Raw genomic sequence first — 144,179 nt, forward strand, 5'->3', positions numbered from 1 at the left:
AAGTCTAGTCAATTACATACTTACAACTAGTGTTTGTAAAGTCAGCCCAGTAGTTTCTACCCGGCTGAGGTACTCCGGCTTGGGCCCTTTCCGAGGCCAAGTTGTCCCAAGTTAGAGGTCAACTCAGGGATCTTAAACTTAAAAAATATATATAATTTTTAAAAAAAAAAATGAAAATATATTTGTAACATGTTTATTTATGTTTTCAATCATGTTGGCAAAGATTGGAAATTATTTTGGTCATAAATATTTGTTTTTACATTTGCCCTTCTATTTTAGGAAATTTTGAAAATATCCATGGTCACAAATTCATTTTTAAAATCTATTGTTTTACTACTTTTTTAACCACAATTAGTTGTGTTTTGTCAAATTTTAATTTGAATACATCTTCTCTATTCTTTTGGAAATTTTTTTTTTTAAGAATTTTTTGGGTGCTATAGTACTTGAGCCGAGTTACTTGAACTCAGGCGAGTACTTGTGGCTGCGGCATGGGACGTATAGTCGGCTTGAGTCGACTTTTCCAACACTTCTTACAACCAATCGATTTAAAATCTAACAAATGAAAGTGTTTATTACATGTTTGTACTAAAAGTAAATAATTGTTTCCCTTCGCCACAAGAACACTATCACCCTAGCGATTAGATGTGAAATCTAGTGGGTAAGAGTATGAAAGAAAGTTCAAATTATTTTTTACGCCTTTGTGGCATAACGCTAACCCTCTATTTTCATATATCTAATGCTAAGAGTGATTTTGACTTTATTGTATCAATTATATAATATGTTTTTGAGAAAAAATAACATGGTGTTGTTTTTCCCACCTATTCATAAAGGGTTTTGTTACGCTACACCACTTGTGGTGTATACCCGTAAAGTCCTCAACATTTAATACAAAAATTTGGATTGTTCATTAGAGTGAAAAGAATATATATTTTAAATTTTGGATCAAATAAATAGCTCTAACATGGATTTTGAATATTATTGCATCATATATATATATATATATATATATATATATATATATATATATATGGATGGAAGCATTTACGCAATACTTACGAGCGAAATGCTACAGTAATTTCGCTCATAGGCCCATCGCCATCCGAAAAAATCGGATGACGTACGTTTTTCGACCACGCCTAGGTCTGTCGCAATACTCACACAAATCATGTTTGGAGGACCCAAAAAACTGACCCTAAGATTTCACTTGCTTTGAGATTCGACTAAACGGTAGAAGGGCCAACTGACGTTAGTTTCTCTTTTCTTTGTACTGTTTCTCTGTACTGTCTCCTCTTCTTTCTCTGTCTCTACTGCTTCCGTATACACCTCTAACTTCTCTCTCTCATTGAGCGAGTTATAATGATACCGGGCATAATGGGACCCTCTCACCATGTTAGGCATGTGGAACCCCATTAACTGTTATTCATCCAGGTTGCGGTTTTGGAAGACACAGAGAAGGGGTATCTTGTCTGGCGGTAAAGCATGGATTAACCTCCTCTCCTCTATGCCACTTTCCATGGTTCTGTCTTTTTAAATGTTGGAAAAACTCGACGATCTAATCGTTAACTGCCTAATTCGATCGTGGTTGATTTCGATTTTAGGCAGTTTTGATGATTGACCTGTATTTTTTTTTTTTTTTTTTTTAAATATATATAAATTTTTAAAACTAAAGAATTTGGCTTGTAAAGTATTTTTTAATATTTTTTACATTAGGGTAAAAATTAAAATTTATTTTGGTCATTAATAATCACTTTTGTACTTTCCCATTATTTTAAGAAAATTTTAAAAATATCCCTAGACACAAATCAATTTTTTAAAATCTATTTTTTTTCATTAATTTTCAACTTCGTTTGAATGTTTTTTGTTTTAATCATTCATTATATACTTTTCATATTTTAATTTTTTTGTATCTTTATTATTTTTTTCAATACTTTTTTTTACTATCTGGGACTTGCCTAGTTAGAACGGTTGAATCGGCCAGTGATTATATTGGATGAATTGTATACCTTTATTATATTAGATAATCTTTATATCAAGAAGTACCTCTATATACAGAGGACAATCACACAATTAGAAGAGATAATTATGGTATGATCGCTTGATGACGACTTACTTAGTCTCTATCTTCTAGATACCTAACATTATCAAGAGATATATACATATACATCCGTAGTAATGTATATCAATGCATCCTTTCTATCTTTATCAATACATCAGGGAGAGAGAAAATATCTTTATCAATACATCAAAGAGAGAGAATATTTACGTGGTTCAGACTGAACCTTACGTCCACGGATCCAAAGCCCCAATCGGCTATATCGTCATTATATTAGATGAATCTTTACATCAAGAAGTACATATATCTTCATTATATTAGATGAATCTTTACATCAAGAAGTACATCGTTTTGGTCTCTCTCAAAGTTCTGCTGTGCTACATCATGTGAAACGTTCTATGTAAATATGGTTTTATGATGAGGGCTGGAATGGTGGTGCTCATAAGTATTTATGCTCTTGTTCTATTATTCATGTTCGTGCCAGTGTTATGTTACTGATGTTATGAGATATAAAATCGAAGGCTCCTAATAGGCACTTTGCTTCCCGGTGAATGCAGACCTACTTAGGAGGATGCTCGTGATGTGAAAATTATGTGGGGTTTTCGTCATAAATGAAATGAAAACGTACTGTGGTGCTTGATGAGAACTACAAGGGTGAATGATGGAAAGACCACATTGCCTCCTTATCCTGTAGAAATCAGGTGCACCTATAAAATTTAGTTAGAATTTGATATATTATATCATTTGCACATTCAACTTCTTGGAGGAAGGCAGATCAGAAGATGAACTGGCCTCTAGGTTAGTATGTGATTTTTTAGTGTTGTTTTGTTTTTATAATGCATATACTTATGACATTAAAGTTCTCTGATACATGCTTACGAGAGAAACTAGCAATTCAAACTCATACATACGGTATATGCATATTTGTATGCGATGTATGTATCAATGTACGTGTACATGCATTGATTTGATATGCCAGTAACGTAATAAGCTTGGAAAACCATGAAAATTGTCAAGTACTAAATTTGCACAATATTAGTTCAAATATTTGGTTGTCTAGAAACATTCAAATTAAACTGGGTATTTGTAGGTCTAAATTATTGAAATTTTATAAAATCATCAAATCCATGGCTCTCAAACCATTGGAATTTTCAAATGAAATCAAACTGATACAAGCATGGAAATTAATATTAGTTTATTAACACATAAATTAGTTTCATTTAATGGATGGACATCTAATTAAAAAGTCAAAGTAATACACTGATTGAGGAGAGAGAGAGAGGAGGATTACATAGTGCAATTGAAGAGAGAAAGAAAGTTTGTTGGAGAGAGAGAGAGGATTCCATATAATAGAATATAATATTTATCTATTTTAAAACCTGAAACATTTTAAAATCTCATTTCTCTTTTGGATGATTGTAAGTTTGATTTATTGCTATTTTTTATTAACTTGAACATCATATATTGATTTTCATACTATCCATCCATGCATGCTATAATTTCATGATTGCATTATTTAATTGCAACCTACAAACAACTAAATTTTCACAATTTTAATTTAATATTTTAAAATGTCAAACTAAACTATGTTTTCTTAACTATTAAAAGACTTCATGTTGTTTTCCATATAAAATTTCAAAGTTTGTAAGTAATTAATGATGAATTTCTTATTTCTCTCAAAATAAATTTTTAAAAGATCCTTAGAAACTATGTATGTATTTCCATCACAGACAATGACAACAATGCCGTCGTTTTATTACAGTGGTGTTATATATTTCATTGCTTTTCTATCACATAGTTATGAGATTATTTTTGTGATTACTTATTTCATTCTTTTGTGCAACACACATAATTCAATTATTATATATCATATATTTGTTTTTATTTTCTTTAAAAAAAAATTGAGCTATACTTAGGTGAGTCAACTCGCCAAGCCGGGGTCGATTTTCAAAACACTGTTATATTCACTTTTATAAGGCGTTGTCTATGTAGTGTGTCTATGTAGTTTCCCTATAGTATAGGTATTACGTAACTTTAAAAAAAAAAAAAATCACTACTGAAGTAGTATGTCTATCGCGTGGAGTTCATCTCTTACATGACTTGCGCCACATATGCATTTTGCATGACATAAACATTAACTAAAGGGAAAATTCTAGATGTTACCCCATCACATATAATAATAGAGTGCATTTAGATAGGAGTAGATGGTTGAGATGGTTGGCTCTCAAGCGTCAAATCTTGATCTAATGGTCTAGAGTATTTTATTTTTAATTTTTAATCTATAAATTATTTTTAAAAAATAAGTTTAAAATAATCATGGGGTTAGAAGATATAGTTTGATATCTTGAGTTTATCTAGACATTTATCAAAAGTAAATGATCTCTTTATATACTTTCCCATATCATAATATGCCTTGAATCATTCTATTTTCGATGTTCCTCTCTTTATCTCATCCTCGCCTCTTTATATCTTAAATATTAAAACTCTCTCTAAAGCCTACTTATAAACCGCGCCTAAGCCTCTTTCAAGAATTGCCCATCTCTTTTTTCTGACTACTAAGAATTACCTACCTCTCAAGAAGATTTTTTTTTTAAAAAAAAAACAGATCATGGGGGAGATCACCTGCACACTAGACAACTCCAATCTAATGCTCCTCGCGGAGTGCGCCTGCGATGCTTCAAAAGATGGAGGATATTTCAACACTCTGAAGAGATTGGGGGCTCGAAAGATGAGTCATGTTTGCGAGAAAACCCTAACAAACACTGACAGAGACAGGCATCAAAACAAGCTCTCTCTCCCCAAAGACTTCATGGAAAAGCATGTCATCCCCTTCCTTACTGACGATGAGCGGAAAAGAATTACAGAGAAGGGAAAAGGTGGGGGGTTGCCGGTGGTTGCCTATGACGAAGCAGGGAGGACTTGGGATCTAGTCTTCAAGTTCTGGGATAGTTCCGAGAACTACGTATTGATCAAGGAGTGGAAGAATATTATGGAAGCAAACAATTGGAAACACAATTTGTCCCTATGCACCTTTAGATTTGGCTGGAATGGCGAGCTCTGCTTTGCCTTTCGCAGTGAATGAAAAGGCCAGGGGTTTTGATCATAATTCGGATTCTCTCTTATTCTATTCCATGTTTATCTTTTTTTTTCATATTTTTTACATGAAGACCATTTTCGAGGATGCATTGAACAATTATTTATTTTATTTTTTCATGATAAAGATTAAGATTATCTTTGCATAAAGACCATTTTTGAGGATGTATTGAACAATTATTTATGCAAACTGTGAGAAATACAACATAAAATTCTAGGGCTTTTTTATGTTGCCCTGAATAATAAAATTTCTTCTTCTTTTTTTTAGTTTTTTCTGCAATATAAAATTCGGGGGTTTTTCTATGTGGCCCTGAATCCAGAATAACATGTAATTTCTTGAGTTTGTTCTGTTTTGTCTTCAATATTTTGTGTTTTCTTGAAATGATGTCTACTTTTTTGTTCATGGATATCATTATCTCAATCACAATTTAAATTGGAGAAATATCCTTATACCCCCCATTTTTTGTTTTCATATATCAATAGACCCAAAGATTCAAAATATATCTCTTAACCCCATGGCTAACTTTATCTACTTTTAACTATTTTTTTTTAGCCCTGACAAATATAAAAAAAACATGCTCATTATAAACATTTCCTCTCTTTACCTGATAAATTTCTCCAAATTTCTCTCTCTAAGGCCTTGAAAACTCATTTTCAGAAATAAAAATATTTGTGAAGAAAATAAATATTTTGTCTTTTCTTGAAATGATGTCTACTTTTTTGTTCATGGATATCATTATCTCAATTACAATTTAAATTGGGGAAAATTTTTTGTTTTCATATATCAATAGACTCAAAGATTCAAAATATATCTCTTAACCCCATGCCTAACTTTATCTACTTTTAACTATTTTTTTTTAGCCCTGACAAATATAAAAAAACATTCTCATTATAAACCTTTCCTCTCTTTACCTGATAAATTCCTCCAAATTTCTCTCTCTAAGGCCTTAAAAACTCATTTTCAAAAATAAAAATATTTGTGAGGAAAATAAATATTTTGTCTTTTCTTGAAATGTTGTCTACTTTTTTGTTCATGGATATCATTATCTCAATCACAATTTAAATTGGGGAAATATCTTTATACCCCCATTTTTTGTTTTCATATATCAATAGATCCAAATATTCAAAATATATCTCTTAACCCCATGGCTAACTTTATCTACTTTTAACTTTTTTTTTTTAGCCCTGACAAATATAAAAAAACATGCTCATTATAAACCTTTCCTCTTTTTACTTGATAAATTCCTCCAAATTTCTCTCTCTAAGGCCGTGAAAACTCATTTTCGGAAATAAAAATATTTGTGAAGAAAATAAATATTTTGTCTTTTCTTGAAGTGATGTATACTTTTTTGTTCATGGATATCATTATTTCAATCACAATTTAAATTGAGAAAATATCCTTGTACCCCTCATTTTTTGTTTTCATATATTAATAGATTCAAATATTCAAAATATATCTCTTAACTCTATGGCTAACTTTATCTACTTTTAACTATTATTTTTTTAGCCCTGACAAATATAAAAAAACATGCTCATTATAAACCTTTCCTCTCTTTACTTGACAAATTCCTCCAAATTTCTCTCTCTAAGGCCTTGAATACTCATTTTTAGAAATAAAAATATTTGTGAAGAAATTAAATATTTTGTCTTTTCTTGAAATGATGTCTACTTTTTTGTTCATGGATATCATTATCTCAATCACAATTTGTTCATGGATGTCATTATCTCAATCACAATTTAAATTGGGGAAATATCCTTATACCCCCCATTTTTTGTTTTTATATATCAATAGACCCAAAGATTCAAAATATATCTCTTACCCCATGGCTAACTTTATCTACTTTTTACTATTTTTTTTTAGCCCTGACAAATATAAAAAAACATGCTCATTATAAACCTTTCCTCTCTTTACCTGATAAACTCCTCCAAACTTCTCTCTCTAATGTCTTGAAAACTCATTTTCAGAATAAAAATATTTGTGAAGAAAATAAAAATATCTGTGAAGCCTGATGGAGAGGAAGGTTAAAAAAGTTAGAATATTTGCACTATATATATAAGGAAAGATTATTGGAGGAGTACTTAACAAAACAACATAATATCATAGGGGATATCATTTAAAGTTAAAATTAATTTAACACTCTAAATCATAGGGGATATCATTTAAAGTTAAAATTAATTTAATACTCTAAATCCTTAACTCTCTTCCAATTTTTTAATTATAGAGGAAAAATATTACAATATCCTTAACTCTCTTCTAAATTTTTAATTTTAAAGGGAAAATATTACAATTAAGTCTTATCCAAGTTCAAATGGATCTTGATCTATCGTTTGTTTGTTTTTTGTTAGGATGATATTGAACTCTAAAATTTGAAAATTGAAATCGAAATGGCATTTGAAATAAAACAGTTATATAGAGTGGTCTATTCACATTCAAAGCATGCGTCCTAATCACGCATAAATAAAGTATATAATAAAAGGGCAACTTCTACAAAATAAAATGCCAAAATAAACTATATAATAAAAAAGGCATCTTCTACCACCTAAAATGCCAAATGTATGCTATTATTTAAAACTTATTTCAAAATATACGAACTTTATGTACATACTTCTAAAAACTCAAATTCTTTAAAACTATAGGTGATATTAAATATAATTATATATTAGAATTTACAATTAAAAATAAAAAAGAACTAATAAACCAATTTAACTGAAGGATGTTTTTAGTAGCTATAACATGTTAATAAAACAATAACAAAGTAATTATGATTTTTTTCATGAATATCATAATTATATGTTTCTAATTATAAATATTCTAATATATATTTATTTATTTTACAATTCTATTAATATTAATATTGTAATTCATGTATTACCATGACATGAATTTTCATATTATCAAAACTAATTTTCACCAAGTGGTGAAGTGAATATATTTGTGAAGGCCGAAGGACAGGAAAGTTAAAAGGTCAACCGTTGGAAAAAGGATGATTTAACGAGGGGAAACAATATTACAGGGAATATTGGTTTTTTTACTAGAACTAAGTATTACAAAGTAAATTCAAATATACTTACCATTAGTATCCTCCAACTCTCTTCTATATAGGGAATATTTACTCTCTTCCATATAGGAATATTGGTTTTAGGGAATATTTACTCTCTTCCATATAGGAATATTGGTTTTTTTTTAACTGGTGAACTTTAAAGATAATTTGAGATTATCTCCTGAACAGATACCTCTGTTGAGCACAGAACTCTGATGCACTATACATTTGCCTTTGATCCAGTGATGCAAAACCAAAGAATGGGACATTTAAAATAGGGTGTGGTTTTTGTAAGGTTGCAACTTTAAACAATCCAATTAAAGCGCACCTCCAAATTTTATTATAACATGTAATTTTAGTGTAAAATATTCTTAGAATTATTTGAAAATCTATTTTTATATCTAATTATAAAATTTTAAAATATAAAAATGGTTAAAATCAAGAAAATCTATAAACATATGAAAATCTTGAAAATGGACGGTCTAGATAATGTGTTGCAAGATGCACTATTTCTAAGACTCATAATATTTTTTTAATTCATATTCATACATCATGATATTGAGATGATCAATTAGAGGGTGTTTCAACATTGAAACAACATTGTTGGATGCATTTTTAAGATGCATATATAATTCTACATTTTAAGGTTGTAACCTTATATAAACTTTTCCCTTTAAAATATGAATAGAAGACAACAGTAGATAACAAAAGAGTAAGAGATGCGAAAAAATTTATGCATATCAATCAAATAGCCGATGACAATGGAGATAACCACAATAATATAATAGATATTTCAAGATGAGTGGCTAAATTGTGTTCAAGTACGATCTGAGAGGAAATATAAATTGCAAGTGAGGGAAGTATTACTAGTAGATGGCCATGAAGGGTCCCGCTATTGAACCCAAATGAATGCTTAAGCTTGGGACCCAAGTCCACACCCTTAGTGTCCCTCACATAAATAATCTCAAGGGGTGAGAGGACCCAAGTAAGAAACTCTTTTGTACAAACACAAAATCTTTCCCCTGTTCTTATTCGAGGTTTAGGATCAACAAGCGCCCAATTCAATTGGAAATGTCTGCATCATCCCAATTCAGAATTCATACCCAATAACCGGCAATAGAAAATCACATAATTAGAACAATCACACAATTAGAAGAGAATCACACAATTAGAAGAGATAATTACAGTGTGATAACTTGATGAAGACCAAATAACTTGGTCTCTATCTTCTAGATACCTAACCTTATCAAGAGATATATACATACACATTCATAGTGATATATATCAATACATCCTTTCTATCTTTATCAATAGATCATGGAGAGAGAATTTTTATCAATACATCATGGAGAGAGAATATTTACGTGGTTCAAACCGAACTCTTACGTCCACGGATCCCAAGCCCCGACCGGCTATATCTTTATTATATTAGATGAATCTTTACATCAAGAAGTACCTCTATATATATAGAAGACAATCACACAATAGAAGACAATCATATATCATTACATCCTTTCTATCTTTATCAATACATCATGGAGAGAGAATATTTACGTGGTTCAAACAGAACCCTTACGTCTACGGATCTAAAGCCCCAACCGGCTATATCTTCATTATATTAGATGAATCTTTACATCAAGAAGTACCTATATATAGAAGACAATCACATAATTAGAACAATCACACAATTAGACAACAATCACACAATTAGAAGAGATAATTATACTATGATAACTTGATGACGACCAAATAACTTGGTCTCTATCTTCTAGATACCTAACCTTATCAAGAGATATATACATATACATCCATAGTGATGTATATCAATATGAACTCAAGATATCTATATCCCAACAAACCGTTTCGATTAAATTTTGCAAACATTAGTCTTCCCATTCCCAATTTTTCTCTCCAACCACCTTTCGTCCCAGTTCCCATTGGTCTTCCCATTCCCACTTCTTCTCTCCAAAGGCCTTTGGTCCCGGTTCCCCTCTCTCTCTCTCTCTCTTTTTCTCTATCCCTTCTCTGTCTCTCTCCCCCCTGTTCACTTGTGATCCTATCTCTCGTTTTCACGTCTCACTTTTATCTCTCTTGTCACCCATCGTGTACATCTTCGCCGTACTTGTATCTTGTGAGGGAGATTTCACTTGTGATCCTATCTCTTGTTTTCACCTCTCACTTTATCTCTCTTTTGTCACCCATCATGCACATCTTCTCCCTACTTGTATCTTGTGAGGGACATGGTATAAGCCTCCATAGATGGGCTGCAATGAAGGCATTACTGTTAGTTTTAATAATAAATAAATAATAAAATCGATAAATAACTTATTCGGATTTGTCCTTAATCATATGAGGGACCTAAAGCTTCATATCAAATCCTATAGACCAAGCCATCTGGTGACAGGCAACCTCGAGAGTCATCTTTGATGAATCTCATTTATCTCTTTTTTATTCTTCTCTATTCATTTTACTTGAGGGGTTAACATTTTTTTTTATAGAGAACCAAATTTTATAACTCTCATATTCATAGTCTATAGGAGTTGAGATCCAAGTATAACTCATGTCTTAATTATCTTAAGTGTAACCAATTGGGATTAACAAGTTGTCACCAAACTATTAATCCTATGCAATGAGCTAAATTTGTCATTAGTGCACTAATGACTCACATAATATGGTGTCATCCAAGCATTCTTACAATTTGATAAAAGATATTTAGAAATTAAATAATTTTGTACATCTATAATAAAAATAATAATTTTTACAAAGAATCCCAACATATCACTGGGTTTCCCTCCAGTGCAACATCCTATAAAAGCTCCAAAATGGATCATAGTATTTGGCATTGCCTCATGTCAACCACATGGGATTTCATATATACTAAGTAAAATAGCTTTTGTACCATTATTGAAAAAATAAATTCCCGAGATAAAAGAGCCTCATAGGCCACATTTCCAACAGTTACATGGTATAGACCAACAAAAAAAACTGGAGAATGAAGATCCCTCAATCTTCAGCCCAAATCTCTCTCGCTGTCCACCAATGGTAGGATTAGGGGAACGAGAGCCCCTCAACTTGTTGAATCAATCTCAGCCTCTCGCTCTTCACATCAACGAAAGGATTAAGGGATTCGAAACACCTCATTCGTTAGCCCATTGAATCAATTGCTCTCTCTCTCTACATGAACCTGTGGATTAGGGTGCTGGAAACCCTTAATCAGCAAACCTCCCATGTAAATCCTTTACACCCTATCATCTTCTCAAAGCCTCTTCTTAAAATTTGAACGGATGCAGGCGTTTTGCTTCATTTTAGAAGGCATGAGAGCTAAAGAAACCCTAGGTAACTCCATTTGTCAACTATGAAACCATGCGATTTCCTTAGATTAATTACCAATCTAGACGCATGTTTTGGGTTCTTTATCTTCATGACATGAGAAGGTTTCCTAGCTTATTCATGCTAGAAAACTTTAAAAATGACGAAAGAACTATAGATAAAGATGAGAAAATTGATCTTTGGTTGTTGCAAAGAGAGAAGTTATAGACCTGATCGAGAGAGAAACCGCGTCTTTCATAAAACAAATACGCCCTAAAAAATTAGAATTTACACAATCAGCATCACAAGTGCTTTTATCATATTTTTATTGGGATATTGTCATTTTACCCATTTTAAGCTAATTTCTTATCACAAGAATTTTACACTTTACGTGATCTATTTGCCTAGTTAATGATTGCCTTTTTATTTTTATTGGATTAAAAGGTCTCGAGCTGTGAGCCAACGTTCAAAAAACGTCCGTATCGGGTGAATTTAGAATTTTGGATTTACTGACTAACATTATAAGCTGATGAGTGCCTTGGTGAGTCAGATCTAAAGATAAAAAATCTAATGTGTAAAAGAATTAAAATCCAGGTTTAACGAATTTCATCTGGTAAAACTGGTCAAAACAATTTTAGCTAAACTTTGGTTGTTGCAAAGTGAGAAGTTGTAGACATGATCGAGAGAAAAACCGGGTCTTTCATAAAACAAACAGGCCCTAAATAGTTAGAATCTACACAATCAGCATCACAAACGTCCGTATCGTATTTTTAGTAGGATAGTGTCATTCTGCCCATTTTAAGCTAATTTCTTATTTCAAGAATTTTACACTTCACGTGATCTATTTGCATAGTTAATGGTTGCCTTTTTATTTTTATTAGATTAAAAGGTCTCGAGCTGTGAGCCAACGTTCAAGAAATGTCCGTATGGGGTGAATTCAAAATTTTGGATTTATTGAAATATGACTAGTTTTATAAGCTGATTAATGCCTTGGTGAGTCAGATCTAAAGATAAAAAATCTAATATGTAAAAGAGTTAAAATCCATTTTTAACCAATTTTCTCTGGTTAAACTAGTCAAAACAATTTTAGCTAATCTTTTTTCGTAATATGGATATTTTATATTGTTCAACAGTTATTAACTCTTTCTTTTTTTATATATATTTTTAAATTCCAGTTCATTTTGTTTGGCTAGCTGTTCAACCAGTTATGAGTGCATGATACCCATCACAATTTCTGTAGTTGAGATTTTATACTATGAGATCATTTATCTTTGTTGCAAGGAGGTGATAATTGTTCCCAACCGTTGGATGTCAAATTGGATGGTTTTGGTGTGTCACAAAGTTCGTAAAATTCTTTTTGAATATTAAATCTAGTAAATGACACTCATACAACTATCCGATTTGAAATCTGACGGACAATAGTAATTGTAGCCTCCTTGTACCATAAGTAACTGGTCTCTTTGTATACTTTCCTATCCTAATAACACTCCTAAGACAATGTACATATATCGTTGTTTTTTTTTTTTTGTGTAAATCTCAAATGGATTCAGGAGACATTTTGCAGCCATATTCCAATTTTCAACGAGAAGTGCTAAGAAATGGAGGTCGAAAACCATGTTGTTCAATAGTTAACGCACTAGTCTGTCTTTAAACTAGGATAAAACGCGTTATGGTCAAATGAAATAACGCCTAAGAGAACAGAACGTGATTGGTCCGTTTGTGTTTTACAATTCTAATATCTTTTACGAAAGGAAAACCGAAGTATCTAAAAGAAAAGGGAAAATTATGTACATATCTATTTTACTTTATGTTGTTACGAAACTACCTAATACTTTATATTATTATATACATATCCGTTTTTTTTTACCATCATAACATTTTTTTTAAAAAAAATCTAAGTTACTCATTTTCAATTTTTGAAAAACCGAATATTGTTTTTAAATTTCAGTTTTTAAAAAACTGAATTTATATTTCTTTTAGTTTTTGAAACACCTCACTCTCTCCCATTTACCCCAAGTTTTACTTTTTATCTCATTTTCTTCTTCTTGTCGAGCCCAATTTGTTTTCTGAGCGACACAAGAAATTTTTTTTTACCAAATTTCGTACTTTTTATTAATAGACTAAAATGAAATGACATTATCAAAAATAGTAAAAGATGACAAGGACGACTTGTCTTTTGCTAGAGCATCAGCTACACCATTAACTTCACGATAGATATAAGAAAAAATAATAATTAACAGCACAATCGTATCCATTATTTCTAACCATAAAGATTGGAGTTCCCACGACACCTTTTTGCTCCTTCTTACACCATCTAATCACATTAAACTTTAGTGAGTGAGCAAGGGTTGGGTTTATGAATGTACCGAGAGAAAGTTCAGTTTTGATGAATGGAGTTTTCTTGGAGAGGTTTGATGGTTTTTGAAACTCTCTCTACCTTTCACCCCACGCTTTATCCTGCGCATGATTTTCTCTCGCAAACCCCATAACATATAAATTCGGTTTTCGTTTAATTTAAAAAAAAATCAGCATAAGGCAGTTGTTCTCCACTGTAGAGGAACTTGAAACTCAGATAGATGTCAAATATAAGATAGCGGTTCTCGGCAAAAAAAAAAAGAAAAAAAAAAAAAAAAGGAAAAATTTTGCAAGCAAAGTTTTTGCCGCAGACAGATGAACAAAAAAAAAACTGGATTTCTGGGGTTGTTATCTATACAGAGCTTCTTCTGAAACTTGAGCATCAATGGAAATTCCCTATTCCATTTCACCAAAATGAAAAAGGACGAACAAACAAAAATCTTACTTCGATTTCATCCGAACTGGAACAACAACCTCTAGAGAGGGAGAGAGAGAGAGTTTTAAAAACCAAAAAAATATAAATTTGGTTTTTCAAGAACCGAAATTTAAAAGAATTTCGGCTTTTGAAAAACCGAAAATTAAAAAAAAAAATTGGTTTTTCATAAACCGAAAATGGGCAATTTCATCTTCTTCTTTTTTTTAAAAAAAAGTGTTTTGAAGTTGAAAAAAACGGATATATGTAATAACAGGAAGTTTCAGGTATTTTCATAATAACGTGAAATATAACATATATTTACGTAATTTTCCGAAAAAAAAATAAGGGGAGAACTACCGGAAATACACGGAAAATAATGGAAAACCCAATAATAATTTAAAGATATTTTTCAAATATATTATATATTAATTTTATTTCTATAAAAATGATATCTTTAAAATTATAATCACAATCGTCATAGCTATTTAAGAAATGGCTCCCCCCCCGCCAATTATTTTATTTGACAAATGTTATGGTCTTTATTGAAAGTAGATCTTAAAAACTAATCAAGCTAAAGACATAACCCTGAGAAATAGGCAACTCTCACAAGTATCCAAACATTCAGCCATAGGGATCTAATCCTCCAAGGTATCCTCTATTCCTTTCTACAACACCAAATGATATTGAGAGTGTCCCCATCAATTAAAAGATGACCTTCTATTTGCCCTCCTTGAAAAATCTTTAAACCTTGTAGGACATAATTTAGTTCAAGATGATTTGCAGTGATGCACCCACAAAGTCCAGAATATCGTCCAGAATAGCAAAAAAAACCATACCATTCTAATATCACAGTACTCCAATTCCAAATCGTCCTAAGTCTCGTAACGAACTACCATCAAAATTTAATTTGTAGCAACACACAGTAGGAGGAGTCCAACTACTTTTAGATCTAGCATTCGTATGGCCCTGATTCATGAGATTCTCCAAATTCAAAGCAATATCAACTTTAGGAACACCTCATCCTTCATTCGATGTTGAAAACCAACTCCAAATGTACGTTAGATTTTAATAGTGACTGTTTACTGAGGGGGTTGTGCAGCCTCTGATTCGAAGTTTTCAAATTTGTGCCCTCTAATATCGTGGTGACTTAAACCTCCATGTTCTAAAGATAAATAATTATTAGGAAAACTGTTTGATAGTGTTGCACCACTATCAAAGTAAGTAAAGCCTCACGTCATAACTCATTGAAAATTGCAATCTTTCAAAATCGCAATTCAAGCATTGGAAAACGTTTACATCGATCATCTTGGCTTGAACATTATGGTTGTGAAAAGAAAAAAGGATTTCAAGGTCTAAAAAGAGTTTATATTGTAAAAAATGATCTAGATCGTTCATTTCACCTTCAAAAAAGTTGTCCATAGATCTACAAGATATGTCAGTGTTGAAAGTGCTTTCCGGACGAAGATTTGAGGTGAAGCTTTATTTTGTTTTCATAAAGCCTAGGCCTTACAGAAACTTCATCCTTGTTATTATTGCGTATTATCGTTATGATCAGTAGAAGGTTTCGAACAAGTGAAAAATATGTCATGTCATTGCAGAGTAAAGTTCGCATTTTGCCTTAAAGGAATTTCACATGTTTGGGAGGTAATTTTCCCTTCACACAGCACAATGGATGCAAGCCCAAATCCTGTTAAAAGTAAAAGATATCACACTGAAAATACAAACGGTATGGTCTTTGTAGGGTCATAGTTGTAGGATACCAGGTAAGCCGGACCACAAAATCACGCAAACATGGTCCGACTTAGGAACCCTTATGGTGGCTTGTGAATCTATTTTATTGCTTGACCATAAACTTTGATGCTCCAAAAAATAGTGCAGATCTGATGATTTTATGGATGCTTAAAGTGGGGGGTCCAAAAAAAATACCACAAGTCACATGTTTACGGCCCGAAATCTTTCATTTTCCAAGGATATCTGAGCTGCATCAGGGTCCTAAAAAGTATTTTCCCATACATAAAATATCTATGTTTTCTGAATTTAATGGTACAATGTTACCACTATGACTCTGTTTGTTAAGGTTTACAAGAGAGAAGGGCAATAATACTAATGCCAAGCAGGCCCATAAAAGATATCATTTGTAGAACGGTAGAACACATCTGGACCACCATTTTTTCCTACGGATGGTCATGTTCAACCATGGGTTGGTGGGGCTTGCAATCAAGCATTGGGGTAGGTAGTTGTTGAAAGCATCTATTGGAATGGATAAACATGCCTAAAACACAAAAATATTGTCAAATTCTTTGAATTTCCCAAAATTATTGGGAAATTTAGAGAAATCACCATAAGATATGAACAATTTAACATTGGGATCGTATACAAAGAGATCATTTACTTTTTATACAAGGTGGTCACAACTGTGTACAACCATCCGATGTGAAATTTATAGATTTGGTGTGTCATAAAGTTAGGGAAAATTTCTTTTGAAGTTTGAGTTTGGTCAATGGAGTAAATGCAACCATCTAATTTTTCATTCATTGGTCAAGATTAATTATGACCACCTTGTACTAAAGATAAACGGTCTCATCGTATACTTTTTCTTTAACATTTTATTCATATGTTTTATTTAATTTTGAAATACTTATCAAAAGACAACATCATGGAGTAGTTGCAAAAAGATAAAATGTTAAATAATTTATCCCCTATAGATATTCTCAAAATTTTCTCAAAATTATTTACCCCCTAAAAGTTACCATTTTAACCTTGATACCACATTTGTTGGTTCGAATAAAATGTATGCATAAAGATAAGGGCAATGAATAAAATGTATGTATAAAGATAAGGGCAATGAATGAGGTAAAATGGTAACTTTTTTAGGGTAACCTAAACATAAAGTCACTATTTTACCCGTGATAGCACATGTCCTATTTTGAAGCCAGAATCTCTAATTCAAGCATTTGGGGACGGACCTTAACTCCCTATAGACTATGATATTTCATATCATCATCATCATAATCCAAGTCATATCCTAACTATTTGGTGTCCGTAGCATGAATCCTATTTCACCATGCTATTCTATCACGGACTCACCCTCAATCAAATGGCATTATAATGAACGGTCTACGGCTGTTCAATGGGTAATAATCAGCGTTTCAAGATCGGAATCATGCTCTATCTCAATGATATGATTATAGGCCTGCTTGTTTTGAATCAAGCAAATCAACGTCGAACAGGACTATATTTAACAAAAAAAAAAAAAAATACTAGGACACGGGGAGATTCAAGTGATTCTGGGTTTTGACCGGAAAATCGGTAATAACGTGGTAAAAACAAGATTTTTTTTTTTAAGAGGGTGGTAAAAACCAGTTGTTGGGCCATATTGCAAAAGCACTAGTATTATGGGGGCTATTTTATTGGATTTCTCACTACCCTAGTGCTTGGCATCATTTCTTCGTCATTTTTGAGAAATACACAAAGTTAGATGCCACAGGTTGGAGTTTACCTAAATAAAATACATCTCTAAATGCAAACCAATTGCACTGCACATGCCAATGCCAGTCTCCAAAGGAAATGACCAATCCTACGCTAATCAATGGAAACACTCTTTACATACCAAGAGCCATGATTTTGTTTGCACCCGCATTAAATACTTGTGGGGCATGTTGTTTTTTCCACAAGTTTTAAATAGTAGAGTGGGTCATGAGGTTTCCTTTCTCTAATTTGATGTTTTGCCCTCAATCAAGGGCACTACTCTTGGACCCCTGTACCTCACCGCATTTCACGCCAGGATTAATATTGAAGGACGAGAAAACACAGCCTTTGAGACCCTGCTAAAGTCTAAGCCATGCCTTTTCTTTTCTTTTCTTTTTTTTCCTTGACAAAGCGAAGGCATACTTTTTCTAAACCTTCCTCAACCAATTTGTCATATCATGGACTCACTTTTCTTTGTTTGGCCACTAAATTGGTTTTATTCGTAACAAAAAAAAGGGTGCAGTTTGCTTACGGATGCATTCGTAGGTTTAAAAGTAAGGTGTACTTTCAAATTTTATCATGGTATATAATTTTGATGTAAAATGTCTTTAGGATTATCTAAAATCTATTTTTATATTTAATTATAAAATTTTAAATTTCAAAAATGGTTAAAATCAAGTAGATCTATAAACATATACAAATCTTAAAAATGGACGGTGTAGATAATATGTTGTAAAATGCATTATTTATGAGACTTAAAATCTTTTTATTTTTCATAGTCATACATCTCGATGTTCAGATGATCATTCAAAGGGTTTTTCAACAATATATAAACTTTCCCCAAAGGATGTGAGAGAGAGAGTGATAGTATCCAGAATCCGAAGTCCATGAGTATTGCAAAGCGTCACTCAAGGCAGTTGGAATGCACAAAAGGCTCAGTGATAATCTTTTTGACCTTCAAGTGGGGTTAGGTTTGCAGCATACCCACTATAACTCATCATGTCAATAAACCACCATCATCTATCCCCTCTCATACTGTCCCCCACACCTCTCTATATAAGGCCCCCCCCCCCTCCCTCCCTCTCTCCCCACCTTACTCATGGCTTCCCTTGCAAAACTCCCATACCTCCTATCTCTCCTCTTCCTCTCTTCATCTCTCCTGGTCCATGCTAGGGACAGCCAGTTCTTCAGCAAAACCACCCGAAATCAAGAGTATCCCGTCGCAGAATCCGTCGAACCTCCCGTGACCCAGTCTCCGAATGGCCATGGCCTTTATGGCCGTGGCATTCCTGGCTCCGATGACCCATACTACAACTTCGAAAGGCCTAACTCTCAGGACTTCAAGGTCGACCACTCCGAAAAGAGGCCTGCCAAGACCACCAATTCTGGCACTACCTTCCCGAGCTCCGACGAAACCAAAGAAGTAAACAAAGATCGAGTGACCAAAGACCCTTACTACTACTATGATCAAGCCGCCTCTCAAATCTCGGACCTCGAGCCCTCCCGAACCCAGCAAACCGATCTCACGAAGACTGGCGATAGCTACAGACTCGCCGGGAAGCAACCGGCAGAGTACAAGTACCCTAAAAGTAGCTTCCCAAGCTTAGAGGACAAGGATCCATTAGAGGATGAGGAATACACAAAGTATGAGAGCAAGGATCAATCTGGAGATATTTTCAAGGAGTGGACTGGTATGAGTGACACTAGGCACCAACAGCATGGGCGATATCACTTTGATATCCATGGGAAGAATGAGCATTACTACAAGCCTGAGCCCCAACGGGTGAGGGAAAGTAGATATGGGTCTGGCTATGGTGCTAAAGGAGAATATGCTGAAGGAGACTTTGGTGAAGAGGATTTTGAGGAAGAGAGATTTGACTCTACTCAAAAGAACCAAGAGTATGTGCCATGAGTGAGCTTGGAGATGGGCCTTTAGGGTTGAAGGAGGGTTTTCTTTTTTTTGGGTTTAAACATTGGTCTTCTTCTATAAATTATAAGTTGGTTTTATAATGTTGGGATATAATATTTTTTTCTTTTTTTCTGTTTTACTTCTCTTTTGAGGCGATGAGGTAACAATAAACCTTGCTCTAGCTCTTAGTACAATGGATGTCTATTTATTGTACTCAATGGATTTCTATTTAATGTACTCAATATTGGTGCATAAACATCTCTCACTCTCCATGCTTATGTGATTACTGCACACAAGTGTTTTGTGTACACGATTGGGAGCAAATATTGAAATTCATCTTTCTCCTATCTAAGCTGGATGCCATTACCTCTCTAAGAAAATGTCATTTCAACGATTTGGCGTGTACAGGTATTTGGAGATTTTTCATTAAGAAAATTACTTTTTCGGAGATTTTGCCAGGGCTCCCACTTGATGGTCTTGAAGGACCACCTTGTTCTCTAGCCCCAAAAACACTAAATAATTTTTTATTATTCACCTGGGAACAACTTATATGCAAACAAAAATGTGAATGGAAACGTGGATCGTCCATCAAATGGATGTTCTAGAGTCAATCTTGGAGGTTATGGCTTTAAAGCGTTTTTCTAGCTTTTATGTTTATAATCAATTTGCAATGATGCTAAACATGAATAAATATTGATTTGAGGGTTTTTTTGTCAAACTAATGGCTCTAGTATAATATGTTTCCCACCCAACAAGTGTACATGGTGGTCTCATCGGACCACAAATTCTTTTCCCCCTCAAGGAGAAAGTTCATTCTCTAAGATGGACATTGTTCCCTTGAATTTGTTTTAAATGGTTAATTGGGGTTAGAACTTTCATCCATATGCCGACGTATTTGTCTATCAACCCGGCAATCTTGGTTTTCCCCAATGTTTTAAAAGCTGATCGGTGCGGCTAATGGTCTTGGGTCGACGATTCCAATCGATCCAAAAAAAATAAAAATAAAAATAAAAAATAGAGGTGTGTGAGGTGGGGATCTGGAGGAGACAACAAAAACAATAAATAAGCGTAAAGAAAAAAAAAAAAAAAAAGTGAAAAGGGATGTTTTCATATAAAATCAGACCAGTACTCGTATAATTCGTCCCTGCTGAATCCGCATTCGCATTGACGACCCGGATCGGAAATCGCTGGTTTTTAAAATTTCCATTATTACGTCTACACCTACATGGCAGAGGTTGCTCTTTTCTTGGAATTTTTTTTTTCTCCTTTTTTTATGGCCCACCATCATGGCACCAACTACGCAACTGTTTGAACAATTAATCAAACTAATTTCCCAAAGCAGAGCTGTTAATCAAATCCTAAACAGCGGTCAGAGGGTACAAAAGTATTTCCAGCAAGAGGTAAAACTCATGTAAATGAAAATTTTGGCTAATGAAAAAATAGGGAAAAAACAATCACAGGGCCCGTGATCAATAAGAACGGATAAGTGAAAAAAAAAAAAAAGCACCATGAAACTAAAATAAAATAAATATATAAATAAATGGAGAAGGTATGGGCGTCCTTTCAAAACTGAATAGAAGTTTTCGAGAGAAGTGGGGAGATGAGGAGAGGATGAAAAAGTGTATAGGGGGAACTGACTTGCAGGGTATAAGATCAAGACCATGAGTATTTTGATAATTTTTGTGAAAATAAGAAAGGAAGAGAATGGAGAGAGAATAACAAAAGCGGGGGAAAAGTTTACATGAGGTTGCAACCCTTAAACTAAGGTACAATTCAATAAATCATCGGAAAAGGTTTTTTTTGATGTTGGAAAATTTTTGCATCCAAAAAATTCTTTTATGTAGTTAGATGTGAGAATATTTTCGTACCAAATAGTTTTAATGTCTCTTTTCATACCAATTGTCAACTAATTGATGTACAAATATTCTCACACTTAACCACATAGATAATTTTTTCATGTGGAAATGTTTTCCGAAAAATATGTTAACGCGAAACAAACGTGCCACAATTGATCTTCTCCACATTACAATGTATGAATATGAGAACAAAAAAAAAGGATTTTGAGTCCCAAAAAAAATGTATCTTGCAACATATTATCTAGGCCGTCTATTTTCAAGATTATCACATGTTTATAGACCTACTTGATTTGAATTATTTTTGGATTTTAAAATTTATAATTAGAGATAAAAATGGTTGTTCAAACGTCCTTAAGAATTTTTTACAGCAAAATTACACCTTATGTTAAATTTTGGAGGTCCTCCTTGATTGCTTAAAGTGTTGAGGACTGATGTCTTGCATTCTAAGGAAATAGATCTGTCAAGGTAGAATTAAAGAGACGACTCCGGAGGGCCGAGATTTCATTTGTATCTTCTGTACATGGGGTATTTCGATAATTTGTACCATCTGCTTGGGACTCTATATATTATTGCGAAGAGGTATGAGGAAGAGAGTTATTATAACCCTATTTTTTATTGCTAGTAAAGAAGCTCTCATCTCCCTATGGCCGAACCATATATATCTTTATATTGCGGTTGGTTGTCTATTTCTTCTGGTATATGTTTCTTCTTTTTTGTTTCGTGGATTGTTATTTCCTTTCTATCTAAAGTTGCGGACATATACAAACCACATCTTTCACATAAACTATGCTCCCTTGGGAGGATATTTCCTTTGTAACCCCTCGATCAAAAAGACAGGTGGGAGGAGTTCTTCATTATGAAACTTGGATAATGGAAATGTAGACAGGTGGAAGGGTGCACGAACACCCTTCAGCGGTTGAGACTACTTACTTTTGATATAAGATGGTCATAATTAATTTTTTACCATTGAATGTGAAATTGAGTGGCTGCATTTATTCTATTGACCAAGATCAAACTTCAAAAGAGAAAAAAAGCTAGGTTTGATGTAAAATCGATCAAAATCAATACTTGTTTTTTATAGTTTAAAATAAGTTTTAATACTCATAAATAAATAAATAAATAAATAATATAGAATGAAACTATTTATTTTTTGTACAAGGTGGTACTATTAATCTTGTTGGGTTGCAATTATTCCATCGATCAAACTCAAATTTTAAAAGAAATTTTTTCAAACTTACGTCCCAATTATCAAATTTTACATTGAAGTTTGTAATCATATTGTATCAAAAGTAAATAGTCTCGATATAAGCGATCCCAAAAAAAATAAATTTGATCAAACAACGAACGAAAAAAAGGCGCGGGCTCCATGGCCACACTTTCCTTCTCAGACCTCAACATCTTTCAGGGCAAATGTTGAAGAAATATGGAGATCTGGTCACCTGGATCGGGCATTGGAAGAGCTTGGATCGCCCATGGTTTACTCACTGTGGCCGCTATTGCAGCGGCCGCCTATGCTTTTCGAAGGAATTCATCCCGTTATCGAAACAGAGCAGTTGGAATCATACCTGCTCGATATAAGTCCTCTAGATTTGACGGAAAACCCTTGGTCCAAATCCTTGGAAAGCCTATGATCCAGGTTTCCCTCTATTTCTCATTGTCTTCTGCCCTTGATTTGTATTACCTTAATTTCCATACGGATAGTTGAGCTCTGTAAGTTCTTTGATCCTCGTTTTGTATATTTTCTATTTATTGTTGCATTTTTAAATAAATTATAATATTTTTCAGTTTTTGAGTTGGGTTTATTGTCTTAATCATTTTGAAATTTGATGATATGGTTCCCCTGCTACTTTGCTACTTTTTCTGCAGTTTTTGATGTTTAATTGCTCTGATATTCCATTTCATACTGATGGGAAATTCAATGTTCTTAAATTTGGTTTATTTATTTTATCTTTCTTCTTATTTATCTATAGCTGAGTTTCAGTTTTTGTTAATTTTTTGTTTTGAGATAATTGATTGAGATCAGTTCTGCTGTTCAGCTGTGATATGCATCTGTATTATATAGTCTGATGCTTTGGTTAATTGTTTGGGATTTTGAGAAAATAAGGTAAAACCAGTTACTGCTATTTCATTGGGATTAGTTTTCTTCATAGTAGTTTTTTTTTTTTTTTCCCCTTTAATTGCCATAAATTCTATCAACTCAATAAATCATTTTCAAAATTAGAAAAGCTCCAAACTGATTTCCAGAATTGATACATTTCTTTGGAGATAATCTTATGTGCATTGGATTATCTTTTATATAATCTCAAATCTAAGGAGGAAAGAGAATCTGAATTTGAAAAATATATTGTGATATCAATTTCAAAGTGTTTCTTGGAGCCATCTCTGGAGGAAAAAGGCACTGAATGAATTGATAATTGAAATTAAGTCATTTGGGGTGGCTGGTAAATAGTGGACCCAATCTCAGTGTAGGATCAGTTAGTGACCTATAAGATCATTGGGATAAATTAAAAAATATGTTGAAGAAACAAAAAGGGGGACAAAAATAAAGCATAAGAAATTACTTAGAGAAATTTACAAATAAATCCTATTCCATTTTGAAATTTAAAACTAGTGTGCTATATTTTATGTTATACACTCCCTTCCCACTTTTTGAGAACATTACTGTATTTTAGTTTTAGTTTTTTATCTGTATATTGGATGAAGCTGATATTTTGGGCATTCATACTTATCCACCATCATGCACCTGTAAAAACATAAAACATGTGAGTCAATAATAAATATGACTATACCCATACGAGATTCATGGCTATATTGGTAATTGTATTTATTTCAACTTATTTTTTATTTTTTTACAGGTGCATGATGGTAAGAAGTATGCACACACCAAGTTAGAGCTTAATTCATGCATAAGAAAAAAAAAAAAAAAAGGAAAGAAAGAAAGAAAGAAAAGAAAAAAAAAGAAAGAAACATTATAATCTCTCAAAGAATGGGATTTGAAAGTAAATACAAAATATATAGGACTACTTTTAAATTTCGAAAATAAAATAGGATATTCTGTAAATTCCCAATTACTTATAAGTGAGAGATAAAAGTTGTAATTGATCAGGTAAATTCCTTGGATAATTCAATTAATGAATTATTTCAATGAATGGAGGAATATTTTCTAGAAGTGGAATAAAACTAAACTAAGAGTTAATAAATTTCATGAAAAAGCAAGATCAGTAAATTCTTGTGAAAACTGGAAATTATTTAGTACTGGTTCTGATATGCTAATGATTATTAAAAATAATTTTCCAAGGTGTAGTAGCCCTTATTCATGCTTTGGAATTTAATAAGTTAAATTACTAGATTCAGATCCAATCTTTATTGTTTACTTCTTCGTTTTTTAATTCATCAATTCTGATCATTACTCACATATGAATTTAGATTCATTAATTTGTGATCCCGCTGGTGTTTTGTGCAATAAATGTCTCTTCAGCTTAAAGATATAGCAGATTAACATTGTTTGCAAATATATGTTCAAATCCTTGGTTTCTTTTCAATGCTTGAATGTATATTTACTTGGTTTCTGAAACATTTTTGTATTAGGGGGCTCTCATTATTTTTTTTGTATTAACCTCAGATCCAATCTTTATAGTTTTGCTTCTTCTTTTTTTTAATTCATCAATTCTGATCGTTACTCACATATGAATTTAAATTTATTATTTGTGATCCTGCTGATGTTTTGTGCAATAAATGTCTCTTCAGCTTAAAGATATAGCAACTTAATATTGTTTGCAAATATATGCCCAAATCCTTGTCTTCTTTTCAATGCTTGAATGTATATTTACTCGGTTTCTGATACATTTTTGTATTAAGGGGCTCTTATTGATTTTTTTTGTATTAATCTGCAAGTATATTTGTTCAGAGAACTTGGGAGCAAGCTAAGTTGGCTGTCACATTGGATCATGTTGGTAAGTATGCATAAATTAGCTTATGGCATTTTTAGTTTATTAATTTCTGCATCTTACTCTTTGTGGTCATGCTATGATATGCAGACACTTTGTTATTTTCAAGATTTTAGCAGGTCTGTTTCGTGATTTATTTAAAAGAAAAAAAGAAGAAAACCATTTAAGTGCTTCCCTGCCCCGCCCTCCAGTTGTATTTATCCCACTGCTCACATAACCATTTCCCATTGAATGTATCATGATCCGTGCAGAAAACATGAAAAATATTTTGTTCACGTGTTACAATCATCGTATATTTAACGTCAAATTATTCGAGTTTTGGCTGTAGTAGTTTTATCTCTTTGAAGTTTTACCTTCAACAGAGAAACAATGGAAGAGACCCTGCTTTCGATTGTTTGCTGTTGTTTCTTTTATTGTGCCAATATTGATCACTCTCATGCAGAATTTAGTGCATATGTGGCTTGGTTGTGGTTGAAGCTAAATAGGGTTGAGATGGTGACACAGTAAAACATGGAGGAGGAATGAAATAGTATGTGGATGAGAAAGGAATGTTTGTGAAGAGATGTTTCGATTTATACCTGGTAGTTGGAGGGAGAAGAAGACTTTGGGCGAGCTGGGGAGAGGAATTGGAAGATTAGGTGCTAAAGACTGGATCTAATTAAGAGGAAATGAGGGACTCTGATGGAAAAGTTTCTGGTTCAGCATATTGGATGATGAGAAGGATGATAGCTCTGGCATAACAATGACAAGTTTTGATAGTTTTGTACTTTCATGTGGTAGGAGATGTTGGTGATTATGGAGAATGGAATTTACAGGTAGCCTCTGGGGACAAGATGGTGTTTCGACCCAACTAGTCCTAAAATAATGGCACGTGGAATATGCAGAACCTTAACACTGGTGCGTTAACCTTCACATCATTTGGGACAGCACTATGCTAGGTGAGGCAGGTAGCCTCTTTAGTTTGTTGGAGCCTTTGGATAGTAGGTTGACATCTATTGTTCTCTCAAGAAGGCCCTTTTCTAGTTATAGATAAGGGGTCATATAGTGAGTGGTCTCATTTCAAGTTCTAACAGGCTAGGTATGAGTTTGTTGGTGAAGTCGTTCGATAGAGTACTTGTCGATCTAAGTTCTTATAGAATTTGTGATGGACATTGTGTGTTTACGGTCTATATGTGCCTATAATCTCTTCATAAATCAACCTTTAGTGGTTAATATTGTCGAAATTTTGTAGCTTTTGGAGGTATTCCTATGAACATTAATACATGAGATTTTCCCTTCTTTTAAGACAAATGTAACTTTCTGTTGATACAGTTGTTTCTTCTCATGTTTTTCACCTTGACACCTTGTGTTAAAGATTCTTGTTTATAAGTGTACAATATTTTGAATTCATGTTTCATTCCATGTGGATTACTAACCAAGTTTGTTTCTACCTCAGTTGTGGCTACCGATGATGAAAAGATTGCAGAATGCTGTCAAGGATTTGGAGCAGATGTGATTATGACATCCGAATCATGCCAAAACGGTTGGCAATCTTGTTTTGCTTAGTTAGGATTCTGGCGGAGTATTCCTTCGCATTTGTTGTAATGGGCTGCTCAAATCTGCAGGCACTGAGCGTTGCAATGAAGCTTTCCAGAAGCTCAAGAAAAAATATGATATTGCCCGAGATAATAGATGGGGTTATTAAAGCTTTACAGGTGTGTCCTTTGCTTTCCTGCTGTGTAGCTCTCTGTTATTATAAATTTTTTCACTCTTGTTCTTCGAGAAAAATGTAAAAAATATCAAGTGCTTTGGGTGAGGATGTCATGAAGAGTCCATTGCATTAATTTGAGGTGTGGTTGACTTGACGTTTTTCATCCTTGCTAATATATAGCATCATGAGACCATTTTATGTTTGGTGATTGAGACAACTAATGGGCTTAATCCATTTCATTTTTCGAACCGTCTTTGGAAGGTTTATTATTTGGCTGCGATTCTGGAACTGCTAAAATTTTGTGTTCGTAAGTGCATCCTACTGTACAATGGTTTGTTTCGATTCAGTAGTTATTTTTTGAATTTTTAGGTTAAATATGTCTTTCTTATATTTACTGTATGTAATCTTGAAAATCCTGTTATATATTATTGAGTTTTAATTTTGGCCACCTCATAGAGAGTCAGGATGGAAAATGGGTGGCAAGATGCTGTAACATAAGCATATTTAACTGGATCTTCCATCTAAGGTGGTGCTTTGGCTCCCACAACCTGATTCCATGGTTCAGCAGTGGGAACACGATCCTGTTTCTTGGGAACCTGATCCCCATCTTTTAGGAACTCTTTTTCACTACATGTTATTAAGGAAGAGCCGTCTCTCCCCTTTGTCAGGCTTCATTTTGGGACCTACAAAATGCTTAATTTTTGGTTTCAAAGAAGGGGGACATTTTCCTTCCATACCAAATTTGAAAGGGATTCGAGCTACCAAATTTGAAAGGGATATCAGAATCTTTCAATTATCTTTATATGTTTATCTTGTTTTAAATATTAATGAGCAAGCTATCAGCCATTGAGGAGAGGCTTGGCATTCTATTTAAACCTTGAATGCCCCAAAAGTTATTTGGTTGTGCAACCCTACTACCATGTCAGCCACAGTGCCAGCTCTTTGGACTGCCGTTGGATCATTTTCAGGAAAATGTCTATGAGAAGCTTCTGAATGGTTAAAATAGTGATGGAAACAGAACAAGGGATCAGTCTGGTCCAAATGATTCAATCAGTTGGACCAAAGAGACTTTTTTAAGTGTTGGAAAATGAAACGTCTTTAGGAGATACAGTTGTGGTTTGGAAATTAAAGAAAAGTTTGTGTGCCCATAAGAAAAAGTTATTTGATCACAATTTCCCAAAAATTTGTCTGCTCATAAGAAAAGTTATTTAATTACATCATTAGCCCAATTGGGTATTGTTCTTTAGCCAATGGCATGAGAAGAAATTCGAACCTGACTCAGCTCAATGCAAATTATCTTGTCTCAGTAAAGAAACAGGGTAGTTTCTGTTCCTGTGGTGATGTTTGGGCCCAGGATGGCAAGATCCAAGCCACTTGTAAGAGAAAATGGGAAAAACAAGCTTCGCAAACAGACGACACCATTTCAAGTTAGAGGCCTGTGCTCACTGCGAGATGCAAGTTAGAAGAAGTGACTTTTAGTTTGCCTTTTCTTCTAATGCTTTGTGTCCATAAGTATTTAACCTGCTCCTATTATAAACGGTTTGATGCTTTCATTTAAATGACATTATTTAGTGGTCTTAATCTTATCGTTAAGCACTCAAAAGACTATATTGTATACCAAAATCAAACTGAAGAACCAGACATTCCAGCACGTTTTCTCTGATTACACTAGTAAAATGACAAGTTTGCAGGAATGGTTTGTGCATGAGAAGTTGATGTACCAATTTTAACGTGAGAGAAAATAAGCCAAATTTCCATATGTATACCTCATGGATATTTATCATCCTTCTAGCCCTCTGTGGGAATTAAAGACTTCATTGTCATGTACCTGTCACGGTTGAAGAGTGGAAGATAAGCCATTAGTGAGAATGCTACAGAGAATGATTCTTGTGTTGTTCAATGGTTATTTTGCATGCTCTCTTGTGTTTCTCTCCATTGGGTTCTCTTTTTACCTGAAGTAGGGGAAGCAGGTTTGTCACTTTTGAGTCTCTCTTCCTTTGCAATCCTGTCCACTGTAGCTTGGCTCAGATACCAAGCTGTTGTAAATTGCCTACCCCAGTTGCATGGATATCTTATGGGTTCTTAGGAAACAAAATACGAATGCTTGGCCTTGATAGGGACCCACTTATGTATCTTACTGCTTGCTACAGAGAGCTCCTGATGCTGTGTTTAGCACTGCTGTTACATCCTTAAAACCTGAAGATGCATTTGATCCAAACTGGGTCAAATGTGTAGTGGACAAGCATGGCTATGCAATCTACTTTTCGAGGAGTCTGCTCCCTTGTAACAAGTAAGTTGCATCATAAATGTTGCTTTGACATCGGTTTTACATGGCATGCATCCCGAGCAGTTCTCAATTGATTTATGCATGACTTAGTCATTTTACAGGTCTGGAGAAGTTAATCCAAAGTTTCCTTACCTACTTCATCTTGGTATCCAGGTAGCTTACCTCCATCATAAAAACCTCTGCAATAATCTGAATAATGCTTTGTTTATCATTTATATGCTGCATGAATTAGCTATATTTGTCACTTGCTAATGCTGCTACTCTTTTTCCCAAACAGAGCTACGATTCAAATTTTCTAAAGATTTACCCACAACTTCTGCCTACTCCCCTGCAGCTTGAAGAAGACCTGGAGCAGCTAAAAGTTCTTGAGAATGGTTACAAGATGAAGGTACATGGCACTCTCTGAACCAGATTATTTCACCTTTGACTTCTCAATCCTGTTAAATTATGAACTCATAATACGTTCTAGGATGGATGGGTATGTTAAAATGGCAGTGTATCCATCTTTGCTGTCTTGAAAACATTTCTAGGACTTGAAAATGTGTGATGTTACACTTGATATAATGGATTATATGGCAACTATTTACCAGGAATTTCCTCTGTTCTATTTGTAGAGACTGTCACATCATTTGTTTTTCATTTCAATGAATATTATTTGTATAAGTGCTCATAATGTTTTAAGAAAAGCTTTTTTCATTTTTTATCAACTCACAGAAAACCATGCTCTCTCTCTCTCTCTCTCTCTCTCGTTTTGCTTCCATGACTTAGTATTATTGTGATTGTATTCATGGCATGATATAGTATGCAGTAAAGCAATTTATGGTCACTATTGAATTCTGATCAATTATCAAGGATGCTGAGCATGACCAACTGTGCTGCAGGTGATAAAGGTTGACCATGATGCTCATTGTGTAGACACGCCAGCAGATGTGGAAAAGATAGGAGCTCTGATGTGGGAAAGAAACATATCGTGTAGACACGCCAGCAGATGTGGAAAAGACGGAAGCTCTGATGTGGGAAAGAAAATATCCTAGACACTTCAAGAAGCCACAAAAGAAACTGTTATCTCATACGGGGATCGTTCCCTTTCTTTCGCATATAAAACACCCCCAGCAACACGGAAACAACTTCCAAAAAGTTGAAATTTTTTAGCTCATTTGGGTCAAAAGTACCCCCCGTTAGTCACATGAGGCATTACATTAGAAGTCGGTCCGACGAATGGAAACCGGCTTCTGGTTTGTAATTGAAAACCAGAAGCCGGTCGATTCGACTTGAGTTTTGCATAAGAAGCTAGTCTAGCACTCCAATTGCTGTACCATTTTTGTGGGACATGGAATACCTGACCAAAGCTTTCTAAAACACACTTTCTTTTAAAAAACACTCAGAATGAAGACCCATCCATACTTCAAGTGTCGGATCAGCCTCACCTTCTAACTACATGTTTTTCTTGACCACAAGAGAATTTTCATCTTAAACCATCCCCTTGGGGGTGTAGCTGAGAAAAAAACAATAAATGGGTTACTTGCATGGTTAAGAAAGTATTGGGGTATGCCTTTTGGGGTGTTTATTTTACTGTAATTTTGCCAACGAAGGGAGGTCGTTGCATTCATTTGTAGTTTAATTTGGACTCTTGTCCTTAGTTTCAGTGTTTATTTTCTTGTCTAATTTTGGATGGGAAGAGAGGCTTCTTACTGTGTGCTTTGTATCGTCTTGTTAATTATTGTGATATCTATTACAAAATGGCATTGGGATATACTCATTTTTTGTTTACGCAGATGTTAATCTATTCTTCTATGATTTTTGGATATTTCAGGTTGACTTTTTTATTTATTTCTTTTTTATGTTGAATGTTGACAAAAGGTGGTTTTTTGTAGCCCTGAGAGTCATTTTGATGGGATACCTCCTCAATTATTTTGAATAAAAATGGTTTGACCATATCGTTTATGGTTCATATCGGAGTTTTTAAAAGCTGATGATGATTGGGGTTTTTAAAACGTTGGGGATCCAAATTGGGGACGGTTGATCCAGGTCTCATTCGGTTGATGGTCGACCCAGTCCCCTCTGAAATAGTCCAATACAGGGTTTTACACCAATGGTTCATACAATAGCAGTATATGAACCCATTTCTCATTCAAATCAATACCATTAACAAAATCAGCCAGCCTGGATTCAATGATGATAACCCACTAAGTTGAACATTTAAACAAAATGAAGAGAAAATAAAGAAGAGAACGTAGGTCTCTAATTTTGAAATTCGATCCAAGATTTTGCGTTGTGGTTTTCTTGCCACATAAAACTACTACAAAAAATTAAAGAGTTTTGACCAGAACTTTTGACACATGTTAGAATAAGTTATTTTTATCATTGGTACAAAGATATCACAATTACGGGTAGTCACAAGATGTAAAATTGGATTCTCGATGATATGCCATTGACCAAGCTTAGCTAAAAATAAAATTTCTTGATCTTTACAACATTGTAAATGTTTGTAGCAGAGGAAAATGATCTTATATCATAAAAGCAATCGATTTGTGGAATTAACACAACAACAAATATATCATTTTCCATGGCTTATGTTTACGTACGCCCACAGATCCATCGAGACTGACTAGTGAGACGTAAGTTGTGGAGAAAGTGGCACCCTCTGATTATTGATGATGAAATGGATAAGAATGTCCGTCCTCTCCTTCCATCTGCTTGTGCCTCAGCAGAAGGTTATGCCCCAGTGTTTTTTTTACTTTTTTTTCTAAATTCCTTTTTCACAAAAAAACAAACATTAGAGAAAGAGGGAGACAAGCCCAATGGAGGCCTACCTTTTGAAGAGGAAATCCAACAACAATTGGTGCTAAAGACAACTCAGTGAAGCTCAGTTTGATGGCTGATAACCTATCCTTTATGGGAATCGACATAAGAAAGGGAAAATAAAATTAAACCCCTCTACTCCCCAATTTGTGGCCCGCATGGATCCTCAGTCCCTAGTTCCGTCTCGAATTTCACAAAAAGATTTTCTCCAAGTCTTGGATCGTCCTTCCATAGCCAAGATTATTTTTCAATTTCCCAATCCGAGAAAAGCCTTGGGCTAACATCAGGCAGGGCTTGAGTTGGGCCAGTCCTGGCCTGAGGCCCAGCCAACCTGGGGCCCTATAGTGGAGACCTGAGACCGACCCAGGCTGAAGGGGCCCCAGCTCGACTAGGCCAGGCTTTATGGACAAAGGTAAAAGAAATAAAAATGAAAACATGTGAGTGGGACAGGCCACTCCGTCGTAGCCCTTGGCCAGACCCAGCCAGGCCCAACCCTCACGCCACAAAATGTGGCCCAGGCCTTAATTTTTACAGCCGGTTGACCAAGCCAATCACAGCCAATTGGGAGAGCCCGCAAAAACATTAACTCCCCCCCCACCCCCGGAGACTCACTTTTTTCTTTGGAGATAGTAATTTTGTTCCCTTGAATCGTAAGAGTAAGGAGAGAATCTAAAACCCCCGTTTCATAAATAAAGCATGAATCATCAAAGTATAAGAACATGTATTTATGAGATACTATTTGAGAGATAGATAAAAGGAGAGGTAGAGAGAGACTAAATAATACATTTGTGTACCATTGCCATCTAAAAAGGCACTCCAACTCCCACCCATGATCAACAAAATCCCACTAGTCACCAAACAGAGTGGAGAGGAGTAGGTCTTGTACGAACCCTGCCTGTCTCGTCTTCTGCTCTCTTTCTTCAGAACTCAACGACGAGCACAAACTGCAAAAGAAATTCAAAAACTGTATGACTTTACATTGTATCAATGACGAAGGTATCTTTATCCTTGGGCAAGCAAAGAGTCTAGTCTACAAAGCCTCACCGGTGCAATCACAAGGAAATTGAATCCAAACAAGAAGGAAAGTTGAAACAAGAGCGAGAAGATCAGGAAGTACTTATTGCTTGGGCAGGAAACCTCTATGAAAACTTAGTGTAGCCTAAATTGTATCCAAAAGCTAATGAAATGATCCTCCTGACAAATATCTATATTGAACCCTTGTCAAACCATAACTCTCACTAAATCCCAAAACCATAATTCTTGACTGAATCGCAATTGCCCACCAGAACTTAAAAAGCTACTCTGCAGACTTGACCTAGAGAGAGAGAGAGCTGCAGTCCAGCTAAATGCTGTGTTTTCTTGCAACTCCGACAAGGGTGACGGCCAAAGCCCTTTCCAGAGAGGTATGCTAATAGATATTCTGATGGCTGCGCACAAAGTTATAGCCCAACAAAGTATCAGGACACCTCCAAATTCCATAACCAAGTTCAACGGGCCTTCTTTTAGAACATGGATGGCTTAGGTATTAGAACTTGACTAGGAGGTATATCACTTCTAATCAATAATATTATGGGCTAATACCCACACATATCGAATAATAATAACAATAAGAATAACAGAAAAAAGCTCAGAAGAATCCATCTTGAAGGGATATTTGAATGGGGCATTTTGTAGCGTTTGACTATGTTTCTTGGCCAACAATAAGATAAGAACATCAAAAGGCCAATCCCACTAGATTATCCATCATATGCATGTGTTTCTATATCGATAGTGTTCAATCTTTCCTCAAAAAGTATAGGAAAATGGCCACTATTTTAAGATCAAATATGTTTTGGAACTATGAATTCTTGAAACAGGCTGCATTTTAAGACCTGAAATTCTGAGAACTAGATTTGTCGTAATACTCCACTTGAATGAATCTAAAGATCTGACACTGGCTAAATATAGATTATTACCTAAGGCATTTGTGTAGAACACATGAATCTTTCCATGCAACCTACGGTGGCAAAGATAAGAAAGATAAAGAATCTTGATAACCCAAAGCCAGCGTGTTTCTTGTCATAAGTTGACTTTGTTTTAATATGTATAAAGAGGTACAAGCAAAGAGTAGATACAAAACATAGGCAAACCCAAAGAGTAGGTGCCCGGTACAAAAACCCCAGGGGGCCCAAAAAATGCTCTACACCAATGATCACAGAATAAGTGGGAGGCAAGCTTAAAAAATGCCTGCAGGTCCACTAGGAGGTGTTGAGGATAGCTCCTGCCCTAGCTAACGCATCGGCAGCGTCGTTGGATTTCCTATGGATATGTCTCCACGAGGCCCTGATATTGCTGAAAATGTCAGCTATCTCAGTAAAAATGTGGTCTAGTCTCCACCGGCACAGAGCAACTTCAGAGACCTAGGTGATGATATTTCTAGAGTCACCCTCGACCATTAACTGAGTACTCCAGTCCATGTCAAATCTACGAAGACCTTCAAGAAGGGTGACGGCCTCCACAGTGGTGGAGTCCGTAAAACCAATGGGTAAGGAGAAGGATAGGATGTTGAGGCCTTAGGAATCTCTAAATATGCCTCCAATGATTGAGGGGTCCGAGTTGCCAAGCGAGCAACCGTCAAAATTTAGATTGGTAACCCCAAAGTCAGGCGACCTCCATAAAGAGGCACAGGGAATCTTTTGGGCTCTGAGATTCAGCAAGGTCTCCCCGTGATGGTGAAGATCGATGAAGGAGTAGTTGGTGAAACGTTCTAATTGAGGGCCCAGAATGTAACAAGGGACCGTCTCTTCTCAATGATAACAGGGATGGTGGATTTCTCCCCTCTGAAAGTCCTACTATTTCTCTCTAACCATATGGTCCACATAGTGGTTAAGATGAAAGCCCTCCAAAGGCGTTTCCCGGATTTGCCCCAAGGTGCAAGGCAAGTAGATAAAAGATGATAAGGAGTGGAATCGGGATCAGGGGCAGGGGATCATGAACGGCTAGAAGATCCTTAAGGTGGGGAACCCCAAAAATGCAATGCACAGATAGGGATCGAGATCCCTAGATGTTTGGGATCTCTATTCCAACAATTTGGGGATCTTGATCCTGACCTCTTAAGATCTCGACCCAACCTTTTGGGGATCTTACTCATAAACTCAAAGAGTATATAAAATCTAGGACAATATACACTCTTTAAAATAGGGATCTCTTTATTTATAACTAACAAGTAACGCAACTATATTAAAAGTATACTGATTAAATATAACTAAATAAAAATCATGAGTTTGATAGTCATCTTGATCTTTAAACTGAGGAAGTGAGGATCACGATTCCTAAAAGTGGGAATCGAGATCCCAAAATTAAAAAATCGAGATCCGTTTTCTCAGAGAGATGGAGGGAGATACCAGAGAGGGATCGCCAACTAGGTTAGGAAATCCCAGCAACTATGCAAAAGCCCTCAACACAACCCTTCCCAATTATAGTCATCCTACAACCTTGAGCTAGGAAGAGATGCTCACAACATTATGCTTTCATCTAATCAATGCAAGGGAATGAACCTTCAAATCAGAAAGACTTAATTGTGGTTGCTGTTGGCAGATTTTGTAAAGAATGTCCAGTAAGGAGACAAAGATCGAGAACTAGAAACCGCCACCAAAAGAAACCAAATTAATTCCTACAACTAAATAGCACCTCCCTCTCAGCTTCAAAGGCACTCCTTTCAAACTACATTCTCTGCCTCTCGTGGATAGACCCAAAGAGCACCTTCCTACCCAAGGCGGACATCAAATATTCCTGCTCTGTTTAACCATTTCTTGATAGGACACCAGACTTAACAAACTCTTTAAAGACATTAACAAACAAGCAAAATTCATTCCCTACATATTACAATGAGAAAAACCGTATGGTTGGGCATTTCTATTATCAATTCAGCATCATAATATTGGAATACCACTTAGGCAGCTTTTCCCTTCCCTCTTCCTTCTTGCTTGCCACCAGTTAGCAGTGGTAGATGACTATGTCGAGCTAAGAGGTTCTTCCTTAGTTTGAACACCTTTCTTTAGGCGAAGTCTATCTAATCTAGAAACTTATTCTTTCAATTCCCTACTTCAACTGCTTGCACCGATCTTCAGTCCACTTACCGGACTAGACTCCATTATTTGGGCTCCTAATCCATCTGATCCATTCTCTGTCTCCTCTTTCTACTCTTCCTTACCTCCCAACCTGTCCCCTTCCCCTCTCCTTAATAAAACCCGGTCCTTGCCGGTGCCCCACAAAATTCAGGCATTCATTTGGGTTCTCCTCCAAGGTAAGGCCCTTACTTTAGATCAACTGCAGAGACAGGGTCTCTCCTTCCCCAATCACTGTATCCTGTGCCTCCAAGATGAGGAGACTATTCTCCATCTATTCATCCATTGTGAGGTGTCCTCCTGCCGTTGGTCCTCCCTCCTTAATCTCTTTGGCCTTCAATGGGTAACTTCCCCTTCCCTACCTAACCTCTTCTCTGCTCTTCTCTCTCCGCCCTTCCATAGGAATGGCAGAAAGTCGTGGCAATTGTCGGTGGCTGCTCTACTATGGAGCATTTGGTTTGAAAGGAATTCTAGGACCTTCCGTGGATCTGCTAGGCACCAAATGTCCATTTCTTATTCCATCCTGGCCTTGATCGCCCTTTGGGCAAAACTCATTCATGTCTTGTCTTCACTTCCCATTACTCACTTTTTAGCTAATTGGTAAGCTATCTTGAAACTATTGGCCCCCTCTCCTAGATTCAGAGGAGAGTGGAATCCTCCTCCGCTAGGTTTCCTCAAACTTAATACAGATGGTTCCTCCCTAGGAAACCCTAGTCCCTCAGGCTACGGCGGCACTCTTGCAAACTCAGATGGCATCTTTCTCTCATTCTCGGGCTACTTAGGGATCAATGATTCCACCACTGCAGAAGCCATGGCTCTCCTAGAAGGCCTCAAGCAAGTGCCTCAGAATATTAATCTCTGTGCATCGCTCTTCCACAGGTCACATTCAAGCACATCTTTCGTGAAGCCAACATGCAAGCAGATAGGTTGGCCAAGGAAGGAGCTCGCAATGCCGTAGTTGCATCCTCCATCCTTTGACTGCTCTTCTTTCTCTCCCTTTCACTCCTCTCATTCGTCCTCTCCTTCTATAAAGTAGTGGAAAGTTCAGTTGTTAAAACAAAAAAGGAAAACAAAATTTAAAAAGAGAAAAGAAAAGAAGAAAACAAAAAAAAATTAAATCATTATTTTAGTTTTACTAGGCCTTGCTGCCACTTTTCCTCTCATCTCGCCTGTCTCTAATTCCTGTCTCACATCTCCCCCTATATTATTTCTTTCTCTCTACTTTCTCTCTTAGTGCGCTCACACCTCTTTCCTTCTGTCCACCTCTCTCTCTCCCACCACTCTCTTCCTCACTTCTCTCTCTCTCTTAAGCTCCTATCTCTTTCCCACCTTTTCCTTTCTCTCTCTCCTTGCACCCTCATCTTCTTTCTACACCCCTCTTCCCTTCTTCTACTGTCTCCCCTTCTTTTATTACCTCTCTTGCAGCGCTTCTATTACTAGGAGGGCTTGGGTATGCCTTAGCTCCTACCTTTGCAGCCTCAGCTTTTCATTCCACTCCACTGACTTCGCCTCACATGATGAGACAGCAGTCTCTGGAGCCCTCATTCAGATGTTGCTGGTTTATCACGTTTGAGGGCTCTCTTCACGGGCACTTGTAGTGCTTTCATCTCTCTAGAAGATTCTTTCCTTTTCTTCTCTTATCTTGTTTTAATTTTGTGGGCTCTCTTCATGGGCTACTGTATTTCTTGCATCTCTCTCAAAGATTCGCTCCTTGTCTCCTTTTATTTTGTTTTAATCTGTAGTCTGAGCACCCAACCTGTGGGCTGCCTCTCTTAATATTTTTGTGATGTTGTATTGCTATTATTTATATCTATAATGTTAACCTTTTCCTCAAAAAAAAGAAATATATATATATATATATATTGGAAGACCATAGGACTTAGTAGATGCATATTGCATGTCAGTTACATAACCTCTCAAGATAGTTGTCAAAGATTAGGTTCACAATTCTTGTCCTTTTTTTTGATAACTAAAGGTTAATGCCCTAGTTAGTTAATTGATCATGGACCGTTACCGTGTGTGAGATTAAGGGGCTTGCGGCTAACAAGGTAAAATTAGATATAGGTACATCACATTTTGCATTAATACCCATCACTCTTGTTGACCAGAGGAATTGGGCAAACAACAAAAATGGTTTTAGGATCATTAGGATGGTGGGTTTGTCTTGTTCCAAGAGAAACAACTGATGATGCTGATCAATCAGTTGAGGATGTAGGGTCAACCTCTCTACACCATTCCTTAAAGTGGAAACTGTATGTAAACACTTAGAGAGAGTCCTTCTAGAAATTATGATACTTCGAATTGGTTATTTTCCTTTGGATCATCATTGCAAAACCTGAGGGAAGAGCCTCCTCCACAATGGAGACCATCTGGACTTCTTGGCAGGACCTCATACGTATGGTCAATAGACAATATTACCACAATATTCCATGTGGGAAGGCTTACAGGGTTAGGATCACTCAAGTATGATTTATGAACCTCTGAGACTGTGTACTTATATATCTTCAAGAATGAAAATACAGAGCTCCACCACATGAAACCTATTCCTACAACAAATTGGCATAGAATTTAGAGGAAATAAATAGATTAAGTAAAATTCGCTACTACAAATATTCACAAGTTTTGAATATGAAGAATGGCGTACTAACAACATTGCTATTTTCCGATTCTAACCAACCAACAACAATCTACACATGTAGACAACGAACAAGATGATTTCTTAGATGATATATCGCAACCTAAAGGGGTAGCACCAGATTTTTATGTGCATGAAAATGAAGTTTTCTTTTGTTGTAATGAAATTTTCTACCTGTAAGTAAATCGCAAGCATGCCAAGCAAAGCACACACAAAAACATGGATGCTTATGCACGCACGCACACGCAAACAAGCTCAAAAAAAAAAAAACAGCGTGCCGCAAGCTGTTGCACCCCTTCTGAACATGTCCACAATAATATTGCACAAGACAAATTAATAGCTAAATAAGACAATATTGGACGCAGAACAAAAGCATAATTTCACAAATGAAATAAGATTAGCAATCATAGCCATGATGCCAGATAGAAAATGAGAAAACAAATAGACATACACGATTGACACCACCAAAAGACCTCATAGGAACAATGTAATTGTTTAGTAATGAGCCTCCTGAATTTATGTGTGCCTGCATGCATGTTAATATGTTATCTATCATTTGTAATTGATAGGATACTATTAGAACCCAATAAACAGAACTCAGTAATTATGGACCTCTTATTTGAGCATATATCCAAAAATCAAGAGGAAAATGGTGCAAGTATCAATCTTCTAAGTTCCAAATATACACATGCTACTCCCTTAGGAATTATCATCAAACTATAACTTTGTAAATAACATAATGTAGGCTTAATTAGAAGCACAATTGACATTGAACCCCAATTATAAGCTAAGTCAGAATTCAAAGTGACATTGCCCATTCAAGGAAAACAAATAATTGAAGTGTAAGATTACCTTGGCTTCCAAGTCTGCATGGGCGTGATGTTCTTTGCATCTGCATCCTCAACACCACAAATTGCAGATTTTGAAATGTCTTCTACCTCAGGTGCAGATAAATTCAACACCAAGGATGAGAGGAATGAATCAGAGGCTATGTGAGATGAGTTATTGCTGCTCGAACGCAATCCCCCACCTCCCAAAAGCACCTGTAAGTGGGCCTCTCTAAGATCCCTGCCTAATAGTGATAAGGCTGAATTGTTAGAGAGAGCCACTCTCCGCAATCTTCGTCTTCTCTGAAGGTAATTCGCAGTTAAAGCTTACCAAAAGAGATTCTAGTTCATAAAGAAAGATTAAAACACACATCTTTCCATAGCAATAATTGAATTATTTTCAGAAGAGTAATTCCCGTATGAGAGATAGTTCCAACTTTTTCAATCCCAAACCTTAGCTTCTCCTCATAACGTACTATGGCCTTAATTCATAGACTTCATAGAAACATTTATACAATGAATCAAATTGAGGAAAATGAAAATTAATCTGGTTGCTCAAGGTAAAATTCCATTTTTCATTTTCATTTCTATGAATAAACAAAATAATCCACGACATGTCATCTAGTACTTCTACCACAATTAAAAGGATATTTTGAATAGGTGTCCATGTTGTATCATTATATGATTCAGCATATCCCGTGTAACCTTAACCGAGCAGATTGGACAAACCTGCAACACAACAGAGAACATCATTTCGTATGTTTTAGACCCTATTGCTAGGCCATTCCAATTCGAGCAAATCAACAAATGGCACTTCATTTTGCATAAGAAAATGAAAACCTTTTTCATGTGGTGCCAATGTGTGAGGAGAGGAAGGAGATGAGATAGAGAGAGAGAGAGGCAGAAATCAAGTTATCCAAAGCCCATAAGCCAAAAAATCCATAGGAGAACCTCTGCTTATCTCGCCTTTCAAGCACTTAATAGAGCCTCTTTCTGCATATTTCCATGTCCAGGACCATATTTAAGATCAAGAATCAACAAAATAATATTCTTCCCAATGCATAAATTTTCCATATGGGATTTCTTATTTCTATAATAAAAAACAGGAGACAAATAGATTGAAGCATAAAAAATGCAGAGGAAGCCACAATATCTGAGAATTCTGTATTGAGAATGCAAATGTAAACTTCTCTAATTCTCTGCAAAATCAGAAGAAGAAAAAATTGCCCATCAAAAAACATAGGAGAAAAATAAAAATTTACCAATGAAAAACATAGAAGAAAGGATAAATCTTTCCAAACAAAAGCATAGAAAAAAAACAAAATTTGGCCAATCAAAAGCATCCAGAAAATAGGATAAAATCCTCCCAATGAGAAAAACAGACAAGTAGTTTAAAATCTTGACAATCAAAATAATAGAAAAATATCAAATTTTTTCAATCAAAACCATATTAAAAAGATCAACTTTTGCCAACAGAAACAGAATGATATTATTAAAAAAAAAAATCAAGCTCTAAACATCAAGTCCAAAACTTTAAGAGAGAGAAACCTCAAGGAAATGAAATACCGTGACTTTGGCCTCAAACGGATGCTCATCTTCGAGATGAGAACAGAGAGAGGCGATATCGTAGTCATCGAAGCAATATGGACACGGGAAATCAACTCGAACATCTTCTTCCACCTCAAAGTCATCAATACTCAACCGATCTGCAAACATCCAACATAACGATTATTTCAGAATAATAATTCACGGCGGAAAGGCCATAAACACAACGGGCAAATTGAGAGAGAGGGGAAGGAGATAAGAAAAGAGAGAGATGGGGGTTTTAGATCGGACCTAAATGAGAATGTTGTTGCTGTAAAGAGTACTGTTGCTTGGCAGCGGCGAGGCGAGATGTCCAGAGCTCACTATCCATTTGATTGGCGAAGAGATAGAGAGAGAGGAGATGAGAGAGAAAGGGGGGAGAGAGAGAGGAGGTGGGAAATAATCCAGAAAGGAAGGGAAGATGAGAGAGAAAGTGGAGGTGGGAAACGATCCAGACGTAAAGACGTTTGGAATGGATTTCTGTCAGAGAGAGAGAGAGAGAGCGAGAGAGACGTTTCAGAGAGATGTTAAGATCTGATGAGAGAGAAGGAGAGAGAGGGAGATTGGATTTTTAGAGAGAGAAACGGTAAAGCTTCAAATGGTTTTGGAGTGCGGATGAGGGAGATCGGATTTTTATAGATAGAAAGGGTAAAGCTTCAATGGTTTTGGAGAGAGAACAAACGATGAGGGAGGAGAGAGAGTGAGTTTGGATTGTTGGAGAGAGAAAGGGTAAAGCTTGAATGGTTTTGAGCTCGAGACAGTACAAAAGCATATAGACCGCTCCTAGATTCTCCACACGCTCACGAGAAAGAAAGAGGAGCAGAGAGTGAGAGAGAGAGGGGCCGAAGAAGGTCGGGGCGGAGACGTGTCCGTCAGTGGATATCGGTAGAGAGAGAGAGCGGGGTTAGAGAGAGAGAGAGTGCATTGAATGTTTCATCGCAAGTGCGGCGAGGATGGATGTGAGTGTTGACTCTGCTCGGCCCACACCTCTCCTACACGTTTTTACGGAGCCTGGAAAACATCGATCCCGACCACTAAATATGGGAAGAGGACACGAGGTTATGTGTATGCTGGCGGTGCATTCGCCCTCCGTTGAATAATTTTAACGGCAGAGATGAGTTATTGTATGGGACAGAAGTTTGGACGTGTCCTGGCTCCCGTTCATCTCCACGTCATTTCACTAAATGGACGGAGGTGTTTCCTCTCTTCCCATTTAACTTTGGAAATGTATACGATGTGTTCACAACCATTATTGACTCGTAGATTTGACATCCGATGGTTGAGGATATATCACTATTTAAACAGAGTCCAAAACAAAAGTTATCGAATGTTGTTACACACTTTCTTTCTTCTTCTTTTTCGACAATATTACTTCGCTTCTTTCTTCTTCTTTTTCGACAATATTACTTCGCTTTTATTGATACTAAAGAGGAAAATAAATAATCCGAAATAACTATTTGATCGAGACTTTTCTTTTTTTTTATCAACTCATCTCCAACTTTATTTGCGTCTTTGAAGATGTGTTGAAAATATATAATCAGCGAATAAACTGCATCCATCACTTGAAGCCACAAAGATCTCAAACGCCATGGGGGTTTAACCATGCAAGTGCACCACCAATTTATGACATTAAAAAAATCGCCTTCTAATATGATTGTAATTCCAAAACCCTTCTATCTCCAAATCATGAGCTCTTAACTCTGCATGATTTGTACCATCCACACCACACAGTCCAACATAACAAAATAATATATTTCCACTTTGATTTCTGCATACTCTACCAAAACCTTTTACCCCCAGGTTTCCAATGGAAGAACCATTAAAATTAATTTCCATAACTCTAACTGTTGGTAATACCCATCTTAATTTTGGTATGACTTTCAAAAAACGATAAGTGATGAGGTTACCTATGTCTGAAAACAAAACAATTTTAGAAATAAATAGTTTATCATAAATAAATAGTTTGTACAATGACCAAAAGTAGTTGTAACTTTCTTGTGTCATAAATAAATAGTTTATACAATCCTTTTAATTTTAGTACAAAGAGGTAAGAATCACTAGTTATGATACAACTCAAGCCATTGAATTTGAAATCTAATAGTTATAAGTGATTGTGACATATTTATAACAATGGTAAACAGTCTCATAGTAAAAAAGCATATAGTTGCTACCAAAACTTCTAAGGGTGAGTAATGGATCGGACCCGACTTGAGACCGATTGGTAGACCCCATTCGGTTTCGAGCATGGGTTAAAAAATTGGACCCAGCGAATTGGGTCCCGCAACCCGGACCCAACCCGTTACCACCCCTACCCACTAGATCCTCTTTGTCCCCTTAAATTATCCTCTTTTTGGGTGTGAACCAAAATCTTAAATTTTGAATTTTTTTTAAAAAAAGAATCACCTCTTTATCAAAAGGGTGTAGTTGGCATACGGATGCATCCGTAGATGTAGAGGTAAGGTGCACCTTCAAATGATAAATTTTATCATGGTATATAAGTTTGATGTAAAATGTTCTTAGAATTATCTCAAAATATATTTTCACATCTAATTATAAAATTTTAAATTTTAAAAATGGTTAAAGTCAATCAAGTAGATCTATAAACATATGAAAATCTTGAAAATAGACAGTGTAGATAATATGTTGTAAAATGTACTATTTATGAGAATTAAAATCTTTTTATATTTCATGGTCATACATCTCGATATCGAGATAGTCAATCAAAAGGCTTTTCAATATTAAAATTATCATTTCCGATAGATTTTTGAAATGCATCTGTAGCTGTAGAGGTAAGGTTGCAACCTTATATAAACTTTTTCCTTATAAAAAACAAAGAAATATCAATTACAGTTTGAGCTAATATCTAAAAAAATCTATTCTTTTTTAGTATGTTACTTCGGTATAAGTTGAAATTTAAGAAAGGCACATGCTTAAAAAGTAACATCAAGTGAAAATCACCCACCGGTTCGTAGTAGAATCGTCTGAGTCCGCTAGGCCCACTTGGCCAAAATAGAAAGAACAAAAAAACGCAAGATAATATAAACAAAATGTATAAAGTTTAAATTGTTTAAGATGAATTTTAGGAACCTTGAAAATGAAAACAATATATCTATGATAAGTAACATTTTTTCTATTTGGCAGAGTCCTGAATTGGAATAAAATTGGACCAGCTACCTACCGGTTTTGGTTTGACTCAATGGTTCTAAATCGACTTTAATCAATCCAATTAAAACGCACTTTCAAATTTTAACATAACATGTAATCTTGGTGTAAAAAATTCTTAAGATTATCTGAAAATCTATTTTCATCTCCAATTATAAAAATTTAAACTACAAAAATAGTTAAAATTGAGTAGATTTATAAACATACAAAAATATTGAAAATAGACAGTCTAAATAATGATGCATTATTTTTGGAACTCAATATTTTTTTTTCCATATTCATACATCTTGATATCGAGATGATCAATTAAAAGGTTTTTCAATATGAAAACAATATTTTCCGATGGATTTTTTAGGTGCTCTTGAATTGTACATTTTAAAATTACAACTTGATATAAATTTTTTCTTTTTACGAAATACTAGAGAATGGAAAAGAGTTCCGCGTGTGAGGTCGTCTTAGCCCAAAATGGTGCTAGACCCCCTAAAAAAACATAGATTAAAACAATTTTTAAAGGCTAGGAAGTGGGGAACGTTCTTCGATTGATCAAAAGGTAAAATTCAGCACAAAGTTAAACTTTGAACTCTACTCTTGATCTCAAGCGTCCAAGTAATTTCTGGACCGCGTACTTGTTGGAATATGAGATTTAAGTTTTAAGTGATCTAAAATTTATCCTTCTTAATTTATTGTATATTAATTTAATCCCAAAATCACAACCCTTTATATTCACAGGCTTGGGAAGGATTGGAGGAAAGTATCCACCCAACGGTCGCAACCTAGGATTGGATTAGCCCTGGCCCAACCTAGCCCAGTCCAACCCAGCCCGTGATCCCATAGGGCCGGCTTATGCCCGCCCGACCCTTTTAAGGCTGGATTATGTCGGGAAACCAAATAAGTATTTTTAAAAAAAAAAACTAAAAAGCGAGACGAACCAGGCCGGCACTAGCCTAGCCTAGTCCTTAAAAAAAGTAGGGCCTGGGATGACCGAGCCGGGACTACCGGCCGCTATTAACCTCTCTCCGCATCATTTCCCCAAAAAAATCTATGCAACTGCTCATATTGACCTTCTCTTGACATATCGAACGTCCTACATCTTCCGGATGTGCCACTTACGCCGTTGGTGTATGGTTTCACTGGGTCCTCTCTCTCCTCACCTTCCATTCAAAGTTTGAAACGCGAACAAGCTTTCGCTCATTTTCTTACGTGGCCGGGCCACGGGAAAAGCCCCATGACGTGTTCTCTCTCTTTCAGCACAAGGTTGTTCCAGACAAATACATGGCACCGCCATGACCTAGAAGCATATAACTCTCTCTCTCGCACTGTAACATGGATTGAATTTGTTTTTTCAGATACTCTCTCTCACTACGTACTCATTGGGATTCCCTCTCTCTCGTTATATATTTTTTTTAGTGAATTGCATTGGCTTTCCGAATAGAGACAATTTGTATCTGTTTGTCTTTTCAATGCAATTTGTTGGTTGAGGTTGGTTAAGGACAGGGATATGTTGAACGATCAGGTTGCTTTCCTGTTGCAAAAGTACCTTGTCAATTATGTCAGGAGCCTTTCGAAGGAAGATCTTAAAATCCGCGTTTGGAAGGGTACTAATTTCTCACCTCCTGGTTAATCTGTTGTACTTCAGTTTCTTGTCAAGTTTAACAAATTCCTGAGCTTCAATTGCTCATTTATAGAATCTCATGAAATGTGGATTTTCCTTTGGATTTTAGGATTTTTTGTGCTTTACCAGAATTGTTTCGTATTCTGTTTAATTTCATATGACATCGAATTTTCTAGTGTTTTAATTGTGAGAATCTTTGTATACCAGCTTCTTTATGAAGTACGAACTATATAGCTTTTTTTTTTTTTTTTATACTACTTGTGATTGTTAAAGGTAGTTGTCAACACTTGTAAGAGATCAGGAAATTGCATAATCACTTTAGCTGTAAAAGTGTAAGTTGTGAATCATCTCACTGATTAACCAGTTAGGGTGGATGAGAAGCGGAAACATGATAAAATTGCAGGTTATACTTGGTTTATGCTAGTTTCTCGCTATGAAGTGTTCCATGGATTTTGTAAATAGAACTTGCTACCTGGCTCTTCAAGTGCAATAATGTATATGGCTTGGGGTCATTTGGTCTCTCCCTCGTATCAACCAGGTTGGTTTTCATGAACTATTATGTAATCGAATATGGATAATAGCCCAAGTCAAAGCTGAGAGGTGAAAAAATGAGCATATCTAGATAATGAAGAAAAAGGAGCTTCTCCAAACACACCAGTGAATCAAACTAAGACACCAGAGTGAATTAAAGTAAAAAATTTAGTTGCCTCCCTCTATTCACTTCTAAAGTGTAATACATGACATGATTCTTGTAGTGTTGACAACTTAGGCTTGAACTTGTGGAGTTCTTATCAACTGAGGATTCCAGAATGTAGTGACTATTATTATTGACTTTATTTTTGTCAGAGGCTTTATCCAGTTGACAATGCTAATCCAAACTTCATTATGTGACTTAGGAGAAAAGAATTTGATGACTGTGAAGACAAGAATAAGTTCTGTAGTTCTTATCAACCAAGTTCACTTGAATGTATTAACTATCTTCTATTGACCTTATCTTTGTGTTTACCCAATTGACAATGATAAGTCGATCTGCATTATTTGAAGAGAAGAAAAGAAAAGTGAGGAGCTAAAATAGGATTGCCAGGAGATCTACTTCCTATCCGGAATAGCTCTTCAAACAATCTATTGTGCTCAGATGTCATTTCCAAGCTCAAAAGATTAAGAAATCAGAATTTGATGGAGAACAAATGCAACACCGAGCAAATTAATCAATGGCAGTTGAGAAATATTTCGGAAGCAAGAAACAAATTTTATCGGCGATCATAAAAAGAGCATTAAAAAATACAAGATAATTTGTTGGCCTATTTATGACTTCTCTTCTTCCAATTTTAGTTGCATCAGGGATGAAATTTCATTCAGATGAACAAGACGCTTTTCTTGATACTTTAGAGAGGAAGGAAACAATGATTGATCGTGTCATGTGATTCAAGGACCCTGAGTCAATCACCCATTGAGGAGAGAGAGAAGCATTAAATAGTAACAGCTGAGTACATGAGGCTGGAATATACTAGAATGGTTGTCAAAAATTCTCTTGAAGAGGGCCAAAGAAGCTATTGCATGTGCTTAGTTAGAATAAGAAGTATTCCTTCAATTTATGTCACAGCCGTTGTATGAGGAATGGAATCATCTGAAGTGGCTGTGGTGGTTGCATTTTTTGGGTTGGATAACATTGAATAATCAATTTTCCCTCCGGTCCTATTGTAATGTGTACAGGGAAGAAACTAAGTTCGCCCTTGTCCATGACTGAAAAATGTTGTGCCTTGGGATCCCTCTCAAATCAGGTGTTCCTTATGAAACTGTGCAACTCCAATGAAGACAACAGAAATGTTTACACAGTTTACCGAGCAAGATGGTGCTTGATTCTAGTTTTTTCTTTCTAGTCTCACCCCAAATTTCCTTCTTTTTTTTGTTAAACACAAATTTTTCCTGCAATATGTAATATGATTATTGGTAAATATTGACATTCACTCTGCATATCTCCTTATTTGTTAACTCCAAGATATGGTGATTCTTGTAGTTTCTTGAGATGTTAGGCCTCAAATGCCCGATTTTGGAATCTGAGGATATGATACCTCACCAATCTAAATGGACTCATTATGGATTGACAGTTACATGCCTACAGTAACCAGATTTTGCTTCAATGCACTCTGATCAATGTGTGTCTTTGAAGTTTCAAAATTGTTGTGTATTGATGGGTGAAGGGGCTGGTTCAACATGGGGCATCAATTGAGACATTTATTCTACCCAAGGCATTGACTTTCAAGTGGATGTCCGACCTTTTTTTTTTTTTTAAAGCAACTTTCATGTGTTGAAACTGAGAGCTCATTGCCTACTTATTTGTTGTTGATGAAAAAAGCCTTAGGTAAAACAATGACGCTTAAAGTAGTTATTATGTCTTCATTTACAAATACTTGCATGGACCTGGATTTCTGAGCCTGCTGAATTTGATACACATATTTTCTACAGGTGATGTTGAGTTGACAAATATGCAGTTGAAGCCGGAAGCTCTGAATGCCTTGAAGCTCCTGTAAAAGTCAAGGCTGGATTTCTTGGGTCTGTCAAGATCAAGGTTTGTGTTCTGAAAATTTCTTATGCGCGTAGCATTTGGTTCTCCAGGATTTGTTTTATCCTAAGCAAATGACCTTAAGATAAATTATTTTATGATTTCATGTTCTGGGTTTTGCTCTTCTACTATTTTGGGTTTCAGGTCCCATGGAGCATGCTTGGTCAAGAGCCCGTTTTAGTTTATTTGGACCACATTTTCTTAACTGTTGAACCTGCAACTCAAGTCGAGGGACGTACAGAGGATGCTGCCCAAGATGTTAAGAAAAACAGAGTGCGAGTAAGGGAACTGGTGCTATGTAATTGAACTGCCATATGGTGCTTTGATAAAGAATTGTAACTAAGTAATTGAAAATGTTGTTTGTGTAACACAAGGAACTGGAACTGAAGCTTTTGGAGGCCTTGCAACGGCAGAAAACAGAAGTGGTATGTTAGTTTTGGACATCTTCATGCATGCAGCTAAGCGGATTATTTATTATTTTTTCTTGTAGATTGAAAATTCTTTTGTATTGAAAAAACATGACTGACAGATGGCGTTTTCTTTTGGTAATTCTCTTAACAAAGATGATTATGTGGCTTGAATTTTATTTAACTGTCATGTCCTATCTGAATCTGATACATGTCTATGCTCCCATTTTCCATCATCAATGAATGACACATCATTTATCTGCATGACTTGTTGAGCAGTGTTTAAAAAGTCACATTTTTTGACTCGGACTCGGGAGAGTCACTCATACTTGGCAGCAGTGTTCAGAAAATCGACTCGGCCAAGGTACTCGGGCCTTGGCCGAGGTGGGTTACTCAAGTGAGTCCAAGTAACTTACCCGAGTCTAAGTAACTCGCTCAAGTCCAACTCGATAAATTTTTTTTTAAGAAAATGAAGACAAAAAGGTGATATATATATATAAAGAATAAGGTATTATTCCTCCATGTTTATTTTTCAATCTTGTTTTGACCTTTTCAGCAAAAAGATGGGGTAAACCGGCTATAAATTTTTCCTTTCAATGGTCCGATTTACTGTCTTCTCTAGAAAGAAGTCTAGAGAAGAACACATCCATGTACCACTTATAATGGGATAGTGTTGGGCATCTAAGATTAGAAAGAAAATCTTTTGATCTGGCATCCAATAGTGTAGTACTTCCCACAAAGTGCAGAGTAATAGTATATATTAAAGTATTAACTGCATCACCTTCAGTATGTATTATATATTGACCATGCTCATTCTTAACTGCCCACTGTTTTGTGGCAGTTAGTATTTCGTTTTTTACATTTTCTTCCATATGGTAGTTAGTATTTCGTTTTTTACATTTTTTACATATTTTGGTTGCTGTATATGGCTGTTTGTTCTAGTTAACCCATCAATTATAGGTCTTATAGAGGTCTCTCTTTGTTCACTTTGTGGTATAGAAGAAGTAGAGTGTCTTGATGGTATTCGTAAGGAACCTTCTGAAAGGTTTATTCGAGTTCGTCTATTTGAATTAAACTGTATTTCTATATCTCAATCAGGATACTCAATTATTTGATCTGGGTCGCTATTTACCGGGATTCTGGACTGTTGATTTTCACAGTGTAAATACCATTTATCTGGAAGAGTTATTTGAAACCAGTTTATAGACTTAGGTATAACAGTATTTGTGTACAGATTTAAAATTAAAAAGGCAGCTCGAAAAGCAAAGGATGACTGGAAGGTAAGAACTGGGAGATTTTTGTGAGCAGTTTGGATTTAATACCCTACCTCAATCCAAAGATATTGATAAAAGGAAACATAAAAATAAAAAATATAATAAGTCAAGATCTAATAAAACCTCAGCTAAGGAAAAATTTTCCAAGAGATTCTTTCCAAAAAATAATTTTAAAAGACCTAGGGGAAAAAGACGAATACCTGTCTGTTACAATTGTGGAAAAGTAGGGCACTATAAAAATAAATGTAGAATAAAAAAGAAAATAGCTGCCTTACAATTGGATGATAATATTAGAGAACAGTTATTTAGTATATTACAAATAAATACTGAATCTTCCGAATCTTCTTCTTCTAGTTCTGAATCTGAAATGCTAAATGGCGAAATAGAAAATGAAGATTTAATTTTTAGTAGTTCTGACTCAGAAGATAATAATACTGATACTAACTGTTTTTGTAATACCCTTTCAAAAGAAAAAAATTTAATTATTGATATAATAGATAAAATAACTGATCCAGAGGCTAAGCGAGAAGCATTAGTCCAATATATAAATATAGCAAAATTTAATAAAAAACCCTCTCCTCTAGTCCGTACCCAGGAGGATTATGGCTTTGCTAAAATCCTTAAGAGTCGAGGATAAAAATAATATTAAAAAAAAACCATCTATTTCTGAATTAAGGCAAGAAATAAATGAAGTTCAAAATGAACTAATAAGTTTAAAGAATAGAGTACAGGTTTTAGAACTAGCCTCTAACCCTGTAGAATATAGTCTTGCTGATTCAGATGACGAGTTAGAATTTGATAATATTATAAGTAATTATAAAAAGCCTCTATCTCTTAAAAAAGAGGATTGTCCTCCAATAAAAGATGAACCAGAGTCTTCCAGTTCAGTACAAAATTGTAATTATGTTAGTCTTCTTGACAAAGTAGTTACTCAAAAATGGTTCACTATGATAAAAATAATCGTCCATAAATAATATAGTTTCCAAACCCTTGCTTTAATAGACTCAGGAGCAGACCTCAATTGTATAACGAAGGACTTGTTCCCACAAAATATTTTAGTAAAACCACTCAAATCTAAAATACAGCAGACGGCAGTAGGATGATTATAAATTATAAACTTTCAAACGCTGCAGTTTGTAACAATGGTAATTGCTTTGAATTCCCTTTTATCATGGTAAAAGGGTTAAGCCAATCTGTAATATTAGGAACTCTGTTCTTAAATATGTTATATCCAATAAGAATTGACTGTACGGGAATTGAAGCCAATATAGAGGGTCACAACGTAAAATTCGAATATATTGAGAAACCCAAAATCCGAGAAATAAATATTGTTAAAGAAACAATTTCTAATAAAGAAAAATTCTTATACCACCTTAAAGAAGAATTAAAATATAAAACAATTGAGAATAAGCTTTCAAACCCTAAAAATAGGAAGCTGATAGAGAATATTAAAAATTATATTGAAAAAGAATTTTGTGTAGAACTACCAAATGCCTTTTGGAATAGAAAAAAACATATTGTAAACCTACCTTATGAAACTGAGTTTCAAGAAAATAAAATCCCTACGAAGGTTAGACCAATACAAATGAATCCCCGACTCTTGAAAATTTGCAAAAAGGAGATTGCTGATTTATTGCAGAAAAAGCTTATCAGAAAAAGCTCCTCCCCTTGGAGTTGCTCAGCATTTTATGTAGAAAAAGCTTCTGAAATAGAACGAGGGGCTCCCCGATTGGTAATAAACTATAAACCACTTAATAAAGCATTGAGATGGATTAGGTACCCTATTCCTAATAAAAAAGTTTTGCTAGATAGACTGGTAAATGCCTGTATTTTTTCTAAATTTGATCTAAAATCTGGATGTTGGCAAATCCAGATTGCTGAAAAAGATAGGTATAAGACTGCTTTTATTGTCCCTTTTGAACAATATGAATGGAACGTAATGCCTTTTGGTCTTAAAAATAGCCCTTCAGAATTCCAGAATATTATGAACGATATTTTCAACCCTTATACAAAATTTATGATTGTTTACATTGATGATGTTTTGATATTCTTTGAAAGCATTGAACAACATTTTAAGCACTTAAATATTTTTATTAAGGCTATAAAATCTGTAGGGCTAGTGGTTTCTGCTAAAAAGATTAGTCTTTGTCAAACCAGAATAAGATTTCTCGGACATAATATCTTTCAAGGTAGTACAGTCCTAATTGATAGGGCTATTGAATTTTCAAATAAATTCCCAGATATTATCATAAACAAAACTGAGCTTCAAAGACTTCTGGGTTGTCTAAATTATATTGCTGATTTTTATAAAGACTTAGCTATTGATGCTAAACCATTATATCAAAGACTACGAAAAAACCCACCTGAATGGACTAATATTCATACAACGGCAGTAAGAAAAAGAAAGATAAAAGCCAGGCAATTACCTTGTCTTACACTTTCTAATCCTACTGCCTTTAAAATAGTTGAATGTGATGCTTCTGAAATAGGATTGGGCGAACTACTAAAACAAAAAATTGAAAATACTGAACAACTAGTAAGGTTCACTTCCAAAGTTTGGAATCCAACGCAGCAAAATTACTCCATGATTAAAAAATAACTTCTTGCTATTGTTCATTGTGTCACTAAATTCCAAAGTAACTTGCTCAATCAAAAATTTCTCGTCCGCACTGATTGTAAAGCTGCTCAAGATATTATCCACAAAGATGTCAAAAACCTTGTTTCCAAGCAATTTTTTCTCGCTGGCAAGGTATTCTCTTTTCGGAGGATGATAATAGCAACATATACCAAGGGAAAGGGAAAAATGGAAGTAATCCTTGTACCTAGCAAAGTCCTAATAGCTTCAACCTCACCAAACCAAATAATTAAGAAAAAGGCGCAAGAAATAACATTTTCACAACATTTTCACCAATAACTTCATCAATAGAAGAAAAAAAGTACGTTTCTGGAAACCTCTTTTATGCCAATCATGATAATAGAAATATCCATAAAGATAATGATCCATATGACATAGCAAATATTTATATGAATAGCCATATGCATCCAATAATGGAAGCAAGACCAGAGAATGGTATGAAGCCATACTCTTAGAAACAAGATCAAATACATTGGTCCACTTTTATAAAAAAATATACAAGTATGATAGCATACTCTAAATTCCAAATACGAAGAATACTTTCATATAAGGATTGGGGAATGGAACCTTCGAAACCAAGGAAAATGCATTCAGAAGGATTTTCTAATAGATATTTTCAATACTTTGAATATATTGAAGCATGGCATAAAGTATTCACCTTTCAAAATAATAATAACTCTCATACTTAGTTCATCCAAATTAAAATACCAACAGTGGGAGAATTCCCAAATTGGTTTACAAATTGGTTCCAATTGTGGTTCTCAGGGACAGAAATATTACCATCTAATATCCAAGCCTCTCAACGGAAATTTGCAGAATATAATAGTAATGATACCAGAATAGACCTTCATATGTACTTCATAGCTCTATATCAAGTACCATGGATTATGAAATGGTCCTATCAAATAACAGAAGATTATACGAATAATTGGGAATATATCCCAGAACTGAGAAGATAAATATACTTAAAATGGTGGGATGTCTATGAAAACAAGACCCTTGATCCCAAAAATATATAATACCACTTACACCTCCAAAAGAAGAAGTTAATATGACCGATTATATCAATAAAATGAGGCAGCAAAATCCTACTGCTACCAAAGAAGAACTAAAAAAGAAATTATTGCAAATGTTTGATGAGGAAGAAGAAGCAATGTCTACATCAACGCAGAATGAAGAAGACTACGCTCAAGAAAATGAAGACATAGAGTTCGGACTATCCCACGGGGGATGAAAACACAAGATACTATCCAGAATTATCCAGGACGGAACGACTGCAGTTCAATCAAGCACACGAGTCCTGCCGACAAAATAGTTCAGCCGACACCTTTTCCTGTTCATACTTTTGGTGACCTCAACCGACACCTTTAAGTCATCTCAAATGACACCTTTTCCTATTCCTACTTTTGGTCACCTCAACCGATACCTTTAAGTCATCTCAAATGACACTTTTTCCTATTCCTACTTTTAGTCAATTCAGCCAACGCCTTTCTTATCCAAAGTAAATTTAAAATAATTTTGGAATCTGCCAGCTATAAAATGGGGTTCCTCTCCCTCATTAGACACACCGAAAGTTTCTCTCCCCCAGTCTCCACCTCTGCTCTGCTCTGATCTGCTCTACCCTGCACCTTTGTTTTACACCTCTGTTCCGCACCTCTACTCTGTATTTCTGCTCTGCATCCCTGCAGGCTCTCTTCATCTCTTTTTATCTTTCTAACTCTTTACATCTCGGCAATCTCTCTGTCTCACTTCATCTCTGCTCTATACCACTCTATAACTCGTTTCTCTCTCTCTCTCTTTTTATTGTATATCTGGTGGTGTATCTACCCACCCGGAAGTAAAATAGTTTTTATGTGTGACTGTAACTGGAACAATCTGCCTAATTATTGCCCAGACGAGTGGAAATTATTCTCTAGCTATTGCAAGTGTCATATGTAAGTTTCCTACCTTACTATGCAAGTTAAATTAGTAGTTTGTTTAAAAATTAGAAATGTTTCACATGTGAACTGGTTTGTATTCTCTGTTTCATAATATTCATCTTTCTAAAGTTTGTGTACCGTTGATAACTCAATATCTTCATACATTTGTATGTTTTAGTTTTCTGCATGAGTTTATGAATTTTTGTATGATCTTGGTTTGTTTGGTATCAGAGCCATGAGCTTACAGTGGTGAACTGTAGTTTCTAGATATTGTTCTTATGGTTAAAACTTAATAAAAATTTTCATTTGGATAATAAGGAATTGAAACTAAAAGTCGTCGTGACCCGAACTACCGATAGGCCAGGAAGAGCCGCAAAAGGTACAGGGACTGTTTCCGATTGACTCAGTATTCAATCATTATCTAAGATGGCAAATTTTATTAGGACTCTATCCAATAGAACAACTTCTTCCTCTACTAGTACACTACGAGTAAGAAATAAAGAAGAAATAACTATAGACAACATAGAAAAACAAATACAAAATTGGAATATTCCTAAGGTTCATGCGTCTGATGTTTATAAAAAAGAAACTTTTGAATTTAAATCAAGTTTTTCTATTAAAACCGTAGAACAAAGCATATCTATTACTAATGAACAAGATAGCTTCCAATTGCTTGCTAATAGAATGATACAAGACCATAAAAGTAAGGAGTATAAATATTTTCATATAGGACTTATCCAAATTGCAATAAAACGTCTAACTCGACTAGATTTAAATAACTCTGTCCTATTATGCGTAAGAGATGAGCGTCATAATAAATTTTCTGACTCTCTTTTAGGAATAGTAGAATCTAGTCTGTACAATGGACCTATATATTTTAACTGTTTCCCAAATTTTTCGGTTTCCTTGACAGATCTAAACCACTTAAAGGTTCTCACTCTAAATATAACAACTTAGGGATTTGATATGAATCCAGGATCCCAAAATATTGCACTAGTATATAGAATATGCTATAAAGTGATGAACACTCTCTGTCCGAATGCGCTCCAGATGGACACCAAGGGACAAACAGTGTTTTTCCAAACCAATATGGAAATATCAAATATTGTTATACCTAAGTCTATAAACTGGTCTCAAATAACTCTTCCGGATAAATGGTCTTTACACTGTGAAAATCAACTGTCCAGAATCCCGGTAAATAGAGACCCAGATCAAATAATTGAGTATCCTGATGGAGATATAGAAATACAGTTTAATTTAAATAGACGAACTCAAATAAACCTTTCAAAAGGTTCCTTACGAATACCATCAAGACACTCTCTCTCTCTCTCTCTCTATATATATATATATATATATAATATAGTGGCCGGCTTTTTTAAACAAACGGCGAATGGCATGTTGGTTAGGCCACCCGATATAATATGCCTCTTTGCAAGAGGTCTTGAGTTTGATTCTTGGGGGGCTACATTTTTTTTTGGAACTCCCATCATATAAAAGAAAATGATGGTGTTTAAAAAGTGATGTTCGCTAGTGAGATTTGAACCCCAACCATGCTAAAATATATGTGTTAGAACTAATCGTGGATCCATTCAAGCACATGTGACTTAAATTGACATATTAATATAAATAAACTTTGCAAACATGCTGTACAGCCTACTCTCCCATAGGTCTAGGATGAGTGGCCTCGGCCAATTCTCAGAATACTGCCTGGCAGAGTGCTGGATCCAAGTAAAATACCTTGGAAATCTGCCAAGTGCTACTGGTTCTCAAGGTTTCTTTGTTTTTCTATGACTCAGTCCAACTCCGACTTGGATTCGGGACCTTAGCGAGTCCTGACCTAAGTCCAGGTTTAAAACACTGGTTTGTGTTTTGTTATTCTAACTCTAACTGCACCTTGGTACCTTCTTTTTGATGTTCAGTTGATGTTCCTATCCTTATCCTGGTTTCTATTCTATATGGTTGATGGTGTACTGTCATTGGATCTCGTAGATAATCTTCCATTCGCTTCTTTTGTCATTTGTGTCCCAAAAGTTCTTCATTATGACTTAGTTGTAATAAAACTACAAATATCTTGGAGCCTGTTTTGGTCTTTGTAATTCTAAACAAAGACAGTCAGCTCAAAGGATGCCATATTTTGATTCCTTTTCATACATATTGAGGGAAATTGAGTTGTAATGCAGAGGCATAGCCACCAAGACATTCAACTTTAACATTTTAATTTTCTAAGAGCATGTTGACTGTAACAAGGGAAAAAAATAAAAATAAAGTCTAAATACCTGTATGTTCTCTATTTGAATGGGAATCTAGACGTTCCATCTTCTCTGGTCCCAAAGCAACACGCCCGCTGTTTTAGGAGCTTATAGTGCAACTGGATTTTAAATGGATCTTTGTACTGTGAAGATAAAACAAGCAGAACGCATACCTTCAAGAAAAAAGGTTGTACAAAACCATTGATGTCAGTTGTGATGATTGTAACTGACGTTGAATTGTATGTTTCCAGAGTGCCTGGAGAATACAGGCTGAGAGAAAAAAGTCTGTACTTAAACCCAAAAATGCTCGTGGCATTATTATGCACTCATCGCAACTTTATTTGAGGCTGCTGGATTAAATAGTCTTCTAGGTTAAAATGCATTTTCTGTTTTTCTCCTTTGTCAATTTGACATTAACTTTCAAGAAAATTAGTTTTAGAACTTATATATTAAAACAGTAAGTAGTTATGACATTTACACTGTTGACATTCATTTCAAAGAGATGCTGGAATTCTTCCTGAGAAAAGTAGTTATTACCCATATCTATTTCTCTTTTCTCTGAGATGGACTTGGACTATGAAGATTCATTCTGCAAATTTTCACCTTTTTATCCAATCTTTGTATTGATTCTATTCTTTTTTTGTGCATGTGCACAAATTTTAATTATTTCTTTACAGAATACCTCATGGCTTGGTTCTTTGATCAACACCATAATTGGAAACTTGAAGCTTTCCGTTACCTATATTCACATTAGATATGAGGATCTGGAAAGGTATGAAACTTCGTATATATCAACTCTGCTTCTGTACCTCATGATGTGCCCAACTTCTTTCGTTTGGTTTATGTAGTGATCTTGTCACTGTTATTTGGTAGCAATCCAGGTCATCCATTTGCAGCGGGAGTAACTTTGGCGAAGCTTTCAGCTGTCACTGTGGATGATAGCGGGAAAGAAACTTTGTTACTGGTGGTGCACTTGATGATATTCAAAAGGTACTCTGACAACATGAAATACCATTAACATGGTATATAATCACTCAATTGAATAATTTATGTTTCAATTGGAGCATGTACTTTTGGTAGGATAGACTATATTACTTAATATTATGAGTGTCCTGTGAGTTCTGATTTATTTGGTTTTTAGTTTTGTCATTTTATATCTGTAGCTTAAACCCACATGCTTCTGAAATTCCCTGATCTGTTTTGTCTTATAAACTATCGGAGATAGGTAGCCTTTTGTGGCTTTTCTAGCTCTGTCAACAATTACCAGCTCTGCTATATGGTTCAACACAGGGATCATATTGTCTGATTTCTAGGCTTCTGTCAGGTACTATACGCTTTTCTAACTTCTTTCTGGGTTTTCTGTAAACTTTGTTGCAGTCTGTGGAGCTTGACCGCCTAGCCGTGTATCTTGATTGTGATATTCATCCGTGGGAGAATTTGCTTCCTAATGAGTGGAGTGAAGTATGTCATAAACCTTAACTAAATGCTTCAAGTTCTTATCTCCACCATATTATTAGCTGAACGTATAATGATATTTGACTTTGGAACTCAGATCTTTGAATGTGCAAGCAGCCCTTCGACTAATGTGCTTGCAAAAGGTCACAGTTATATCTTACAACCTGTGTCGGGCAATGCGAAGTATACCAAGCTGAGGCTTGATGAATCCCCGAGTCTTGATCAACCCTTACAGAGAGCAACAGTGAAGTTGGATGATGTCACATTATGCTCATCCAAGGTTCCTCTCTCTTTTGGCTATTCTTCTTTCTCAGACTGGGAGGCTTTACTTGCCTATTGGACTTCCTGAACGTAACACACTTTACTCTACCCAGGATGAATACAGGGACATAGTGAAGCTTGCTGAAAACTTTGCTACATTTAATCAATGTCTGACATATTCTCATTATCGACCACATGTTGGAGTGAGATCAAATCCCAGGTTATGGTGGAAATATGCTTATAAAGTCATTTCTGATCAGATAAAAAAGGCCAGGTTGTGTATCCTTTTTCCTTTAATGTCTCTACCTTTTCTCACATTTTAAGTCTTATATCTACAGGACTAGTAATTTTCAAAGAAAAGAATAAGGAAATATTTTCATGATTGATGCATATAGGATGTTCATTTGGCTTTAAAATAAACTGACTCAATAGTGCAATTAACAACATGTGCTTCAGCAAGTGATTTATTCCTATTAAAATTGAAATGTAAACCTCATGCCATTCTAGTTTTAGATAAACTATTTTGAACATCCTATGGAGGATCTTTTAGTTTCTTTTAGGTACAAATTTTGACCATTTTACTAAGGATTTATAGGAGGTGAGCACATGCTTTTCCATGTGGCCCACGCTTTTCAATGCGGCAAAATTAACAACAAGTGCTTCAGCAAGTGATTTATTCCTATTAAAATTAAAATATAAACCTCATGCCATTCTAGTTTTAGATACACCATTTGAACATCCTATGGAGGATCTTTTAGTTTCTTTTAGGTACAAATTTTGAACATTTTACTAGGATTTATAGGAGGTGAGCACATGCTTTTCCATGTGGCCCATGCTTTTCAATGCGGCAAATTTCTTCACTCCTGTGTTGTTGCAGCATAACGAATAACTCTTAAAACCATAAAGGCCTGTTTTTATGACAGTTTTATCAAGAGTCGAGTATTTTGTATAAAATTATCATAATCTGCATAATACTAGTTCAGTAGTTTTTTGTTAGGTACCCACATTCTGTATAATATTATTTGGTTAGTTCGGTACCTGGCATAAAACTTTGTATATTGAAAATCAGTCATGGCCCTAACCCCCCTTAAAGTTCCTTCTTCTGCATTCGATACTTTACACTCTCTTTAAAGTTCATCTCTTTTGCACTAACTGCTGATCTTCATTTCTTTCTGCATCAAATAACCCCATCTACCTTTAAAACCCCACAAAAGACCCCAATTTCTCCCACAAACTCAGCTCTTCTCCCCAGTTTCCATCTCTTCAATATCTTCCCCTGTATGTATCGTCTTGAATTTTTCCCTGCGATACAGATTTAGGGAAGCTAAACCCCTGTTTTGAGAAGGGATTTGGGTTAGTCTATCGGCTAAAGTGACCATTTTTGCGGGTTTCCTGCTCTTTTTGTGAGATGGGTTTCCTGTGTTCTTTGTGGATTCTACACTGTAATTGTGATGAATTCAGAGCTAGAATAAGAAAGATGCTGTTTAGGTTCGGACGACTTACCTATCCTCGCCACCTCCACCGTTGTCACAAACCACCACCAACAGCAGGACATTTAACACCATTACCATCACACGTTCCATCACCAGCATCACAGCCTTTCACCACCAAAATACCAGCCTCAGTCATTCATGGTCGATCACCATCACGGCCTCCCATTTCCGCGGTCACCAAATCCCTCAGTAAATCACAAGCAACCAACTCAGCCATGGCTGAACTTCGGGCTAGACATGCCCTGCAAGAACAGACCGAACTAGAGAAAACTCCAACGTATGCTTGGAAATCCTCCTTGTGAATAGTTGCAGGCTAGAAACTCAATCTTGGATTCAATCTGGCCCCATTCCCCCTGGAAAAAGGGTTGAAGACAAAGTGGTTGTTAGTCTTCCGCTGCCAGGATCTCGAGGAAGACATCAAAGGGTTCGACTGCTGCCTGGTCGACTACTACAGTGCACCAGGAGCTCCATGCAGTGTTATAATAGAGAAAATCAAGGCCATCTTGAATTTGTGGGCACCCATCCAAGCAGTCTGTGAGGAAACAACCAGCTTGTCATATGACTTGGGAGCAAATAATTTTCTAAGGGACATTTCCAAACAACAAAAGAGTTTTTACATTCAATATCTCTATTGTAACAGTGAATTAGTAGTGGTAATCACTTGAAATTTTGTTGTCTCTGCAAATGCCACCCATAATGGTAATTGCCTGTGTACCAGAATGCAAGACTGATATTGTTATATAGAACAAAAGAAATATTTTTTTATGAAGTATCTTCTAATTGTAGCATCTCACCGAGGGTATGGTTTTAAATAGAGCAGAATGACGGATTAGGATTTGTATAGCCGATCCCAATTAATTGAAAAAAAACGATGATGATTATGATCTTCTAACTATGTCATCTTTAGCTACTTTCTCTCACTTTGCTTTGAGATTTTGGGCATGTGTACTTATCACCATCAAGCGCTAAAAAAGAATTAAAAAATAATTTTAAAAATAAAATGACCAAAATACATATGCAACGTTGTGGGGCCATTTTGGTAATTTTTTTAGAAGTACATTTTTAGGCATGCCAACTAAGGTGCACTCACTAGGCTGTAGATGGATCAGGTCCTAGTTAGGTTGTCCTCTAACTGGATTTAAGTTAGACCTTAACATGGGCTGAACGGACCTAAACTATAGGGTTGGCCCCGGTATAGGTTGAAATATAAAAGGTTAAAAAAAAAAAAAAAATTATACTATATATAACATATTTTTATAGATGTATAATTATTATATGAATATATTATGTTGGTTTAGGTCAGGCTTAGCCTGACCTGGACCTAATTCGACCTGACTTGGTCCAAGATGGACCTGACCGGCCTTGACTTGGCCCAGTACAGGTCAAATGGATCCAGATCCACCCCTGGGTCGGGTCGACCCACCGACCGGACCTGTTTACCATGCTACGCACGCCTTCAAAATTTCATCACAATATCTTTTGTAGATATTGTAAAAAAAGAAAGAGTAAAATTCAAATAGTGACAGCATAACCGGAATCACTATTCATTTTAGCTGACAACAACTGAATGGCAGCTTTTCCATGTGTGTGTGGAAAAAATTATATATGTCCACTGGCTTGTACTGTAGTGTAGGCCACTTAGAAAGTAAGGGTCCATTTGTCCTCAAGTTTTGCACACACGTCGATCACATCTAGGCAATCCAAAGTATTTTTTTACTCAAAAATATTTTTTATTATTTTTATATTATGCACTATATAAAATCACATCTATATCCCAAATTCTAAATAAATATTATTTTAAAATATTTATTTGGCGATCGGATGATACTAGGTTGAATCTGAATTATTGAATGATGCTCGTGTACCGTTCAAGGGTCTACCTCTACCATCCCAAATTCTAATGGGATGGAAACATGTTCATTTAACCATGGAATCTGAAATTCTAAAAACAATATAGATCCATTAATACTCAAAATTGCCACTTCAAAAACCATGTCACCAGATATAACATTTTTAAAGCTCCAGGTCTTTTTTTTCTCATATATATGACTCTAGAGGTCGAAGAACTAACATTGCAAGTTTTTAGTACTAAAATTGCATTTCGCAATAAAAATTGAGGTGTGGCTTTACAAAGTTGCAGCCTTACAAAGTACTTTTCCTTTAGAAATCCTCATGAAATGTACTAAATCTGCAACAATATTCAATGTGGATTACTAAAACCGCTAGTGGCCACTAGTTTGCGGATGTATGGACTACATGACAAAGAAATCTATGGTCATAATTTGTCATCACTTTCAAATCATGAATGAACGTTGATAAGCATAAACCATAGTGTTACACCTTGAATACCTGAATTGCTCAGAGAACTACCATCAAAAGTTGAATTTGAACTTTTCCATCTAGAATGAAGAAGGGGGCACCCATCGCGTATTTCCAGTTTTTCTTGTCACGCCCCAAATGTTCCTATTCTTTACCCCCTACGTAAATTGTGTACAGATGTTTTTTTCTTAAAAAAAAAAGTTATTATTTTATTTATTTATTATCACTTGAGCCTGGGAGGTTCTAGAGAACGCCAATAGTAGATGTCTTAACATGACATTCATTTGTAACACACCTAAGAACTTGTAAGCATTTACGCATTCTAGTGGAATAATAAAGGTTCTTCCTATTCAACTTGTGTGTGTGTCCCCCTCTCGTGTGTGTTGGTTGCGCAAGTGTGCGAATGGTGCACACTTGCGTTGGTTCCCTATCATATTTGGTTGGTTGCCTTGGGCATGGGTGGTGCGCATTAGTGAGGGTCAGACTCGTCCTCGACAGAGTTGCGAGTGCGGCTCGATCGAAGCATAGGGCTTCACTAGAACCGTGACCACCTGCTGTGTTTTCATAGTAATGTCAAGTCATTTATAGAATACGGCACTCCTTGTATTTGAGGCCCAGTATATTATTGTGGCCAGTATTAGATCATTCATCTTCTCCAAGTAGGATTTGAAGCCCTCAAAGGTTCTCTTTTCATTCCTTCCAGGCAGTGGAGAAATAGATGGTCACTTAGGCCTTCTATTTTTGCTTGAATCCTCCTCCTTAAGTTGTCTATCATTAATATCCTATCATACAGTAGAATTGAGCGAGAGGGATGCAGTTTGTGGCCAATTGGCAGGGTTGCATCAAGACGGGTCGGGTCGGGTCACGTTTGGATTCAAACCCAGACCCAATTGGACCCCCAAGTCATCGGATCCGAACCCAAACCTGACTGGACCTGACTCAAAACTAAAAATATATATATTTAAATATTATATAGTAAATATTATTAAAATGAGAATACTATTAGGGTCCGGGAACGGGTCGGGTCCACATGGATTTGGACCCAAATAGTATTTCGGTCCGATATTTAGACCCGGACCTGACCCGCCGGGTCCAATTTTTTAACCCCTACCTAGACCCAGGTCGGGTCGGAGTCGGTTATGGATCCATTGCCACCCATACGAATTGGTAAGGACCATACCCTATTAGGTTTCTTGTATGATATTCTTGGCCAACCATTAAACGACATCCAGTATGATTACGATGCTATGGATTATCCCCCTGGGGTAAGTTCCCATTTCTCTTGGTCCCTTATCCTCGCGTTGATATATATCTGTCCAAGCAGTCCTATAAGCGTGGCGAACTCGTTGGCCATTCACCCTTGTATATTAACATGTCGTGTTCCATACAGGCCCTCATCAATCTGCATATTTTGCTAGTATGAAATGGAGGCTTACAGGAATATCATGTTTTGGAATAAATTTGAGAAACTGTTCTTTGAGGAGATAGTTGCCCATCCATCTGTTAAACCAGATTCCGGTGTCAGATCCATTTCCAATGACGGTCCTTGCTTCTCTTGATGAATGTGCTTGGATCCCTACCCATTTTTTATTAAATATTAATAGAAAAAAATAGAACTCGTAAATTTAAAACCCTTCAATAGAGCAATTGTGCAACATCATGGAGCAAATGAAGAGAAATATAGTCGGGCGGTCTAGTGTGCCAAATGGTGGCATCAAAAAAACTGTGGCGTTTTTAACGAGTGTGTAGGCCATAATATGGGCTTCAATAGATATGTGAAATGTACCACTCACGTTTAGTGTCTGCCGGGCAGATACAATGTGAAGACACCATAGGGCCATGCATCTGTCTCGAATAATATTGAGAAGTAGAGATTAATCACTTTCAATTTGTAGATGACTGTAGTCTAACTTGATGGTGAGATCTACTCCAATTTATAAAGCGTGAAATTCAATATAATTATTTGATGCAACTCCGAGGAGTTGTGTTGTGCAAATTTAACCATCTTCACCTCTAATGATCCCACCTCTACCTACAGGTTCTATAGAGAATCTCCATCAACAATGGAATGTGCTTGCATTGATCAACATTTATCCGTATACAAGAGCACTGAAGTTGCTAAATGGTTTTTTTCAGGTTTCCTCGTAAATCTGGCCGATGTATGTTGAGCAAAACTTGCTTAACTTCTTTTTAGCACCAAAGGATATTCTACTTCCGTGGGAGTAGAATGTCCATCTACTCCCTTGAGTAAATCCCACCTTTAATTAATTTTGGGATTCTAAAATTTATGGATGTAACCTCTTTAGCTTATAGATTAATTTCGATAAAAATAATAATCCTAATTGTACCCTCTATGCACTTGAAAAAAGTAATGTCTCTAGATTAATATAGACCATTTATTTTTTAGAGCGTGAGATCTAAGTGTTAGAAAACTCAAATTTCCTTATCTTATTTTAGAATTATCATCTACTACAAGTACTTAACTGGATCCCAAAATTTCAGGTTAAAACATATCATCCCAAGCAGTTATTCTGATCAAGGGAGTAGAAGTACACTATACTCCCGAGTGTGCTAAAAAATATACGTATCTAGAAATCATCAGCTCTTTTTCTATTTCCAACGTCAACAGCCTTGCAAATAAATTTTAAGGGGAGTTCATAAAAGATTAAGAAAAGGATAAAATGTTGCTTACCATTTTCAAGGGAAATTTACATCATTCAAATGGTTTGCCTCTTGGCGCTATTTGTCAATGGGATTATATATTAGGAGACCATTTATATTTTGTAGAAGAATGTCACAGTCACTTTTGACCATTAGATGCGAATTCCAATAAATGAAATTGTATCACAACATTCAAGAAATTTTGTTTTTAACCTTGTGCCCACCCACAACCACCCGATCTCAAATCTAACAGTCGATGATAATTTTGACCGCCTTGTATCAAAAGTAAATAGTCTCATTGTATACATTTCCTTTATCAAGGGTGTCACAAATATAGAGTCTTGATGTTTCAATGGATTATTTTTGTTTTGTATATATTATATATTTTTCGGAAGTTTATATGGAAATTTTTACATTTTTAGGAATTAAAAAAAAATCTTATTTAAGGTAAAGTCCCTTTTTTGGTCTAGTTTTTATTTTCCAATATATTCTCGGTTGGCCCTTGAAGTGCCAGATCCAATTTTGTATTTTTATTTTGGGAAAATTATGGATAACTCCCCTTCTCCCTACAAAAATGAATTTTGTAGACATTCTACCTTCCAATAATTTTAATATCACACCTATAATCCAATTACTATTTTTTTTTGCTTTTGCACTCAATAAAAAGTAAATATTTTAAAAACTAAACTACCGTTCCCCTACCTTACCCTACCCATTAAGAACCCGTTTGGGTACCTAGATATAACTCTCTTAAAGACGTCTCTCCAGATTTTCGTCCACTAACCACTAAAATATTAGAAATTGACAATCCCATAGAGTTGTTATAAAGATGTGCTATTTTATAGTACTTCAAAACCTTTTTTATTTTTATTCACACATCTCGAAGTTGAGACGGTAGATGTGACGGTTCTGCAACGTTGAAACACTTTCTTCTAAATGATTTTTTATGTGTAACTTATTCCAATAGTATAGGGTTACTACTCTATGTAAGTTTTTACCTTTGGTAAAAGTCATCAGCATTAGAGTTTTTTTCGACTATTTTGGGGTCGATTACAGATATCTTGGTCTGTCATTATGTTTTATCAACGGTTATACCCCCAGTGAGGGCATGAGTTATTGTATTTCATCGCTATTTTCAACTATATCTTTTTTAGCGTACTTCTTGTCCTTTTTAAATTTTCTACTTTAATCAACATGTGTTGTACTGGGCCTGCATTGCATATAGCTTGCCCCACCTAAATGTACTTTATCTCCTCTTATCGTCTATTGGAGCTACAATTAAGTTATTTTGAATGTGTTTATTTCGAATTCAATCTTTTATTGTCTTGCCACACATCCTTTCCAATGTCCTCAGCTTAGTTACACTTATCGTATGAGTATATTGTTTATTGACCGTCCAACATTTTGCCCCATAAAGTAAAATTGGTATCACAATTGTCCTATAGAACTTTATCTTCAGCTTCATTGGTATGCAGTGACCACATAAAACTCTAGTTGCACATCTCCACTTCACCTACCAACTCTAATTCTATGTGCAACATCTTTTTCAATATTTTCATTTTCTGAATTATCGACCCAACATATAAAAAGTACGCTTCTTTTCGTAAAATTTATTCAAACAATATTGAATGATATTATTTAATTGTTTTAAATAATTAAAAAATACACATATTTCTTCATTTTTATTCATATACCTTTTTCTCCTTTAAATTTTGTACCCAAAAAATTCCTTCACATACCTACTAGATTCGTAAGCCCATCCCATCACGGGCCTAACAGGTTTGCGAAGGTCCCAAGAACTCCAAAAAGTACCCACGTGGGCTGTGACGGTCCTATTGGGGACAGGACCACAAACTACTAGGCGTAGTAGCAAGTTTTGAATAGGATTCCCTAATAATTATATGGGTCATTGGAAAGATTTTATTGAGAGAGAAATCGCCCTATGGAAAAGAACATGGTTTCTAAGTCATAGAGGGAAAGGAAACCGGGGCCATTGTGGAACAAGTCTTTCACAGACCTACTTGGAACCTATATTGGGGCACACACCTAGTATAATAGGGAAAAGTTTATAGAGCCGAGGCTCTTAACCAACAAATTTGAGCCTACTTCAAAAGTTTCACTATATGTTATTTTGATGTCTAAATATGTTCATCTCGATATCAAGATGCATAGACATGAAAAAAAAATGGATTTCAAATTTTGAAAATAGTGTATTTTGTAACCTATTTTTGAACCTATCAATTTTCAAGATTTTTAAGCTTTCATATATCAGTCGATCTACACCATTTTTTAAGCTTTTCTTTATAAATAAATATAAAAATATATTTTAAGGCAATCACATAGATTTCCAATATTGAAACCACATTTCTTAATACTATTTGATTATTTAGAATCTAGGCTCTATACAAACCGCACCCTAATTTTAAAATATATGGGTATTTTAATTTTAAATTATATTAAAAATACACATTTGTTATAATTATTACAGTATGTGCATGTATATTGATATACATCATAATGAATACACAATGGGATGTGTATATGTATGAATATATATTTCTTATGTATCTCTTGATTATAATAAGATTAGTTAGTAGTTCTCTGGTATTTATCTTTAATTGTTACTGGCGGTATATTTATATGGGTCTTGTATATTATTTATGAATCAATAAAGAGAGAATTTTTTACAGTATTATGAAATAATATTTCATGAAAGCATAAGGCTTCCATGAGGGCATAAAGCCCAAATATACAGAAATGCAGTTTATAACAATAATTTCCCTATCCCAAATAGTTCGGATAATGCTCAAATAATCATGGTGATGGTGATATTTACAGTAATATCTTTGCTTTAAAATAATAAAGAAAAGAAAAAAACGTACACAGTTGGGATAATGCTCAAATAATCATAGTCATGGTGATATTTGCAGTAATTTCCTTGCTTAAAAAAAAAAAAGAAAAAAAAAAGAAGGTAAATGAAGAAGAAACAAATAGAATTGTATTTGATATTTCGAAAGATCAAAAGTTTTTCTACTCCATTAAGAGCCATCTATTCCATTGGGCAAAAATACACTTGGAATATCTTTTAGATCCTCGGGATGTGATCACTACAACTCGATAACCAATCTCAAAGAAAAAAGGTTTTAATTCTCACTCTCAACATGTCTAAAGAAACGGCATTGGGAGGGAATTGTAGACGTTGAAAATTTGAATTTAAATCTCACAAGTAATCTTTTGCTATCTCCTAAGTAATATTTTGCGGAGGGAGTAAATTTAGAGTCCTAAGTAATATTTCGCAGAGGGAGTAAATTTAGAGCATGCTCCCAGGGAATATAGTATATACGATATTTGAAAAATTTAAATTTGTTTTTTATTATAGCCAAAAGATTTTCTACTCCCGAAGCAGAATGTGCAATTTGTTCCCTCATAAAAGCCCCACCTAAAATTAAATTTAGGACCCAAATTTTAGGGATGTAAACTTTTTAACCTAGAGATTATTAACCTCAATAAAAAGATTTTTTTCTAATTGTACTTTTTATATATTTGAGAAAAATAATGTCTCGAGATTGAATAAGGACCATCCAACTTCTAAGTGGTGAGTTAGAAACTACAATTATTTATTTATTTTTTTAAGATAGTTATCTAGTAGTTCTTAAATAATTTCCAAAATTTAATATTAAAAAAATACTCCCAAATAAATATCTTGACCAAGTGAGTAAAAATAAACTATGCTCCGAAAAGAGGATAGCATACACACATTTTTCTAAAAGGTGGGTCGAGCTTAAATTTCCCTTTCCAATACAAGCACTTTTTTATGATTTAGATTGAACCAGCGTTTTAAAAAACGCCGAGTCGAACCGGACTCGCCCGGTTCGACTCGAAAATAGTGAAAAAGGAACCGGATCGCCCAAAAATCGGAAATCGTCCGGTTCTAGAGAGAACCGGACGATTCTGTACAGTGAATCGCCGATTCACTGTACGGAATCGGCGAGTCCGAACAGTGAATCGGCGATTCCGTACGGATTTTTTTTTTTTTTTATGGTAATCCATGATAGATTTTTTTGTAATCCATGATCGAATTTTTTGGTTTTTTGTAACCCATAATAGATTTTTTTGTAATCCATGATCGAAATGTTTGTTTTCTTTTCTTGTAATCCATGATCGATTTTTTTGTTTTTTTGTTTTTTTTTTGTAACCCATGATAGAAATTTTTGTAATCCATGATCGAATGTTTTGTAATATATGATCGAAATGTTTGTTTTTTTTTTGTAATCCATGATCGAAATGTTTGTTTGTTTTTTTTTAATCCATGATTGAATTTTTTGTTTTTTGCTTTTTTTGTAACCCATGATAGAGTTTTTTGTAATCCATGATTGAATTTTTTGTAATCCATGATCGAACTATTTTTTTTTTTTTTGTAATCCACGATTGAATTTTTTGTTTTTTTTGTTTGTTTTTTTTTGTAATCCATGATCGAATTTTATGTAATCCATGATCGAATTTTATGTAATCCATGATTGAATTTTTTGAAAATTTGTGATTTTTTTTGTTTAATCCATGATCGAATTTTTTTTTGTAATCCATGATAGAATTTTTTTGAAAATTTGTTTTTTTTTTTTTTTAATCCATATTATTCAAAGAGCAAACGAGAAAGATGATGATTCTGAGGCCACCCTATCCCAGCCATATTATTCACATATCGAGTCCCAACAGCAACAGTGTAGGGATGAGCACGAAATACTGTAAATTAAATGCTGAATGGCGGTTCATGCAGGGAAAGAACATATCAATATTCGCATATTCATTCAAAAACATGAAAATTCTTAATGGAGTACCCTCATTTTTTATTGAATTCCTAAAAACCAATATTTATAATGAATTTTAATAATTTTTTCGAATTTTTTTGAAGCTTTATTCTGACCGATTCACACGATTTCGATCCGGATCGCCGATTCGCCGATCCGGATCTGTTTTTAAAAAGCCAGATCCCGGTCACCGATCCGGTTTTTAAACCATTGGATTGAACCATTCTCATCCAACAGCCAATAATGAATTTATTTTATTTTATTTTTATTTTTTTAATAATATTAATATGATATTTCGGTTTAACGTTCATTTTTTATAAGTAAGGTTGAATAAAATAAATAAAAAATATTTTGAGTAAAAAATCTTGATGATATTTTGCTTATTTTTATTTAAAATATTATTAAATTATTTTAATTAATTATACATATAAAAATACACATAAACTCTAAAATTCAGAGAAATATCTTATTTTTTTTTAAAAAAACGAGACTAAATTTAGGCCGTTGGATATGACCATGTGAGAGCTCAAAGATCAGCATCGAACTTGAGGTATAATACATCCCTCCAATAAACCCGTTTCATTTTAGCGGGAATCTCACAATCATTTTCATTTATTTTTCAGTTTAATTTCTATCGGGGGGATTGCAGCTAGGGTTTTAGTCAGGGTTTTGAGTAACTCATTCTGCTCCTCCTCTCTCTGGTCACCATGTCAAGGGCCGTCGCCGTCGCCGCTGGCGCAAGGCGCCTCTTCCTCTCCTCCACTTCTCTGAGAGCCGCCTCCACTCCAAGGCTTTCTACCGCATCAGGGATAAAGCCACCAACCTTTGGCCTCCACAAAAGGAGAACTCTGTGCACTACCAGGTGATCAACAGCGAACTCTAATTAGGGTTTCTCCTACTTTTTTTTTTCTCTCATTTTGTCCCTTAAATTGGTAAATTAGAGTTTTATTTCTTCGGGTTGTCAGGGCTCTTCTTCATTGATCTTTTATTTTCTCAAAATGATTGATTTTGGTGTTTCCTGGCTAGTTGGGATCAGCGTTTTATCAATTGGTTGATTTTCTGAACTTGGTGTCCATGTTTCTATATGGTGGTTCTTATGGAGCTGATAAGATCGGGTTTTTCTCCTCCAGCTGCAGGCTATTTTTCTTCATGGCCTCTTTATTGTAATCGGGATGATTTGATTTATGCTTTTCTTTGATGCGAAATTATGGTAGCTTTTTTCTCCAATGGTCCAGTCTGAAATGTAGTATTCATATTTTATATTTTTAGGTTTTTCTTCTCTAATGAAGCAGCCTCCCGATCCCCCTTCAACTAATCCTCCTTTTTAATTTGGATATGGGATTGATTTAGGTTTCTATCTGATGGGAGATTATGGCAACTATTAATCCATTGAAATTGTCTGAAAATGGATTGTTTTTGCTTTATTTTTGTAGGATTTTTTTTCTTCTGGTCATTGCCAATTAAGGTTTTATTCCTTGGGCCCCTTTTATTTCTGGAAATGTGTCGATTTGATACAGTTTTTTCTACTGCCTGATTAGCATTAGCATTCTGTGTAAAAATATATACAATGAGACCATTTACTTTTGATACAAGGAGGTCACAATCATCATTGGCCGTTAGATTTGAAATCGGGTGGTTGAGGAGGTGTCATTGTTGGGGCTCAAAGCCCCCAAAATTTATCGAATGCTGTGACACACTTTTATCTATTGGATTTCGCATCCAATGGCTAAAAGTGATTGTGACCTCCTTGTACCAAAAAGAAATGGTCTCATAATATACAATCCCTTGTTAGACAATGGTCCTTACGAAACCAACTATTCACTTGCCCTCGTTAATCTGATAAATTAGAGTTTCTCCTCTAGTCAATTCGGATTTTCCGTGGTGGCCCTTTCTTTCTTTCTTGAAATGGATTGATTTGATTTGAGGGTAAATATTTTTTCCATTGGTTTTTCCTTTTCATGGTTTTTGTTTGAAAATGGATTTTTCCTGTTTGTTGTCATTAGGTTGCCTGTGGAATTGAGTTCTCTCTGATGTTTGTTGTCATTAGGTTGCCTGTGGAATTGAGTTCTCTCTGATGTTTGTTGTCATTAGGTTGCCCGTGGAATTGAGTTCTATGGTATCTCTGATGCCGCACCACAGTGCTACTGCTTCAGCATTGCTCAAATCAATGCTATCTGTTGACCATTGCCATTGGGGCTGGCTTTCAGAAGGTACATTCTAAGATATGATTGCCCATGTCTGTACTATCTGTTCAATTTGATTCAGATCCTTCCATTACCAAAAATAAAGGGGGAAAATGAAAGAATGCTAAGCCACTCATGTTTTTGTGGTTGATCATTTTTCATTTATCGTTAATCATGTGTCCTGTATTTCTTGTTGTGGCCTAACTGTTTATGTGAAACATTGTTTCTTGCTTGTTTGAAGTGATTGAAACAATTATGAAATGTTGAACATTCTGTGTGGATTGCCTATCTTTTTACGTGTTCCTATAGATTTAGGCCCATTGTTTTGGTTCTTCCCTATCTGTTACAAACGCTATTCATTGGCACTTCTTTGATGTCATCAACTTCTTAGTCACTTCTAGTCAGCTTGTACCTCCTCACTTCTAGTGTTCTAATTTTCCTTATACCCTATCTATGGATTTTTTTTGAGAAAGTGCTTTACCCATCACCACTAGGCTATTGTTCACTCTATGCTCTATCCTTTTTCATGGAAACAACATAGTTCCTGCAGTGATTTTCATGTTTTTTATATCTTAATAAAGTAGTGCCTATTCTATTTGCTTTTGCAGGCCAAGATTCTATTAGATGAAGTTTTCAACAGTAGAGGTTTCACCGCTTGGTTCCCGCTTTCTTTGCTTTCTATAAAACCCTCAATGGAAACATTTTTCTATGTGGGATCCATTAGATTAGTTTAGTATGGCAGTTGTTCCCTGAAAGATTATGTAGTAAGATGACTTCTCATGGATATTTCCTGGAATACCTAAGCTGCGCTCTATGAATTTTTTTGGCCATTTTAGTTTTCTCTTAAGTTGAGTATGTAACAGGCTGGTTCCTTTTTTTTTCATTTTATGCAGATTCTCCAATGAATATTCCTTATCTCTACCTCATACCTCTCTATTGTATTTTAAAAATTTCTTGTACTTGGCCTAGTTTTGAAAATGGACTGCCTGTTGAGAATATTTAGCATAATTCAAGAATACACAATTTGCATAGTGTAGGAAACATGCCATTGCTATTCTTTCTCTATCTGCATGTAGTGTATGGATGGTTGTTGTGCTGACAAATGCTTGTTGACTATTTTGGTCATGAAGGGTTTTAGTATCTATCCCTACTATCTTATCACTCCCTCCATCCTAGAAGTAACCAAATTGCCTTGTAGTTAACTTCAAAGTTTTTCTTAATTATGTTTTCTATGCTGTGGCCCAAATATTGATTCTTAGATCTTCAGTAGACAAAACCTCTTCAAACTTTGGCAAAGTCCTCTATATGAATGCTCTTAGGCGAGGACCCAATAAGTGACAACGAAGGCCCTTTTGTGGTCTTCTGTTGATTTCCACTGAAGTAGGTTTCTTGGATATCCCTTGAAAATCAATACTGCTGAAATCCTTCTTAGTGGACAATACCTTTAAAGGAGCTCACTTAATGGCCTAGTGTCTACTAGAGTATCCTCTGGTCTTGGCATAACTTTAAGAGGAAGTCCTTGGCATAACTTTAAGAGGAACTCCATATCTTCCATCGATAGTTACAATGTAGTAGAAGAAAGTTGATATCTCTTCACCGATCAAAAAAAGCTGATTATCTCTTTTGCACTCCTGCACATTTTGTAAAAGCTTTTGAACATAAGCCACTCATATTGGTTTCAAGTCTCATATTTTCCCTGACCATAGAATAATGGGCCTGTAGTCTGCCCTAAAGGGCGTGTACTTTCTTTTTTCAACTTTGCATTCTACATGGAGTTGTCTCCCCCCTTGACATTGAACATAACCTGGTCTAGCCCTTGAGGAAAACCCTCTACTTTATAAATTTTGATGTTTTGTTTGTATCTATCATTTTCTTTTATTGATTTATTTCGAGTGCATGCACGATGTACACAACCTGCTCACTTGGAATACCTGGGGCCTCAATGATTCCAAAAATATTATGCAATCAGGAAACTCATCAACAACCCGCTCATCCCTATCCAAAATGAAACGTGAATGAGCCCTAGGAAATTCAATAAAATCTCTAGGTAAATTAGTAACCCCTATGGAATAGTGGCAAATTATGATCAATTAGAGGGAGGTTGGACTTGGATATACTAACAAATGGCATTGCAATCTATATAATTTCCAGCTATGTTTAATTCATAAACATCCAATTCATCAAACCCTCAACTACAACCCTTTGTAACCTCTCCGCAATTTATGCTTCCAATAATCCCTTCACATGTAAGGACCCATGGTTGGAGCTCTCAAAGTTGGCATCCATTGATAACTCAAACCCATGGCTAGTTGTGGGAGATTTTATCATACCGGCATATGAAAATGAGAAAAAATGAAGAAAAGCTACTTCTTGGAAGTATAAAATGGAATTTTTAGAAATGACTAGTCATTGTGATCTCATAGATTTGGGAAACATTTCGAGAAGTTCTCAAGCAGTTAGGAGAAGCTTATATCTATGAGAAATTAGATACAATATTGTTTGCAAAGTAATGGTTCACTTCTTTCCCTAATTCCGAAGTAAAACGCCTTGCAACATTGACGGCCATGTTCCAAATCGACCAAATCATAGATTGGGGACCTAAATGATTTAAATTTTTTGATTTACGGTTTGAACCTGAAGATTGTTTAGAAATTGATGGAATGAAAGAATAAAAGGTTGGCAATAATGATTAGGGTTCACACAAAACTCAAAACATCAAACAAGTCTGAAGTAATGGAATTTAGAGGTCTTTGATTAGTTTCATCTCCAAGATACACAACATGAGGTGAAACTAGAGATGATACAATAACAACTTGAGTTACACTAAATCACCTTGAACCATATGATGAGGACAAGAAACTCAAGAGCGAGCTCTTCACAACAGTCGTCAATGGGTCCTCTTTATGGCAAAAGTCAAGGAAAATTTGGATGGCCCTCGGCGATTCTTGTATCAAATCTAGGCACCATTTGATTGTTTACTAGAATTTTTCCAATTGAAATTTAGAGAATGTATGATTCTCATTATTCTCTGTTGAATTTGGATGGGGCCCTAGGCGATTCTTGTATCAAATTCTAGGCACCATTTGATTGTCTACTTAAAATTTTTCCAATTGAAATTTAGAGAATGTATAGTTGTTATTATTGTCTGTTAAATTAGAATTGGTATTGTTCAAACTTTAAGTTGAATTCTCCATTTGATTGTCCTCTTTCATATTATAATTGGCATGATTCGACCCTTCAAAAACAAAAAGTAAGAATAGAACAGCCTACAAAGAACCCCAATAATGGGTGCTAAGGGACTTTTTAATGTGGCCAAATAACCTAATCCCAACTGATATCATCCAACTCATCAGAGCCGAAGATAACTTCGAAAAAGCTCTCCTAGCATTTGATTCGGCCACTGCAAAGTGCTCCAATGACTATTGACATGATCACAACACTTCCTCTCTCATCCATCTCTCACCTCATCTCTGCAATTCAATTGACCTTTGCAATCTCTCCTCACAGGAGTGCAAGTATCAGTGGAGTGGGAAACAGGATTGATTCTCATGGGTTTCTAATGACTATGGAGAAATCACATCAAAAAGTTCCCATGCTTATTAGAGAGTATTGGCAAAAACAGACTAAAACACTTAAAGGCCACATGGGATAAGCCAATACTCCTTAGAGCCTCAAGGTTCTCATTGATAGCTCCATAATAAAAAGGATCCCTACCCATACAGTACACAAATAGGGTTTCATGGGTGCAATAGTTGTTTCCTATGTTAGGCCAACATCAAAGAGTAGTAACATCTCTTCATAACATGTGCCTTTGTTGGGGAGATTTTGTAAGCAATTATGTGGAAATTCAAGAGCAATTGTTGAATCAACATATGAAGTCTCTTAGACAATTGGTTCCAAAGAAACTTCCATAACAGACCTTAGACAGGCTTTGGAGAGCCTCTCTCCCTACTCTGATTTGGGTTATATGGCAAGAAAGGAATTGGCAAGCAAAGGGAAATTACAACGATACCATTCAAGGGGCACTGAGGGAGATGACATGGAGGATTCAGAATAGTATCCCAGAAGGCAAGATAACACCCCCAAGAAATGAAAGACTGATATATGAAAGATGGGAAATACAAGTGCCTGGTTGACCCTGTGTGAGATAGCATATGTTTAGGGTGGCCTTCATGCATATATAGACATAAAAAGGTATGTTGGTGATACTAGATTTCTCTCACTGTTGGAAATTTTCATCCATACAGATATAATGAGTGGTGAATCCACACAAACTCCTGCTTGCATAGCGATAAAAAGAAGTGTTGTTCACGCATGTGTTTGAATGGTGGGTTGTTGCTCTTTTCTTTCATGTATTGAACTATGAGGGACTACTTTTGGTAAAGGATATGAAGTAAGAGGGACATGGCTATTTTCCAGTTGCTTATTCTAGCTTGGCCTATGGTCCAAAATCTCTATGAAATTTTCTGCTCTCCCAATGTTGAATTGATCGACATAAGTTGGATATCTGCCATGATCATCCCCATCAAATTTTTGCATACGTAATTCCTCCAATTGAATCCTCATGTATGTTTTGGTAGTTGAGCAGTAGTCTTCTCCCTCTTTCTTCTTTTTCCTTCTATGATGGCAATTGTTTCTTGTGGACCCCACTCATTGTATTAATATCTGTCAAAATGCATACAAGAGGTAAGCATTACATTGGTCTCACATGCTCTCTCTATCACTCTTATGTACATTAGGCCTCATTTTATGGACATTATCTTAGTCAAGGTGAGTTGGGAAGTTTTGTTCCCTGTCCTCTATAGATGATTATTTCTTTGACATTCGTTGGTGGGACTGGCATTGTTTTTGGGATGCTAGAACCTTCCATGTTACCATCCTTAGTTCCCTCGAAGAGATTGAATGTGTCCTTCTTTTGCCCTTTCATCTCTTTCTTGTCAAATGACCTGAATTGCAGAGAAACTTTCCAAAGCTTGTCTAGGTACTTGTTGGCAAATTTCCTTTGGAACCAATTTGTTGGGAGACTTTGAATGCCTATACTAGTGATCACATCAGTTTGAATCTTCACAAGATTGCTTGGTATAGGTTATATATAAAGTCACATGTGATGAAGAGGTGGTCATGGGTTTCATAGCGATACACAAGTATCTATTGCCCAATTGTAGAACTCAATTTTGCACTCTGTTGGTGGTAAGTAGCCTCTTTTGATAGTCTAACCATATGAGTGAACTTACCCTGCAATTTCCAGATAATTTGGAGCTTTCATTGTGAAGCTGAATGCGGGATTTGGGCCATTGAAGTAACCCACCAGGCATACTTGAATTTGTTTATTGCTACTCCACCATTTGTTAAGAAGGTTTGATATCACTTGGCCATTTGTTCTTTGCACAAGGGGAGGTTTGTAGAGCTCAAATTGTGTGCTTTCCTTCCCATCGAGATGTATTTTGAAATAGTTTTTGTGGTTGGTAAGGGATTTGGCTGGTTGGTCGGGGATTTGGCCATTTCCATGGTTCCTGCTGTTTGCAGGCTTGATTTTGGTCTTGTGAGGTGGCTGAGGTGGTGGCTTTGGTGGATTGAGGTGTAAGGTTAAGGTGGTCGACAGAGGTTTTGGTCGAGCTGTTTTATTGTTCCCTTGGTTAGTTTTTATCCATCTTCTGTCAAATCTGCATACATCTTTCAATGGCTTTTTATGGATAATGATAAAATTCCATTGGTGCAACCAGAGCTTATATGAAGCACTGCCATTTGTATTTTGAGATGAGGTGGTCAAGTATTAGGCTTTCTGTGTTACCATTTGCTTTGTTCCACTTGGACTTCTTGCTACATAAATTTCACTGGTAATTCTATTCTCCTTTACGTTACACCACACGAGTAATAACATGCAGAAGTATTCACATGTGTACATACACACACCATAGAGACGTTCATTTGTTTTCTGTGCTTGTTTAGAAAGAAGCATACTCTTCTAGTCTTTTATTCAGTGATTAAAAACTCGGACTTAGGCTCGGACACCTGGGTCCTGAGCCCAAATTAGCTACCCAACTCTATATTCATTGAAGGGCCATGATTGACTGAGATGTGCTCAAGTCTCAGGATTTCTTTATCCAGTCCCTGTTCCCTGCCAATATTTAGTCACTGCTTTTATGAGATGAATCAAGTTCTATCTTCTGATTTTGAGGGATTGTCTATAAAGAGACCATTTATCTTTTGTACATGGAGGTTACAATCATTCCCACTCATTAGATGTCAAATTGGATAGCTTGGTGTGAGTCACAAAGTTCGAGAACTTTATTTTTTGAACTTTATGTCTGTTCAATGACACTGTTACAACCACCCATTTTGAAAATTTAATGGAGAAGAATGATTGTGACCTCCATATACAAAAGATAAATGGTCTCTTTGTAGGCAATTCCTGATTTTTATGTCTTGCCCTTAAATGAACTGTTGTATTGTTCTCTCGGTAGTTTCATACATCATGCTGAAGAAGTTCCATAGCATTCTGGTTGCAACTTACATCTTGCTTTTTGTTTTGTAGATGGATCACTGTAGTAGTCTTCTATATGGCATTTGCTACCTATGCTTTCCATGAATTCTCATGGTAAATTTTTGGTAATTTGGAATAGATGCGTGATGTTTCGATGACAGATGGCTGATGAAAAGTTGGATAAGGATCTTAAAAAGCCGTAGGGTGTCATTTCATTTAAAGGTTAAATGTGCATCTTGCCAGCGGTACTTGATAGAACTGCTTTTAATTATGTTCTCTTTTGTCTCGAGGGCTACTATGAACTGTATGTCTCTGAGTGTTTGAGGTGCACAATGTTTATGCTGATTGTTGGACAATGGTTTTAGTTAGGGAAAAGCTTGCTATACTTCTCCTATTGTATATATACTTCCTTGTCCTTTATCCATCCAGCCATCCAATTTAGATCAAGTGAGCCATTGACCTTTCGATCTTAGATCCAACATCTCAGAGTATTTTATTTTATTTTCGACAAATCATATGAATATGAAATTTGGTTGATGAAATCATCTCAATGGCATGCATCTAAAAAAGTTATTGAAAAATATTCCTAATACAATAAAATTACCAAATTCGTTTGAAATTTTTTGGGGTATTTTAGTCAATTTATTTTATCCGGAATATTTTGTAATACTTTTGGGAAGTATGAGTTTGAAGGAGGAGTGAACGCCAAAAATTTGATATCAAAATCTTTTGTAAAAAAAATTAAAAATAAAATAGTGTAGAGGTGTGATGTTATAATTGGATCCATCTCAACCGTCCATTTAGGTTGGACGGTTGGATAGGGGGGAATTATAACTTCTACATTAGGAGAATAATAGAAAGCTTTCCCGTTTGTTAATGTCTGACAATGAATAGAGCATTTTCTATGATGCATGACTTTGGAACCTTGGGATTCCTTTAAGTGGTGTGTGGGTCATTGAAGGTTTGAAAAGATATTGAAAAGCCATGACTGTGTGGTATGCTCGTTTAGGGTTTGCATTTTAGTTGATAAAACTTTTCTTTGCTGCCATGTTTCCTTAAGTTGCTGAGATCGCAATGTTTATGCAGATAAACATGGTGTTTGAGAATATCGGACGATGGTCTTGTTTGACGTTTGATAAGATGTGCGGCGAAGAAACAAATTTCTTCTACCCATTTTTCTGTTGATATTTGGTGCTTGTAGTGGGCTCTTGGATACTATCGGCTTAACAATGAAATGAGTTTTTTTTTTTTTGAAGATTTTTTAAGATTTGAGTATAATCTCATATCATGGAGAAACAAAATAAACTAGAATTTGATTTAGATTATATAACTTTGTATCATCGAGAAAATATTTTTTTCACATTTTACAGTATACCGTGCAAACCGAGTACCCTGTTGCTGGAGAGAATGTATGGTATTATTGTATGTATGCGATTAGTATGAATTCCGTAGCCTTCAAGCGAGTTGTTTGACTCAAGAGTTTTTGACAGTGTATGGGGAAATAGGGGCTGAAAATTAAATAAAATCTTTTGTATTTTAGGGCATGTAGCAACACTTTATTAAGATAATATTTACCCCCTTTGTATATTGTAAACAGTATGCATAAATTGAGCAAATTTATCCGCTGGATATAAGAAAACAGGTGGTCTCAAAAAACAAAAGGTCTCAAATTTCGCTTTGGTGTTCTATATACATGCCTATTATAATTTGATTTGTGGAAGTCTCTTATTTCGTCTCTTCTCTTGGAAAAGAGAATGATATGGTGGGTTCAGGATTGATCCCTAATAATGGAATGGATCAGATCGTAGCAATACCAATCCTATGCACTAGAGTAGTGTGATAGTAGAGAGAGGGGTTTGAGTGTGAGTTTGAGTTCGAGAGAGAGAGAGAATAGGGGGCAGGGCTCATACAGTTGCTGCTTTGTCTCTCATACTTTTAATGGGTTCGGTTTGTATTAAGGTGCTCGCTAGCCACTATAAGTAGGGCGATTCCCTAAATTTTCATGGATGATATAGTTTTGATATCGGGAACTCAAAAATTAACATTCAACCCCAATTATGATATTTAAAATTTCAAAAATATTGCAGATCAAATAGATCAATAATATGTGAAGATCTTGAAAATATATGGTCCAAATAGTTTGTTATAGGATGCACTAGTTTTAAGAAATGATTTTTTTTTTCTTTTTATAACCATAGGAGGTTTTCCAACTCCAAAACACTCTTTTTGATTAAATATTTTAGGTGTGTTTTACTTCTATAGTATAAGGTTGCATCCTTATACAAATTATTCTATGATTAATTATGATTAACCTGGACTAATGCATGATGAGGTTTATGGAAGGAAAGATTTATTAAGAGAGAGAATGTCACCCTATGGAGAAGAATGTAGCTTCTAAGTTATGCAAGGAATGGACATTTTAGTATGAAAACATTTAAAGTATTGTTCAGACTCGAAAGACGAACATTAGAGGAATGACAATGAGTTTTTACATATACGCACTCAGCTATGATTACAAATGTAAGTGGCTTAAGAAAAGTGTCCAGGCTTAATTGGTTAGCGACCCATCAAAAACTTATTCGGTTCGTGATAGTCTTCACCCGGGCTTTCACCAACCTAATATGTAGGTAGGTGAAGGGATATTTTTATTAAATAAAATAAATTAGGGAAATAGGTGTAAAATTGGAAAATATGGTTATTTTTAAAATTTTAGAGATATATTTTCAATAATTTGCCAACCCGAAATTGTTGGGGTGAGACTTGATGAAAATGCAAAGTTTCTTTTAAGAAAAAGGAAAGATAGAGTTGTATTTGGTACGGCAAAAAGCCAAAAGATTTTCTACTATGGTAGGAGTATACTATCCATTTACTCCCTTGGGGAAATTTTACACTAGAAACTCAAATGTTGGGATGCGATCTCAGGAACCCGAGAATCAATGTCAAAGGACAAAGTTTTAACTCTCACTCTATATACGCCTAAGGAAAATGGCATTCCAATATTGCACCGGAACCATCTAATTTTTAAGAAAGATAATATAGAGGCTGAAGAAATCAAAGTCCAATTTTAAATTATAAGTAAATATGCTCCCAAACTTGTACACAATCTTTTGAAATTTTGAACTTCCTTTACTCAAAGGTGGGCCGAGCTTAAATCTTGGGAGATTATAAAAACTTAAGTTTTTTAGGTTATTAGAAAAAACTCGAAAACTCTAAAACCTCAATCATAGCACTTTTTATCATTGTTTGCTGTTTTGTGACTAAAATATCCTTCATGGTAGTATTATGTTTATAAAACTCATCACGTTCGGCTTTTTTAGATCTTCATGGTTCTAAGGGCTCTAACTGAACAGTGATCCTTAAGTGAAGATGGACAACTCAGAAAACATCACGGTACTAACACAACCGTGATGCCTCTTTAGGGTATCTTCAGAGTACTAAGTGAATTGTGATTGTGCGCATGGAAATATACAAGGTGCGATGGTATTAGCACAACTGTGATGTGTCTTATGTTTCATGGTTCTAACTTAGCTGTGATTATTAAGTGCAAGGATCAAGGTACTAGAACAATTGCGATGCTATGTTACGGCCCAAACACTGCCGTCATGGTTTCAGTTCATTCAGTACATCACAATTCTAGCTCTCATAAATAGAATTGTGATCGCAATTGTTACGGCCCAAACACTGCCGTCATGGTTTCAGTTCATTCAGTGCATCACAATTCTAGCTCTCTTAAATAGAATTGTGATGGTTGAATGGTGGCAAAGCCATCGTTAATTCTCTTACAACTGTGATGTGATGGTTCAAAAGTTTGTTCCCACCATCTATTATCATCACCCTTTTAAATTAATGGTGATGACCTTCATGGACCTAGCACTCGTTTCAAAGGTATTTTGGTCACAAAATTATAAACCAAAGGAGGTATGAATCTTTTGAACAAAATCACAAACAAACAATGATGAAAAAGAGGTATGAATGAAGCAATAAAATCGAACTTGAAACGTATATTAGATAGTGTCTTTCCTTTTGTGTTTTATTCTTTGTGGCAATTGGAATCGAACCTGAATTGTAGCGAATCGCTCTCGAACAAACTCATTGCACTTTCGGTTTCATTTTAGCGGGAATTCCACATTCATTTTCCGTCCTTTTGAGCTTTATTTTTATCGGGGGATTGCAGCTAGGGTTTTAGTCAGGGTTTTGAGTTTACTCGTTCTTCTCCGCCTCTCTCTGGCCACCATGTCTAGGGCCGTCGCCGCTGGTGCAAGGCGCCTCTTCCTCTCCTCCTCCGCTTCTCTTAGAGCCGCCTCCACTCAAAGGCTCTCAACCGCCTCAGGGATAAAGCCACCGACCTTTCGCCTCCCCAAAAGGAGACCTCTTTGCACTACCAGGTCATCACCAACTATCTGTAAATTAAGCACCTTTTTTTTTTCTTTTGCCGTTAAAATTGGTAAGTTAGTGTTTTTCTCTACGCTTTTGTTCATTGCTCTTTTATTTTCTTGAAATGATTTGATTTGATTTTGGTGTTTCCTATGCTGGCTAGTTGGGGTCAGTGTTTAATCCATTGGTTGATTGTCTGAACATGATGTCCATGTTTCTATATGGTGGATCTTATGAAACTGAAAAGATAGGGTTTTTCTCCTCTGGCTGGTGATCATTTTTCTTCTTCGCCTCTTTATTGTAATCGGGTTGACTTTATTTATACTTTTCTTTGATGCGAAATTGTGGTAGCTTTTTTTCTCCAATGGTATTGTCTGAAATGTAGTATTCATATTTTTTATTTAGGTTTTTCTTCTCTAACCAAGCAGCCTCCCCACCCCCGTCCAACCAATCCCCCTTTTTAATGTGGATATGGAATTGATTTGATCTGCCTGATCGGGGTTAGCATTTTCTGCATTGCCATTTTTGTGAAACTGACACACGCACACACACGGGGAAGTGGTTTTATCTGATTTAGGCTTCTATCTGATGGGAGATTATGGCAACTGTAATGACATTGTCTGAAAATGGATTGTTTTTTGCTTTATTTTTGTAGGTTCTTTTTTTGTTTTGTTTTTTTTGTTTTTTTTCTGGTCTTTGCCAATTAAGGATTTATAACTTGGGCCCCTGTTATATTTGGAAATGGGTCAATTTGATACAGGTTTCTCCACTGCCTGATTAGCATAAGCGTTCTTTGTGTTCACATTGTAAGAAATGTATACAATGAGACCATTTACTTTTGATACAAGGTCATAATCATATCATTGGCCATTGGATTTGAAATGGGGTGGTTGAGGATGTATCGCAGTTTGGCCACAAAGCCCAAATAAAATTTTCGAATGTTGTGATACCTTCATCAATGGCTAAAAGTGATTGTGATCTCCTTGTACATAAATAAATGGTCTCATAATATACAATCCCTTGTTAGACAATGGTCCTTATGAAACCAACGATTCACTGGTCCTCGTGAATCTGGTAAATTATAGTTTCTCCTCTGGTCAATTTGGATTTTCCTAGGCCCTTTCTTTCTTGAAAAGGATTGATTTGATTGGGGGTTAATGTTTTCTTCATGGAAAATTGATGCATGAGTCGGGGGATCCATTTCTACATTTGCGTCCCCTGAGGTATAAAACATTCACTTTAAAGATGGATGCAAATGGGTGGTCCATCTACAAACAGTTGAAACTAATGGTCCAAATGTTTTCTTTATAAAATTATTAGTTTTAATTTTGAAAATTTATTCATTTTTCCATACTCTTGAAATCCATGTTAGAGATTATATGTTCTTAACAATTGGGTCGAAAATTCCATCTCAAAAATAGATTTCTAAGAAGGCACTCATTTCTACATGGACTCATAGACACTGTGTTTTTTCTTCATTGGTTTTGTCTTGTCATTACTATTATCTGAAAGTGGATTGTTCCTATTTGTTATCATTAGGTTGCCTGTGGAATTGAGTTCTATGGTATCTCTGATGCCACATCACAGTTCTACTGCTTCGGCATTGCTCAAATCGATGCTTTCTGTTGACCCTTGCCGTTGGGGCTGGCTTTCGGAAGGTACGTTCTCAGATATGATTGCCTATGTACCATCTGTTCAATTAGATTCAGATCCTTCCATTACAAAAAATAAGGGCAAAAACGAATAATGCTAAGCTACTCATGCTTATGTGATTGATCATTTGTCATTTATTGTAATCATGTATCCTGTCTTTTTTGTTGCAGCCTAATTGTTATGTGAAACATCATTTCTTGTTTGTTTGAATGAATGAAACAATTATAAAATGTTGAAAACTCTGTGTGGATTTTCTATCTTTTTATGTGTGCCTATAGGTTTAGGCCCATTGTTTTTGCTCTTCCCTATCAGTTACTAGCCTGTTCGTTGACACTTCTTTGATGTCATTAACTTCTTAGTAACTTCTAGTCAGCTTGTACCTCCTCACTTCTGGTGTCCTAATTTTCCTTATACCCCTAGCCTTGGAAATGTTTTGAGAAAGTGCTTTACCCATCACCACTAGGCTATTATTGAAACTATGCTCTTTCCTTTTTCTTGGAAACCAAGTACTTCTCGAGTGATTATCATGTTTCTATATCTTAATAAAATAGTGCCTATTCTATTTGCTTTTGCAGGCCAAGATTCTATTAGATGAAGTTTTCAACAGTAGAGGTTTCACTGCTTGGCTCTGTTTTTTTTTGCTTTCTATAAAACCCTCTATGGAAACATTTTTCAATGTGGGTTCCATTAGATTAGTTTAGTGTGGCAGTTATTCCCTGAAAGATTATGTCCTGGAGTAACTGAACTGGATTTTTGAATTTTTTGAGCCATTGAAGTTTTCTCTTAAGTTATGTAACGGGCTGGTTCCTTGTTTTCTTTGGTTTATGCTGTTGCCCCTATGAATATTGCTTATTTTTTCTCTTCCGGTACCTCATACCTCTTTGTTGTATATTAAAAATTTCAAGTACTTGGCCTAGTTTTGAAAATGGACTGTCTGTTGTGGATATTTAGCATAATTCTAGAATACACAATTTGCATAGTGTAGGAAACATGCTATTGCCATGCTTTCTGTATCGGCATGCAGTGTACGGATGCTGGTTGTGCTGACAAATTTTTGGCGTGTACTTTAAAGAGGAGGCAACCATGCTTGCTTGATGGAATCTGACGATAATTGATGTGGTGACTGGTTGTATAAAGAGAACATGGATTTCTATTATAATAATTGTTTAGTTGGTAGCCTGACATTGGTCAACTTGAAGGAATCATGGTGTTGGATGATTTATATCACCTCTCCTTCCATGGCTTCATCTTCTTGAAGCTCCGTAAATATGCTTTCATGGATTTGCCTCTACTTGTTTTTGTTCTTGGATTTTTGGATCTCCTGTTTTCATGGTGTTGCAGAGATTGTTCCTGGACCCAATCAGGTTTTCTCTCATATGTTATGGTTTTTTATCTTCATTGGTTCTCAGTGTGTCGAAGTATGAGTTGATTCTTGCAATGTTGTGGTATGTTATTGTATATGACATCTTGGATGAAGGAACCTTGGTTTCCAGCATTAAGTTTAATATCTGTAGACAGAACAGTGTTAAGATCTAACTCGACAAGCACCCTACCCTAGCCTACTCCCTCGTCCTATGATCTTTTGTTGATTAGTCCATGGCGATGAGTGTCCTATTGTTCCTGCTATTGATCCTATATAATCATTGGATGCCAACAGTAAATGGGAATCTTGGCATTTTGGTCCAGGCAAGTTCTTCTTTTGTTCCTGACTTCAGGCAGCCCTCTCGTCTTTGTTACTTGAATATTTAACCATCTAAGGGCCATGGGCATCCCTTGTAGACATTTTCTAGGTCTTCTGAAATTTGGAGATAAGGTGGCTGTTTACCCTTGCAGTGAACTTGCCTTGCAGTTTCCAGATAACTTGGAACGTTTCATTGTGAAGCTTTATGCGGGATGTAGGCCATTGAAGTAACTCACCAGGCATACTTGAATTTGTTCATTGCTACGTGCACCATTTGTTGAAATGTTTTACTATCACTCGGCCATCCGTTCTTTGTGCAATAGGAGGGGTGTAGTGCTCAAATTTTGAGCTTTTATGCCCATCGAGAAGTATTTTGAAATAGTTTTTGTGGTTGGTTTGGGATTTGGCCATTTCCATGGTTCTTACTATTTGCAGGCTTGATTTTGGTCTTGTGAGGTGGCTGAGGTTGTGGCTGGGGAGGTGGACTGAGGTGTAAGGTTCAGGTGGTCGACAGGTGTTGATAGAACTGTTTTGTCGTTCTCTTTGTAGTCTTATTCCATCTTCTATCAAATCTGCCTACAACATTTTTTGTTGGCTTCTTTATGGACAATAATAAGTTCCATTGGTACAACAAGAGCTTATATGAAGCACCTTTTTTGTGTTTTGGGATGTGGTGGTCAGGTATTTAAGGTTTATGTATTACCATTTGCTACATAAATTTAACTGGTAATTCTGTTATTCTTTACGTAACACCACACAACTGATAACATGCAGTTGTATTCACATATACATACGGACACCATAGAGACATTCATTTGCTTTCTGTGCTTGTATCGAAAGAAGCATTCTCAGACAAGGCTGAGCTCGAGACTGAATTTATAATCACTGCTTTTATGAGATGCATCAAATTGTTTAATCTTATGATTTTGATTTGTCTTGTCCTTAAATTGAACTTTTGTATTGTTCTCCTGGTAGTTTCATATATCATGCCAAAGGAGTTCCATAGCATATTCTGGTTGCAACTTACATATTGCTTCTTGTTTTGTAGATGGATAACTGTAGTCTCTATGGCATTTGCCACCTATGCTTTCCATGAATTTCTCATGGTGAATTTTTGGAAATTTGGAATAGATGCATGATGTATGGGAGCTTAGTATTCTTTGGATGACAGATGGGTGATGAAAAGTTGGATAAAGATCATGAAAAGCCATAGGGTGTCATTTCATTTAAAGGTTAAATGTGCGTGTTGCTGGCGGTACTTGATAGAATTGCTGTGAATTCTGTTCTCTTTCTTCCTGAGGGCTACTATGAACTGTATGTTCTCTTGGTTCTAAGTTGTACAATGTTTATTGATAATTGTACAACGGTTTTGGTTAATGCCTGACAATGAATAGAGCATTTGTCCCATGTTTTCTATGATGCAAGACTTTTGGAACCTTTAGTATTCTTTTAAGTGGTGTGTGGGTCATGGAAGGTTTGAAAAGATATTCAAAAGCCATAACTGTATGTTATGTTCTTTTGGGGTTTGCTTTTGTATGTTGCTGGTGGTAATTGATTAAACTTTTTCTTTCTGCTATGTCTCCTTACGTTGCTGAGATCTGCAATGTTTATGCAGATAAACATGGTGTATGAGAATATTGAACGATGGTCTTGTTTGACGTTTGATAACGATGTGCGGCAAAGAACAAATTTCTTTTACCTGTCGTTGTCGTTGATATTAGGTGTTTGTAGTTTGCTTTTGGATACTATTGGCTTAACAATGAAATGATGAATCTTTTTTAAAGATTGTTAAGATTGATTATATTGATTGTTTCACACTTCCTAGTTTGGACTGGATTTTATGGCATGATTAGTAGTGAACATTTTGAAACTTCACCTTTTCTCTTTTGAGTGGTGATAGTTTATTCATGTTGATCGGATTTTTCCTGTATGCAGCCGTTTCAAACAAGCAGGGTTAAACGGAGTAATGGACAAAGACAAACCTGTTGTGGAACAGTTCCTGATCTAGTATGTTAAAAAATTAGGAACAGTAATGTTAAGTCGTCCATCCAAACTGGCTCCAAGAGAGAGAGAGAGAGTGATTCCCTTTTTGGAAATGACCATTTACTGTTGTGCTGATACTTTGAAGGCGTTGGGGAAAGGGCATCGGAAGGTTTTACTTTTATGTAGTGTTTAATAACCCGGATTGTTGGGCAAACTGGCCATCTTGGAAATGGGGAGGGGAGACTTGGCCAATTAAAAAAATAAAATAAAATTGAAACCCATCTGAACCAGATCAGCTGATTCTGATCTGGATTAGCATTTTTCAAAATTCAAATGTTTTTTTTCAGTAAATGTGGTTTTAGTCAAAGTTCAAACATCCAAGTGTTCGTTTTGTTGACGATTTGGATTTTTACGAATTTGTAAGTTGGATGCAAAATGAAAATCAATTGCCCTAAAATTATAGGAATTTGTAGTTGGATATCTTCATGAAAACGAAAGTTGGTTTCCAAATGATTATATACTCTCGCAGATGATGTCTTTTATAGTTCCATATACTTCTTTGGATGGATTTTGATCCCTATTCCCAAATTTAGTGGATGTAATCTGTCCTAGAAGCTCGATAAAGGGAAGAAAAAATCACATGCACTGTTTATGCAAAATAATATATTATTTTGTTTTCTTTTTTCTGAAAAGCCAAAAGATTGTCCGTCTGCTTCCTCAGGCAAAACTGGTCCCAAAATTTGGGAATGTAAACCAATTTCTCTTAGGTCCCAAATTTTGGGAATTTAATATCTTTAAGGTGCTCATAAAAATAACCAAAAACCCTCTATGTGCTCATAAAAATAACATATCTCTAGATTGCCTCGGAACCACTTGATTTTTTGGGGGAAAAATGTAGATTTGAAATCTAATTTTTTTTTTTCTTTGAAAATTATCATCAAGTGATGCTTGGAACTTTTCAAGTTAAAGAATCCTAGGGATATAATCTCCACAATGCGGTAAACAAAAAAAGTTGCACCCTTTATATGCTAAAAAAAATAACATATCTCAAGATTGTATAGGAACCCCTTGATTTTTAAGGGGCAAGATGTAGATGTTCAAGAACTTAAAATCTAATTATTTCTTTAAAAATAATAATCTAGTAATATTTAGATCACAAAAGTTTGAATAAAGACGTAGATGTTCAAGAACTTGAAATCTGATTTTTCTTTAAAAATAATAATCTAGTAATATTTAGATCTCAAAATTTTGAATAAATGCTCTCAAGCAGCTAGTTTGCTCCTCGCGAAGATTATGGATATTTGGTCGGTTATATCCTCGTAGGAGTCCTAATTCCCTTGTGTATCTGCACATTTTCTGAGAAATTAATGAAACAATATCAAGGTACATTTCTTCAAGAATTGAATTCCCTCAATGTTTCATATTCATCTTTAATGCTTTCTGGTGCACTGCACGGGATTAGTTTGTTGGCTATTTTAATGGATTCCATCTGATTTGCTTATCCCTCTCTTTCTCGTGTGGAGCTTTATTTAGCTCTACTCTCGTGATTCCTATGAACAAATACCTTTCGACTCCCACTTGTAGAGAGAGATAAAAATTAGTTAAAAAAAAGAAAAAAAGAAAAAAAGAAAAAAAAAAATGAAAATGTGAAAGGAGAGAGAGAGAGATGTTTTCGATTAACCGAGGGGGAAGACGCACCTGATCGATAATCTGTACGGACTTTGAAGCTGCCCACGAGAAGGGCATTTTGGGCATTTAATAAAAATAGCTCGCGCGGAGAGAGCGGTGTGTGCAGGAAGCGTAGAGTGTCCAAAGAAGAGAGAGAAAGTGTAGTGAGAGAGATGGCCGCGCCAGCGATTCCTACTGCTCTCTCATTCCCGCCTTCCACTCTCCCCCGCAATCACCGCCCCTCTTTCTCTCTCTACCCCCGCTTACACCACATCTCTCTCTCTACCCTCCTCAAACCGTACTCTCTCTCTAGAACCAGAAACTCCCCCACCTCTCTGTACGCCTCTCTAAGCAGTGAAACCCTCGAATCCGAAACCCTAGACGCAACTGTAAGCTTCGACAACCAGACATCGCCTGATTTCACCACCTTCATTGTCAAAGCAAATATTAGAATTGGCCTCCTCCAAGTCATCACTAGGGTTTTCAAAATCCTCGGGCTCACGGTCGAGAAAGCCACTGTTGAATTCCATGGTGGCTTTTTCATTAAGAAGTTTTCTGTAACGAATTCACATGGCCAAAAGATCGAGGAAGAAGAGAGCCTTAAAAAAATTTCAAAGGCTCTTTTGGATGCCATGAATGAGAAAGGGCCAGTGGTGACTGCCCCATCGAGGGGAATTTCAACTAGGAGGGCTCCACCATCGCAGGCTAGAAGAGCTGAGGTTGTGTTCAAATTAATGGATGGGTACCTTAAAAATGATTCAGTTAGTCTTCAAAAGGCCATTCTGGATCATGTTGAATTCACGGTTGCAAGATCTCGATTCAGTTTTGATGATTTTGAGGCTTACCAGGTAAAATTTTGGATACAACTCGAACTTTTCCTTATCGATTAATGTGTCAAACCATGAACAATTTGGATCATGCGCTTGATGAATTATTGTTTCAATGAGTGCATCATTGAAGACTTTTGATTGACTGAAGTTTGGGCGTTGAGTATTGACTATCGAGTGATTTGTTGGTTGATTTAAATTTTTGAGATTTGGTCTTCAAAAGAATGAGTTATTGGGTACCCTTGGGAAGTTAGAAGCTATAAAAAAGACAACTTTGTGGTTAAAAGAGAAGAGGGAACCTTCAGATCTCTCTTCTTTTGAGATTTCTAGCTCTGAGAAAGACCAATAAAAATTACTTGATATAATAATAAAAAATAATAATGACCAAATTGCCCTTATCCAGGAATGAGAACATTGCGCAAACAGAGAGAGATTTGGTAATTTAGCCATATTTAAGTGACTTGAGCCAACCGACGATAAGACTGTTGTTCATGGTTAGCAAATGGAACTACAAAATGGTAAAAATAATTAAGTATTGCAACACAACAAGGGGTATTTTTGTATTTGGGCAAATTTTAAATTATCAAAATATTTAAAGTTCCTATTCATGAGCAGGGGTAATTTGGTCAATTTTTTTTTAATATTTTTAAAAGGTACTTAAATGAAGGGAAATGTTAGCCTAGGTCCATTAGTGCCTCAACGATCCAAATTCAATCTCGACCGATCTGACGGACACGATCTTTTTTTGTATTTGAATTTTAATTTTTTTCTATAAATCTAAATCATGTTAAAATTGTGACATCTATTCTTCTCATCAACACGCATCTAATTAAAATATTAAAAAAATAATTCAAAAATATAAATTGATCAAAATACTTCTGAATTATTTTAGGGGTATTTTGGTCAGCTTATTTTTTACAAAATGTTTTTTTGATATTTTTATTGGATTATAATATTTTTAAAGAACACATGCCTAAAATTTCAAGTGATTTGGATTTATATATAAAAAAAAATTAAACTTTAAATACGAAATGCAATCGTGATCATTGGATCGGCCCAGATTCAATATAGGCCGTTGAGCTTATGTTTAGCTGTAGGCCAGTGGACCTACGTCAGCATTTCCTTTGAATGAAATAAACCTTAAAAAGCTATACTTGTAGTGTTAAATAAGATAATTCGACACCTCTAATAATTTTGTAAGGTAAATTTGTAAATTTGACCAATTAATTATATTTTCCTAATAAAAATAATAATTGCAACATTATTATTATTGCTGTTGATGTTCTTGAAAATTTATTATTATAATCCAATGGATTATGGAAATCCATGGTCCATTGGTCATAACTTTATATGGGCATGATAGATAATGGTTGGAGAGATTGTTACCCACTAGAAAAGTACAGGAAGGCAATATGGTCCCACTTTCACCCCCATCACGTCCATCATCCATATTCAAAAAGGTGACCCAATGAACCATGGTTTTCCATAGTATATTTGTATGGTATGCACTTACCAACAAGAAGAAGTAAAGCATGCCATAAACCATTTATATATGGCGTATACCTTATGGTAAGGGCATCAAACATCACTAGTGGTGCATATGATACACCAAAAATCACCACTATCACAATCCATCATTTCATTGGACAATGATTACCCAATGAATTATGGTTTTCAATAATACATTATATTGTTGAAATTTGCCAATAATAATGATACCGCAACAAGAATAATAATGGACTTGTTTTCTTTTCTGATGGTTTGCCACTTTGCCCATCTTGCTCAGTCAATAATGATAATACAACGACAAACAAGAAAGTATGCCATGAACTTATTGACTATGGTAAATAGTACACCAAAGGGGCATTAACCATCACCAGTGGTCTATGGTTTATAATACAACAAAAGGGCACCCACCATTCTTTTCTGATTACAGACTGTGGACATCAACTGTTGTAGGGCCCATTGGGGCTTCTTTCTTTTTGATGGATGGGGGTCTGCTGGGACGTTTACCCACAGCCTTGATCATCCATTGGAATCCAACACCAAAATTTGATACCATGTATGCTAAAAATGTACAAATGCATAATAGCTATCTAGTTATAAAGCACATGCTTTGTGTGTGTAGTTAAACCATGAGATAGCTAAAATATTAAAAAAATTCCATAGGAGAGAGGGTGAGTCGGTGAGAGAATTTGAAGACATGGCATGGGTTTGGTAGATTAGATAGGATTTAGCAGATTTATTTTGGTGCATTTTAAAAGAGAGTGTGGTATACGCAGGGAAAGAGAGGGCGGTAAATCGTAAGGAAATGTTTCAGGGTTCCATGAATTATTTGATACCCAAAACATGTGGCAATACGCCAATACCATGCTTTATGGCTTTTCTAAGGGCCCCATGCTTTCAGTACATAAGTTTAAGTGATTTCTGTTTAGTGGTCACTTTTACAAAATAGATTGTAAGATATTGCTGGATTAGGCTTCGAGGATTTATCTAGAAATTTCTTATTTTTGGAGAGTGACCATCTAAAGGGGGAAATATAAGAGTTCTAAATAAACAAATTTGGTCACTTTGTTTTAGAGTATTATTTGGTTTCTTAAAATAGATCCTAAAAAATATACTTCAATTAGATTTGGAATATCCAATGGGGATCATGGGGGGGAGCATATATAGAAAGATGTCCTAAAGTCATCCTTTCTTCATATTTCTCTTGCATACTCTCTCTCTGTAGGTCTCCTTGTAGTTTGAATGCCATGTGGTTTACCCTTAATGTCCTTGTTTGTGTGAGCAGATATAGTAGAAATGTGATAATTTGAAATTCCTTTATTCAGTTTTGAAAGTAGCTTTGCAGGTTCATTGAAATAGGTCAGAGACTCTTATCTACTTATTTTGTTTTGAATTTTTGATATATATGTTGTGTTTCTGCACGTATCTGACTCATTTAAGTGCTAGCTTTGTGGAATACTGGGCTATGTATTTCCCTCATCTATTTGGACATCTATATTAACATTTCCCATGTGTAAATATTATAGGCCTTATCTCATAGTGTAAGGGACCGCCTAATTGAACGTTGGCATGATACTCATCAATATGTCAAGAGGAAAGATCCAAAGCGCGTGTACTTCCTCTCATTGGAGTTTCTCATGGGTATTAAAATGAGTATCATTCAATTTTGTTGATATTTACTTTATTATAATGCTAGTTATTTTCAATGATAATCTTTGTCAATTACAATTATTTATTGCACTAGCTGTTGTTGTTTACCTCAGGTTTTTCCATATATTTGATGGGAATTTTGAAATATGTAAACATATTTTCATATTTTAACCCTGTCAAAGTACTACATAAACACATCTGGAAATCGGTTCTTTTTATGGACTCTCTTAGTTTTGTTATACGTCATGGAATGGTGGCCATGTTTTGTATTTACTTGAGTTAGAAGGAAACAGATTCTGGTGATACGGTCTTCGCAAGCTTGTCTTTTATTTTGCATGAATGCATTGAGAGCACAGCTGTATGATTGACTGGTCTCAGAACGGAATTCATGGTGCTTTTTATTTCTATTAATAAGTCTATGTGGTGGATTTGTGTTTCATTTATGTGTCTTACTTCTCCAGTGAAATGCTGGTTATAGATAAAAAAGGAAAATATTATGTGCCTTTGTTTTGCACAATTAAGTTTCATTTTTGAAGAATTGTCTTTCTGAGCTTCGATCATGTCACATTGTTTTGTAATATAACTCGTTTGTAATATGACATGTTATCTACATAAAAAATGGCATAATTTTGATTTTCATGCCACTAGCATGCAGTGCTTATTAGTGTGGCCTTTAGGGTCTTTCAGGTCGATCTTTATCAAATAGTATTATCAATTTGGGCATAAAGGATCAATGTGTAGAGGCCTTGTCCCAACTCGGCTTTGAATTAGAAGTACTGGCAGAGCAGGTAAGGAAATTTTTTTCTCATATTCATAATTGTGAGATTATTTCTTTTCCCCATTGCTATCATGAGTCTTATTGTAGATGGGAGCAGGTACGGATAAATTTTCTCATATTCACAAATTATGTGATTATTTATTTTCCCTATTTCTATCTCAACTTTCTTATTGCACTATGTAAGAACGTGTTTTAATTTTTCTTTTGGTGCATGAATTTTAATTGTTCAGAATGTATTTGTGTTCCATATAGTGATTGGAAATTCTGAAATATAGTTCCCAGTGTCTATTATTATTTTTTGTTTGACATCAATCTTATCAAAGTTGTCTTGATTATGTGCTTCTTGGAAGTATCATATGCATTAGAGCTTTGGAGTATATTGATAACAAATTAATGTTAACGAAATGGAAGAGCCTCACCTTTCTGTACCAGTAATTTATGTGACCAGAGTTTTGCTATGTTAATAATGCACAGGATTGCATAATAGCTATCTTTGTAATGGGGAATATGTTTGTCACCAACTTCTTTTGGTGCCTAGTTAGTCTTCCTTGCATTCCTTCAAGAAATTGACTTCTCTTAGGAGTCACTGTTATTTGATTCCTTTTACCTTTGGGATTGAAAGGAAGGGGATGCTGCTCTTGGTAATGGTGGCCTAGCTCGTCTTTCAGCATGTATTATGGATTCGCTAGCGACATTAGACTTTCCTGCCTGGGGGTATGTTTCTCTCTCTTATTCAAGCCTGGGGAACCTTTCTAGACTATGGCAGCTCATTTTTTCCTGATATTAATTACTCTGTAGAAGTGGCTTTTCTGTAGAACTTCAAATGGTTAATTTCTATACCTTAGAAGGTGTACAGTTGCTTTGGCTGGCCCCATTATGTGAGCATCTTCAGCCTTGTTTCTTTTCAAAAATATTTCAACATAATAATTTCTCTGAACATTTATATTCCAAGAATGGGTCCTCGAAAAAAGAAAAAGAAAATTCTTCGACAGTTCGTAGATATCTCCTAAAGGAAAAGTATACTATATTCCAGTGGTCTATGGGAAAACCACAGTCCAGTGGGGTCATCATTATCGAATAAAACAATGGGGAGAGAGAGAGCAGTGCCACCATAAGATGACCATATTTATCAAAACTCTGTTTAGAACACATTCTTTACAAAAATGCTTATTTTTTAAAAACAGATTTTAAAAGGCATGATTTTCAAAGAAGCTAAAAAAAGCTTGAATTTTTTGAAGAAAAATGAAATATTGCCATATTTTTTCTTTGTTATAAAGGAAAAAGTTTATACAAGGTGTCAACCTGATACTGTAGAAGTAAGGTGCACCTCAAAAATCCACCCAAGAAGGTTGTTCCGAATCCCTACTGTTGATCATCTCATCCTTGAGATGTATGGATATGAGAAAAAGGATTCGAAGAACAAAAAGTAGTGCATCTTGTAATACATTATATAGACCGTCCATTTACAAAAATTTGAAGTGTTTATAGATCTGCTTAATCTACACTGTTTTTGGAGCTTTGAATTTCATAATTGAAGGTGGAAATAGATATTTAAGCCATCATAAAGGTTTTCAGCACCACTATTGTATGTTTTAGCAATATTTAGAGGTGCAGTTTACTTTTATTGTTTAAGGTTGATGCGGTGCCTTATACAAATCGCACCATTTTATATAAAGGGTGTGGTTTTTATAGAGCCTAGGCTCTAAACAATCAAATTAGAGCCTACCTTCAAATAGTGTTGAGAAATATGGTTTCAATATTGAAAATCTTTGTGATAGCCTTAAAATATATTTTCATATTTATTTATAAAGTTTAAAGCTTCAAAAATAGTATAGATTGACCTATCTATAAAAACTTGAAAATCTTGAAAATTGACGGTCAAAAAATGAGTTACAAAATACACTATTTCCAAAAATTGCAATCAATTTTTTTCTCATGTCCATACATCTTGATGTTGAGATGATCAATTTGAAGATATTTGGGCATCAAAACAACCTCTTCTAGTGAAATTTTTGAGGTAGGCTCAAATTTAATTGTTTAGAGCCTCGGTTCTATATAAACTTTGCCCTTATATAAAAGGTTTTCAAAATAATTTTTAAAATTCCTTCAAGTTTATTTCTTTTTTGTTATTTTTATCAAATTAGCCCTTACTCATTGGGATAAAAGGCATTCTTTGGTTGATTACTCACATTGTGAATTAAAATTCTTCATGTTTCTTGGAGGCTAATTTAATAAACTGACCCTTGCACAAGTTTCAAAAAAAAATAAACTGACCCTTGCACATGTTCACACAAATACATATATGCAAATCTTTTTTAACTGTGTTTTTCATTTAATCCCAACAAATCCTTTTTTCTTTTCTTTTTTTCACTCCACAATTTTCTGGTGCTTTGTTTTATTTGACCATTTTCTTGGCCTGGTTTCTTTGGACCAAAACTGAATTAATTGAGTTTTTGGTTTATCAGTATATTGTGTTGCATGTATTGCTGACTATGAGCAGGACATGCCCCCCATTGGTCTGTATTTCTCTTTCTCTCTCTCTCTCTTTTCATTGGATGGTGATTTCCCCAATGGATTATGCTAACTTTCTTCATGTCGATCGGATTATAGTATGCTTTCCTTATGTTAAATGTTGAAAACCTTCAGCTCCATTGCCAATAACTGGATTGGCATTTGCATTCTGTAGTTATGGACTACGATACCAGTATGGATTATTCCGCCAAGTAATATTGGATGGGTTTCAGCATGAGCAGCCTGACTATTGGCTCAACTTTGGTAACCCTTGGGAGATTGAGCGTGTTCATATTTCCTACCCAGTGAAGGTCTCTCCTGCTTCTAACCTTGTTGATTTTCCCGCTATTTTGCAGTGTTTTTTTTTTTTTAAAATAAATAAATAGTTGCTTTTGAAGTCTCTGTATTTAGGTTGCTACAATTTCTTTGAATCCATCTCATGTCTTGGTCTTTTCTAATGGCGGGTGCTTTAGTTCTATGGGACGGTGGAAGAGGAGATTGTTGATGGCAAGAAATTCAAAATCTGGGTTCCTGGAGAAACGGTAAGGCAGTGCGTCTATTCCCCCATATTGGATGAAATATGCTTGCAATTGTTGTAGTTTATCTCAAAAAATATCAGGATGGTGACTGGAACTACTTCATAGATCATGGAGTTCATCTAGAAACTTCAAACGCAAGACAATATACGGAGCAGTCAACTATGTTTCTAATAATATTTAATTCCCAGTTAACCTTTTCTCAAAAAAAAATAAAAATAAAAAAATTCATCCTTCCCCCCTCCTCCCCCCCCTCGCCACCCAAAAAAAAACTCAACCTCCCAGAGGTGTCATTTACCTTTTCACTCATCTAATATTTTGGATACCAGATTGGTGTAATGGTCATTTTAGAAAAAATTAATGGCGTCCAGGCACCCTCTCAATTTCAAGTTTCTGGACCACCCGCATGCTGTATGTAGGTGTTCCAGCTACTATCTTGATATTTTGCTAGTTTATTAATACCACATGCAACTCACATAAGGGAGATCAGAACATTCAAATTTGAACATTTGAATCTTGAGAACTTCAGTAACCATATGTAATAGCTTCAATGTATCTTTTGTTAATGTACATTCTGATGGAATTTATACTATCTTCTGTTTCATTCTGATTCAGCTTGTGTATGGTAGGTGGAAGCTGTTGCCTATGACAACCCTATTCCTGGATATGGGACGCGGAACACCATTAATCTTCGACTTTGGGCTGCCAAACCCAGCGACCAGTATGATATGGTTTGTATAACCCTTTTTTCTTTTGGTAATTGTTTGTTTAACTCCTTGGTATCTATCTGACGATGGAACAATGCAAACTCCATGTGTCTTGAAATTGTGTTGGGATATTCTACTTGCCGAATATTTGATATAAGGATCTTTTCCCAATCATTACTTTATGAGGATATCATGCATGAATTGATTAATGAATTTCTGTCTGTTATGCATGAAGCAATCAATGTGTTCTTTGTGGCTTACTTGTGTGGAATTTGATTGATACTGATTAATTACAGAGAATGTCTTTCGAAATTTGATGTTCATGACAAGGTTGAGTGTTTGTTGGCTGGCTTCCATAATGATTAAATCTAGGAAACAATTAATCAACTGGCTTCAAAGAAAAGTATGCAACTTTGATTGTCAGTTATAAGAGGAAACCTCCCATTGTAGGATGGGAAATAATCAATTGACAGAGTACAGCTCATCTCTGAGAGGGATGTCAAAAGCGTTGGGTCACCATCAAATGGTACGATCCTGGCTTAGTTTGCCAAAGAGGTGGAGGCCCAAGACTGCGGATCCAGCCTGCAAGCCAACTGAAGCAGATAAAACACTTCAGCAGAGGGCTGCTTTTGCTTAACTTGACGGACTGCTACAATGGTCCTTTTCTTTTTCAGCTACATCAAGGAAAAAAAAAGAAAAAACCTAGGGGCAGAAAATCACCCCAAATTCATTTGAGGTGTTTATGTTGGGAAAATGCCCCTTTTTTAATATAATTCATTAATTAACATATCTGGGTATTATACATCCTGTCTGCTCTGCTTGTGTTTTTCTCTCACATTGTTTAGTAGCATACAATTAATTATCTATAGAATTCCATCATCAATTCGCCAGGATAAGACAAAGCTGTTATGGTATTACAACAGGTAGTGGATTACTATGATTGAATTGTTTTCTTCTTGCCAGATGGTATCGACTTTCAATATGCATAGATGTCCACATCATGTCAAATAGCTCTAGTTTCAGGAAATTTGCATTTTTTTAATTTCAATATTTTCTGAATCATTTTTTTCTTGTGTGAAGGACTATCTTATCTTGACTGCTATGTTAAAAAATATAGATACTCTTCCGTGGTATCTTGGAACTTGAAAAATGTTGAATTGTTTTAACTTCTAAGGAACTACTGCTAGCAGGAATCCTTCAATACTGGAGATTACATCAATGCTGTCATCAATAGGCAGAAGGCGGAGACGATAAGCAGTGTTCTGTATCCTGATGATCGTTCTTACCAGGTACATTGCTTGATTTCCCAGGGCAGAAATTCTATTGAGGAAATGCAGTCGGAATCCTTCATTTATGATTGTGTTGGAGAACCTTTTGGAAGCCATGATACCCTATATATAGTTTTTAGCGGTTGTCCCATTCACTAACTTTGCATCACTTAACGAACTTGAACATGACATAGAGCTTGTAAAAGTGGCGCAACAGTCAGACAGTCAAATGCAGTCCTCTAGCAGTATTGCCCTTATATCTTGCCTGTGATTTAATGTGGCCTTTCTTTTTTATTTTTTATTCTTGGAGAAAATTTAATGTGGTCTTTCTTTTTTGATAATTTAGCAGTAGGATTTGAACTTGGCACTTAGCAGTTGCAGAGTCAACATCTTAGGATTTGAACTTGGCACATAGCAGTAGGATTTGAACTTGGCACTTAGCAGGTGTATAGCACTTAGCAGTGGCTATGCACCTCTACACTTCTTTTTGGGCATGAAGTCGTTTTCTCAGAATATCACTTATTGGGTACGTGGTGCGCACTTGAAAACTTGGAGAGAAAATTTATTTAACTGAAAATGAATGAAGACACCAATTGACTAAACATATGCTTTATCCATGTGGTCATTGATAAGATAGTGTTTGGTGTGAAATGCACTTACTACTTACACTGCTCATTGGCACTCTTCGAACGAATCTTTTACATTCTGTGGTGCGTAGTTTTGGTTCTCTCTTGGAATTTTATGTCTACCTCAATAATTAAATGAAGCCCATGAGTGAGAACACCTTTTGCATTGCTATTGGAACAAAAAATTACATATGATTAATTAATGGGATGGGAGGTTTTCAGATGATATTATTTTGTGCTGTATGAAAGGCAGCAGGAAAGGTTGAAACGTAGTGTCCTGCGATTGGTATCTGTAGGTTTGCTGTATAGTCATTGAAATTTTCAATGCTCTGTTCTTCATTGTAGGAACTGTTTACTGTTTAATTCCATTCTATAACTTGTGATTTCGTTCTCATTGTCTAACAGATCTGTGGTTTAAAAATGTATTTTCTGTTTTATGGATTCCTTGGTTTAATTTTTAGTTATGTATTTCTGTATTTTAGGGGAAAGAACTTCGTCTTAAACAACAATACTTCTTTGTCTCAGCATCATTGCAAGACATTGTTCGCAGGTTCAAGGATTTGCATACTAATTTTCAGGAATTCCCTGACAAGGTGTGTTTTGATGGCTTCTTCCGTGATATATGTTCGATATTATTATTTTTATGATTAGTAAAGTAGAAGGGAAATGTGTTACTTAAATCACTTGATTGTTTTTGGGTTTATCTTAAATCCTGTTTGTTTTGTTTCTTTTTAATTTTTATTTTATTTTTTATCACTTGTTTTTCTACTATGCAAACCTTCATGTGGACCTATGCCGGAAGTATAATATGGGTGACAGTAAGAAATGAGTGTCCTACATGTTGCAGGTGGCTTTGCAGCTAAATGATACCCATCCTTCTCTAATGATAGCTGAACTAATGCGGGTTTTGGTTGATGAAGAGCATTTGGATTGGAATGAGGCATGGGGTATTGTGGGCAAAGCGTTTTCCTTCACAACTCACATTGTTGTCCTTGAAGGGCTAGAGAAAATTCCTGTTGACTTACTAGGGAGTCTTCTACCACGGCATTTACAGGTAAGCTTTCCAGGTTCATTGAGCTCCACTTTGTTTATCTCTCTTAACGATTAGTTCATTAGCGCATTATTGAACCCATAACCTGATGCCAGGTTCTTCTGTAATGTTTCTATTGTTGCTAATTGTTGCTTTTAGTAAAGAGATTTATTTATCTTTAAACACACACGCATGCACACACTAACCACTAGGTTGCAGCCCATGAGATGCATGGGCAAAGCATTGAGAAAGATGAAACCAAATGGAATTTTTTATTTTGAAACATATTCAAAGTAAATTTTTGCCAAATAAATATGGATATCTTTCAGAAATTTGCAAAAGTGTTTTGATTCGTATAGGTTCTAATGGAAACAGCCCTTCTATAATTTGTCCTATTTTCATGAAACTGCTTATCTATTAATTTTTGGGATAAAAATGTTCTATTTTTGTAGTTTATTCGGAGGAAAAGCAATTTTTACTACTACCCTAGTTTGTTGAGGATTATGTGGAAGGACTCTATTACCTATATCTATTAGGACTATATGATATTTAGGACCTTATATTTTAGGGTGCTATTATTTGTATCTATTAGGATCTATGAACATTTATGAGATCATAGAATGTGTGTGGGAAAATATGTACCATGATCTATATGCATGCACAGACACACATGCACACGCTTGCATGCACAGACATACATTGAAGGTTGTAAATTGTGGTGCTTGGGGCTAGGCCATCTGGCCTTGCAAATGAATACATTAAGAGCTTTTTTTCCCCTCCCCCCCCCTTTTCCCTTGTGAGTTTCCATATAAACCCAAAGTCTGAAAGTATCCCAAAAGGGTATGGAACGCATTTTTGAAGTACCCGTTTGTCATGGCTTGTATTGCCGCCAAATTTTGGATTTCGCCATAACAAAAAATCCATAATTTCAGATTGTCTGTCCTCATTGCAGTTAGGGCTGGAAATGGGCCTCGGGGCCTGCCTCTAAAAACTAGTGCCTGGGCCACATTTTGTGGTCTGAGGGTTGGGCTAGGATGGGCCACCATGGCCCAAGTGCCGGCCTGGGCCTAGCCAGGGCCAGCCCGACGCTTTCCTTTTTCCCCTTCTTTCGAGTGTATTAGGTCCAGGCCCGGATGGGGCCAGGGTCGGGCCTGGGCTTCAGCTGGCCCTGTAGGGATTAGGGCCCTGCTAAATCCAGTGCGGGCCTGGCCCAAGCCCGCCCCATTGCCAGCCCTAAGATTTATAGTATTTAATGTAGAAATTCCATAAGGTGTCAATTGAACCCAAATATAATCAGAAGAGTACAATACTCAATGCCATGTTATACTAACATGATCTGAAGAATATGCCAAAGGATATCCTTTGTTCTGCTACAATATTTAGTGAATAAATGCAGCAAAATAGGTCAAAAGGCTTGAATCTTAGTAACAATAACGCAATCTTTTTACAAACTAATCTTCTTTACTAAATTTTCACCACAAGTTTATATTTCTATTTAAGGATGCCTTTATTAAATGACTTATTTCGTATGTAAGGTTTTCTTTTAATAAATCTAGCAACCAGAATGGATTTTGTTTTGTTTGGTCAATAGGTAGTACCATGATGGATGATTTTACTTCTAAACATTATCTGGCTGTCTTAGGGTTTTCCTTCATATCATCAGATGTCTAAATTGCAAATTTTGTTTCAGATCATATATGATATAAACTTCCTTTTCGTGGAGGATCTTAAAAAGCGGTTTGGATCTGATTATGATCGTCTTTCTCGGATGTCAATTGTTGAGGAAGGTCCTGTGAAGGTAGCTTGACCATTTCTCACCTCATGAAAAGTATGAGTTCTCATTAATTGTATTATGAAATTGTCGGCATTTTTCTGAAGAAAAGTTTCTGTTGCAAGAAATGTGATGCCTGTCACTAGGTTGAAAGTGTTTGGAATTACCACCAGATGCTATAATATTTTGCTGACTAAAGGATTTGGATTTAGAAATCGTACAAGGGAAAATAAAAGATACAATGATGAACACCATGTTATGTGCTTGTGATATCAAGTAGCCTTTGGAGACCAATATAGTGGTAACATATATCCTTTTCTTTAGCATTGTTTATAATGCCAATTATGTTGTGCACATTTATTGTTCTGCAGTAGGTGAAGGGAGGTCTTAGAGCTGCCCTCTATCTATGTCAGTTTCTTACTGTTGGATGCATCATGAATTGTTCTCACCTTTGGAGACTGTTGTGCCAGACTTGGATTATGACATATTTTTTAAAATAGGCTTTTCTAATTTATTCAAATATGCTAAATATACACATTGTGGGATGGATCATGTGATTGATTCGAGAAAAATTCAAAATGTAATTTAAGATGTTTTTCAACCATTTGGCATAAGTCAGGCCACGAAAATAAATCAAATTGGAATGAGACAAGTATCTCTTTGAATAGGTGCTTCTTTTCCCAAGAAACATCTATAGTCACAGTCTCATAGATCTCTTGGTTCAAACTGGGGAGTGAGGAATGCCTTGGTGTCGGCATGGAATATGAGTTGTCACCAGGAAATATAATGGCATCATTTTAATCAAGAGAGTCAACCTGCCTTGACCTAATGATCTGAATTATACACTGTTTTCTGAAATAGTAGATTCACACCTGGTATGGGTTTTTTCAGTGTAGGCAGACACATTTTGTTTGTTTAGCTTTACTTACTTCAAGAATAGATCACACTTGTTCTGTTCTATTTTTTTCCCTTTTTCCCTTTGGTGATTATATGGTTGACCTTCATTTGCTCATATGTTTCTATTTGTGCGTGTTTTGGTTTTTTTTGTTGTCTTTCTTCGGTATTGTTTGATTTGCAGAATGTTCGGATGGCAAATCTGTCGATTGTTTCTTCCCACACTGTGAATGGTGTCTCCCAAGTACACTCACAAATTTTGAAAACAAAAGTATTCAAGGTACTTTGATGTGTACCTTCGTTTTGTTGGTGTGTACCTTAGATACAGATAGATACACATGTTGAGTTTTCTTATGTCTTATAAATGTTACTTTATTTATTTGCTGATATATTGTACTTATCAAATAGCCTATTCTTTGTTTTAATCAGTTCATTTCATGTTTTGGAGTTGATGAGTTTATTATGTGTAATTTCACTGTGTAGGACTTTTATGAGCTTTGGCCAGAGAAATTTCAGCACAAGACAAATGGGGTTACTCAGGTAGAATAACATCTTCTTTTCATGCATTGATAATGTGATTTTCATTGCAATATTCATAACTATAATATTCATCTACATTTTTAATTGTCAAATAACATACATAGTGATGTGTTCAAGAACTGGTTATGGTCATTGCTGTATAAGTGGAAAAAGGACATTTTTTATCAGACTTAGGATGTCATGTATATTTGTAAGTTTGTGTAGTTGATGAGATTGATGGTTTTCTATGCTGTGGTCCCCTCATCAGCGTCGCTGGATTGTGGGGAGCAACCCTGGCTTATGTGGTCTTATCACAAAATGGCTTGGTACAGAAGCTTGGATTCGGAATGTCGATCTTTTACTGGGTTTGCGGCAACATGCTGCCAATCCTGAGTTGCAAGAAGAATGGAGAATGGTATTTATGTACTTGAAAAATTCTACATCCGGAATTTTTTTTGGGAGCTGCATTTTTTTGTTTCTCTATTGTAAAATTTGTGTCGTTTCCTCTTCATATTTTGTAGATTCGAAGGGTTAATAAAAAAAGGCTTGCTGATTATATAGAAGCAATGAGCGGTGTCAAGGTTTTCTGTTAACTTCCTTTGTGTTTTTTATTTGGCAATAATGTTACTATATCTATTAATATCGTTATCATATGAACATATAATATTAAATGCTTCATTGTTGAAAGTTCTAAAAAATAACCTCTTCACAACATGCAGTCATTCTATTGTATTATTGCATGGCATCACAGGTATGCATCGATGCCATGTTTGATGTACAAGTGAAAAGAATTCACGAATATAAGAGACAACTGCTTAATGTGCTAAGCATCATCCACAGATATGATTGTATAAAGGTCAGTGAAAATCGGCACTTTATTCTTCAAAGTGATTTTCTTTCTTTCTGTTTGAGAAAACCTTAAAGCTCGGGTGTCTGTGGAAAGGAAATATATTAGTTCTTTGCTAATTTTAAGAAGTCCCAGATCATTGAATACCTTCCTTTTATACATTTGTTAAGCACTACAGAAAACCATGCATAATTTGGCTGTATATACCATATTGCCTGTAAATCAATTCTAGTGGTTGATTCTTCTTCCTTACATGTGTTGAATGTGTCTTAAGTTCCATGGAAGTACAAGTTCCACTTCATTTACAGATTCATATTGCAGAACATGAAAAAGGGCGACAGACGAAAGGTTGTACCTCGTGTTTGCCTAATTGGAGGAAAAGCTGCTCCAGGATATGAAATTGCAAAGAAGATTATCAAACTTGTGCATGTTGTTGCTGAAAAGATCAACAACGATCCTGATATTGGAGATCTTTTGAAATTAGTAAGCTGAAGAAATTATTACCATGTGTTTCATTGAATTATTTTTCAATTTTATTTTTTTGGAAATGAACCATCTTCTGCATAAGTTATATTATCACAACCAAGATTAGCTTTGTTTTGTTATTCTTAAATTTTTATTATTGTTTTTCTTGCATGGGTAAGCTGGCTGTAGAACCTAAAACCATCATGCTGCAGCCCCAACATTGTTCTTTTTAAAAAAAATTGATAATGCATGTATGCAAGTGTGCATATATGCACACTTAGGCATGTTTTGGCAATATTTGGGTGAAGGTTACCCTGAATCTGATTTTGTTGATTCACAAATGGTTTATATATTTTTCTGGTGCTATTCTTCTTCCTATTTCACATTTCATCAGGTGTTTTCAGTATTCATCTTCATTGAATCTTCTAAAATGAAGTCTATTTCCTCACTCTTTTCTTTTTTAGGTTTTCATACCAGATTACAATGTATCTGTAGCTGAACTGGTTGTACCTGGAAGTGATCTTTCCCAGCATATCAGGTAAGAAAAGAAAAACATGCCGTCATATGTGGTCGTGCTGATTGTGATTTATCAACCCTCTGCCTATTTATTAGTTGGACTCCAGATTGTACTTTCTTGTATTAAACTTAGGACGGGATCCTAGAGTCTGAGTGCACTTTTGAGAACATAGTCCAATGGGTTATTACCATCCAATGAAATAGATTGTGATGGTTAGAGAGAGGGATCCACCAAAATAGGAAGTAGTAGTCCCCAGTGGTAGGTCCATTCCCTCTGCATCACAATCCATTTCATTGGAGAACGAATTTGATTTTGCATGATTTGTTGAAATATAGGAATGTAAGGATGGATTTTCTGCTATGAATTTCATGGATGGCAGATACATTGATGACGACATATCATCCTCAATAGAATGATGCAAGCATAGTCTATGGTTGGGTTAGCTTAGCTCATAGAGCAGAGGACTGAAAATCCTAGTGTCACGAGTTCAAATCTGGTTCCTGGTATGTGGTTAATGTATTGAAGAGATAATTTTATACAAATTAATCAATATGGAGCGGGATACATGGTCGCATGAATGTCTTCCTCGCCATTAATATGCTTGCTTGCAGTAATCGTGGCTTCGCAGGAGAATCGATGACTGCATCTTTGATGCACTGCTAGTTCACCTGATAAGTATGAATTGGCTAGTTGTAAGAGGCCCCGGTATTCTCATATCGATACTGGTAGGAGAAGAACCTGACTTTGTATTCTTATAAAAGGAAAAAGGAGAGAAAGTAGAACCAATTCAATATGATATGGATCAACCCATTCGTCTTGTGCCAAAGGTCTTGCCATTTCTGGAGGAATTGGAGCTATGTTTCCTTTCCATTTCCTTCAAGAGTTCTTATATGTTTCCATGCCTTTTGTGACCTCCATAAATGAACTCGGTCCTTTTCTTAGGAACACATACAAGATCTTCACTATGAAAAGGATGGTTGTAACCTCACAGTTATTTCTTAGGAACACATGATGGTTGTAACCTCAGCTATTGCTTAGTGACACATTCAAGATTGTCACTGCAAAAAGGATGTTTATAACCTCAGGGTTAATTACTAAATATAACAGAAATACATGTCCTACCAAAAGAGAACTTGTAACTTATGAATTTTAACTTTCTCTAAGACCGTTCAGTACATTGGTTTTATCTGTCAACTTAGATAAAAACTGTTGCATGTATTGCAGCACGGCTGGTCATGAAGCATCTGGGACTAGTAGCATGAAGTTTCTGATGAATGGGTGCCTACTTCTTGCCACTGCTGATGGTTCAACCCTTGAAATCATTGAGGAAATAGGTGAAGATAACTTGGTGAGCCAGCAATCCTTGATTCTTGTTTTATGTCATAGTCGGCATTTGAACTGAGCTCTCTATCATGATCACGTAGTCGCCTTTAGTAATGCTGCCAGATTTTCTCATTCAGTTTGTCTTTGGAGCCAAATTACATGAAGTCCCATCTTTACGGGATAAAGCTCGCGACTTTGAAGTACCTCGACAGTTTGCACGTGTGGTGAGGTATGCTGAAATGAAGTGATCACTTAATTCAATTATTCACTTATTTCTATGGCTTCTCTCTCTCTCTCTCTCTCACTCTCTCTCTCTCACACACACACACATAAAAAATAGATCATAATGTTGGTTTCTTTGGTAATGGAAAGGATGGTTCGAGAGGGTTACTTTGGGTTTGGAGATTACTTCGAGTCTCTGTGCGACTCCATTGAGGGTAATGGTGGTGACTTCTATCTCCTTGGAAATGATTTTATGAGCTATCTGGAAGCACAGGTATCTCTCTCCTGTTATTTTTTTGCCAGTAGCTCTCTTTTTTCCATCTGGATCTATTTGCAAATCTCTGCCTATGGTGTTTGTAGGCAGCGGCAGACAAGACATTTGTCGATCAAGAGAGGTGGACACAAATGAGCATTCTTAGTGCAGCTGGTTCAGGAAGATTTAGCACTGACAGAACAGTTGGGGAGTATGCAGAGAAAACATGGGGGATTACACCTTGCAAGTGTCCTTGAAGAGAGAGAAAGAGAGAGATTATGTTCCAGATAAATGTTTCGGAAAATCCTTTTTCAATGGTAATGCTGTTATTCAAAATGATTTTTTTTTTGTTTCTTTTTGCAAATAATGGGCTCTATGTCGGAAGTTGACAGTGAGAGGCATGGACTGGTTTAGTAGCATATGGAAACTTGCTTTTGATCATGTATTTATTCGTTTCAATAAATAAATTTTATTTTACGTGCAGAGCATTTGGATTTGGAATCTTGAACAATCGTAAAATGCCAAAATTTGTTACCTAAAAAATTCTCAATTTTGATTTTAAATCTTTCGTTGAGAAATATACCCTGATACCACCCCTTGATACTGCTATTACAACTTTCCCTTTAAGCATTATATGTTCATACCATTTTTCTTATTTTTCCACAATCCGAAGTGAACAACTTCGGATTGAAGTCATGAATAACCTTTTTACTATGATGTTGGACCTTCAAGTCCCGAAGTGAACTTCAAATATTTATTTCGGATGTTGAAGATTCGAAGTCTAGACTTTTAAGACTTGGAAGGTCCAAAGTTGTAAATAGATTGTTGACTTGGCATCTTGAGGATTTGAGGTCAAGAGTTTTAAGTTGATTTTTTATTTTTGATCTTGGATATCTGAAAGCAATAATTTCTTTCACACTTTAGACCTTCAAGTTTTGAAATAGGGGTTATTTTAGAAAAACTGAAAAGGAAAAAAAATGTTAAGAGCATAAAATACAAAAAATTGGGGGAAGAACGGTTTTGAATAGCTAGAAGGGTGAACGAAACGTAAATTTCTTGTTTATTTGTTTCGTTGAAACTTGGAAGACATCGAGTCCTCAATACGAATCTAAGCATTCATTTACACCAGGACGAATGTGCGCTCCATTGGGGGCACACTGTAGATTTGCACACATTGCCTAAAGGGGCATCTATTTGGGTCTGTTTTGTCGCTCCAGAAAATGTCAAAGCTTATAGAAGAGCCTTAAGGGATGGATAGGGGATAACCTATGAGAACTGGCTCTCAAAACTTTTAAACTACCTTAGAAAATACTGAAATCAAGAGAGGCCGCATGAGAGCACCTTTCCGGTTCGAATTCCCCAACAATTAGGGCAGAGAAGCAACATTCACCTGGTTGGGTGTCAGGAATTCCAAAAATGGGAACTGACCATCAAAACATTTTGTCTAATAGATTTTGTTCAGATGAGTACAAACTTCTTCTAGAACATGATTGGAGTTAAAACATAATCCATGAAAGAAAAAACTTCTAGAACATGATTGGAGTTAACATAATCCCTGAAAGAAAAATCATTAGGTTTGAATATAATTGAAGCAAGATTCAATTCTTGCCACGGTGTTCGAACCGAACACCAAGTCTTTAAGAGCTGGGTGAAGTTTGAAACTTAATTGACAGTTGATCTGAAAGTCCACAGGATGAACCTCAGGTGGCTATGAGATCTTGTGGATATATCTGAATTTGGATGCATGTAAATCACAAAACAAGATGCCACCCCGGCCCTTCTTTCTGTGTTCCTCTCCCTAGGTTTCCCTCTCAATTTTTCGCCTTTTTGATTGAAATAATTTTGAATATGATATTCATGTTATGAGCATCATAGTCAAGTAGCCATTGTCTAACATCTATCACTTATGCTCATCAATTGCTTGGTGGAGTTCAGAATTCTTTTTACTAAAAAAAGAGTAGGGTAGTTGTAAAGAACTCAGTTGCCCAGGGAATGTTGACTGAGTTCCCTATTCCATTCTCTGCCAAGCATGGAGTATTTTCCATTTGAAAATGGTTTAAAATAATTGTAAGGATATTTGAATGAAGCATTTTATTTTTTAAAATGGTAAAAATTACTTAACAAGGAACATTTTCTATTTGAAAATGGTTAAAAACAATTATGGGGAAAATTGGATGAAAATTTTTCCTTTTGAAAAAGGTTAAAAACATTTCTGAGGAACATTAGATGAAAATTTTTCCTTTTGAAATGGTAAGAAATACTTAAGAAGCAACATGAATGAGAGAGATTCCGGCTTGGGTTTGATCAGATGCGGAGGCTATGTGTGCAATACTAGGTGAAATCCTTAGTTAGGGGTGAGAACTTTTCGGATCGAGTTTGGATCCACACAGGTCTGGATCCGGATCTGATCAGATCCAGAATATTCAGATCCAGATCCAAAACTATACATGAGATCCGGATTAGGTCTTCTAAAAATTTTAAAAATTATAGAATGTATAAATTAATATATATATATATATATATATATATATATATATACTATTTTTAAAAATCAGATGGGATCCACTTGTACTTAGATCAGATCCAAATTACTATTCAGATCGAAATTTTGAATCCGCATCCAAATTATCCGGCTCTGAAATTTAAGTTTAGATCCAAAACAGGGTAAATTCTCAGTCCTATCCTTGGTGAAATAACCCCAAAGAGGCTCTGGTGCCTCATCTCTTGGGTTTTCTTTTGGGATGTGGCTTTCTCAAATTCGTTATTTTTTGCTTCTCAAAATTTCTACAGTGGATTTCATTTACTATCGGTGAATATGAGTTTCTTATTGTGCTATGACATCAATCCAATTGTCCGCATCAGAATAGCCAAAGTTGTGGCATTCCCTCGACCAAAAATAAACGTGGATTTGAGGGGAGGATTTGAGATCTACTGGCTAGGATGATGCTAAAATCTTGTAAGAGTCGTCCATGCACTTAAAAGAATCATCTCCAACAAATACTTGGTAGGGAAAATGTCTTCTAGTTAAAACCCATTACAAAATCATTTTAAGGGGTTTAAATGTTGGATTTACCTTTTTTTTTTTTTTAACTTAGATACCTCTTCAAATAAATAATTAAAAAATACCCACATGTTCAAGGTTGGTAATAATATTTGACAATCGTGCAAAAGCAAGGGTATTCTTATCATTTGGTTGAAGTGTCTTAGGTGGTTCTAATTACCAAAATATGTTACTTATTTAGGTTCCTAACTTCGGCAATTTAGGTATTCTTAAAAATAGTTTTTAAAGAAGTGCCTTAGTAAAATGAATATTAAAATAAAAAATTTCAAATTCTAAACCCCCAATATTATGTTTGATCTATTTCCCTTGTTTGTACTTATTATTGCAAAAAATAACCATAAATGGCATGCACGAAAAGAAATAAAAGATATCTCATCAATATAGGAAAAGAGTATACAAAAAACGCCCAAGTTGTGAAGGAAGTAACAAGATATTAATACGATCATGCTCAAAGATAGGTGGCCAAGATAGCGGGGCATCGCAACATAATGCTTGAGTTTTATTCTTATCATAGGCAGGGACTCCTTCTAGTTGAACTGGTAAAAAGAAAAAATAATAATTTAATAAATACATTTTTGTAAAGTCAGTTCTAAAACTGTAATATTTAGTTTCTTACCATCATATTTTCTAAAAATCAAATAAGAAAAGGGATTTAACCTTTCCACTTCATGTTACAATTGTCAGTTTGGAATGTACGGTGTTAACTACTAGTTGCAAGGGTTTCACAAAAATCTTGTCATTTGAAAAACAAATGACAAATTGGACCTCAAGGTTCAAAACTACCCTTGATTTTCATTAGTTGCCCCTCCCTCAATGGGAGAGAACATCCAAAAATCTCCCCCATCCATTCTTAGGAGAGAGACCTGGCATGGTTATAGTGGGGCGAGGTGGGGGTTCTTTTGATGCCCCAACTTCTTTTCCAGCCATGGCGGGTGATGGGTTACCCGTAATTCACTGTGTTCTTCACACCCCAAAAGCCCATTTCGGTTAGAGACAGGAAAGCGAATTACCCAATAGAAGTGAATTCCAAGGGGGGCGAGAGAGAGAGAGAGAGAGAGAGAGAGGTGTGCAATTGAAGAAGTCAGAATGGAGAGGATAGACAGATGGGGCTGGATATCTGAAGGTCGTCTCTTTTCCTGTGGGCCTTTCGATGAGAGAGAGAGAGAGATGGGTGAGTTGATCAGTTGAGAGAGAGAGCGAGATGGGGGTTAGACTGAAAGTCGTCTCCAGGAGATGTGAATGGCTTATAGAGGAAGAGATGGGTCTAGATTCGAGAGAGAGAAAGACAAATGGTCCCAGACTCTAGAGAGAGAGAGAGGGCGGATTTGGATCCTGAAAGTCACCTGCGAGTGGGATTGGGTATCCGTGTAACAGTCGGAAAAGCGAGAGAGAGAGTTGGACTTGGGGGTCGTCTAGAGTGAGAAAGACTTTTGGGTGTGTGAGGTCTAGTCTAGAGGGGACAAATCAATCAAATTAGAGATGAGGATGTTTTTCTATTGAAGTGGAAAACTTGTAATTTTTTACGCTGTGAATATTTTTTTTTTACATCTAAACTGGCCTAAGCTAAAGTATTTTTTAGAGAGAGAGAGAGATTAGGTTTTTAGAGAGAGAAAATACATTTTAGAAAGAGATTTGGTTTTTAGAGAGAGAAAGATTGAATTTCTAAGGAGAGAATAAATTTTAGAAAGAGATTTGGTTTTTAAAGAGAGAGAAAGGTTGTTTTTTGAAAGAGAATGAGATATTAGGTTTTTAGAGAGAGAGAGAGAGTAAGTTTTTAAAGAGAAAAAGAGATTGGGTTTCTTGATAGAGAGAGAGAATGGATTTTTTAGATAGAAAAAAAGAGAGAGGGTTTGCATTGAGAGAACGTGTTTTAAAATTTTAAAAATATATTTTAACATGTATTTATTTATTTTGACTTACTATTCATGAGAAGACTTAAATTTTTTATTTTTATTGAATAAAGGCATGCTAAATGGGCCGGACATAGGCATTTTTTTTTTTGGCTTTACTGGCCCAACGGATCTGTTGGGCAAAACTCCGGGCTTCTCCTGACCAGCCAGTTTAAAGCCTGGCGAGCCAAACCCATTAGTGGCCCATTAACAAATCTGTTCCGAAAGTCCCAGGCCCGGCCCTGTCCATTAAGGGCCATAACGTCTCTTGAAACGAGAATTAAAGCTAGAAATGGGCAGGCAGAATGACAATATCCCAATAAAAATTTGGTATGTCATGGACGTTTACGGGCCGATTGTGTAGACTCTACCTTTTTAATGTCAGCGTAGAATCCGTCTCCCTCTCTTTTATGCTCATCTACTTTTATGGCTCTTTTACATCCCTCCCAAAATTTCAACTTCGACATAAAGTGAATCTCTTTTTAGAGGTCGGAATTAAAATTAGAGATCTCCAATTCCGAAACCTAGGAGGCAGAAAATTGAGTATATAATAATACAAAATACAGAATTTGGTTAACCAATCTAGAATTATAGGGGATTTGGAAGACTATATTTGGTTTAAGCTTAAGATTTTGAGAATTAGGAGATATGAAAATTAGTCAATTTCAACCGTTCATTAAAGTACTCGTTGAGATGAAAAAATTCGCTAAATAGCTGAGATTTTGAAATCATAGTTCGTCCATTATTGGTCTAGCAAAATAGATCTCTCACACATAAAAAGGCAAATAATTTGGATGAGGTGAGAGCATGTTCAAGTATAGTAATTTTATTTTATTTTTCTATACATCCAACTGAGCTAAAGCTTTAGGCTTTCATACTTCTCATTTAAAAGTATAATTGAGTATATCAATTTTATTTTATTTTCTACATTGGTCACCTCACACACCTAAACAACCATGGAACTCCACATTATAGATCACCTGCATTACTTTCGATCTCAACCATAGTCTTGATTGGACGATCCATAACACGTCTGAGTATTTCAATTTTAATTTTCCTTTTTTCTTTTTGCATATATTGGACAGATCTGAATTTCAGGTGTCCACATATCTAAGGAACTCACACCTTAAAATATTAAAAATTTATTATGTAAATAAGTGACTAATTGCCTCTAAATCTTTGAGCGATATTTTAGTCATTTTATTTTACATAAAGGATTTGTATATAGCCGAGGCTCTATACAATCAAAGTAATAGGAGTCAAAAAATGTAGTTTCAATGCTGGAAATCTTTATGATAGCCTCAAAACATATTTTCATATTTAATTATAAAATTGAAAGCTTAAAAAATAGTGTAGATCAAGCAGATCTATGAAACTTGAAAAATCTTGAAAATTGACGGTCAATGCGTTACAAGATGCACTATTTCAAAAATTTGAAATCCAATTTTTTTCTCATGTCTATGCATCTTGAAGGAGAGATTAATTTAAAGATATTTGGGCATCAAAATAACCTCTTCTAGTGAAATTTTTGAGGCGGGTTCTAATCTGATTGTTTAGAGCCTCAGCTCTATATAAAATTTTTCCTTATATAAATGTTTGATGCTTTTTAATAAAGGTAACCAATAAAGGCAAACTTACCCTTCATATTTATTTGATCTGATTTTTTAGAAAAATAAAAATATTTGATTTTTTAGAAAAATAGAAATATTTGAAGTTTAGTGCATTTGATTTGCTATTGAACCATGAAACAGACATAGGCTGATTAAAACATAAAAAGTTTATTCTATTTGAAATCTCTATCTTTCTACTAACAATCTCTTTCACTAAATTTATTATAGAAACCTAAAAAAATAAATTTTTGAAAAATTGAAGTGTTATTTCCAAAATTTCTACGCATTTTGTTAATTTTTACATTGATAACCAAATTTTTTATTATTTATTAATTTTTACATTATAAATCATGTAATGTACTATTTTTCTTACAGTTGTCAATAATACATTTTAAATTAGATAATATTATAAAATATTTTTAATTTGTTATTATTTGTCTAATAAAATAATTATAAAATGTAAACTAATAATTATAATTTCAGTATATAATATTATAATTAGTTAGGTTTTAATAATTTTGGATTATAGTTAGTTAGGCTGTAATAATTTGGATTTTTTTAGCGGATTAGGGTTTTTTGCCAAAACTAGATTTTAATGGCCATTCTTTCATTGATTAGTCTACTCTTTATATTAGTCCATGTATAATTATATATTTTATCTATGATAATTCTATGATTTTTCTTTTATGTGATGCAAATTTAATGGTTAACATAAGTTTATACAGGGAAAGAGCATCTCAATATTCACAAATTGATAAAAAAAATCAAAGTTAATAATATAGTACCTTCATTTCTTATTGGATTTCTAAAAAACAATATTTATAATGAATTTTAATAATTTTTTCGGATTTTTTTGAAGCTTTAATCCGACCGATCCAGTCGATTCCCGATCCGAATCGCCGATTCGCCGATCCAAATTGATTTTTGAGATACCCGATCCGGGTCACCGATCCGCTTTTTAAACCGTTGGATCAAAGTATACTCGCAGGGACAATATCCAATGATGATACATCAAAGCTATATGGAATGCTTTTGTCTTCATGTAAAGTTCCTACAATTTTGAACTTTCCTTTTTTGATATAAAACCACATCAACTTTCCACGTACAACAACCAAAATGACTCCTCCATGAACACTTCCCACAACATTAGGTCTGAAAGCAAGGTTAACAATGCGGTGTAAGGTAAAGTTGTATTTCTTGATCCATTCTTGCTTTGAATAGTCGGTCAGTTTCCAAATTTCAATACAAGCATGAAAACATGAAAATACTGAGAGGAAACCTTCACACTCTGCGATATTCATGCGAAAGTGACGATTTGAAAAGTGGAGTTCATGGTTGCCTTTAAGGCCTTCAGGGAGCTCAATACAAAATTCGTTGAGATCACCTCCTTCATTACGTAAGGCGTATATGGAGTGAGGAAATCTATCCAAGAGATATAACCAGTGGAAGTATCCATTCAAGGTTGTTGGCCGCCCGAACATACGGCCAGCAACTTTTGGGTTTAGGTGAGATACAAGAACCAGACCTCGAATCGAAGGTCCTACACATGTACTCGAGACGACCTCGACCCCTAAACGTCATGATTTGCATGACCTTGTAGTGAAACGGTTGCGAATGCTCGACTGCCAAACTCATTTTGATGATGTCGTAGTAGCTGTTGTCAATGGATGGTATGGGAAGCTTGAATCTGTCACCCGTGATCGGGTTGCATATCCAGTAGTGGCATGGTTCGCAAAGAAAAAGTCCTCTGGAACAAGCAAGGATACTCACCTTACCACCAAAGAAATCATGCTCTTTCATTGATGCCAACACTGGGACCCCTTCATAGGAGAAGAACCTGCGAAGAATTTCGATTGTTTGAAGTGAACCTCAGGAAAAAATATTCTAGTTTTAGGGTAAAACCGTACGTAGATGGTGATTGGAGATAATGCGTTTGAATGAAACTGTGATCAAACAACAGGCCACCCCATCGTATCGTGATGCTGCTAAGCCTGAGGAAAGAGATCGATGGTAGCCTTGCTAGTATCTCCAAGACTAGACCTTCAGGGAGGTGAAGACGCTTCTCCTCTTGTTGTTGGTATTTTGCAAGCACCTTTTGATTTAGATCTTCAGGAAGGTGAAGGGTTTTATCTTGTTGGTCTTTTGCAAGCTCCTTTCCTCTCTTCTTTTGATTTAGATCTTCAGGGCGGTAAAGGCTTTTATCTTGTTGATCTTTTGCAAGCTCCTTTCCTCTCTTTAGTTTAAAAGCTCCTCTCTTACGATTTGAAAACTTAAAAAATCTTTGGCCCTTAGAGAAGGCTGGCTGGGAAGGAAGGGAACCTGGTATATATAAGGGAGGAAAGAGATAAAGAACTGGTTTGGAAGGAAGAGAACCAGGTAAATATAAAGGAGGGAAGAGACAAAGAAAGTCGGAAATAACTTTGTTATTCCTTCAAACAAGAATAACCCCAACTGAAAAGAGATAATAACCCCAACTGAAAAGAGATAATAAAAAAAAATTCTTAGTTTATGATTATAGAATTGTATTTATTGAACCAAATAAAACCAATTGCACCCTCTTTGCATGTCACAATAAAAGGTTGTATATGTATTGTGATATTGATAGATTTGCAACATGTGATAGATAGTTTATCTCATATTTTAAAATCATGCATAAAAATTTTATATATCAAATTAAATAACATACAGAGAAATTTTTATTATTTATTTATTATTATCAAATTCCAAAACCAAATATAAAGTCAAATATATGAAGAACAAACTAACAAAGAAGAAAAAAAAAAAGAATCCCTTGAATGATTGAAATAGCTTTGCAATTAAAACCTTCATAAACATATAGTGTTGGACTATTTATGAGAAGAGGATGAAAATAATACCAGACTCCCAGGATTAATGGCAATGTCGTAAGACAGTGGATCACAAAAAACAGTGAGAACTCTCTGTGTACCTCTCCATAGCTATGAAACCCTTCTTAAAGAGGGATGGGAGGAGGCCGTTATCCAACGTTCGGCTTCCTCATGGAATCTCTGAGAAATTGACCCTCTAATCCTTGGAGGTAGGTACTTATTTTCTACCCGTTGGATAATGACATATTCTCTCTAAGAAGACCCTTTTTTTATTGATAAAGATAAAATGTACGATGAAGATAACAAGAGAGAAAAATATGACACGTTTAATGTCCTATGGCCACCCACACGTACCAACATCTCCCACGTAGCTATGAAGGCCAAATATATTGAAATATCATAAAGTCTATACCACTTAGTGAGTTTAACATTTATGAGCATATTCTTATCATGAGGGTTTTAATGCTAATGCGGTTATGCATCTCATAATATAAAAAAATATCCAAAGTCATATCTTGAGGTTTCTCACGCTAATGCGGCTTTTCCTCACATGACAAAAAATATCCCATTTGGGAGTTCCAGACTTAAATATTCTTCAGTCCCATCAAAGCTACATGCTTTGATAATATTTCTACACCCAACCCTAACAAAGGGGTCTGCAATCGTATCTGAAGATGGCAAATAACTTACGGTTATTTCATTCTTTCCAATAATATCATAAATTATGATAATTAATTTCAATGTGCTTACCCATGGAACTATAAGCTCCATTTCTAATTGATGAGATAGCAGCCTGATTATCACAAAAAATGTTAACAGGTCCATCAGCTATATCCAGCTTCAAATCATTTATGAAGTGTTTAATCCAAACAGCATAAATTGTAGCAATGTTACAAGCAATATACTCCGCTTCCATAGTACACCGAGCTACACAACCTTGTTTCTTACTAGATCAAAAAACATATCCACCTCCAAAGAGGAAAAAAATCTTAAAGTTGATTTTCTATAATTTGGGTCTCTTGCAAAGTCTGCATCAGAGTATCTCTGCATTAGAGTACCCAGTAACCTCTAAGTTGCATCAGAGTACTCAGTAACCTCTAAGTTGTCAACTTGGAAGCACAACTTGTAATTTTTAGTTTTCTAAATATATCTGAGTATCCTTTTATGGCTTACCAATGAGCCATCATAGGATTACAAATCTACTTACAAGCCCATATGCATGACTCAAATCAAGTCTTGTACACAAGATGATATAATTTATGCACCCTATGACCATATGGAATTCTTTCCATTGCAACTTTGTTTCTATCGTTTAATGGACACATTTTTTTTGACAATTTCAAGCCTTTACAAAGGGGTATATCTATGGGCTTGCAATTTTCCACTTTAAATATCTTTACAATACTTTCTAAATAATTTTCTTAAGATAAACATAGAAGTCTTGAACTTCTATATCTGGTTATCTTAATGCCCAATACATATTAGGCTTTTTCCATATCTTTCATTTCAAAATAGAAATTTAGCCATGATTTGGTATGGAAATCTGCATATAGTGACAATATAACAAAATTATCCCTACTATTCCAGATATATACACAATGGTCTAACTTGTTTGCTACATAATCAATTTCAGTGATTGCATTATGAAAAGTAATGTACCACTGCCTAGAAGACCGTTTTAGACCATATAAAGATTTCTTAAGTTTATATACTTTGTTTTCATGACCTTTAATTATATATCTTTCTGGTTGTTTCATGTATATATTTTCTTTTACTTCTCCATTTAAGAAACCTGTGATGATATCCATTTGAAATAATTCTAGATCATAATATGCAACTAATGCTAGGATGATCCTAATAGATGAAATTTTTGCTACTGGAGAATAAGTCATCACATAATCTATACCCTTCTTTTAGGTGAATCCTTTTATTATCAACCAAGTTTTTTTTTTATCAATGGATCAATTTGCATTAAACTTTTTCTTTAGGACCCATTTGTAACCAATGACTTTTCTATCTTTAGGGAGGTCAACCAACTCCCAAACTTGATTTCTTTTAATAGAATCAAGTTCATCATCCATGGTAGCTTAAGTCCACTCGGCTGAGTCACATGAGCTAATAACTTCACTGTAGCTTTGAGGTTCATCTAATGACATGGTTCATCTATTGAATTATCACTCATTGAAGAATAATTATCTTCATTCATAACATAAAATTTTTCTAAAGTCATAGATGAAGCTCTAGTTCTTTTAGGCCTATGTGATATACTTGATTCAATTGAATCATTCTCACCAATTGTAGAAGGAGACTGTGAAATAGGGTCTTGGAGACCCTTATCTTTATCAATTACATGTAAGTCAATATGCTTACTTAAATTATGTTCATAATTTATATTTTCTAAGAAATGAGCATCACGACTCTCTACTAAAGATCTAGTCTAATGGTTATAGAATCTATAACCCTTAGAATTTTCTGAATAACATATAAATGAGCATTTTATAGTTATAGTTTGTAATTTACTCTATTTTGTGGTGATATAAGTACATGTACCCAATAACTCCAAACTTTCAAGATAGTACGGTCGGGTTTAAAAATCCAGAAATATATTCAATATGGACATCAGATCACTAGATCAAAAATAAAAAATTCATGAGGACCCAAGTAAAGTGACCTTGTGTGCCTGCCCAACCAATGCAGTAGTTCTTGTATACATTCAAGGGGTTGCAACAGTAAAAATGCCTTTGTGATAAGATACACATTCCAAAGGAAACATTCCACATCTAATGGTGTGACGCTTGATTATTGAGGGCACTGTTTGAACCTTCAAGTTCGTCCTCCATGTGATCCAAGCTAACCTCCCTTACTATGGTTGCAATGTGCAGCTCAAGGGAATCTCAAGATTTACCTCAAAGATAATACATGCATGCTAACACAAATAAGTGATCTCAGAGAAACTATGATGTACCTCAAGGCAGTTAGCACAAGGTCATCCATGTCAAAAGGGAAGGAAGTAACCCTTTGGTCCAAACTCTAAGCTAATACCAGTTGATTACTGTACCCTACAAGGACTACATCATGTTGGGCTGATGGCCTCTGCTTCAATCTTGTTTATCTTGATTTTCACTATCATCTGGAGATGCCATCCATTCAAGCCACAAAAGGTACCACAGGTTCATCAATGTGCCAACCATCACATGTAAGTACTCTTACCAAGTAAGGTTCACAAATAAATGCATATATTAGCCAACTAAGTGGGCTCCTCATGTCAATGGGTAGGCACTAAGTAGATGCCTCATGTCAATGAGGAACTAAAATCATCATAAGGAAATTACTATAAGATGAAGATGCAAAATAGAACCGAATGGAACTTCTTCAAGATTTGCAGGATGTAAGCATCCATAGCATACCCGACCACTTGCTATAACGATGAACTAGTTTAAAAAAGCAGAAATTCTACACAAATAGGCTACAAGAACAAGATATGGTAAATGATGATCATTATGCTGATCTCCCGATCGTCAATACTACCATCAACCTAAATTATTATCAAACAAAATAACACTATCACACAGCTTATCGTGGAGTATAAAGTATAAACAATCAAAATTCCATCAGAGACTTCGGACAGAGAACATTGTAAAGCCTGCAATGAAATACACATCATTCATGCTTTCCCACTGAGTTTTCGCTATTCTTACGAAGAATCACTGAGGAAAAAAGAGACAAATTATGCAAATACATCTTATAGTGAAGTTTACAGCTATATGAAGACCAATAAATCCGTAAGAGTAATAATGGTTAAATTTCAAAATACATTAAATATTTGAGGTCGAATGCTTGGGTTGAGGAATTTTTACCCTCTATGTACGTCCAAGAGAAGAAAATTTTAGAAGATAAGTACTTTAATTGGGTTTTGCCCTCTATGTACAGCCAAGAGAGAAAAAATTGGGGAGATAAGCGCCTGATTTCTTCAACATTACCAGATAAACAAAAATTTGTGGCAAGACCTTTATAGCAGAGAAGAGAAAATTTATTTCACCTTGGTAGCAGAGAAGAGAAATTTATTTCCTTTGAAATTTATTGCAATACAGTGAATTTATGTTTACCCTTTTGACTAATAAAGAAATCGTGCTTAACAAGATAAGCGCGGAAATCTTAAGGGATGGAAAGAGCGAAGATAGATGACCGCAAGTGGCATAAACAAAAAAATCTCAGCAACACAAATTTAAACATGAAATAACATGAAAATAATATCAATAGAGCAATGATAAAAAATAAATAAGTAAATAAATAAATCAATAATGGAACCTTGCTCTGATACCAATGTTGGATTAATAAGTTCTCTATGTATTGCCTCTCCATGGCCATGAAATGTCTAGTTATAGAGGGATGGAGGAGGTCGTTCTCCAACGTTTGACTTCTTTCTAGAATTTCTGAGAAAACTTGGCCCACAATTATTGAGAGTTGTGGGTCACGTTTTCTCGAAGATTCTAGAAGAAAGCCGAACGTTGGAGAACGGCCTTCTCCATCTCTCTATAACTAGGACTTTCATGGCTATGGAGAGACAATATACATAAAAGTTATTTTGAGTTCTCATTGTTTTGGAAAACCGGACCTCTACGATCTACAGTCTCACGACATTGGCTTCGACTCCTCGACTCATCGACTTCTGAGACTTTGGTGGGTCCATCTCTTCCCTCAAGATTTCATAGCTAACAAAAAAAATAAAATAACACAAAAAAGCTTCAAATAAATTATTAAAATTGACATTTCTACTCTATCTGGCTTTCTAATGTACGTATCTCCTGCTTGTAATGAACGTATGTCCTGATCAAATGCAAATATTAGAAATTTTGAATAAGAGTACCTTTAAATTGTACACGAAAAAAAAAGAATATATTTAATTTGGAAGGATTACCTTACCTTTCTCTAATGTACTTATCTCTTGCTTGTAATGAAATTATGTCCGGATCGTAAGCAAATATTAGAAACTTGGAATATGAATATATTTAAAATAGAATTCAAATTCAAGTATCCTAATAAATAATAGAAAAAGTAAAATAATGACCACACGATTACTTTCTAAGACAATTTGCTATGCACATTCTATGGAAAGGCAGCGACTCTATTTCAACTAACTGTGTGTTTTTTTTTTTTTCTGTTAACCTCCTGTAACCCAATCAACTTATGAAGGACGAACAATTGACAATAGTATTGTACCATAACTATAAGGATGATAGTTCTTAGGTATTAAATGAAAATAAACAATACCTTACAATCAACTTTGTAATTATTCAATTGTGAAGAAAAATTCAATAACCTTTGAGACTATTGAAAATATTTTCCAATGATAAATATGTTTAAGTGACTAATATTAAATATTATGTGAAGAATACCTAAAGAAAATAAGAAGAATACCTAAAGAAAATACAAACAAAGGTAATTCAAAACATAAATAAAATGAATTACTACAACTTACCTTCAATATGAATGTGAATCACTATGACTTACCTTCAATATGGACTTTGTTATGTTTTATTCAATGGGAAATAAAACCTGAAAAATATTATAACCGTAAATGTTAGAAATGGCAACTAACATTTTTCTTTTTCCAAAGAGACTTATAGAAGTAGGTACGATGCAGGGCACTCGAGACCATATCACACAATTGATATGGTTGGGATTCACAAGTCTGTATGTATATATTTTACAAGGAAGCAATGAAATTGTATGAAGAAAAAAGGACATCGATCATCTCTCTAAGGGCCTGTTTGGATACATGGATTTTAAGGCATGGATTCCTAATATCTTGGATTTTACCAAAATCCATCATTAGGATTGCTTAACGACTAGGATACTTAAAATTAGGAAAATCAAAATCATGAAAATAAGACCTACTTTTCCATGATTTCATTTCCACATCAAAACTTGTTTTTTTGCATTTCCAAGGCCCATGGATTCACTCATTGATTCCCTCCACCCAAACCATAGGGAGCATTTGGTAGGTATAAAAATTTTAGTAAGAGAAAGTACCTAAATTTTTAAAAGAGAGAAACTATCTTAAAATTTTTAGAGAGAAAAACTATCTCAAATTTTAATTTTTAGAGAGAGAAAATATGTTAAAATTTTAGAGAGAGAAAGTACTATTTTTTTTAGAGAGGTAAACTATCTCAAAATTTTAGAAAGAGAAACTATCTCAAATTTTAAATTTTAGAGAGAGAGAAAATATGTTAAAATTTTAGAGAGAGAAAGTACTATTTTTTTTAGAGAGGTAAACTATCTCAAAATTTTAGAAAGAGAAACTATCTCAAATTTTAAATTTTAGAGAGAAACTATCATATTTTAGAGAGAAAAAGTACATGAAACTTTTTAGAGCGAGAAACTATCTCAATTTTTTGGAGAGATAAACTGTTTCAAAAGTTTTAGAGAGAAAAACAATCTCATATTTTAATTTTTAGAGAGAAAACCTATATCGAATTTTAGAGAGCGTACCTAAAGTATGTTAAAATTTTAGAGAGAGAAAGTACCAATTTTTTTAGAGAGAAACTATATCAAAATTTTAGAGAGAGAAACTATCTCAAATTTTAAGTTTTAAAGAGAAACTATCATATTTTAGAGAGAAAGTACATAAAAAATTTTAGAGAGAGAAACTATTTCAAAAAATTTAGAGAGAGAAACAATCTCATATTTTAATTTTAAGAGAAAAAACCTATATCGAATTTTAGATAGAGTACCTAAAAAGTTTTAGAAATAGAAACGATCTCAAAAACTTTTAGACAGAGAAACTATATCAAATCTTAAGTTTTCGAGAGAGAAAATATTCTTAAAATTGTAGAGAGAGAAAATATTTTTAAACTTTTAGAGAGAAACTATTATAAATTTTAGAAAGAGAAATGGCCAAAAAAATTTAGAGAGAGAAATATCTCGTTTTTTAGATAGAGAAACTATCTCAAATTTTGAGTTTTAAAAGGAAACTATCTCGAAATTTGAATTTTAGAAAGAGAAAATATATGAAAATTTTAGAAATAGAAATTATATCAAATTTTAGGGAGAGAAACTACCTAAATTTTTTAGAGAGATAAACTATCTCAAAATTTTTGGAGAGAGAAACTATCGTAAAATTTATGTTTTAGAGAGAAAAAATATGTTAAAATTTTGAGAGATAAACTATATCAAATTTTAAATAGAAAAAGTACATGAAATTTTTAGAGAGAGAAACTATCTCAATAAAAAAATTAGAAAGAGAAACTATCTCAAAATTTAAGTTTTAGAGAGAGAATGTATCTCAAATTTTAACCTTTAGAAATAGGAAGTATATGAAAGTTTAGAGAGAAACTATATCAAATTTTAAAAAGAGAAATTATTTCAAAATTTTAGAGAGAAAAACCATATCATATAATACAAAGAGAAACTATCTCAAAATTTGTATAGATACACTATCCCAAAGTTTGAGTTTTAGAGAGATAAAGTATATAAAAATTTTAGAGAGAGAACTTGTATCAAGTTTTGTTACCATACAATGATTTTGTATAGTTTATCCAAACAAGAGATTTAAAGAATCCATAACAAAAATCCTTGATATTGAAAATCCATAGTTTTTTTTGGATTTCAAATATCTAAGATTCCTAATTTCCTCCTATTCAAAGAGGGCCTAAAGATTATCTCCTATAATGTGGATAAAGATGGTATATTTGGAGGAGAATAATAGAATATTCGATAGATATCAAATTCTTTCATAATTCTTTGCCTTTTGTATGCATAAAATTCCCTGCACTATCCATTAAATTCTCTTTAAAAAATCCATCTCGCCTTCTCTATATACACATCTGTCTTCCCTTAACATGTACTATTTTTAAAAACTAATGTATTAAAAGATCGTTATATTTAAAAAGTTTCTCGCTAGAATTACATTAAATTTTGGAGTTCCTCTCTCGACTATCTTTATGCAGGTCCCTTCCTTCATTCCTTTTTATATCTCTCTTTTATCCACCTTTCTCTCTCTTTCATCCACTTATCTCTCTCTCATTTAATTTTCTCTCCCTAATTTTCTTTCATTAATTAAGTATTATATATAAAATAAATTAGAAAAACGCAGATAATCATTGTTTAGTCCTCCGTTTAAAAAATAAAAGGACAATCATTGTTTAGTCCTCTCATAATCAGGCGCCCCAATATTTTGATTTCTCACATTATTGAATCATATAATTACGAAAATCTTCAAAACCTTATATAAAAAAAACTTAATAGCTACCAATGATATTCTCTAACAATTTTTATTTTTTTTAAGTGTGCATTAAGCACCATTGTCTTTTAATTCTGCCCCACCATCTCTAAAGAATCCATGATATCCTTACAAAAACAAAATATTATGATAATAATCCGATAAACATATTTATAATTATTAATTATGATTAATATTGCTAGAACCTCAAAATTTTAAAATAAAACATACAACTGTCAAACAATAACATGAAGCATGCGCACAAAGTTGCAATATATCAACTTAGCTTGTTTCTTTCTTTTTTTTTGAGTAGTTAGGAATATAACTTGTTATGGGCTTCTTGCTCAATTTACCACATATGTTCAGATATCTACAATAAATAGAGCACCACTCATCAACCAAAAAATCATAAATAAAAAATACAAAACCTTATAGCATTAAAAGAATAAAGAAGTTAAAAAGAAAAAGAAGGATGAAAAAAATAAATTCTTATTTTCGTGACATGTATCCACTCTTTAACTCTACTTAATTTAACTAATAGGAAAATTGGCCTTGTGAAGTCGTAATACTATTTACCCTCTCACAAAGTCAAAATAAATTTTAAGAGCACGAGATAATGTTCATAAGAACATAAAATTTTTAAGCATTTTTTAGAATAGCTCCTAAGTGCATGGATTAATGATTGGAAATAAAAAAAATAAAGTAATAAGAAAAGGATTGTCAGAAAAAATATTAAATATATTTAAGAAAAAACAAATGATAAAAGATGGATACCTTTTTCATCTCGTTGTATCAATTGAATATTATTTATATATCTAAAAATTCATAATAATAAATGTGAAAATTGGTCATAATCTATTTTTCAAGCATACAACTGTTGTCAAAAATTTCAATTTCATATTCAATTTATTAACAAAGCAAGATGATGAGTTATGGGGAAAAATTAAAAGCATGAAAAGTTAATGTAAAAAATAAGAACTTATTTGAGATTCATTCTTAGCAAAATATAGAGTAATATGCATGATGTTAAAATTATAATAAATAAATAAACAAAATTTTTGACATACCTTTAAAGTCCTTTAGAGAGATGTTTATAACATCATTAAGTATAACGAATTCAATATCAATACCTGCACAATAATAAACACATAAAAATATTTATGAGAATAGACAAATCAACAAAAAAAATAAAAAAAAACTCTAATTAATAATGTACTCTCTTTTTCTCTCTCTCTTTCCTAGATAAGCATGTAAATTTTCTAAAAAAAGCAACATATGATTAAGATGTGTGTGTGAAAACCATATTACGTGCATACAATATGAAAGCAACCGAACCATACTAATAACAAAAATGCTTATAGTTATACTAACTATACAAGATAATGAGAGATATGACCAATCTTTTAAAGAACTTTTAAAGTTATCAAAATTAATTTTTTCACAAGAAATTAATTTTTTATTGTCACTTTTAAATAACAGCTTTATTTTTATTTACTATGCTTTTAAAATTATGGTGAGTCTTAAATTTTACTATAAGCTTCCTAATATTTTAAACAAAATACATTCTACAAATAAAAAAAAAAGAGCCAATTCTATTTTTTTGGAATTTTTTAGTAATTTACAAATTTCAAGTACAACACTTTATGTCGTAACTATTAGTCTATAACAGAAGTATAATTTATATTTAAAATTTAGTTTTACTGCTTTAAACTTTGCTTTAGACTTCCTTTTTAAGAGTTTTAAGCCATAAAAACTGAGTTGCTTTAAACTTTGCTTTAGACTTCCTTTTTAAGAGTTTTAAGCCATAAAAATTGAGTTCATTTTCCATGCTTTAGAAATAGTTTCTTATCATTTTCTCAATTGTAATAATGCCGTGTATATTAGCTTTTCTTTAGGTCACGGAAATTCATAATTTATTTTTTAAAGAATTTTTGTTTATCGATGAGTCTTATATCAAAGAAAATGTTACCTATTTCACTTTTAAAATCTATGGAAAAAAAAGATCAAAAAATGTACCTCTAAATCATAATATAGGACATAAACAACAAATTATTATGATAATAATATTACAAAGGAAAAGTTTATATAAGGTTGCAACCTTAAAATGTAGAATTAAAGATGCACCACAAAAATCCATCCAAAAAGTTTGTTTTAATGTTAAAAACCATCTAATTGATCATCTCGACATCGAGATATATGAATATAAAGAAGAGAGAATTTGAGTCCCAAAAATAGTGCTTGCAACACATTATCTAGACCTTCCATTTCCAAGATTTTTATATGTTTTTAGATCTAATTGATTTTTATCATTTTTTAAATTTAAAATTTTATAATTAGATATGAAAATAGATCATGAGATAATCTTAATAACTTTTTATACCAAAATTATGTGTTATGAAAAAAATTTGGAGGTACACCTTAATTGGATTGTTTAAGGTTGTAACCTTATAGAAACCGCACCATATTACAATAATACTTATAATTATTAATAATTATAAAACTCTCTCTCTCTCTCTTGGACTACAACCCATAAAGTTTGTGTAAAAAAAGTATATGCAAACCATTTGAACATAAAACATATTAAACACAAAATATCAACAAGTGCATGGAACCATTAGCTTAAAAAAGAAACTTAGTCCTTGAACCAATATAACAAAAGCTCCAAGAAAACTAGTAAAATATTAAGTAAATGAGAAACAAATCCAAAAAACTAAAAGAAAGACCAAACAGAATGAGAGGAGAGAAAGAGAGAGTAATAGTAGAGTATTGAATGTAGAGAGAGATGGAGACCATGAGAGAGAAGGGGGAGTAAGAGACCTCGTTGAGAGGGAGAGGCAAAGGGAGAGATGGACCACGTTGAGAGAAAGAGAGAGAGGAAATGTTAGTTTTAAATGTAAAAAAAGAGAGGTAAAAAAAAAAAGGACTTGGCATGCATATTCAAGTTGAGAGAGAGAGGAGAGGTTAGTTTTACATGTAAAAAAAAAGGTTAAAAAAAAAAAAGGTCATTTTCAAAAAAATTGCATATATATCTAGTATGGTTTTCTAATGAACGATCATTTTAAAAATTTGAATGAATATCTAATATAAAAAAAAAGACAATAAAAAAATTTGATATACATACTTTCTCTCTCTTAAATATCTATCCATCTCTCTCAAGTTATCTATATATCTCTCCTTCTCTCACCCCCACTTCAATCTCTCTATTTCATTTCATATTGAATAAGATTATGATTCTGGAGAGAGACCAAGTTGAGCGAGAGAAACCAAGTTAAAAGGCAAGAGACCTCGTCGAGAGGGAAAGAAATAAAGGCTAAGGTTACTTAAAAAAGAGAAGGAAAGTAATAAAGGCTAGAGTTCCCTACAAGAGAGAAAGGCTTCCTTTAAATGGAAGAGAGAGGAAAAAAGGAGCCACAAAAAGAAGAGTTTGCATATATATCTAAAGAGGGATGATGTCGAAAGAGAGAAAAGGAGGGGTCATAAAAAGAAGAGTTTGCATGTTTATCTAAAGAAAGATGATCCCAAAAAATATTGATAAGGATTGATTGTTGTTGATGTAGTAAGCATCTAAAATATGGTATGTTTGGGCAATGATCTAATGCAACGATTGTATCATAGTATAATACAACCACATTTTTAGAAAATCATGTTTGGGGCATTTGTATGACTCAAAATTTTGCATACACTCTCTTCATCTCAATAATCAAATCCTTAAAAAAACGAAAGTTCAATTTGAACCTTAGATGTGGTCAAAATGAGTCCCGTCCAACAACGAATCTAGACCATTCATTTGATGAATTTCAAGATTTAGCCTTTACAAACTCAAATTCATTTTTTTTTTTTTTTTTTTAACATTGTTCATCTAATGATAATAAAGCTATATAAAAAAATTGAAAAAGAAAAAATTCTTCTAAGACCTAGATCTAAGCATCTTATCAAAATGGATGGCCCATGTTAATTGGGCTAAAAACATACTTTCTAGGTTGCGTTTTCAAATTTTTTTTTTTTTTGTGATCGTTCATTAGAATGAAAAGAATGTGTATTTTAAAATTTGGATCAAGCCCTTACATGATTTTTGAAGGTTGTTGCATTATATTAGTATACAACAGTGGTATGAAATCAGTCCCCGTTATGCTTAGATTAGGATCGAGATGATGTTGATATGTAAGTATCCCTCTCTAAATGGAAAATTGAGATTTGCGTACTCTCTCTCTCTTAAAGGGGAAGTTGAGAAATGCGTTCTCTCCTACACCATAAACTAATTTTAGGTGATTGAGAACAATGTGTACTCTCGTTCGCCTTAAAGATGGGAATGACTACTACAACCTTTATAGAATTAAGGTACGTCAAAAGAATCCAAAAGTAATTGATAGGTATGTCATAGAAGATTGTTATCTCCATACTTAAGCATGTTGTCTGAAATTTTAATTTAAAATTTAATGACTAAATAAAGGAAAATCTTTATATAAGATTGCAACTTTAAAATGTTGAATTAAAGGTGCACCTAAAAAATATATGAGAAAAAATTATTTTAATATTGAAAAACTCTCTAATTGATCATCTCGACATCGAAAATTTTAACCATTTTTGGAGTTTAAAATTTTATAATTAGATATAAATAGATTTTAAGATAATCGTAAGTATTTTTATACCAAAATTATATGTTATGATAAAATTTGGAGGTGCGCCTTAATTGGAATGTTTAAAGTTGCAACCTTATAAAAACCGGACCCTTAAATAAAATAATAGAAGTTTATTGTAAATATCTCTCAAAGATTAAGCTATTAGCAATTTACCAAAATCCCATCATTTACACTCGTACCATTTCTCTTTTTTATTCATTTTCTTTGCTGCCAGATCTAATAATTCCTTGGTCCTCTTATCCCTTTCAAACACCTGTGACTCCTCCAAGATGGTGTGGGGTGCTTTAGGAACTGCTATGGGCCTAATAGGTCCATGACGGTTCCCTCACCCTTCGGGGCCACTAGTAAGTGTGGTGGGCCTTAAGCACTACCACGAAACTAATAGGTCCATGACGAGGTTCGTGGTTGTGACCTCATCCTCCGGGCCTCAAAAGGAGTGAGGGTGCCTTAGGCACCATCAAGGACTTGTTAGGTCTGTGATGAAACTGCCAGTGTCCTAACAAGTATGTCACCATGTCCTCACCCTAACTACAGGTTCCTTAGGCACCATTACGGACTTGATAGATCCGTGGTAGTGTAAAAAACAGGAATACAAAAAAGAAAAGAAAATGAAATACAAGTATGAATGTATTAAATGGGAAAATTTGGTATTATTTATACTAATTTCGCTAAAATAATATGAGATTGTTTATTTTTTAAAATAATAGAAGGATATATTGACAAAAACTGATTTAAATTATGAGGAAGCTTTCTATGTTCCCCCTACAACATAGAAGTTCTATCCTCCCCCTTATCCAACTGTCTATTTTTTAGTGGAGGGCTAATATTGTCCCAATCACAATGACACGTCTCTACACTGTTTTATCTTTATTTTTTTTTCTACAAACTATTTTGACATCAAATTCTGTTTTATTTTTAATTTTTTTTCTACAAACTATTTTGACACCAAATTTTGGACGTCGGTTACTCTATTAAACTGGCACTAACCAAAAATATAAAACAAAAATATTTTCGATAAAATAAAATTATCAAAATACCCCTGAAAATTTCTAGAGGTATTTTGGTCATTATTTTTTATCGAAAAATTATTGTTAATATTTTTATAGGTGTGTCCCAATGAGAAGATGATACGTACCAAATTTCATATTCAGAAAATTTATATTAAAAAAACTAAAAATAAAATACTTTGAGACATTGGATCTAAGATCAAACAGTGAGTGGCTGGATGGTAGGAGGAGGATAAAACTTCTATGTCGTAGGGTAAACATAGAAAGCTTTCCCTTAAATTGTTCTCTCTAATAAAAGAATTCCATTCAAGGAATTAGTTTCGAAGATGGACATTTAGCCTCTATTTTACAAATTAGTGTTTAGAGATGGATCTCTGGACTAGGTATCTCTTGAATTTTAAGATATTACTTTTTATTGTCCTCAAATTGTACTGACATATCAAAAGCAAATCCAAAATTTGAGCCTTTATCTCTCTCTCTTCTGCAATGTTTTTAGGATATAATATTTTAATAATATTTAAATAAATTTTAATAATATTTTAATAAATATATCTATATATTTTAATTATAATATTTTAACAATAGATGTATACATTTAATATAATTTTTAAATATATATATTTTTAGTTATAATATTTTAACAATACATGTATATATTTAATATTTAAATATATATAGAGTTTGTCTCTCTCTACTCGCATTGCTTTTCGAAACATGAATTGTGGCATATTTTTCTCTTGTGGAGAGTTGAAGTTTAAATTTTTTTGGACAAACCTTACTATTTTCTTAAAATGATGGATTATCTTAGGTTTTTTGAACTCCAAGGGCCTGTTTGTGTACGCGGATTGGACTCTATCCAGGTATTGTGCCCTTATCCCTTGTTTGGGTAACATATTCATGCGTGTATAGCTGAATCCCAGAGATTGGCTAATCCATGTTTTTAGTGTAAAATGTAGATAATGCTATTCCACCAAAATAGGTGGATTACAGCTATCCACGGTTTTTTGGACTGGCCAATCCATGTCCAACCCGAAATTTTACAATTCATTTAAGTTAATTTGAAACATTGAGGTCCCCAAATCACAAAGACATCTTACTTAAAGTTTATATTAATAACATAAATATATAAATATAATATGTATTTTCTCCACCGCTTAAGGAGAAAGTAGTTTCGTTACATAATATAATATAATACTTTTATAATATAGTATATGATATTTTTATATCATACATGATACAAATAATATATAGATTATATATAATGTATATAACATGTATATTATATATGGGTTTAGTTGGCATACAGATGCATCCATAGCTGTAGACGTAAGGTGCACCTTCAAACTTTATCATGGTATATAATTTTGATATAAAATCTTCTTAGGATTATCTCAAAATTGATTTTTATATCTAATTATAAAATTTTAAATTTTAAAAATGGTTAAAATCAAAGTAGATCTATAAACATATCAAAATATTGAAAATGGACGGTGTAGATAATATGTTGTAAAATGCACTATTTTTTAGACTTAAAATATGTTTATTTTTCATGGTCTTACATCTCGATGTTGAGATGATCAATCAAAGGGTGTTTCAACATTAAAACTACCTTTTCCGATGGGATTTTGAGGTGCATCTGTAGTTCTACATTATAAGGTTGCATCCTTATATAAACTTTTTCCATTATATATATATATATATTATAGCATTATATAATACAATTAAATTAATAAAATAAAAATAAATATATAATATAATAATGTACTATAATATAAAATAATATATTATTTACATAATATATTATTTATATATTAATTATTAATTATTATTGCAATATAATTTATATATTAAGCATACAATGGTAAAGAATAAAAAAAAGCAAGGATTTTTAAGAAATACTATTGAAATTTGGAATTAATGGGAGAAGTTAATCAATATAAAATTAAATGTAGGATAATAATAAAAAAACTGCAAGTAAATATACATGGATTCACATCTTTCGGGCAATCCAAATAGTGGACAAGCATATTCCATGTTTCTTATCATATGTTATCCAAACACACCCCTGTCCAGGGACAAAACAATTCGACGAAAATCCTATTCGAGGAGAAGCATATTCTCAGGATAGGCTTCAAAAATAGTGTAGATCAATCAGATCTATGGAAATCTTAAAAATTGATGGTCCAAAAATACGTACCAAGATTTACTATTTCCAAAACTTGAAATCCAATTTTTTCTCATGTCTATGCATCTTGATGACAAGGTGATCAATTTAAGGATATTTGAGCATCAAAACAACCTCTTGTAGTGAAATTTTTGAGGTGGGCTCTAATTTGATTGTTTAAAGCCTCGACTCTATATAAATTTTTTCCTTATATAAATGTTCAATGCTTTTTTAATAAGGGAACCAATAAATGCAAACTTACCTTCATATTCGTTTGATCCGATCTTTTAGAAAAATAAAAATATTTGGAGTTTAGTGCATTTTATTTCCTATTGAACCACGAACAGACAGAGGCTGATTAAAGGCAGAAAATAAATGATGAGAGCTCTTCATTTCATTTCTTTTTAAAAATTTTATTTTTTATTTTTTTTTCTTTCGGTTTTCTCTTGACATGCCTTCTAGCCTCACACATAGTATGCTTCATAACAAAGCAACACACCACCTCCAAACAAAAAAAGAGAAAAACAATCTTCAATCAGCTCAAATGAAAAGGTTTTTCGTCAATTTATTGAATAAAAAGTAAAGATGGTTTTGCACTTCCTAAGATAAAAGTGTAAAAGACTTTTGTCTTACGCAACTCAACTTGCTCTCTGCACCAAAAGGGACTCTTGGAATTCCTTCTTGCATGGGATCAAAGTATACTCGCAAGGGACAATATTCGATGATATATCACAGCCATATAGGGTCCTTTGGTCTTCATGAAAAACTCCTACAATTCTGATCTTTCCTTTTTTTGATGTCAAACCAGATCAACTTTCCATCTACAATATAACGTAATATAAATTAATAATATGAATCTAGATATATAAATATAAATTTATAATGTAATATAATATAGTATAATATAAGTAAATAATAATATTATATATGATAGTTTTCTACTTAAGCAACTGATTGAGAAGTTTAGAGCGAAGAGAAAAGATACCTTTATTGATCTAGAAAAAACTCATGATAGAGTACCTTAAAATTTGATTTGGCAGGTGTTGAAAAATAAATGAGTCTCTTAACACTACATCGATGATGACAGATATGTACGGAGCGGTAACTAGTGAAGAGATGAGTGAGTTTTCAATGAAAATAGGTCTACATCAAGGGTCAGCATTGAGCTTGAACCTCTTTGTTGGAGTTATGGACGACTTAATTAGGTACCTGCAGGATGAGGTATCGTAGTACATGTTGTTCGCAGATGACATACATTTGATCGATGAGACCTGAAACGGCATAAACACAAAGTTAGAACTTTGGAGGATTGCCCTGGAATCCAAATGTTTCATAATAGCCAGACAAAGACAGGTGCGAGACCAACTTTGCACTATGGGTCCGAATGTTGGGCAAATAAAAAACAATATACCCATAGAATGAGTGTAGTAAAGATGAGAATGTTGAGATGGATGCGTAGCAAGACAAGAAGGGATAGAATTCAAAATGAATCCATTCAGGAGAATTTAGGAGTGGCACCAATAGGCGATAAGATGTGAGAGAGTAGACTTAGGTGGACTGGCTATATACGGTGTCGACCAAGTACAACACCTGTTAGGAGGTACGAGTTAGTTCAAGTGGAAGAACTGAAAATGGTAAGGGATAGGCCCAAAAGGATGTGGTTGGAAGTAGTTCGGAAAGATATGAGGACTTATAGCATCATTAAGGGTATGACCTTTAACAAAGCAGAATGGCAGACCAAGATTTGTATAGTTGACCCCAATTAATTGAAAAAATGATGATTAATACTATATACTGTATATATATATATATATATATATATATATATATATATATATATATATATATATATATATATATATATATATATATATATGGGTGTGGTTTGTATAGAGCCTAGGCTCTAAACAATCAAATTAAAGCCTACCTTCAAATAGTATCGAGAAATGTCGTTTCAATATTGAAAATGTTTGTGATAGCCGTACAATATATTTTTATATTTATTTATAAAGTTTAAAGCTTCAAAATTAGTGTAGATCGACTGATTTATGAAAACTTGAAAATCTTGAAAAGGTTAAAAAATGGGTAACAAAATACACTATTTCCAAAACTTGAGATCCATTTTTTTCTCATGTCCATGCATCTTGATATCGAGATATGCTTTACTTTGATATTCTAGAGCATCGGCTCTATACAAACCGCACCTTGGTATAATTTGATATATAAACTAATATATAGTATAAAATTATATAATATTATATTAGAGTAATATATATTACATTGTATCTTATTAGTATTATGAATACTAATATTCTCTGTTATATTATACCAATATGTATTATCTAATGTTATACAACATAGTATAATATAAAATAGTATTTCTATATGATATACTAATAATTATTGAAATATAAACTAATATATAGTATAATATTATATTAGAGTAATATTATATATTACATTGTATCTTATTAGTATTACGAATACTAATATTGTTTGTTATATTATACCAGTATGTATTATCTAATGTTATACAACATAGTATAATATAAAATAGTATTTCTATATGACATACTAATAATTATTGAAATAGACTTTGTATATTAAATATATTACTTAATATAGAAGTAAATTATTATATAATATATATTAGGATGCAGTTACATGCAGCCAGCGTGTATATTGTAGAAATGAGGGCATGACAATAAATATATTTTTTAAATATAATTTGATCTTAATTTTTAGAGTTATATAATCTTTAATATGGAGATTATGAATATAAAAAAAATAAATAAATTGAAAACTATAAATAATAATTATATTAAGAAAACATTTGGACCATTAGTTGCAATTGCTTTATACCTCTAGACCGCATATTGTAGAAATGCGGTCCAACCCGTATGAAATAATTATTCTATCTATTATATTGTAAATAATGAATTGTGATCACGAGGAGCAGTAATCGACAAAAACATTAGGAGAGTTTGGGTTTTTTGGGGCCTCCCAAGGAAGTTCATCTTTCCCATTTTAAGAGAAAAAAGAACTTTATGGTATAGTTGTAGTTTAAATTCCCAATAGTTCAAGAGTTCATATACAGCCAAACGCAGAAAGTGATACAGTATTCAAAAATGTTATCGTTTAGAACCTAAACATTTATGCAAATAAACGCGTCATAATGTTCTTCTTCCCCTGAGATACACGGTGATGGATGGAGAGGAGCGGCTTTCTTATCAATAATCAGACGATGGCACTTTCTCTACGACTTCCATCTCACTAATCAATCTCAATGGATATGCGGATATGTGTACACATACGCCATGGAAAAAAATTATATTTATTATTGTTTTATTTCCACATTGGGTTGATTGATTTTATGGGTTTGATTGGTATAAGATTATTTTCCATTGATACACGGTCATATTCACCGGAAACCATGCGGGGCGATTTGGATACCTATTGTCTGTTAAATATGTTATGAGTGTAATGGATTGTTATTGTTTGGATAGTATTTAGATGCAACTTGAGGAATACATTAATACTGTTTAGCTATGTCGGAAAGAAATATGAAAAATGCATTAACATCGAAATATAAAAAATATGGCTATGTTTGGCCAACATGATTAGGCTTTGGTTTCAACATGATAAGTCATTGGAATAATATGATTGGAATAACATGATTTTATTGTGATAAGCTTTAGTTTTATTTAATTATTATAGAAGTCTTTCAAATGTCTCTCTACATATAATTTTAAATAAGCAATAAATTTATGATACCAAAATCAAAATCTTTATGCTACAAATTAAAAAATAGAAAGAAGTTTGATTAGTAAACTCGAAGGTTTGGTAATTGCAGTAGAAAATTTTGAAGAATTGGAAGAGACTAAAGAAGTATCTTATTTCAATTTAGCTTTTATTAATATCTTATGATGATTATGTTATGTGAAATTTTTTATTATGATTGTTTTTTGTAATTTTTCATTGATTACCAATTGTTATTTTTATTATTATACGAGAGCTGATGGCGGGCTACCACCCAAATTGAGGATAGAGGAATGTAAAAAAAAATTTATTATGATTGTAGTAGAAAATTGACCCAAATTGAGGATAGAGGAATGTAAACTTTTTTTTATTGTGATTATAGTAGAAAATTGTCCTTCTATAACTGTTCAAATCAATTTAGATTTCCCCTTACTTTCACTTACCAATTATTAAATTTTTTTTATATGAGAGTCAGATGGGCTACAACCCAAATTGAGGATTGAGGGATGTAGAAATTGTTTATTATGATTGCAGTAGAAATTTGTGCTCATACACCTGTTCAAATCAATTTAGATTCCCCTTTTCATATCCCCTACTTTCACATTCTACTTACCTTAATAATTTACCTTAATAATTATACAACAGCATATACTTGAGAGAGTGAAAAGTTTTTTTTAAGCAGGGATAGGGAAGATAGACGCACACGAAAGATTTCAAAAGATTACCCTTCAACCTCGTAATAGATTTTTCATCTCTCACCGCGAGTAATGGATTTCATGATTTTGTGGGAAATATCCGGTAATCTTAGGTAATTTCTTTCTATTTCTTTACTATTAAAGTGTACCCAAACAATATAAATGTTATATTTCCTTGTAATCTATTGTCACGTAATAGATTTTCACGTACCCAAACGGTCCCAAATGTTAAATCCTAAAGGTTAGGCTGTATCACAAAAATTGAAAAATTTTCTTTTCAACTTTAAGCTTGTCAATGGCACATCACCAACCATGCAATTTTAAATCTAGTGGCCACTGGTAATCGTGATATCCTTGTAACAAAGCTAAGCAATCTTATTCTAACAATAGTTAAAAGTCGAGTCAAAACTCAAAGTCGTTTAAAATAATTTTATGTCAAAAGAAAACTATAATGCAAAAATCTTGGATCAAGTTTCAAATTCGCGGCCTCAAATTCGTTTGATTAATTTTTAGAAAAATAAAAATATTTGAATGGTGAATTATTTTTTTAGGATGAAGTTTCTATAGGGCCTAGGCTTTATGAAAACAAAACAAAGCCTCACCTTAAATCCTCATCTAGAAAGCACTTTCGGTATCAGAAATCTTCATGATGGCTCTAAAATCAATTTTCAATATTAAAAATAAAATTTGAAACTCAAAAAATGGTACAGCTTTTGCGGATATAATTTGTTGTAATATACACTAGTTTTAGAACTTGAAATCCTAGTTTTTTTTTCACAGCCATAATGTTCAAGCTAAGATGATCGATTTAAAGGTTTTTTAACCCTTAAATTACAATTTTTGATGGGTTATGAGGTGAGGCTTTATTTATTTTGATAGTGTTGTAGCCCTATGAAACCATTTTCTTCTTTTTTTAATAAGGGATTGTCTACAAAAAAACTATTTATCTTTTATACATAGAGGTCACAATAATTCTCACTCATTAGATGTCAAATTGGATGGCTTGGGATTAGTCACAAAGTTCAATTTTTTTTTGGAAACTTATATCTATTTAATGACAGTCTTACAACCACCCATTTTAAAATTGACGGGACAAAAACGATTGATACCTCCATATAGTTTAGGGATAATTACAAAAAAAAAACCCGAGCTTGTACTTTCTATGCATCTTACCTCCAACCTAATTTTTTCTCTCACTTTTTTCCCCAAAACAAACTTTCTATGCAAATACCGCAAAAAGTTCATTTTTTAGACGAAAATTCCCTTTCCGTACACAAAAATCAATTTGGCTAAATTTGACGTTGACTTTCGGACCCAGCAGCACATTGTTGGAGCGCACCATCGCATTGTTGGAGCGCACCATCGCATTGTTGGAGCGCACCTTTGCAATGCTGGAGCACTGTGCACATTGTCGGAGCGCACCATCGCATTGCCGGAGCATTGTGATTCCAGAGTGTTCCACTCCTGGACCGCACATATTCCAAAATGTTCCATTGACGGACCGTACTTACACAGTGTCGGAGCACTTGATCTACTGTCGGACTGCACTTACACAGTGCTAGAGCCCCTATTTTGGTAGGATAGAAAGTGTATTTTGGGGGAAAAAGTTAGGTTGGGCGTAAGTTGCATAGAAAATGTAGTCTTTAATTTTCCCTATAGTTTATGTTGGTACAACCCATGGAAATCCTAACAAAATTCAGATGTTAGTTAAAAACCTCATCTCTCTCTCTCTCTCTGCAACTCTCCGAACTCTATTCCTCTTCCCTCTTCTCGTTCTCTCTTTTCCCAATAAAACAATCGCTTACTTTCCCCTCTCCCCTCTTCCCTTTCTCTCTTTACAAGATTCTACCTAAGGGGCAATTCCATATTACTCTTTGGAGATGAATCTTGAAGACATCAATGATACATCAATCGTCTAATATCCTTATCTTCCAGGGAAGTTATTGTTATATCACTCTACTGATCAGAACACCTACCATTTTAGCTAGCCCTTACACAACTGCATTTGGTTGAGTTCAACAGGCTTGCTATTGCTTCACACAAAGGGTGTTAGATTTAGAGAAGATGAAGAGCTCAGAAACAGTCTAGAGAGAAATAATCTCGATCAATTCTCATTAACAAGAAATGAAACCCTAAAAGGGTTTCTATACAAATACAATTTAATGTAGACGACATTATCCTTATCAAAATATACAATTTCAATAAATGACAACTAAAAATTATACATTTTATTTTTGTATACACATTATTACCCCTTCAAGCTGATGCGGAAACAAGTAAAGCATGAGCTTGTCCACTAGAAAATCATGGCGGCTCCAAGTAACAGATTTGATGAAAACATCAACCGTTTGCGTAGTAGAAGAAATATAAGGGAGAGATAATGTAACATCAAAATAATGATCATGAACATAATGTCAATCTACGTTAATATGTTTTGTTCGTTCATGAAAAACTAGATTAGATGCAATCTTAATTGCACTTTGGTTATTTGCATATAAATGTATGAGAGTTGAAATAGAGATACCAAACTCATTGAGAAGAGTACAAACCTAAACAATCTCATTAGCAACAAAGGACATAGCACAATACTCAGCTTCAGTGCTTAACTTGGAAATAGTGTCTTGTTTCTTTCTCTTCCATGATATTAATGATGACCAAAGAAATACACAATATCCTGTAGTAGAACGGCAAGTGTTTGGATCACCTGCTTAATATGCATCTGCATATGTACCGAGATCTAAAGAGGATGTGAGTCAAAGAATAATCCACGAATGGAAGTACCTCGAACATAGTTAAAATTCAATAAACTGCTGATAGATGTGGTCATCGAGGATCTAAAACAAATTAGCTCACAACATGGACAACATATGCAATATCTGAGCGAGTCATAGTGAGATAGATGAGGGAGCCGACGAGTTTGCGATACATCGTAGGCTCAAGAAGGGGATCTCCAACATATGTTGAAAGTTTAACATTGAGTTCCATGGGTTTATCAAATAACCTTCACATCATTCAATTGGGCACTAGAAACAAGATCAAGTACATATTTCTGTTGATGGATGTAAATACCACGTTTAGAAAGAGAGATCTCAAGGCCAACAAAATAAGATACTTCCCCAAGATCCTTCATTTGAAATTCTTCTTGCAATCGTAGCTTTACATCCTTAATGAAAGTGAAACCATTTTCAGAGATAAGAATATCATCAACATATAATAAAATACGCAAATTTCATGCTTCATGGTACGCATAAACATTGAGTGATTATGTTTACTTTGAGTAAAGCCAGTTACAAGAATGATAACCCGAAAATGCTCAAACCATATACGAGGAGCTTGTTTGAGACCGTAAATTGCTGTATAAAGTCGACAAACCAATGACTTATTTTGAGAAACAAACACAGGTGGTTGACGCATGTAAACTTCCTCTTGAAGTTCACCATTAAGGAATACATTTTTTACATCTATCTGCCATATGGGCTACTCACGAATAGATATGAGTGTAATAAAAGTAAGAATAGTTGTCATCTTAGCAACTAGAGCAAAAGTTTCTTTATAATCGATGCCATGCTCTTAGGCATAACCATGAGCAATTGATCGAGCCTTGTGCCGATTAAGAGTGTCATCAGCTCATAATTTGACTTTATAAACCCATTGACTACCAACGACATGCTTTTTTGGGGGGCAATGGGACTAAATCCCAAGTGTAATTTGCCTCTAAATCGGTAATTTCATCATTCATAGCTATACACCAGCATTGGAGGTTAGATGCCTGAGAATAAGAAGATTGCTCATGAAACAATGGAATAGTAATGGTTGAAGGAGAACAAGTATGGTATAAGCTAACCACTGGTAATGTAAGACGATCAGGTGGAACGGGCTTTTGAAGTGAGCGCCGAAGATTAACTGGACCTGTAGAAGAATTAACAACTGGAAGTGATGCATGATCAGCACTTGACAAAGACGGCTCATCAGAGATAGTTAGTGAATGTAGTAATCCTTAATTTTCATGACAATGAGGAGGAATATCGAAACTAGGAAAAAATTAAAACTCGGGTCCATATGTGGTTGAATTAGGGTGTAGGCAGTGTTGGTGGAGGGGTATATGCTCAAAGAATATAACATGTCGGGATATTCTAATACGATTAATAGAAAGATCAAAACAACGATATCTTTTTTTATTTGTTGGATAATGGAGAAACATGCATTTGACATACTTAAGTGAGAGTTTATCACGGGTAGAATATGGTAAAAGTACAAAGTATGTGCATCCGAACACCCGTAAATGTGAGTAATCAATGGGTTTTTTTTTAAAAAATTGAAATGGTGACACATTTTGCAAAATCGGTGTAGGAAGAAGGTTAACAAGATAGACATCAGTAGATATCGCTTCAGCCTAAATGTTCTTTCGGGAATGAGAGCTAATAAAAAGAGAATAAGTGATAATCCCTGATTTTCATGATAATGAGGAGGAATATCGAAACTAGGAAAAAATGAATACTCGGGTCCATATGTGGTTGAATTAGGGTGTAGGCAGTGTTGGTGGAATGGTATATGCTCAAAAAATATAACATGTCGAGATATTCTAATACGATTAATAGAAGGATAAAAAAAATGATATTCTTTTTTATTTGTTGGATAACCGACAAACATGCATTTGACAGACTTAGGTGAGAGTTTATCACGGGTATAAGATGGTAAAAGCACAAAGCATGTGCATCCGAACACATGTAAATGTGAGTAATCAATGGATTTTAAAAAAAACTTTTGAAATGGTAACACATTTTGCAAAATCAGTGTAGGAAGAAGATTAACAAGATAAACACCAGTAGACATCACTTTAGCCCAACTGTTCTTTGGGGAATGAGAGCTAATAAAAAGAGAACGAGTGGTTTCAAGAATATGGCAATGTTTTCTTTCAGCAACTCCATTTTTTTTAAAGGTATGAGGACATGAATGTTGATGAATAATGCAATTTGTACGAAGATATGTTTGAAATTCATTTTATAGAAACTCCCCCCAGAATCAGACCTAAAAACTTTAATGTTTTTCTGAAATTGATTTTTTATCATATGGAAGTCTTTAAAAGCACTAAACACACTTGACTTATGTTTGAGAAAATAAATCCAAGTATATTTAGAAAAATAATCTATAAATATCACATAATAAGAAAATCCATTAATTGAAGGAACAGGAGTAGGGCCCCAAACATCAGAGTGCACTAAAGAGAAATGATGGATACTTTTATTATTGCTATAAGGAAAAGGTTGAGTCAAGTGTTTTGCCAATTTGCAACTCTCACAAACAATATTCTTATCAAATTTTCTATTAGAGAAGATAGCAGGTAAGAGCCACGAGATTAAAAGGGAAAGCATCTTTTGAGACTGTGGGTGTCCTAACCTATAATGCCAAACATACCAAAGAGAATTTGATTAACTTATTTAAGAGGTGAAGGGGAAAGATGACAAACTGGTAGAGCTTGTGAAAGATGGGAATGAGCTTCACTAAAACTAACTGTGAAAAGTTGACTCTGTTGAATGCCTCTCCCAATCACTTTCCTTGTTGCTAGCTCCTGCACCACACAACCTTTATTAGAAAAAGAAACAAAGCACTTGTTATCAACTAACTGGCCAACAAATATTAAATTCAAAGGAAGGTTGGTAATATGATGAACATCTTCCAATGCTAAGAAGTTACTAGATGGACCATAAACACTGGTATTACCAGAGTGGGTAATATGAAGTGGAGACCCATGAGCAATACAATAAGTCATATTTTCATAATGGGGTTTTATCGATGATAAATGTGAAAGTTGTTCTGTC

At 34.6% G+C, this 144,179-nt stretch overlaps 5 protein-coding genes, 1 long non-coding RNA gene and 1 pseudogene across 38 annotated transcripts; 5 read left to right on the top strand and 2 right to left on the bottom strand.

The window, feature by feature from the left end:
* Positions 1–18,824: 18,824 nt before the first annotated feature.
* On the top strand, positions 18,825–19,899 carry LOC18434782 (uncharacterized). Its single transcript, XM_006844845.3, has one exon. The coding sequence runs from the start codon at positions 18,834–18,836 to the stop codon at positions 19,644–19,646; it is 813 nt and encodes a 270-aa protein (XP_006844908.1). The 5' UTR covers positions 18,825–18,833; the 3' UTR covers positions 19,647–19,899.
* Positions 19,900–22,824: 2,925 nt separating this feature from the next.
* Positions 22,825–31,228, top strand: LOC18434780 (3-deoxy-manno-octulosonate cytidylyltransferase, mitochondrial-like; annotated as a pseudogene). The gene is made up of 8 exons (XR_016060844.1): positions 22,825–23,135; positions 25,407–25,452; positions 26,882–26,968; positions 27,051–27,140; positions 29,287–29,426; positions 29,525–29,576; positions 29,701–29,811; positions 30,305–31,228. The product of XR_016060844.1 is annotated as a 3-deoxy-manno-octulosonate cytidylyltransferase, mitochondrial-like (transcript).
* Positions 31,229–32,890: 1,662 nt separating this feature from the next.
* Positions 32,891–41,744, bottom strand: LOC18434779 (protein DEHYDRATION-INDUCED 19 homolog 4). Of its 2 annotated transcripts, XR_016060849.1 has the most exons (6): positions 41,630–41,744; positions 41,360–41,499; positions 40,445–40,522; positions 39,819–40,102; positions 39,418–39,492; positions 32,891–33,169 (listed from the first exon to the last, which is right to left on the bottom strand). XR_016060849.1 is itself a non-coding variant. In XM_011625309.3 (5 exons), exons 1-5 carry the CDS (start codon positions 41,706–41,708, stop codon positions 33,073–33,075), a joined length of 678 nt encoding a protein of 225 aa, XP_011623611.1. In that variant the 5' UTR covers positions 41,709–41,744; the 3' UTR covers positions 32,891–33,072. The 2 variants fall into 2 exon arrangements, 1 of the variants encoding a protein (XP_011623611.1); XM_011625309.3 differs by lacking the exon at positions 39,418–39,492.
* A 4,293-nt stretch (positions 41,745–46,037) lies between these two features.
* On the top strand, positions 46,038–61,195 carry LOC110007315 (intermembrane lipid transfer protein VPS13). Its single transcript, XM_088846362.1, has 8 exons — positions 46,038–46,134; positions 48,644–48,720; positions 48,859–48,993; positions 49,089–49,139; positions 57,876–57,970; positions 58,072–58,188; positions 58,576–58,659; positions 58,751–61,195. Exons 1-7 carry the CDS (start codon positions 46,038–46,040, stop codon positions 58,595–58,597), a joined length of 594 nt encoding a protein of 197 aa, XP_088702488.1. The 3' UTR covers positions 58,598–58,659; positions 58,751–61,195.
* On the bottom strand, positions 52,900–57,470 carry LOC148783929 (uncharacterized). The gene is made up of 3 exons (XR_016060851.1): positions 57,372–57,470; positions 57,226–57,270; positions 52,900–53,217 (listed from the first exon to the last, which is right to left on the bottom strand). It is a non-coding gene; the product is annotated as an uncharacterized LOC148783929 (long non-coding RNA).
* A 9,514-nt stretch (positions 61,196–70,709) lies between the features above and the next one.
* On the top strand, positions 70,710–88,878 carry LOC105420695 (protein NUCLEAR FUSION DEFECTIVE 6, mitochondrial-like). 28 transcript variants are annotated; one of them, XR_016060870.1, is made up of 5 exons: positions 70,717–71,054; positions 72,284–72,402; positions 72,984–73,020; positions 78,911–79,081; positions 79,946–80,242. XR_016060870.1 is itself a non-coding variant. In XM_020667465.2 (4 exons), the coding sequence occupies exons 1-3, from the start codon at positions 70,900–70,902 to the stop codon at positions 78,922–78,924; spliced, it is 288 nt and encodes a 95-aa protein (XP_020523124.1). In that variant the 5' UTR covers positions 70,717–70,899; the 3' UTR covers positions 78,925–78,973; positions 79,946–80,242. The 28 variants fall into 28 exon arrangements, 17 of the variants coding, with proteins under 17 accessions (XP_011623608.1, XP_020523124.1, XP_011623607.1 ...); XR_016060876.1 differs by having other exon boundaries at positions 78,911–78,973; positions 79,946–80,111; XR_016060889.1 differs by lacking the exon at positions 72,984–73,020.
* Positions 88,879–90,337: 1,459 nt separating this feature from the next.
* Positions 90,338–108,951, top strand: LOC18434776 (uncharacterized). 4 transcript variants are annotated; one of them, XM_020667524.2, is made up of 22 exons: positions 90,338–91,066; positions 94,078–94,192; positions 94,889–94,989; positions 95,602–95,693; positions 97,666–97,801; positions 97,964–98,032; positions 98,656–98,757; positions 99,924–100,022; positions 101,110–101,220; positions 101,475–101,681; positions 103,348–103,455; positions 104,507–104,602; positions 104,806–104,862; positions 105,110–105,256; positions 105,363–105,422; positions 105,593–105,697; positions 106,010–106,171; positions 106,618–106,691; positions 107,895–108,018; positions 108,131–108,222; positions 108,366–108,489; positions 108,576–108,951. In XM_020667524.2, the coding sequence occupies exons 1-22, from the start codon at positions 90,392–90,394 to the stop codon at positions 108,723–108,725; spliced, it is 3,006 nt and encodes a 1,001-aa protein (XP_020523183.2). In that variant the 5' UTR covers positions 90,338–90,391; the 3' UTR covers positions 108,726–108,951. The 4 variants fall into 4 exon arrangements, with proteins under 4 accessions (XP_020523183.2, XP_088730111.1, XP_088730116.1 ...); XM_088873990.1 differs by lacking the exon at positions 90,338–91,066 and adding an exon at positions 93,691–93,910; XM_088873985.1 differs by lacking the exon at positions 104,507–104,602.
* The last annotated feature ends 35,228 nt before the right edge of the window (positions 108,952–144,179 follow it).

Source organism: Amborella trichopoda, chromosome 1 (genome assembly GCF_054954075.1).
Source record: "Amborella trichopoda isolate Santa Cruz 75 chromosome 1, AtrichopodaSantaCruz75HAP2 v2.0, whole genome shotgun sequence".
In the NCBI taxonomy this organism is placed as follows: domain Eukaryota; kingdom Viridiplantae; phylum Streptophyta; class Magnoliopsida; order Amborellales; family Amborellaceae; genus Amborella; species Amborella trichopoda.

Excerpts from the sequence above, each read along its gene's own strand:
- LOC105420695 (XM_020667462.2), top strand. The coding sequence starts at position 70,900 with ATGTCAAGGGCCGTCGCCGTCGCCGCTGGCGCAAGGCGCCTCTTCCTC. Across the intron at positions 71,055-84,772 it reads AGAACTCTGTGCACTACCAG|GTTGCCTGTGGAATTGAGTT; the intron begins GTGATCAACAGC and ends TGTTATCATTAG. Across the intron at positions 84,892-88,502 it reads TTGGGGCTGGCTTTCGGAAG|CCGTTTCAAACAAGCAGGGT; the intron begins GTACGTTCTCAG and ends TCCTGTATGCAG.
- LOC18434779 (XM_011625309.3), bottom strand. The coding sequence starts at position 41,708 with ATGGATAGTGAGCTCTGGACATCTCGCCTCGCCGCTGCCAAGCAACAG. Across the intron at positions 41,500-41,629 it reads GCAACAACATTCTCATTTAG|ATCGGTTGAGTATTGATGAC; the intron begins GTCCGATCTAAA and ends GGATGTTTGCAG. Across the intron at positions 33,170-39,818 it reads ATGCAGACTTGGAAGCCAAG|TTTGTGCTCGTCGTTGAGTT; the intron begins GTAATCTTACAC and ends TTTCTTTTGCAG.
- LOC18434776 (XM_020667524.2), top strand. The coding sequence starts at position 90,392 with ATGGCCGCGCCAGCGATTCCTACTGCTCTCTCATTCCCGCCTTCCACT. Across the intron at positions 98,033-98,655 it reads TCTGGGTTCCTGGAGAAACG|GTGGAAGCTGTTGCCTATGA; the intron begins GTAAGGCAGTGC and ends TGTGTATGGTAG. Across the intron at positions 105,698-106,009 it reads ACAGATATGATTGTATAAAG|AACATGAAAAAGGGCGACAG; the intron begins GTCAGTGAAAAT and ends TTCATATTGCAG.
- LOC110007315 (XM_088846362.1), top strand. The coding sequence starts at position 46,038 with ATGTTGAACGATCAGGTTGCTTTCCTGTTGCAAAAGTACCTTGTCAAT. Across the intron at positions 48,721-48,858 it reads TTGGGTCTGTCAAGATCAAG|GTCCCATGGAGCATGCTTGG; the intron begins GTTTGTGTTCTG and ends TTTGGGTTTCAG. Across the intron at positions 48,994-49,088 it reads TTAAGAAAAACAGAGTGCGA|GAACTGGAACTGAAGCTTTT; the intron begins GTAAGGGAACTG and ends GTGTAACACAAG.
- LOC18434782 (XM_006844845.3), top strand. The coding sequence starts at position 18,834 with ATGGCTTCCCTTGCAAAACTCCCATACCTCCTATCTCTCCTCTTCCTC.